This window comes from Cololabis saira, chromosome 17, assembly GCF_033807715.1.
Source record: "Cololabis saira isolate AMF1-May2022 chromosome 17, fColSai1.1, whole genome shotgun sequence".
NCBI lineage: Eukaryota > Metazoa > Chordata > Actinopteri > Beloniformes > Belonidae > Cololabis > Cololabis saira.
The window spans coordinates 12,754,468-12,898,646 of NC_084603.1; positions in this window are offsets into that span (position 1 = coordinate 12,754,468).

Consider the following 144,179-nt stretch of genomic DNA (forward strand, 5'->3'; position numbering starts at 1 on the left):
ATACACACACACACACACACACACACACACACACACACACACACACACACACACACACACACACACACACACACACACATACATACATACATACATACATACATACATACATGGTGACTGGGCATGTTGTTATGTGGTCACAGTTTTTCAGCTGAAATAACTAGTTTTCTTCCATTGATATCCCCCTTTTGTGATACTTTCTGTTTCCCATTTACTGGAGAAGCTGTTGCTGTGGAGAGCTGAACATGAAAATGGCCAAATTAATTTTTTAAAAGAGCAGCAGTGTACGGACCAATGGAATCCCCTCCAACCTCCAGCTCTTCTCAGGACCAATCCCGTGCAGCGTTGCCGGTTCCGCCCTTCCTGCGTCTGCATGTGTGATGTGGGTATCAGGTGGGATCCGTGGCGTCAGCGTGGATGTTTACATGGACGGAGTGCTGATGGAGGAGAGGCCGGAGGACGGAGTGGGTGGATGATTTAGGGAGAGGGGTGTGCAGAAGAAAAATACAGAACATCTGGTTATAGAAAATTGTTTGGACCCTTGTCAGATGGGAAGAGAAAGACGAGAAGTGGTGTCACAGACTGAACTGCTGCACGGGCTGAATAATCATTTATGTCTTGAAGTTCATTCTTTTCCAAATAATTCAGCATCTCATTAGGACGGGACGGCCCGTTAACCAGGAATCCGCACAGGGCGGACTGTGATGAATGCAAGCAGGAGTTTCTCAGCATCGCTCCGAGGAAGTTAGTTCTCTGTTCCCATAATACACAGACGAAGGAAAGGAGCTCTGGTTTAATGTGTGAGCTGATAAATGCTGTTGCTCAGCGCCGTTAGAGGGCTGGGTGGTAAATAACCAATAGAACCGCTGCAAGTATCTTCCAGTGCACAACTGCATTCACACCGAAAGCGTCACGGCTGCCAGTCATTGTCTATGAAAGAGAATCTCAACTTTATGCAAATGAGCAGCTGCGACGCCGAGGAAGCGTCCAATCACAGACCGGGATTCATGTACACACAAACTTACACTCATTCACATGCATACATGAGCATAGCTGTGCATACAAACTTATTTTTTATCAGGAATTAATATATTTCATCCAGCACACTGAAATTTTTGCTGATTTCACTGCCGTTTCTACCTGAACTGCTCATGTGAAACACGTAACTGATGGTTGAGGAGCTGTATGGTCCGAACGATTTTATTTGCTACATCGATCCAACGGAAAATCATTAAAACTCGTGCTTATTAATCACAAAATACAGTTTAAACATTATGACCAAATCCGCTACAACCTGATGTGTCAGTGTTCACCGGGACCGACGGCTCGCTGATGGTTGATGTCGATCCGCGGGCCAACCGTTTAATGAGAGCATCAAACTCACTTTTATCTACGCGGAAATAAAGCCGAAACCAAACATCGTCAAAACGGAACTTCGGTATCAGATAGGGGTGTAACGATACACTAATCTCACGATACGGTACGATACAGGATATTGAGGTCACGATAACGATACGATCTTATAGCAGTATTTTTTTAACAACCTTGAATGAGGAACATATGACTGGAAAAAATTGTCTTTTATTTGAAAGACAAAATACAAAACAATACTGTGCGTTTGCCCTATTGTTACAGTTTGTAATGCTTTATAACTGTTTAAGTTTTAAAGAGAAAGCCAGGCCAACCATTTTCCACAAATTGAACTAAAAGTAAATGTCAGGTTTGCATTATGCATCTTCAGTTTCATACAAGTAAAAATATTTTGCCACAAACTGAATAGTTTCTCTCATGTATGACTTGACTTTTTTCTTTTCCATAAATTTAACAACTAAAATTAAATAAATTAAAAAAAGTAAATTAAAAAATTATGAAAACTCAAAATGCAACATGACTGTTATTTATCTTCTGCCAGAGCTAAGAGCTTCACCTGCTCCAGCCTGAGGCCGTAAGGTGAACCCCGTTATCGTTTCATCTCTCCCACCTTTGGGGACGACACAATCTTTACATCATAAAAAACATTGATTCATGCTCACCTTATAAGTAAAAGTTCGGAGCTTAAAACCCCCCAAGAGTCCCGTGATCGGGACCGCAAAACGGTACTAGTTTCTTCTGAGCGTAGTCAGATTTTTGGTCCGCGGGTCGTCACGTGATCCTGCTGCACCAATAGGATGCACCTTACTAGTAAACAATATATTAATATTAATTACCCAATATCGCGCTACAGTTTGTATATTCAGGATCTTTGTTAGAACATTTCATCTTGTCTCGCTTTGGTCAACGAAAATGAAGACACATTTTAGCAGAGTTTTTATTTTGTAATCTACATTTTAGTCTGGTTTTTATTCCTCTACGATATTGCATTATATATTTAATTATCGTTATCGTCACATGACCAGCATTTTCGTTGCGTCTCGTCTCGTTTTCCTCAGGTGATAGAGGTTCGTTGATGACGATATTTAGTCATAATTTTCATTGATGAAAGCAACTTTACTGCTGAGTTCATCTTCTTATGGGTCCACTACACAAATGCCAAGCCGGTCACAAATCCACTGATGCAGGAATGTAGAAGTGACTGATTCTTCAACCAGAAGGGTAACAGTTTCTTATAGACACATACTGTATGAGGAGATCAAACACCTAAAAAAGGGACGAGAGCTGCAGTTGCTGAATACAACGGAATTCAAAACATGCCTGTTAAATCACACAGATGAAACATCAGACAGAAAAGAGATGCATTATAACTTCACATTTAACGCGAGAAAAGATTTGAAAAAAGAGAAAGCAAGTATAACTTAAAAGGAACAGAGATCTTTAAAAAACCAAGATGCAGGACTAAATTGATGGAACGTTGTGTTTCTGTGAAAGGAATCAGTTTATGGAACAATCTGAACAAAGAAACCAAAGAATCAAAATCAAACATTACATTCAAAAGAACAATTAAAGCCAGTATGTTAAGGAAATATAATGAAATATGTTAGTTAAGTTTGATTGACATACCCATACATTGTTTGTTGTTGTTGAATAATATTAACTGAATTGTAACTTGGGAACTGAAAAGGAATGTGACTGTATGTGTTGGCCGGCGGCTATTTTATTTTAGTTTTTTGTTTACTTTGTTGTTGTTTTTTAATTTAGGTTCTTTGTAAATTGATTTCTTGGGAAAAAGGGGCAGATTAAATAAGATTCTTCTTCTTTCTGCTTCCTTTCATTCAAAATTTAGTAACGTTTGTGTTTATATTATCAATGAATGAAATAAAGAATAAATAAATAAAAACGCATAATGAGATAAATGTGTCCATGGCACATGGCGTGGTACCGGGCCCCAGAACCGCTACAGCTGACACCGTCGGTCTTCGGTCCGACTCTTCACGCGTCCTCTGCGAGTATCTTCAGCGTTTCACGCACTTCACTTTATACGTTTTCGCCCAATAAAGAACGGCTGACCCAGCTCGCCTGCAGCCCGCCCGATCGCTGAACGACATACTTCCTCTGCTGTTTTTGTAGTAATGCTGCCTCGTTTCTAGTTCACAGCTATTACTTCGCCAGTACCGCGGCCAAAAACACTAACGCGGGATCCAACTCACACACTGGCGGCTTCTTTATCCAGTATCTTTCTAGTAAGCTCCAAGTCAAACTAATCTAATTAGCCTGACCTCACTCGCAGCCCGATTGCAATGGATGGGAACATAATGTACATTTGAAAAGCCTTTCGCTACACCAAATTTAATATTCCCTTCCTGAGGTTGTTTAATTTGCTTCACGTCGAAGGACTCGAGGCTGTAAATGTTGATTTTTCTATGGAAAAAGTCATTCATCTCACAGCCGGGTGGCTGTGAATTGAGATCTATGTTTTCACACTTCATGAATCATCCTGTTGCTGCTTCGGGGGCCGTGAGCCCGAGACCGAGCCCCGGCTGAGTCGGAGGACGTAAAGAGGCGCGTTGCACGGTTTTTGGGTTTGAAGCAGGGGGCCGAGATTGTGGGGCGACCCCTCACCCCTCACAAATCACCGGGGACTGGGAGTACGGTCCATTAGCGGTCAGCGTTGTGGCTGTGACTCCGGGTCGGGGCTGTACGGCGTATAAAGCCCCTCTGCCCCCACGTCTTATTTCCCCCTCCCTCCCGACTCTGCCCCACAATCAACCCTGTAATTTGGGTGAAAGCTCCAGCGGCTGTTATTTTTATTGAATTCCCAATAACTTTGCTGGGATTACAGAAGAGGGCAGAGCCGTTCGGGGGCCGGTGGGAGGGGGAGGCAGGAGGGTAGCCTGGTTTTTTTGTTTTTTTTTAAACTTTATTTTTCAATTTTCAGACATAATAGAAAAACAACAATGAAAACAGGTATACAACAATACAAGAAAACAACTGTCTTATATAATAATGCCATTTTGTCCATCTTGCTAAGTACATCTCTGTTTTACGGAAAATAAATAAATAAATCATTTTTTTTATTTCATTCATCCATCCATCCATGTTTCCATCCGTCCATCCATCCATCCATCCATCCATCCATCCGTCCATCCATCCATCCATGTTTCCATCCGTCCATCCATCCATCCATGTTTCCATCCGTCCATCCATCCATCCATGTTTCCATCCGTCCATCCATCCATATATCCATCCATCCATCCATCCATCCATCCATCCATCCATCCATCCATCCATCCATCCATCCATCCATCCATCCATCCATCCATCCATCCATCCATCCATCCATCCATCCATCCGTCCATCCGTCCAACCATCCATCCATGTTTCCATCCATCCATCCATGTTTCCATCCATCCATCCATCCATGTTTCCATCCATGTTTCCATCCATCCATCCGTCCGTCCATCCATCCATCCATCCATCCATCCATCCATCCATCCATCCATGTTTCCATCCATGTTTCCATCCATCCATCCATCCATCCATCCATCCATCCATCCAAGACTTAAAGACTCCCAATTACAAAACAGCATGCGGTTCTGAATTCTGTCTAATCGTGTTTAGGTGCAGTAAGAATATTTAAGTCTGTTTCAAAGGCGCAACAGATGTTTTGTCTTTTCCAAAACAAGGTCACAGAAGGACAACAGGTCTGACTACACGTTTCATTTCTCTGTTACAGTCTGGTGAGTCCCACTTCTCATGTCTCATTTGTGTTTTGACCATGAATCCGCGAGATTCCACCGCAGCTTTCTCACGGTTCCCTTCACATGCAGGGTGACGACCACCGAAGCACCAACTGTGTTCCCTAGAGAGCCGGATTGGTTTGCAGCCTTGTATGAATCTTTATCACGACACTCCAGACACTCGACTCCGGCGCTGAGGTCGGTTATAAGCCGCCTCCGGACTCCTGACCGCCGCACGCCTCGCTCCCAGACACAACACCGCTCCCGGGCCGGTGGCAGGACTCCACTTTTCTCACACTACTAGTGTTGTTGTTGTGAATGTCGCGGTGTGAGAGTGACCCTCAGTTCCCAGGCCCGCCGGACCACCCCACGCAGCACAGCTGTCTTCAGCGTATCCTCCTGGACGATACTCCGGCTAATCCACCAGTAATGATACTCTAATCACCAGAGAGGCGCCGGCAACCCCTTACACTCGCCTCAGGATTCAAACGTCCTGCAAACTACTTCAGCTCTTACGTAACAACACTTCAAACTCATATCACTGCTAAAATATTCACCAACATATGCTCGCATGATAGTAGACACAGCCGGCGGAACAATTGGCCGAGGAATAATTGTCTGCAAATATTTACAATCGTTGCGCCATCCGCGAAGCACACCGGATGTTTCTGGCCCTGAAAGGAGCAGGAAAACACGTTTAATGAAAACGTTGGAACGAGTGAGTGAAAACAAAGACTTTCAAGCACTCTTCAGTGGAGATACTCATAACTCACCAAAAAACCATTTATTGTGGAGATAATTGTACGTCAGCCTTGTTGGGATGAGAACATTGTGGACCTGATTTTGTTTTGGCCCCGATCCGAATAGGAGTAATTTCATTTTGAGTATCTGCCGTATACCGAGTCCCGATCTTACGGAAGAGTATTAGGGCCATGCAGGAGAAAAAATAGTTGAGAGGGGAAGATTTTTTTTTATTGTGCACTTTGTGAAATTTTAAATTTTATTACTGGCGTATAAAGCCCAAAACGGCTTAGCTCCGCATTATTTGCAAGACCTGATAGGGCCTTATGTTCCTGGCAGAGCTCTCCGTTCTCGGAGTGCAGGTTTACTCGTTGTTCCGAGAGGATCCAAATGTAGATTTGGAGGGCGGGCGTTCTGCTATCAGGCACCGTTACTATGGCTGCCAGGTGTAGGTTAAAAGTGATAATCTACCCCTAGAAAACAAGTTCGGTCAAATAGCCTGATATCTTTAATATCATTGTGCTGGATCAACTGCCAGTTGGTAACCACAGCAACGGAGATTCAGAGAAGAAGAGCCGGCTACCGCAGGACAGTGACATGTGTGATTTTGTAATTTCTTTTAACTATTTGGTGAATTTAACAATTTTGATGACTGGGATGCAGAAGAGGAGAGAAAAGAAAATAGCCGAGCGGAGCTGAGCGGACTAGAATATCTCCCGTTGCTAAATGGTATCTCAGGTCCATCCTAGTTACTGGAGAAGTCAACACTGTGTCCATTGCATAAGGACCTTATGGGACGGTAGTGATTGTTCCAGGTATTAGTCAAACCCTCAGGTGTTACCAAGGAAACTGAGTTATGGCTTGTTAAAAAACGTTGTAATTTACCAGGTTGCTACGGTTGCAGATGAGAGATTAAATAGTCCGCTCAGCTGTGGCTTGTTATAAAACTAATGATTTCAACTGAAAACACATTAAAGCATGAATAACTGATTTAATATTTATGTTTTTTGGTAAGTGACCATGGTATAAGCGGGATAATGCCCCTCGAGGTGTCAATTAACATAAATATATGGCCTTCGCGGAGGTTCACATGTTAATGTACACCTCGCATTATCCCTTACATATATATATACAGTATATATATATATATATATATATATATATATATATATATATATATATATATATATATATATATATATATATATATATATATATATATATATATATATATATTGGGGCGGCAGTAGCTCAGGTGGTAGAGCGGGTCGTCCAATGATCCGAATTTCGGCGGTTCGAATCCCGCTCTGTCCCAGTTTGCTGTCGTAGTGTCCTTGGGCAAGACACCTTACCCACCTTGCCCCGTGTGAATGTGTATGAATGTTGGTGGTGGTCGGAGGGGCCGTTAGGCGCGATATGGCAGCCACGCTTCTGTCAGTCTGCCCCAGGGCAGCTGTGGCTACAAATGTAGCTTACCACCACTGGTGAGAATGTGTATGAATGAATAATGATTTCTGTAAAGCGCTCTGGGTGCCTAGAAGAGCGCTATATAAATCCAAGTAATTATTATTATATATAAAAATATCTGGCCGACAATATGAACCCTGTGCAGGTTTATCTCTGCAGCCGTTAAATACTAAATATTTCTTTAATGCAATAGACTTCAGACCGTTGCATATCAAGTTGTAGGTATCAGATATTTAGCCTAAAGGCTGGAAGCAGCCAGTCTGGTCCTGTCAGAAAGTAAACAAGCTGCCGGTTGATATTTCCTGCCTGGAAGCCGGGGCTGCCCTGGAGAGCAGAGACTTCAAGAACTCGCTGATTGTGGCCAAGAAACAGGCCCACACCTAAATCTGGCATCGGTGCGACGCCTCGTCCAACCGAGGAGACATATTTTTCTGTGATGCTAGCCGTCCCAGCTAGCCGTTTCCTGACTATAACTTCACAACAATGTTCACTGCTTTCTTTCTTTCTTTTTTTTTCTTTCTCCTCGGTGAGAAAGCAAATAGAGTCAAATATTTCACTGAACCGATGCCCAACACAGAACGAGAGAGAGATATCTGAATAAGTCTGCTGTGAGACGCTGTGAAATGTTTGAGAAGAATACTTTGTCAATGACTCTGTCAGTTAGGATCCTCCTTAAATCACGTCTCGCGTTACTGTACATTCCTCTTCAGCCTGTCACTTAGGAAAAAGGGCAGCTGTCTAATATCTTTCTAGACCGTTGGGAGGGTTGCACAGATTCGCCAACCTTTGACCCCGGCGTTGAATCTGGCAGCTGCTTGCTATGGCAGCTCCGCAGTGACTCCCCAATAAAGCGGCGACGGTGATTTACGCCGCTGGCTGCTGCCAAAAATAAGCAGAATAGAGTTAAACTTGTCCTTGGCAAAGAAAGATGTCTGATCTCCGATTGTGCCTCGGCCAAGAACATCCCTCCCTGCCTCTTGTGTACACAAACACAGACGCACACATACATGTGTGATTCGCTGAGCGCCTCCAGCCCATGTGTTGCGGCTCATCAGGCCAGAACATGGAAACTGTAAGTGGCTGCAGATGTTGAGGACTTAAGAAGATAGTTTTCTTTGTTTTCTTTTTTTTTGTGTGTGTGTGCATGTGTTGGTTTTAACATGCCTTCTCACACTCCAGCGAGACGCCTCGGCAGACCTTCAACTTATACCACAATCAGCGGGGCTTACGGCCCGCATAGTTCCCACTGTCCATCATCGGCCGTCTGGAGATCCCCCGAGGATCAGGGCACCGAGCGAAGAGGGTTTAAACAAAAAAACCCAAACTGGAACTGATCTGAAGAAGACTTTTGGATAAACCTACCCAGATTTGTGATATAGCATGTTCCCAGAGAGAAACACAGCCCGCTTCAGTATCATGTTGACACCTCAGATCTGGAAACATGGACCTGGACGTCAGGTTTGCTCCACTAGATCCAAATTTTGAAGACAATTTTCACAAAAAAAGCTTTGCGATTTCCTATAATATTTAAGCAGAGGTAGAAACTCGAGCCTGAGGCCCCGTTTACACGTAGCAAAAACGGTGGTGTTTTCATGCGTCTTGGCCGTTCGTTTACACGAAAACGAAGCTCAAAGTCACCAAAAACGATAATTCCTGAAAACTGCAAAGTGGAGATTTGCAAAAACCCCGTCTTCACGTTTGCTTGTAAACAAAGAGAAACTGACATTTAGGCCACATTAGGCCACATTATGCGACAGAAACGTCACCAGCGTCATGAGTGCGACCAGTGTTTACAATTTGTTTGGCCACCAACAATATTTTCTTGTATTTTACTTGTTTTATATTCTAACGTCACACTTAAAAGTAACTCCACTTCTCTGTCACTCCAAACGAAAGACTCTCGTTCCGTCTTGGAAGTAACTGGAAGTTACACGTGTCATTTGTTGACGTTTTTTGGCTAGCATGAGTTTATACTTCTCGTTACACTGCCCCCTGTAGGTTTGGCTGCTCATAACACCTTAACAGCGTATTTATGCAGGTTCGTGTAGTAAATGATGGTATTTTTCAAAACGTAGAGGGCGAATTTGTTTTTGTAAATACCCGGCTATGTGTAAACGTGGCCTGAGACTTGGACGCTAAAGCTGGAGTCCCTCTGCAAAACAGAAATACCACGGTCTGGTTTTCCAGCGGCTTTGCTCCATCTTCCGGTCCACTTGTTCTGACAGCAATCACACATATAAAAACGATGAGTGGTGTCAAATCTCCACTTCTAACCTGAACCTCTCCTCCTATGTTCATTCTTTTTTGATTCATTCTATTCTTTATTTCATTCATTAAAAGAAAAAACGAAACATTTCAATATAATTACAACAAATCTGTTTCCTCGAATGAAAGGGAACAGAAAGAAAACTAAGCTTATTTCATCTGTCCCTTTTTCCTAAGAAATCAAATTTCAATTAATGTAATAATACTAAAAAAACAAATGACAAATTACGCAATTAAAAAAAAACAAAAACAAAACTACAACAAAGTTATAAAATAACACAAAATAGCTGTCGTCAAACACAGATAGTCGTATTCTTTTTTGATTCAAAGAAAAAAAATATGACAATGGTGCTAAAAAGAGAGAGAAAAAAAAAGAACACCCACCTAACTTAACAATTATCATGATATTTCTTCATCAAACTGGCTTTTATTATTCTTTTAAATGTAATGTTTGATTTGCATTTTTTGGCTTCTGTATCCAGATTGTTCCATAAACTGAAACCATTTACAGAAACACAACGTTCCATTAATTTTGTCCTGAATTTGGTTTTTTTAAAGAGCTCTTTTCCTTTTAAGTTAAACTTATTTTCTCTTTGTGGCTGAAATCTCCTCCCAAACCCTCGAACCTGTGGAAGTTTATTTACCAGAATCCTGGAAGTCTTTCTCACTGTGATTTCTGACTTGTGTGTGAATTGATGCAACTTAATCACAGTCGAGAGCCAAATAATCAAACTACTTTAGTAGCTAAGGAAGGTTTAATTGATTAGACGTGCATTCGTTAAAAAAAACATTGGAATAGATTACTGATTCTTTGCTTCACAGGCTTGTTTGCAGTTTCCCAGGAGTCTTTATGGAGCCAGTAGAAACAGCTGGTCGACTTAATTATCCACCGTCTACTGCAAAAGAAAGACCACATATTACGATTTTCTATAAATATCCTCAATATGAGCAAAAGTATGTGGCCACACCTGTTAATTCTCAGATCCATGTGTTTAAAATCAAGCACATCGTCATGCAAATATTTGTGATTCGTTCAGAAGAGTTTAATAACCTGAAGATGCCACGCTTGCAATAAGATAGTTCTTGAATTTCATCCTCTTTGGATATTCAAGGTCAAGGAAAGTGTAAATGTTGAGGATCAACAGCAGCATAGAAGATCACGCATTAATACCGGAACAAAAACATCTCATTCATGGCCTCTGACAACCTGCCAGGAGGAGATAAAGGCCCGGATGAGCAGAAACTAAAGCCGTACAGAACGTTCCCCTCTGCTCTACGACAGAATTAAATAATTCAGAATTAAACTATTTCCCTTCGAGTTTACATGGAAATAGTAATTCCGAATTGAGGTTTACATGGAAAACACGTTTGATCGGCTTTATCCAATTCCTCTTAAGGTCTGGGGGTTGGGAAGGTTCTGATTGGATAGGGGGCGGACCGGAAGTTACGTCTACCGGAAGAAAAACAAACTTAGCCGCTACAACTTTGAAAACTCACAATTATTATGTTTCCTGCCATCTGTTCTTTTAATTATTTCCAGGTCCTCCAAGCTATTTATGAAATAAATGGTCTCTGCTCTTGACCACCGTTTACTGCGTGCTGCATCTTGAAACTTTGTTTGGAAAACCAGCCCAGCGCGGAATATAAGCGTCATGGAGACAGACGGGTGAGGGAACGAGCAGAAAGAAAGACCGGACTTAATTTAAAGTGGAATGAGTGAATACATGATCGCGGAATTATTCTATTCGGATTTAAAATCGGAATAAACCAGCCACTTACTTCGGAATTACGTTTAATTCGGAATGGCCATTTTCATTCAGAATTAGGTGTTTACATGGTAATTTTTACTCATTTTAAATCAGATTTAATTTTAATTCTGAATTAAAGAGGAATTAAACTTCCCATGTAAACGCACTCATTATGTACGGATACCTTCACAACAGGTGGCATCGAGTACCAGCAACCTGAACCTGCACCGAATGAACGACTGGAGCTTTAACTCGTACCTTAAATCGTAAAACGCTGAGTGATGGAGAAAGACGGGGACTGGGAAGAGATGTTGATTTTAACTTTAAGGGGATGTCATCCACCTGCCAAGCAGCAAAGGAAATACAGTGAGACATAAAAGTATTTAGTCAGACACCAGTTGTGCTGGCACTTAAAAAGATGAGAGAGGCCTGTAATTTTCATCACAGGTAAATCCCAACTATGAGATACAGAATGAAAAAAAAATATCCAGATAATCTAGACTAGAAACAGCTGGAGTCAAATCAAACAAAAGTAGTTAAAAATAGTTAAGATGCATCATATTCTTTTATTTTGGCGAGAGGAGAGACAAGCTGGCTTCTTTTTTTTAAGACTATAAGAATAAAAAATGTATTTTAGGCCCGAGTTGAATCATTTCCTGAGCCCGATCTCTGCGGATGTGCAGGGCTGGACCACCGAGATGGACATGTGGTGTGAAAAAGAGGCAGATTCTTCACAAACGAGTGGGCGACCAGAACAGACAGTGCCATCCATTGATAATGCGGTTACCAGGCGCTTCACGCTGTCAGCCGTCGGGGCTAATCCTGAAACGTCACAGTGGCCACTCAGGAATCTGAGCGCGATATCCCAGTGGTAATCTCCCCGGCATCCGGCCGAGCCGCGGGCCGGGCCGCCGGGCCTCACAGAGGGGCATTCAGCAGATGAGATGTGTGGGAGAAAACGCTTGACCTTGGGAACTATACATTAAGCCTCTGGTGTTAGCGATCTCTCGCCACTGCGGGAGATTCTCACACTCCCCCCCCGACACACACCTGTCTGTAGACGTTAAGATCGGTCCGGCCTGTCTGGTCTGGTATGGAGACGCTGCTTTGTGAGGTCAGGAGGTCACGCTCTCTCTCTTAGCTGTTGTGTCTGGGCTGCTCAATACTGCTTTTTTTCCCCCCCATATATATTCATTACTTTTTTTTTTGTCTGCATATATATTAATGGTCAATACCACGTTGGTAAAAACCTAAGCCATATATATATATATATATATATATATATATATATATATATATATATATATATATATATATATATATATATATATATATATATATATATATATATATATATATTTTTTTTTATATATATCAAATCATATTTTAATATGTATTTATTTTATTATTTAATATTAATATATATAGATATATATATAATATAATAAAATTAATCATAAAAAACAATATATATATATGTATATGCATTTTTAATATATAATATATATCAAATCATATTTAAATATGTATTTATTTTATTAATTTTATTATATTTTATTAATATAAATATAATAAAATTAATAATATATATATATATATATATATATATATATATATATATATATATATATGTATATGCATTTTTAATATATAATATATATCAAATCATATTTAAATATGTATTTATTTTATTAATTTTATTATATTTTATTCATATATATATAATATAATAAAATTAATATATATATATATATATATATATATATATATATATATATATATATATATATATATATATATATATATATATATATAAAAAATATAATAAAATTAATAAAATAAATATATATCAAAATATATATAATAAAATATAAAGTAAATATATATTAAATTAGGATTTTATATATTTTATATATATGTATTTATTATATGTATATATGTGTATTTATGTATTTATTTTTTATAAACGTGAAGGGGTGGGGGGTCAGGGGTGACATCCGTTGCTAGTCTAAAACGCGAAAAACACAGGGAATCGCACAACAAGCACACAAGCCTTGGAGATCTGTAAGAGAAAAAATAAACAGACACGAGAACAGGCAGAGACATAAGCAGTAAACTCTCTATACTATCAATACTCCTTCTTAACAAACCGTCCGACGAAGTTTTGGTTTTCCTTTCGTTCGGCTCGACATTTACTTTGGACGCTTGTGGGCCAAATATCTGCAAAAATATTCTGCGATGCACTTAGTCATGGGAAGAGCCTTTGTTGGTTTTCTCTTTCTTGTCATTTCCTGTCGGCGGATGCCACGAGAAGCTTGTTGGAGATATTATATTTTACTCCCGCTCTAAAAGAAAAAAACATTAAAAAAATACAATGAGTCAGGGTTTGCCAAATTCCTGGACACGCTTTTTTCTGATATTCGAGAGTCTGATTCGAGTCTTGCGTCCAACTCTTTTGTTTTGATAGATTGGAGTGCTGACGAAGTTCACAACCCCTCATTTCACAGGCTGTTAAAGGAGGAGAAAAAAATCCTGAAACAAGTTGCTCTGAAATGTGAAATTCTAGATTTCAAGTAGAGTGAGAGACAAAAGTCTCGGTCGGAGACTTTTTGAACCTGAGACGGGTTTTATCTGCTTCATCTTTTTTACTTCCTCCTACTCCTTTTCGGGCAAGTTTATTTCCCTTTGATTTTGTTTAATGACTGTTTATTTGTATTATTTTTTGTTTTGTGTATCAATCAATCAATCAGCCAAAATAAAATGGGGTAAACAAGCTAAACCCTCAACATCCTGTTTGGTGCCGTTCAGGTGTATTTTACCAAACAGATTCAGTTAACCCTTGTGCTGTCTTCAAGGGAGGGTGAGGGGAGAAAAGAAGGAAGGAAGGAAAGAAGGAAGTAAGGAAGAAAGGAGAAAAGAAGGAAGGAAGTAGGAAAGGGAGGAAGGAAGGGAGAAAAGAAGGAAGGAAGGAATGAAGAAAAGATGGAAGAAAGGAAAGAAGGAAAGAAGGAAGTAAGGAAGAAAGGAAGGAAAGAAGGAAGTAAGGAAGAAAGGAGAAAAGAAGGAAAGATGGAAGGAAGTAGGAAAAGGAGTAAGGAAGGGAGAAAAGAAGGAAATAAGGGAGAAAAGGAAAGAAGGGAGGGAGGAAGGAATGGAGAAAAGGAAAGAAAGAAGGGAGGGAGGAAGGAATGGAGAAAAGGAAAGAAAGAAAGAAAGAAAGAAAGAAAGAAAGAAAGAAAGAAAGAAAGAAAGAAAGAAAGAAAGAAAGAAAGAAAGAAAGAAAGAAAGAAAGAAAGAAAGAAAGAAAGAAAGAAAGAATGAAGGAAAAGCAAAGAAGGTAATAAAGGAACAAATGACGAAAGGGAGGTAGGAAGAAAAAAAGAGTAAAGGAGGGTAAAAAAGGAGGAAAAGAGGAAAGGAAAAAGGAAGGAGAGAGCAGGAGGAAAGAAGGATAGAAGAATTGGGTCATTTTGACCCGAAGACAGCACAAGGGTTAAATCCGATGGGCAGTGGCCCATTATTGATCTCTAGTGGCCCATTATTGATATGTAGGGGACCAGTATTGATCTCCAGTGCTCCAGTATGGATCTCCAGTGCCCCAGTATACATTTCACCAGTAAAAAAGAAAATAAAAAATCACTTTGCAGTTTAAGTCTACATATATAAGTTACAAAATGCAAATGGCTACTTAATATGGTAATTCATTGTAGAGAGAGAGGGAGGCTGTCTAGCAGCGGAATGACTAAGGTACGTAAAGTTAGCCCATAACAACTTGCTGAATACTTATATATCATATATTATTTGGATTTGACTCCAACTGTATTACTCCTGTAGATGGATATCAGAAAGTTATTTGCTGGCAGCAGGGATGAAACAGCGAGGAGAAATGAGAGATGTAAGCTCCTAGCGAGGCAACATCCACCTGTGTTTATGACGTCATCAACATATCAACGCAACCGAATTAATATCAACAGTACAGATAGTGACTTTTGTTAGAAGTAGCTAACGTAATAATGGTGGAAAACCCTGTTTCAAATATTTTTTATTGAACAAATAATTTTCAATTGCAACAGTTTTAGACATATGATCGTTTTTTGTTGGTTTTTTTTTACACAAAAATTTAACAATAGATAGCAGTAGATTAAATAAAAATAATAGTAAAAATAATAAAAAATAAATAAAAAAAACACTCACAAAAAAAAGGGAGCAAAGCACAGTTGGGCTCGATTGTGTGTAAAAGAAAAAGAAATTCTACAAATGTCTAAACCGAGCTGCGAGAATAACTCCCAAGGAAACAAAACATGAAAAAATAAAGGGAAAACAAAAAACCGAAAGCCATAATGGTGGAAAATCCAAAGTGGTGATCAGAGAGTCAGGATGAGTTTCAGTGTCTATCAGTGTGAAACGGTGCATTAAGGTGGTGTTTAGTACAATAAATATTTGATAAAGATTCATTGCTCTTCCTTTTTGCTTAGAAAAGTCTAGAGTAAAGTTCCCAAGTGGCCCGGATGCATCAGTTCATTCAGCTGGTCAATGAAAGATCCAGTCAACAACATCATCTGATCTGATTGTATAGTTTAAAGCACTATTTATGCTTTTTAGTCAATTTAATATCAGATTAAAATTTTAGAGATGTAGCATGTAGCTGTCGTTTGACGTTACACTCAGTACTTTTACATGCGCTAACAGAAAGTCGAATTGTTGCCTTAATCCGACCGATATCGAAGTTTTAACAGCCGTGTTTACACCTTTGCTAGGCTGTAGTCGAACCCAACTGAAGCTCTTGAGATCGAGCTTTGGTGCCAGATAATGCGTCCTAATCCGAGTTATTCCTGCATAGCCGAGCTACTGACCGCCCCTGGACTCCCCTTCTGGTGACGAGCCGCCGGAATAATAACCGTCACGGCATCACAACAACACGGTAACAGAAGAAGAAGAAGAGGGAGACTTTGCTGCATTTTACCTGCAACATAATCAGCTAGGTATGTACGACATTTACAGAACTGCGTCGATATTTTCGCACGTTGTATGTTGCAACACGAAAGAGCATGTGGCGCCACCTAGTGTCTCGGAGCCGAACGCACCTCACTCAATAACCGATTGTCTTCTCGCGGATGTTTACTTGGATTTCTGGGAAACTCCAGTTGAATTTTTAGTTAGATTATTGCCAATAGCTGGATTTATGGTGCTTTTCCACCAGCACCTACTCAGCTCTTCTCCACTTGGTTTGGTTCTTTCCCACTAGACGTCTAACGTGCCGAGTAGTTACTTTTCTGTATCTGTTCTGCCGAGGTTCTAAGCTGCTGAGTCGGGCTGTGATGTCATCACACTACAGGCCACCGATTGGTCGGGGGGTTGGAGTCAGACGTCTGAGTCAGGATGTGACATCAGAGAAAGAGACTCTGACGGAGCTTCTTGTTCATTTTATTCCACCAGCAAACGTCGGTTTGGTGATCCAACTCTGAGGTGCAGATGTTCATAAACCTGGTGCTGAGGAGAGAATTAAAAAGGGATCTAGACGGGCGATAAGGAACGACCAGATCTACCAGGAGCTCTGTCACTTCATAGCTGCTCACGACTCCAACAGACCTTTCAGCAGCGCCGAGACAAACTAAAATAAATTAAAAAGCGTTGCCGCTTGAAGCTTCTCTCACTCTCATTTTTTAACTTGATATGGAACACAAGCCACAGATCCAGCAGCACATCTATCATCTCCTCCAGGTTCTACATCTTTAGTGTTGTTGTCTTCTTCGTTTAGATACACAATTAAATACGTCACAGCAGCTTCACTCCAACCTCCTACTTCTGATCTGGGTGCTGAATTGTAGTTGAAAAGAAACCAGGCCAAATTGAGATGAGTAGAGCTGAAAAGGTACTAGTGGAAAAGTACCATTAGATGTGCATGGAAGCGTACTGACTGTGTTTCACCCCTGGGTCCCTCCGGCCATGGAAGTGACACTGGTCTGGTGAGATCGTGACTTTTCCCAAAGGTTTCCAGATCCCATGAGGATCACACGGTGATCTGCTCACCCATCAGGCACACCTGTAACTCCTGCTCAGGTCACCTGAGCCCCGGCAGAGGCAGAAGCTACTCTCGGTGGGAGCAGGCCGTGTTCCTCCTGAAGTCCATCTCCTTCCTCTTCCCCACGTTCAGCTGCAGGCGGTTTTCCCCAAACACTTCACAAAGCGCTCCACCAGGTCCCTGTACTCACCCCCCCTGCAGGTGCACTACTTAAAATGATGAATGGTAAAACATCTGAAACTCTTCGCCTTTCCTGCTCGTCCCATGATCCACAACCCTCATGCAACCCAGAAAGTAGAATGTAGATGTATAGATGTATATTATGGATATAGATATGTTATATGGAGGTATGGATATATTGAGTTATATTATACGTACAGTATTTATATATCTATATCTCTATTAACATATATTGATTTATAGTTATATGTAGATATGTCGATATATAAAATTATAGTCATTTTTATGTATATAAATGGAGTTAAATATATGAACTAGTATATATAGCATATCTACTCTTATATAGTTAATTAAGTATATTGTTATATCATTGCTGTTTATTGTTCTCTATTATATTGTAGTATTATAGTATACTATACTATACAGTATAATTACTTCTATTATTACATACATACATAGTAGCACAACTTAATGCTGGGAGTTTGTTTTCTTTTCTTTTGTTTGCTTTGATCTATTTTGTTTTTGACTATATCTATATATATATATATATATATATATACATACATATAATTGAGTATTATATCACTATATTGAATAGTTATTAAAGTAGGGGTGTTTGTTTATGTGTGTTTTATAAGTAAATTTATTGAAACTCTTATATGTAAGAAAGTATGTCAGATTCAGGGGTAGGACTCGATAAGTGTTTACTTCAATCTTACTCCTGTCAGGGTTTGACACTTCCCCACCAGTTTGTAACTTTCAGTTTCTGTCTTGCCCCGCCTGTGTCCCATCTGCCCTGATTGTGTCTGCACCTGTGTCTCGTCATGTCTCGTTATCCCTTCAGTATATCTTGTCTTGTCATTCCTTGGTTCCCTGTCGGTCCGTACTGTTTCCACCTCCATGTCTCCTCATAGTTTTTTGATCCTGGTTTTTTGTTTATCCTGCTCTGCAGCGCCTTGTTTTTGCCTTTTTGAAAATAAAACCTTTTTGTTGCAACTCCTGGCTCCTGTTCTCCTGCACTTGGGTCCTTAGCAAACCAAACCATGACAACTCCGTTTGGAACATGTTGTTGGATCCGTGAGGTCTGCTCAAGTGCTGTCTTGCCTTTTGTCTTTATATATTTTATTGTTTTACTTTTTTGTATTTTTTTTTTTAACATGCATGTTCCAAATAAAATCTTCAAATCAAATAAAAAAGAACGCTATTCAGGGAATAAAAGCAAAATAAACTGGGACGTGAACCGAGTCCACATCTTACGTAACAATGAGGCGGCTGGACAGATGAATGGTCCGTGGAGATGGACATTAATTCTCAGGGTTTATTTTCATTACCGTAGCTCTGTGCCGAATGAGGATGGAGAGCAAATGAGACAGAAGTTCGTACAACTCATTAAGACCTTCGAGGGAAGGGAACACATATAAAACAAACACGGATACGGAATATTCAAACTTCAAAAAAGAGCAATAAGAATTGTAAATAAAGCGGCCTTTAGAGAATCAACAAACCCACTCTTCAATCAAACTGAAAACAAATTTAAGGATCTGGTCGACTTCAAAACTATACAAGTCATGCACAAAGCCAATCAGCATCAGTTGCCACAAGGATTCCAGAAGTTGTTTCAAATAAAAGAAAATAAACACAATATCAGGGGAATGTGTCATTTCAAAGAACAGCATGTAGGAACAAACATCCAAACCCATTGTGTATCAGTGATGGGAGTTAATCTGTGGAACAACTGTAAAGATGAAATGAAATCATGCAAATCACCAAGTCAGTTTAAACAAATCTTTAAAATCAATACTCTTAAAATGGAAATGGACACATGAACCGACAACCAAAGTGTCTTGCTCAGCTGAACCACCTTTTCTTTTCTTTCTCTTTTATGCTTTTCTTTTGGAGTTCTGTGAAATGAAGAAATTGTAAAAACAGAACATTAGAAGGGGTAGGACTAGAAAAGTTTTTTGAAACTTCATCCTACACCCTTTCAAACAGGAAATATTTATCTACATATAGATTTGTCTCTTTAATTTGCTTTGTTTTGCTTTTTTTGTTGTTGTTTGTATATACCTTTTATGTATTCTGATTATTTTTTGTTTTTGTTTTAACCTGTTTGAATAAATAAATCAAATCAAATCAAAAATCAAAAAGGGCCCTAATGCCAGATTTCAAACATGCATTTAATTTTTTTTAAATCTTCATTACCTTCTCTCAGTAAATCAACAGTTTTCAGATAGCTGAGAGCGATGGAAAGCGTGCGGGTACATGTGTCAGCTGATCACATTCCTGCCCCGGCGTGTTCGGATTACTCCGGCGAACCGCCGTCCTAAACCGCCTCGTGCTCTCGTGTTGACTCAGGGTTCGGTTTCACGTCGTCGTGTTCTGACAGCAAACAGCGTCGATAATCCCGAGGAACCGGCAGACGGATCGCACGTTCGGGTTTCACACAAGTCGGCATGTAGACACGGGAAAAAGGTCAAGACGGAATATTTTAAACGCTGTGTTTTCCCTCGTAACGAGGCCATTTAAAGTGCATGTGTGTAATAATCTAATAAAATAAATTGAATTATGAAATACTATTTCCCCTTTGGAGATTATTAAGGTATTATTCAATTAATTTGATTTGAACTGAATTGAATTAAACTGAACAGGAATGAATTGAAATGAATTAAAAACAAAGCATTTCTTCATTTAAACACATATAAAGCATTCAGGTGTAAATAAATTGAATCAAAAACAACTGTCCCTTTCTTTTACAACTGGAGAGGCAGATTATAAAGTTCAGGGTGTCTGGTTACCTGGAAACTGATTTGTCTAATAGAAGAGTTGCATAGTTACAGAAGAGTATTAAGGCTGAATTATGGTTCTGCGTTAAACCTACACCGTAGGGTACGCGGCTACGCGGGAGTCTCTCCGTAGCTACGCCGTAGCCTGACGTGCACCTCCCAAAAAATTTAACTACGCGTTGCGGCGACGCAGACCCAACGCAGACCGAGAGGGCTGTGATTGGTTCGCTGGGTAGCAACGCATTTCCGGTTCCAGTTCGTGAAGTAGTAGTGAACTTTCAGCGCTCTTTTCTGTGTGTGGGATTTTTTTTTTTTTTTTGGGTTGTTTTGGTTTTTTGCACAATAGTTGTCCTTATCTCTTTGATTCACGGTGACAAACAAAGTATCAACTAGTGCTCTGGGGGTGTACTGCACCGAGGCGAAATGGAGTGACGGAGAAGTCCGAAGGGTTCACGACGGCGTCACGGCAACGGCGTAGGCTCTGCGTTGGTTTAATGCAGAATCTTAAATCAGGCTAGGTGCCATGCAGGAGAAAAAATATTTGAGAGGGGGAGATTTTTTTTTATTGTGCACTTCGAGAAAAAAGTCGAAATGTCGAGATTAATGTTGAAATACAATTTAAAGAATAAAGTCGAAATTTCGTGAATAAAGTTGAAATACAATTTCGTGAAAAAAGTCGAAATGTCTCCTCTGGCGACTGACAGCTATGCAGCAGCAGCCGTAACTAACTAACTAACTAACTTACATCCTTGGAGTGCAACGTTAAGGGTACGTTTCTGTAGTTATGCAATTGCATATGTGTGATATGTGTTTCAAATCAATCTCGTCATTAAATTTTTACTTTTTTCTCAACATTTCGACTAGATTCAACATTGGTTAGCACCATAGGTCAGCATGAGCTAAGCTAGGATACCTAGCTTGTGATTGAATGAGGTAAAATTGGCCTGTTCCAACCGGTTGTCAAGATCAATCGTTCTGCACATATTTGTCCGTTTTTGGATGAAACAGAGTTGGGGGAGTCAACTCCTGACAAACGGGCTTCATCAGCTCTCCTCAGCTTACGTAAGCGGTTCTTTTCTCTAGTCCAGCAAAGAGTTGGAAAGTTTCTTCTGGGCTGGAGCCAGTTCTTTGTCAGTTGAAACAGAAAGCCCGGTTCTCAAACTCAGCACTGGTCCAGAACCAGAACCAGAACCAGTCCTGGAAACGGTTTGGTGGAAAAGGGGTATGTGAGAGAAGAGTTCATCCATGAAGGACTCAGAGTAGAGTCTCTGCTCTGAGAGGAGCTCGATAAGGTGGTTCGGCCCCCTGGAGGTGTTTCAGGCAACCGAAAGTGTTTTGGCACGATGAATGTCCAGAGACGAGTGAGCAGGACCGGCAGAGCTGTCGGTGATCGTGATGCGTCGTCCTATCTCGCGAGAGAGATTCAGGCTGGACCATAAAGACGCAGTAATGCAGCACCAGGCCAATGACAGACGGCCCATTCACGTAACTGACACTTTAGGACCCTTTATTTTACGGGGAAAAAGTTCAACTTGAATTCCTCATGTTCCTCAGAGGTTGAAACGGACTTGTCTTCCAAATGGCAACGGAGAGTATGCGCTTACAGTATGTTGAAACTCTGCCTAAAGTTTATAAAAGAATCAATTCTTTCAATCTTTCATTGGATGTAAATCAAATTTGAATCTTTTTTTTGTTTAAAACCCAGTAAATACGCAGTCGTTTATCATTTTCCATTTTCCTCATGGCTGTGAAGGGACCTGATATTTATCTCGGGGGTTATAAATTCTGACAGAAAGGTGAGGTCTGGGGTGTAAAATTAAATATACAAGTAAGTAGTGGAAACGGAGGCCAGACATCAGCAGACATCACCGCGCTGGCCGTGGCACACAAGCGAGTGTATGTCAAACACAGCTAAATTTAAGCCGTTCCCAGGGGGCCGGGGCCAAACAAAGCCTCAGGAAAAAGGTCTGTGCTCTGGTGCAGCGGGCCGACGCACCGCTGCTGGTCCGAAGAACAACAGGAAACACGTGCTGCTGCTCGATACGGCGAAGGACGGCGGGTTCGCCGAGCAGCCGGGAACCAGGAATCCCAGGACGGAGACCTGACCCGACCGGGGGGCCGGTTCCCACTGACACTTCCTCGTCCGCTGAGCCGGGGCAAAGGTCGGGGCGGTGGGACGCCAACGGGGCAGATATCAGTGCTGAGCTCAGCTAACAGGAAGTGGGCACATGCTGAGGGATGGAAGGACTGATGGATGTTGTTATCCGGACTTTATATAACAGAGAAACTCTGTCCCAGAGCTCCACGGTCCTGCGAAGCTATTCTTGTAGGATAGATCAGGACAGCACAGCAATATATCCTGGTATTTATATAAAAAGATAACAGTGATATCAGCCAGCTGGGAGGAAAGAACAGCACCTGTGTCTCATACTCGGAGACAAGGGTCATGCAGCCATGTTTGTTTTGGTTTACAGACAGCGGGATTGCTGGACGACTCAAACTCAGCCTGAAGATCACGCCATCGCAGCCTCCTCCTCCCGTTCTTTTTATTTGAATCTTTTCTGTCCCACGTCATCCATCAGCGAGCGAGACCGGGGGTTCAGAGAACAGTCATCCCCCTTTCAGACGGGTCTTAGCCACTCATCGCGCAGCGAATGTTAATGTTTGGCCTGACACGGCGGCGCGAGCCGGCCAAGTGCTCCGCAGAGGAGAGTGATATCACTTTCTAAATCTGACGAAATCTGGGGGTTGAATTGGTGAAAAGGTCGTCTGGTCGCATGTACTGTCGGCCTTTTCCCACACAGAAACTTAATACGTGACATCGCCGGCTTCCAGCGGTGGAGGTCAGGGGTCAGGGGTTTCAGGAGGCCTTGACTTGTTGGTGCTACAGACGTGTCAGAGGAACCAAACAAACCCTCTGGGACGCCATCGCTGGGTTATCTGAGGAGAGCTGTTGAAGCCCGTTTGTCAGGAGTTGACTCCGTCCAACTCTGTTTAATCCAAAAACGGACAAATATGTGCAGAACGATTGATCCTGACAACCGGTTGGAACAGGCCAGTTTTACCTCATTCAATCACAAGCTAGGTATCCTAGCTTAGCTCATGCTGACCTATGGTGCTAACCAACATTGAATCTGTCCATCCATCCTAACTTTAGAAATTCCTAAAGTTAAAGCTAAACCTGAAAAAAGAACTGCTAGAGCCCTGGTCCGAGCTTCTTTTACCCCTTTTCCATCGAACCGGTTACAGGCTGGTTCTGGTTCTGGTTCTGGTTCTGGGCCAGTGCTGAGTTTGGAACCGGGCTTTCTGTTTCCACTGAAAAAGAACTCTTTTTTTCCTCTTTTTCCATTTTTTTCTTTTTTTTCTCTTTTTTTCTTCCTTTTTACTTTCCTTTTTAATCTCGACTTTTTTCTCAACATTTCAACTTTTTTCTCGAAATTTTGACTTTTTTCTCGTCATTTTGACTTTTTTCTCGACATTCCGACTTTTTTCTCGAGATTGTACTTCAACATTAATAACGCCATTTCGACTTTTTTCGCAACATTTCGTCTTTTTTCTCGAAATTTTGACTTTTTTCTCAACATTTCGACTTTTTTCTCAACATTTCGCCTTTCGCCATTTGCCTTCATTCTAAGGCTTATACATACAAGACTTTTCATTTTTTGCGGCTCCAGACATATTTGCTTTTTGTGTTTTTGGTCCAATATGGCTCTTTCAACATTTTGGGTTGCCGACCGCTGGTCTAGAGGAAAGAACCGCTAAATACAGTCAAATACACTATTACAAAAGTAATCTGTGCCGATTCGTGCGGTGAATCAAACCAATTTGACAATTCTACGTCACAATGCCTGCATTCAGAGCTTATCCATCACTAGTGTAACTTTGCGCGGTTTTCAAAAATCATAAGTATTTAATTTAGGCGAAATAAAGCGTTTTCTGAGAACCCCGAGGTTCTCAAACTCCTCCACTTGAGGCAGCACCTTGCTACGCTTTTCCGAGTGAGAACCAGGGTCTCGTCCCTGCAGTTTCAAGCCGCTTCAGACAGATCTGCCGACCACATCTGGTTGAAACCAACAGAACCAACTCGTCTGGGCTATGAGGCTAAAAGCTGCAACCAACAATGCCCTGCACAAACTCCAAATGTTGATCTGGGATCGTCTTCGGCAGTCTCTGTCGTGTTCTTTGATGGTCATGCTAGTAATTAGCCAGTAAACAAACCCACATGTGCCTGTATATGTGGGCGTGACTTATATTTATGACCACTCCCAAACTGTCAGAGGGGCCCGCAAGAGCAACAACGAAACAAACCCAAATAAACACTTCTTCTGCGGCGCGGCTTTAACAATCAAGTTGGAGCAAATGAGCTTCTACCACAACAGTCTGTGGCAGCTTCGAAACATGTTCGGCTAAATTTAATTCAGATTCTTCCCCCAGATGTGAGAGACGGGCCAAAGTCACTCCGGCTGAGTGATTTAGAGTCATGAAGTTGAACTTTATGATCGACTCAACAGATTTGTTTCAGGACATCAAGCTTTTTTTTTTTTTTTTTTGTTCAGTGGAAATAAACTTCCCAAAGTGTTTTCTGAGTCCGTTGGGTTGAGCGACAGAAGGCCGCGTCCCTCCTGAAAGACAATTAGCGGTGCAGCAGCACCTCTCTGGAATATTAAGCAGTGGAAACGTAACGTCTATTTTTACCTAGCGGCCTCCAAGAACAGGCCGTTAGCATCGGCGCGGACGTTTCTCTGCGAGGGAGGCGGGCCGAGTGAAGGAGTTTTATTAGAAACAGAAGAACCCATCTGTTTTTCTTTCTCTGGCTCTCGCTCTCCTCCTGGGACTCGGGATGTTTTCTTCATGGCCTCTCTTAATCGAAAAGACACCAAAACCTGAAAACTAAAGCAGAACATGCTTCTCTCACGTCTCGAGGCCCCCCGAATGTTTTCCATCAAGAACCTGGCACGCTAATTTACAGTGCGGTGAGAAAAAACTGGTGGCTCAGCAGCTCCCTCCCCTTCTGCTCTCTCCTCTTCCAACGACCCCCCTCCCTTCCTCCCTCCATCCCTTCAACCGCCTTCGCCACCTTTTCCTGCCCCTGGTGCTGTCTTTCTTTCTCTCTTTCTTTCTTTTTTTCCTCCTCCTCTCTCCTGACACAGCAGTCCTGTGCCAGCGTGTGACATCACAGGGCTCATCTCCCCAAAAAACGGCAAAACATTCCCAGCGGCGGGTCAAGGAGGGAAGGAAGAATGGCTTCCATATGGGACACACACAACACACACACACACACATGCTTTTTTTTAACATCTCCCTCTTTTTCCAGGGGCAGAGGGATTCATGAGCATGATGGGAAGACAAAAAGCAGAAGAAACGAGAGAATTGGCAGTTTATCTTCCCTAAGTGAAACTCAAAATGGAGCTTTCATCTTGGGTTTGGTGTGCAGCGTCTGCCCACAGCCCGAGGGCCGGCGGCTCCCCCCAGATCCATCATTTTATCATCCCTCCGTAGACAGGAAAGGCTGCTCATCGGGTCTCTGTCTCTCCTGCCTCTCCGGCGATTGAGGAAACGGTAACTGGATCTCGGCGTTGGGCCGCTCTCTCCCTTCCAGCCGCCGCAGGTTTGGCTTGGCGGCCGGCCAGCCGGCTGCCTGACACTCCGTAGCCTGGGAACGTCCTGCCTCCTCCTCCTCCTTGGCCTCGGCTGCGCTAGCGTCGGCTCCCACCGAAGCACCCGGCACACACAACACCAAAATCATTTATTTGTGTCCGCATCAGTGAAACATAAACAGCAAAGATGCATTTTTCATGGAGCAGTGTTTCCATATGGGGCTGATTTCATCTTTCTCTCTCTCTCACTCTTTTCATTAGCTGCATTTCTGCCCCAATTCTGGTACAGCAGAAGTCACTGAAGTCGTGTTCAGTCTTTTCACGGATGTCCTTTAGTTTTCTCAGGTAAACGTTTCTGAAACCAGTCCATGGCTGCTAGTATTTTCTATTAAAACAAAAAAAAAAACCCAACAGATGGAGACATCTGCAACTAATTGCTGAAAGGCGAGCGTCGTCCTCGGGGAGCCACCCACACAGATTTCTGGGAGGTCATTGTCCACGATTTCATGGAGCAACGCTGGACTCACGCAACGTTTGATGAGTTATGAGGGGCGATGGGACTTCCTGCTGCACCTGAGACGTCACGCCCAGAGGAGCCAGGTCATGTGACCTGGAGGACCAACACAGCCACACCCAATACCCACTATCTCACTGGTTCAGGGCCGTTTTGCAACTATGGTGCCCATGGTGGTATGGTGGTACCTCGCAGTCCCTGATGCCCCTTTTTTTTTAATTTTAAAAGCGTACAAAAAGAAGAAAAAACAGAATACAAATATATATATATATATATATATATATATATATATATATATATATATATATATATATATATATATATATATATATATATGTGTGTGTATATGTACAGCACTTCATATAATATTATATATATATATATATATATATATATATAGTCCAAATCAATGATGCCCCTTTTTTTTAAAAGATTTTAAGCGTACAAAAAAGTGAAAAAACAATACAAATATATATATATATATATATATATATATATACATATATATGTATATATATATATATATATATATATATATATATATATATATATATATATATATATACATATATATGTATATATATATATATATATATATATATATATATATATATATATATATATATATATATACATATATATATATATATATATATATATATATACATATATATGTACAGCACTTCATATAATATTATATATATATATATATATATATATATATATATATATATATATATATATATATATATATATATATATATATATATATATATATAGTCCAAATCAAGGCAAACAAAAGAAAACACAACAAACGCCCAGCATTTAGTTGTGCTACTATGTATGTATGTACTAATAGAAGTAATTATATACATTATATATACAATTATATTATATATTATATACATTATCATTACTTTACTATAATACTACAATATAATAGAGAACAATAGCCAGCAATGGTATAACAATATACTTGATTAACTATATAAGAGATAGATATAGATAATAGATATGCTAAATATACTGGTTCATATATTTACCTCCAATTATATACATAAAAATTACTATAAATCTATATATCGACATATCAACATATACCTATAAATCAGTATATATTCACTATATATTCCTTTTCCACCAAACTGGTTCCAGGTTCTGGTTCTGGGCCAGTGCTGAGTTTGGAACCGGGCTTTCTGTTACCACTGACAAAGAACTGGCCAGAAGAACCAGTTCCAAGGTAGCACCAACTCTTTGCTGGTCCTGAGGAAAGAACAACTTACGTACGCGGAGAGGGGGGGGGGGGGGGGTTGTTAACCCTTGTGCTGTCTTCGGATCAAGGAAGGGAAGAAGGGAGGAAAGAAGGAAGGAAGAAAAGAAGGAAGGGAGGGAGAAAAGAAGGAAGGAAGGAAAGAAAGAAGGAAGGGTGAAAAGAAGGAAGGAAGGAAGGAAGGAAGGAAGGAAGGAAGGAAGGAAAGAAGGAAGGAAGGAAGGAAGGAAGGAAGGAAGGAAGGAAGGAAGGAAAGGAGAAAAGAAAGAAAGAAAGAAAGAAGGGAGAAAAGAGGAAGGGAAGAAGGAAGGAGAGAGCAGGAGGAAAGAAGGAAGGAAGGGAAAAAGGAAGGAAGGAAGGAAGGAAGGAAGGAAGGAAGGAAGGAAAGGAGAAAAGAAAGAAAGAAAGAAAGAAGGGAGAAAAGAGGAAGGGAAGAAGGAAGGAGAGAGCAGGAGGAAAGAAGGAAGGAAGGGAAAAAAGAAGGAAGGAAGGAAGGAAGGAAGGAAGGAAGGAAGGAAGGAAGCAAGGGAGAAGAGAGGAAGGGAAGAAGGAAGGAGAGAGCAGGAGGAAAGAAGGAAGGAAGGAAGGGAAAAAAGAAGGAAGGAAGGAAGGGAGGGAGGTAGGAAGGAAGGAAGGGAGAAAAGAGGAAGGGAAGAAGGAAGGAGAGAGCAGGAGGAAAGAAGGATAGGAGAATTAGGTCATTTTGACCCGAAGACAGCACAAGGGTTAAGACCAACGGCAACAGCAAGACTGGGAGACGGAGACATTTTCAAATAAGAATGAATCTGGATGCAGCAAAGCATCATGGGTCTGAGGAGGAGACAACCTGTCTTTTAGAGATGTGTCCACGGAGGAGCTACTTGGACCAAGTCCTGTTAGAGCAGATACCTTGTTGTTGCTTCAACTTTTAACTTAGAGCAGCTCGCCTTGTATTCAGTGCTCCATAAGAGACAATGTGTTAGAAATGCATGACAGACCATCATGACTAATGGTAAAAGACAGACTGACGTGCGGTCTTATTTTGTTTATAAAGGATAGATATTCTGTTTTAAACCTAAGTGCTTATATTTACAGCTAGTGCCAACCAATAACAGACACAACCATGACACAAGACAAGTGGCAAACAACAGGTTTACATCAGCTCTGCCGAGAACTAACACACTTAGCAGAACAGCTGTACAGAGCTGTTGCAGAGTGGAACAACTTCCACCCGAACTCTTATTACTGAAGCAGAAGTAGTTTTAAAAACAAACTGAAAAAGATGATTTTAGAAAGGTCTGTGTATAATATCTGACTAATATCTGACTTCTTGGTTTCTTGTTAAGCTTTTGTTTTTGTTGTTTTTTGGTTTCACAAGCCGAGGTATTGAGTTGGTGTGAAAACAGGTTTTAACAATCATTTCCAATTGTAATTAGTACTCGACACTGTGGTGAATTATTTTAATATTGTAGTTTTTTCCGTGTTACTACCATGTATAATTCTATACTTTATTTTTATTAGGGCCCGAGCACTTACAGTACAGTGCAAACTTTCACGCAAATTCAGCGACGTACTGACGTAGCTCCCCAGCTGAAGCCATTTCTTCAGCTGCTTCTTCGCCCGAACCATAACGTGCACCCAAGTGTGTTATACATCAAAATGTGCATCTCGATCCTTCGACGATGCGCATTACTTTTCTCAGTCAAAAGCGTTACCGTGGAGACGATAGACGACATAAAAGCGCGACCCCCCTTCATCTGATTGGTCCATACAGATAAAACTTTGTGCCTCAAGCCCCACAATACGGTTTGACGTACATGCACGAAAATCGCTACACACCTGTATCATGTCACAACTTAAAGAAAAGTCTCTAGCCGCCATGGCCGAAACCGAACAGGAAGTCTGCCATTTTGAACATTTTGAATGAATCGCGTAATTTTGGCGCATGAATCGTGCTATACAAATAAACTTGCCTTGCCTTACAGTGTTGGTGTTTGTGTGTGCGGTTCGGAGGCAACACGGGGTTGACATCACAACAGTGAACCTAAAAAAGGGTGCCTTACGTGTTGGGGAGCGTGTTCGTACGTGCCTCTGGAGAGATCAAGGCAAGGCAAGTTTATTTGTATAGCACAATTCAACACAAGGTAATTCAAAGTGCTTTACATCAACATTAAAAGCGGCAAGACACAATTAAACAGTAAATAACAAATAACATGAAATAAAATGATAAGAAAAAAGCACAAGCTGTTATAAAAAAGGGCAGTAGAGTCCAGCAAGTACATCTCATTCTTACAATGGCAAGAATTACGTTTCCATACGGTCAAAAAGTACAAAGACCGAAAGACGAAGATCAAGAAAGAGAGTTCCTCTTCAAAGCGGCTGCAAAATCCGTTAAAGTGGAGACTTTGTTTGGTTGCTTAACCCCCCCCTTCTCTCATTAATAATAGTTAATGTCCATCTAATCCTTCCTGCTCTGCCCTGACTGCTGGCCGGGGGGGTCGTCATCGGCAGACAGGAGCAAATAAACGAGGTTGGAGAGGGAGAAGGAACCCGGACCCTGCAGCTATTGTTCTGCCGACGGATCGCCGCTGATAAATATTTCCAGGGTACGATACGGCCGTCCTGATCAAAGTAAAGCGGGCTCCATTAATCTGCTGCCATGCTCAGTGGATTACCACATTCTTCGACTGCTATTGGGAAATACTATAAAGAGAAAAGGGTGGTGGGGGGTTTGAGGAGCAGGAGGGAACCAGGGAAGCCACAGGTGACACGGAGGAGTCGGAGGAACCGGGCGCTCCAGCAATCGAGACGGCTTAGCCACGTTTTAATCTCTCAATGAACTCCTTGTCTCACTGTGTGTGTGTGTGTGTGTGAGATTGTGTGTGTGTGTGTGTGTGTGTGTGTGTGTGTGTGTGTGTGTGTGTGTGTGCGTGCGTGCGTGCGTGCGTGCGTGCGTGCGTGCGTGCGTGCGTGCGTGCGTGCGTGCGTGCGTGCGTGCGTGCGTGCGTGCGTGCGTGCGTGCGTGCGTGCGTGCGTGCGTGCGTGCGTGCGTGCGTGCGTGCGTCCTAGTGGCTCCTGGAGCTTTTTCAAAAATGTTTCACCTTTTTTTCCTTTTTTTCCCCTTTTTCTTCTTTTTTGCTTCTTTTTTTTCTTCTTCTTTTCTCTTTCTTTCTCTTTCTTTTCTCTTTTTTTCCTTTTTTTCTTGTTTTTTTTTGCTTTTTTCTTTTTTTCCTTTTTTTCCCTTTTTTCTTCTTTTTTTCTTCCTTTGTTTCTCTTTCTTTGTCTTTATTTTCTCTTTTTTATCTTTTTTTCCTTTTTCTTGTTTTTTTTTCTTCTTTTTTCTTCTTTCTTTCCTTTTTTCCACTTTTTTTTCTTCCTTTTTCTTTCCTTTTTAATCTCGACATTTCGACTTTTTTCTCAACATTTCGACTTTTTTCTCGACATTTGAACTTTTTTCTCGAGATTGTACTTCAACATTAATCTCAATCTCAAATCTCAATCTCTTTTGGCTTTTTTCTCTAAATTTTGACTTTTTTCTCCACATTTTGACTTTTTTTCGACATTTCTCCTTTCACCATTTGCCTTCATTCTAAGGCTTATACAAGACTTTTCATTTTTTGCGGCTCCAGACATATCGTTTTTTGTGTTTTTGGTCCAATATGGCTCTTTCAACATTTTGGGTTGCCGACCCCTGAACTAGACCAATACGCTGTGTGTGTGTGTGCGTTGGTGTGTGTGCACCTGCTTGTGTGTGCTCGGCTCACATGGAAGTTTATAATTAGCTCCAAGTGCAACCTGATACAGAGGTCCTGCAATAATTTCCACATTTACAGAGACGGTAATTTTTAGTTTTCGTCGAGCCGGTCGGACGACGTATTTAACTCAGACGGCGAGTCTGCCGCGAGGAATTGTTCTGCGTTGCAACAAAGCATTAGACTGAATAACAGCTCAAAAAAAAACCCAACCATTGGACACTTGAGCTGTGTTTTTAATGTTTTAGATTAAAGTCAATTTCGCTAAATGACTGTTACGAGGCGACCCCTGTGGAGCCGGATCAGGCAGCATTTTATGCTCACTTTCACCTCTCTCCATAGTTTATTTCAATTACTCCACCTCATTTATAGATGTTCTGATGTCTCTCGGCCTCCAAACTCGCTCTTTTTTTACACGGAAGGATGCAGTTCTTCAACTGACCACCAGGGCTTGGCTCGTAATGCGCCAATTTCCGTAGACTTCCATGTTAACTTAGTTCATTTTCCAGCAGGGATTAATAAAGTATTATTGAACGACATTGAAAAGGTCACATTCTGCAGTAGAAATATTTACAGCCTGGTACAAAAACAGTTTTGGTCATGGCCAGAGGTGCCACAAGGGGGCAGGCGAACCGGGCAATTGCCCATGGCCCCGAGCTGAAGGGGTCCCCGAGCTGAAGGGGGTCCCGAGCTGAAGGGGGCCCCAAGGGACAGCTGACGTCAAAAACAAAATAATGGAACTGCTTTAGACACTGCAACGACAACACATCAGAAACCCCCCTTACGGGGCCCTTTCCAAGTGGTCACTGGCTAGTTGATAGTCGGGGGGGCCCCGACAGACGGCTGATATGGCTCCATATCAGTGACACAGCATGAAACCATCGTAGACACTGCAGTGACAGTCAGGAATCCCCCTAATGGGCCCCCTTACTAGCAAGCATCCACGTGCGGCAATAGTGATTCACAATTTGAAAAAATGAAGAGAACACATCCCTCTGGACAGATGGAAAAAAATAAAAAGAAGAGGATGAAAAGAAAGAAGGTCAGTGGTAAGAATGTGTAAGTTATGTGTGTTACATTATAAAAAGTTGTGTGAAGTGAATTCAGCCATTTTCTTCTAAACACATTCATTGCCACATAATAAGTTAGGGTGTATGTAAAGTTTGCACTAAGATAGTTATGTTATTTATCATTTATTTTTTATGTTAATTGTTTAATAAAAGATTCCATTGCTGATCCGTTGTCCTGGACTTCATTCATCATGATTCTGGGGGGCCCCATGGTCTCTCCTGCACAGGGCCCCCAGGGGGTCTAGAAACACCCCTGGTCACGACAGAGTTCTCACCCAAGGCAACTGAGCATGTTATACATGTTATATATACATATACATATACATATATATATATATATATATATATATATATATATATATATATATATATATATATATATATAGCAGGGCTGGGGATCGATTCAAATATCAAGAATTGATTCGATTCTGATTCTTAAAATCAAGAATCGATTATCAAGATTTGATTTATTTGATCAGATTCGATCCGATATTGATTTGGGTTAGCGTTATTAAAACTGTTTTTTGAGCTGTTGCATTAATTACATGACTGTGTAGTTCTGCAACATATTACTACTAGTATTATATTGAGATTCAACAGCAAGTATTGGCAGCTAATGATGCTGTAAGGACCAATCACCTCCCAGAATGCTGATAGAACTGCTTTCAGAAACATCGTGGGTCAGAATTACCAAACAGATCCAGGGCAGCAAACAGAGACGGATGAAATCAGTTTTATTTTTTCCCAGATTCTGTTTGAATTTTTTCCATTTTCGGTCTTTTTCGGGTTTTAAATTTTTGAGAATTTGGTTTTTAGAATTTTATGCAAATGTAACCCCAAGACAGTATATAAAGTAATGAAGTATAGACAATTTATAACTGAAAACTTTAATGTTTTCATACCTTTAAACATATTTAAAGGTGAAAACATAGCGTCCAACAAAACATCCTTTTTTGGGAATAAACACAAAAATACCAAAAGTTGTAATGTAATGATGAAAAAAAAAAATCCATCTTTAGACATACGAATCGATTTTTTTGAATTAATATGAGAATCGATTTAGAATCGGAAAATCGATTTTTTTCAACACAGGCCTAATATATATAATATATATGCTTAAAGTTAGAGGAGAGGACAGAGTTTTCTACCGTAAGACACGATCTGCGCTGAGACTTTACTGCCTTGGGAACCTGAGGGATTCCAGTCTGTGGTTTTACTGTCCCAGATCGACGGGCCTCCTCTGCTCCCGGCAAGAGGATGTGATCATCCCCGGAACAAATGGGAATGACCTCCGCTCTCTGTCTCCAAGATTTACATTCACCATTTTGTTGACTTATAGCATGTACTTTTCAAAAGATATGTCTCTGGCTTTCATTACATGAAAATTAATGGGGAAAAAAAAAGAAGTCATGTATCCACAAGCATTCCTCTGCTTCGCTATGAATCTTGCTGAGAGCTGGTGCAGCCAACGACCTTCAGGAGTCGAATTAGTGGAGTTGGGCACTGTGTGTTAAAATGCAGTCATCAACCCATCCCTCTTAGTTGTGTCCAACAGTTTGATTGGTTATGTATATACCAATTATAAAAAGCTGCAACACCAAAAAAGCAAACGGTACAACACAGACCTTGGAGACCGCCAAACATATCAGGAGCAGAGTCTGGAGAAATGCACATGATCCCCCCGGAGCACCATTAAGTCCAGTATTAGGAAATGGAAAGAATATGACGCCACAACCAAATCTGCCAGGAAAGGCCAGACTGCCAAGATTCACGGAGCAGGCAACAATGGCCGAACGAGGAGCAACAAAGAGGTAAAGCTGAAGGGAAAGCCCCCCCTATAAACAGGCACCATGCTTTATTAAGTAAAACGAAATAAAACCAAAATCACATTCAAGTCAATTTTATCCATAAAGCATCTATTATCTATTACTATTAGTTGTCTCTTGGATCTTTCCAGAGACCAGAAAGTGACCACCGGGGAATTATTACATAAATAACGGCAGGTAAAAACTCCCCCTTTAGGAGGGAAGAAACCTGGATAAGGACCTGGATCATTTGATTTGATTTGGTTTGATTTTGTACATGTAAAAGACAACAATTAAAGAGAAGATAAGAAAACAAAACAACAAAACAAAGAATGTCATACTTTAACACTTAATATCTTAATTACATGTGCAAAAAGGAGTAGGAAGAAGTGTAAACTCATTTAATCCTACCCCGTTCACTAATCATTTATTAACACCTACCGTATTTTCTGGACTATAAGCCGCACCTGTATATAAGCCGCACCCGCTCTATTTTCTAAAAAATAATAAAAAAAAGATAAGAATGCGGCTTATATACAAGCCGCACCTGTATATAAGCCGCATTCACTCTATTTAAAAAAAAAAAAGATATGCAAACCGCAGATATTTATGTTGTTAGATTAGATATGTACTACTGTACTACTTTGAAGTGTAAATGATGTACATGTTTGTACCTAAATAGATCCTTTCCTAACAGTGTCTTTTAACACGGCACCAACTTTGCTGATTAAAACTGGACAGAACCAAGAGAAAATAACCAGTATTTATTTATTTATCTGTTTGAAATCTGCTTCTACCTACTTCTATCTGCTAAAGAAGAAGTAACGTATTCTTCTTTGCATTTATTTTGTCTTAGTTTTGATTCTAATTCCGGTTAGAGCGCCCTGAGCGGTGGAAGAAAAATCCACAGAATAGCTGCACCGTTGTATAAGCTGCACGGTTGAAAACCTATGAAAAAAGTAGCGGCTTATAGTCCAGAAAATACGGTACTTATAATAACTAACTATACTATAATTATACTAACGCACTGTACTCACACACTTACCTATACATACATACACATAGTTGAATATTTATATATATTTGTACACACATGCCCATATAAATATACTTACTTACACCATACTATCTCTATATTAACTTCATCTGCTCTATAGCTATATATATACATACACATATATATATATACACATGCATACATACACATATAATTATAATTAGCTGCTCATTTCTGAACATAAATATAAGCAAATCTACCCGTTCACCCAATAGTGTTATATCAGGCTCCTAAAGGCCGCTAAACCCCTTCCTCTTTGTAATTAATGTTTCATAATGACATCATAAGGGGGGGCCTCTTGCCAAAGACCAGCTGGGTAGAGCAGGAAAAGAGAGACCACAAAGGGAGGATGAACAGAGAGGAGAGACACAAATGTATTGTCAAAGGGCCAAAAGACTAAATATATTAGTGTTAATTATCCATTATGAGCATTATTACTGATATATGGTTAGCTGGTGCTAATCTGTATACACAGACATAGACAGCAGAAACCGACAGTAAGACACTGGCCACGGTTACATGATGTTTTTTAATCCGGAATTCATTATTCCAAATTAAACTATTTTCCTTCAAGTTTACATGGAAATAGTAATTTCGAATTGAGGTTTACATGGAAAACACATTTGATCGGCTTTATCCAATTCTGCTTAAGGTCTGGGATTTGGGAAGGGTTCTGATTGGATAGGGGGGCGGACCGGAGGTTACATCTACTGGAAGAAAAACTAACTTAGCCACTTAGCCGCTACAACTTGATTGCAACATGATCGCAGAGTTATTCTATTCGGATTTAATATCGGAATAAACCAGCCACTTACTTTGGAATTAAGTTTAATTCGGAATGGCCATTTTCATTTGGAATTAGGTGTTTACATGCTAATTTTTACTCATTTTAAATCAGATTTAATTTTAATTCTGAATTAAAGAGGAATTAAATTTCCCATGTAAACAGACTCAGTATGAGGGGGTGCAGCAGGGCATTATGGAGCTCTGGAAGCTCTGGCCTGCAGAAGACAAAAGGAGAACAATGGAGCACAATTATTGATGAGGTATTTCGAATTAATAACTGTGGATTGATCTGCTTGAATAAAGGAAAGAGAAGAAGATGAGAGAAGAAGGGTGAGGGGGCATTGCTCAGTGCAGAAAAACCGCAGATATATCGTCAAAGGTACAAAAGAGCAGATATATTAGTATTAATGATCCATTAACTGGAGAACTGAGACCTCTATGGCTACGTTCACACTGCAGTTCCCAAGTGTCCCAAATCCGATTTTTTGCTCATATGTGACTCAGATCTGATTTGTTTATGACAGTGTGAACAGCACAAGTCACATGGAATCTGATCTTTTCAAATCAGATTCAGGTCGCTTCCATATGTGGTTCTAAATCGGATACAGGTCTGATGTTTTGCAATGCGACCTCAGTGTGAACGGCCAGGTCGGAATGAATGCGACTTTGACGTCACACGCAGAGCCCCGGGGAGACACGGGAGACGGCGGGGGTCCCTCCTCCTCTCCTTCTCCCCTCCCCCGCGCTCACCTCTTTTTCGCCTACGACCTCAGATCAGACGAGACAACCAGCTGAATTTAAGCATTACTAAATAAAGAAGCTGAGGATTCAAATCAGCAAAGCGGTCGTGGTCGCATAACCAGCTCGTTTTACAGCGAGCTGGACCGTGTGTTCGGTGATAAACCCAGCTGAACGCCGGAGAGCAGAGCTGACACTCCGGGGAGCGGTGCTGGAGCCCTGCTATAGCGGGACTGTTTTCTTCATCCCGCTATAGCGGGACTGTTTTCTTCATCCCGCTCCCGCTTCAGTTCTGACCATTACCCACACCTGCAACGTGTGTTACACTCCCGCAGCACCCGCAGTGTTTTCATCCGCTCCCGCCCGCTCCCGCCCGCTCCCGCAAAACTCTGAGAATTCATGCCCGCACAATGATAGAGATGCAAGAGAAACGTCCTTGACAAATCTATCTGATTTAATGTTAACATGATAATTGTGGAGCTTGATGGATAATTGGCAGTTCACAGGCACCTGTTGGATGCAAAGCCATGTCATCATCACACGCCTCTGCGCATGCGGGTCAGTTCAGGGCCGCGATGCGTTCACACTCGTGTCGGATATAGGACACATTTAAAAAGATAATGTGAACAGCCACACAAAAAAAATCGGATATGGGAAAAAATCGGAATTGAGCATTAAGGACCAGGGGCGTCACTAGACTTAAGACTGTACTGGGGCACAGCTGGGGCACAGAGAATTCATGAAAAAAATTGAAAAAAATTTTTTAGCACTTATTTATAATAAAAAAGCTGAAATGGTGCTTTAAATCAGTGTTTCCCAACCCTGGTCCTCGAGGCAACCCTGTCCTGCATGTTTTAGATGTTTCCCTGCTTCAGCACACCGTGATACAAGTAACTGTGTCATCAACAGAAGTGTCAAGACCTTGATGACGAGCTAATTAGGACCATTAATTAGAATCAGGTGTGATGATGCAGGAAACATGTAGAACATGCAGGACAGGGTTGGAGACCCCTGCTGAATACAATCATGTATTGTCCTAGTGGCGTTTCAACTTTATTCAGAGGCTGTAAATCTCCAACATTGTAGTGCATTATCAATTTGTCTATACCTGTTACTGGGAAATCAGACCTCTTGGTCTTTCTGGGAACTTTTTTGATTGTCAAGGACTAGCAGATATTTTCTCCCACTGGACTGATGCTTTAATTCCACATGACGTTTCAAATGTGAAGTTGACGAGGCAGACGTTCAGACTTGTTTTCTCAGACATAATCTTCACAGAAAGGTTAGTTTCCTACCATCAGACTCTTTGGGAGACGATGTGTAAAATTCCCGCAGATAATGATAAGCGGATCATCATCTGACGGCTCGCTGACGCTGCGTCTGCAACGTCTCTCTCTTCACTGGTCAAGGCTGATTTATGGTTCCGCGTTAAATCGACGGCGCGGACTACAGCGTAAGGTACGCGGCGACGCGAACTATACGGTCCGCACGCCGCGTATCCTACGCCGTAGGCTCCGCGTTGGTCTAACGCGGAACCATAAATCAGCCTTCATTCGTAAAGACTGCACCGGGCTCGCCGAGCATTTTAAATATGCGCGCCGCCCGCTGGTGAAATGAGAAGGATTATTCGTTCATTTGAATGCGTTCATGCACAACACACTGGTGTATTCTATGTGGAGTTAAAACTCCGAAATTCATTTTTTACTGGTGAAGTTTTTACTGGGGCACTGCAGATCAATACTGGGGCACGTGCCCCAGTAAAATCTGTCTGGCGACGCCGATGTTAAGGACTGCAGTGTGAACGTAGCCTATGACTGATTCATGGTTGGTTGATGCACTACAGGGATGACTATCTAAACATATGTAGAGAGCAGTTTACTAAACACTAACTAGAGGTTTACTAAACACTAACTAGAGGCTTTACTAAACACTAACTAGAAGTTTACTAAACACTAACTAGAGGTTTACTAAACACTAACTACAGGTTTACTAAACACTAACTACAGGTTTACTTAAGACTTAAAGACTAACTAGAGGCTCTACTAAACACTAGCTAGAGGTTTACCAAACACTAACTAGAGGCTTTACTAAACACTAACTAGAAACTTTACTAAACACTAACTAGAGACTTTACTAAACACTAACTAGAAACTTTACTAAACACTAACTAGAAACGTTACTAAACACTAACTAGAGGCTTTACTAAACACTAACTAGAGACTTTACTTAACACTACCTAGAGGCTTTACCAAACACTAACTAGAGGCTTTACTAAACACTAACTAGAAACTTTACTAAACACTAACTAGAGACTTTACTAAACACTACCTAGAGGCTCTACTAAACACTAGCTAGAGGTTTACCAAACACTAACTAGAGGCTTTACCAAACACTAACTAGAGGCTTTACTAAACACTAACTAGAAACTTTACTAAACACTAACTAGAGACTTTACTAAACACTAACTAGAAACTTTACTAAACACTAACTAGAAACGTTACTAAACACTACCTAGAGGCTTTACTAAACACTAACTGGAAACTTTACTAAACACTAACTAGAGGTTTACTAAACACTAACTAGAGGCTTTATTAAACACTAACTAGAGGCTTTAATAAACATTAACTAGAGGTTTACTAAACACTAACTAGAGACTTTACTAAACACTAACTAGAGGCTTTACTAAACACTAACTGGAGGTTGACTAAACACTAACTAGAGGTTTACTAAACACTAACTAGAGACTTTACTTAACACTACCTAGAGGCTTTACTAAACACTAACTAGATACTTTACTAAACACTAACTAGAGGCTTTACTAAACACTAACTAGAGGCTTTATTAAACACTAACTAGGGGCTTTACTAAACATTAATTAGAGGTTTACTAAACACTAACTAGAGGCTTTACTAAACATTAACTAGAGGTTTACTAAACACTAACTAGAGGCCTTACTAAACACTAACTAGAAACTTTACTAAACACTAACTAGAGGTTTACTAAACACTAACTAGAGGCTTTACTAAACACTAACTAGAGACTTTACTTAACACTAACTAGAGGCTTTACTAAACACTAACTAGAAACTTTACTAAACACTAACTAGAGGTTTACTAAACACTAACTAGAGGCTTTACTAAACACTAACTAGAGGCTTTACTAAACATTAACTAGAGGTTTACTAAACACTAACTAGAGGCTTTATTAAACACTAACTAGAGGCTTTACTAAACATTAACTAGAGGTTTACTAAACACTAACTAGAGGCTTTATTAAACACTAACTAGAGGCTTTACTAAACATTAACTAGAGGTTTACTAAACACTAACTAGATACTTTACTAAACACTAACTAGATGATTTACTAAACACAAACTAGAGGCTTTACTTAACACTAACTGGAGGTTTACTAAATACTAACTAGAGGTTTACTAAATACTAACTAGAGGTTTACTAAACACTAACTAGAGGCTTTATTAAACATTAACTAGAGGTTTACTAAACACTAACTAGAGGCTTTACTAAACACTAACTAGAGGCTTTACTAAACATTAACTAGAGGTTTACTAAACACTAACTAGATACTTTACTAAACACTAACTAGATGCTTTATTAAACACTAACTAGAGGCTTTACTAAACATTAACTAGAGGTTTACTAAACACTAACTAGATACTTTACTAAACACTAACTAGAGGTTTACTAAACACTAACTAGAGGCTTTACTAAACACTAACTAGATACTTTACTAAACACTAACTAGAGGCTTTACTAAACACTAACTAGAGGCTTTACTAAACACAAACAGGAGGTTTACTAAACACTAACTAGAGGCTTTACTAAACACTAACTAGAGGCTTTACTAAACACTAACTAGAGGTTTACTAAATACTAACTAGAGGTTTACTAAACACTAACTAGAGGCTTTATTAAACATTAACTAGAGGTTTACTAAACACTAACTAGAGGCTTTACTAAACACTAACTAGATACTTTACTAAACACTAACTAGAGGCTTTACTAAACACTAACTAGAGGCTTTATTAAACACTAACTAGAGGCTTTACTAAACACTAACTGGAGGTTTACTAAACACTAACTAGATACTTTACTAAACACTAACTAGAGGCTTTACTGAACACTAACTAGAGCTTTACTAAACACTAACTAGGGGTTTACTAAACACTAACTCAATGCTTTACATAACACTAACTAGAGGTTTACTAAACATTAACTAAATGCTTTACTAAACACTAACTAGAGGCTTTACTAAACATTAACTAGAGGTTTACTAAACAATAACTATATACTTTACTAAACACTAACTGGAGGTTTACTAAACACTAACTATATGCTTTACTGTAGCTTAACTAGAGGCTTTACTAACTAGAGGTTTAATAAGGACTAACTAGAGGCTTTACTAAACACTAACTAGAGGTTTACTAAACAATAACTAAAGGTTTACTAAACACTAACTAAAGGTTTACTGAACACTAACTAAAGGTTTACTGAACACTTACTATATGCTTTACTGAAGCTTAGAGGCTTTACTAACTAGAGGTTTAATAAGGACTAACTAGAGGCTTTACTAAACACTAACTAACTAACTAACTAACTAACTAACTAACTAACTAACTAACTAACTAACTAACTAACTAACTAACTAACTAACTAACTAACTAACTAACTAACTAACTAACGTAAGTAGGAACTTTAGGATCTATCAGGTTTTTTAAATACCGTAGACCTAGGCTAGGCTATGCTAGGCTAGGCTAGGCTTTATAGGCAAGTCATTAAATGTTGAATTGGATTCTGAATTTTACGGGGAGCCGATGACGGGAGGCTAACGCAGTCATAGGATATGATCAGATGGCATCACATGACTCCTCAAACATGTGGAGGAAGGCGCTGTTTCAGAAGACACAAAATAAATTCACTTCTTTGACAAATTTCTTCATTTGTTTCCCTGTTTGAAATATTTGGACCTTGAGTTATTGGTAGTTGAAACACATTTTGTGTAAGAAGTAGAGAGACTGGAAAATGACTTTCATTGAGTCTTATGAGCGGAGGTAAATATAGGAGAGGCTGAATAAACTGAATGGATAGAGGGGTAAAAAGAAGGGAGTTCTTCCTCTTCGTGGCATCGTCCGTGTAAAGGAGGACGAGGTTAATGGGTTTGATTTCAGCAGAATGATGGATTCACTCTGACGTCTGCAGGGGTTTGTCTTGGATCCCGCTCTTAAGAGAGGTTTGGCAAAAGCGTTGCGCCGTTTCAACTCAATAAATCAAGAACAGAATCAGGGCAACTTTACAAAACATGAAGGAGAATTTAAAAAAAAAGAAAGAGGATTTTAAATGTTACATTGATGACTCCGAGGAAAGAAATCTTCACAGAAGGATGAACGCGGCGCTGGCTCGGATGACGACCAACAGGATCTCACGGAAGCTCCATGATGTGTTTATTCAACCATCCATATTTGCCAACAATTAAGCTGGGAGACTATTAAAGACTCAAATGAAAGCATTCCGGTAAAACCAGATAAAACTGCAGAATATAAACAAATATCTAATTTCTTTTTTCATTTTTTGCATAAATAACTAAATATGTACACACTTATGTACATATTTATACACAGAAAGTCATACTTGTGTACCTTCTTCGGCGTCCATCTCTGCTATCATTTATTCGTTAAAAGTCAATTAAAATAGTATGTTTTTGGTTCTTTTACAGGTTTGTTGACTAAAAACTTTCAGATTTCTGAGTTTTTGATCAAACTTGGCCATGAGGTCTCTGAGAGGTTTGGGGGAAACTTTCAACTCAATAAATCAAGAACAGAATCCTACAGAAGAGTATTAGGGCCAGGCAGGATTAATGGTGCCATCGGTGTAAACCGGAGTCTAGTTCTCTCGTCTGAATTATGTCTGACCTGGCAATAAAGCTTTTTCTGATTTCTGATTCTGAAAATAAAAATAATATTTTTATTTTTCATTATGCACCTCGAGAAAAAAGTAGAAATGTCGAGAAAAAAGTCGAAATGTCAAGAAAAAAGTCGAAATGTTGAGATTAATGTTGAAGTAAAATTTCGAGAAAAAAGTCGAAATGTTGAGAAAAAAGTCGAAATTTCGACTTTATTCTTGAAATTGTATTTCAACATTAATCTTGACATTTCGACTTTTTTCTCGAAGTGCACAATAAAAAAAAATCTTCCCCTCTCAAATATTTTTTCTCCTGCTTGGCCCTAATACCCGTAGAATCCGACATTACAACCTGAAAAACTATTTTTAAAAATAGATTTTTTTTATTGTTGCTTACTTATCTAAAAGAAAGAAATGCTTAGAGTAGGGCACACCCGGCCTGGTTCAGGTCGTAGCCTTCAAGACTACAGTGGAAAGTTTGTGATAGTAAGTTATGATGAGCTTCCATATGTACAGTAGGCCACGTCCTTCAAGTTGTGGGAGCAGAAGTCCAGGTTAGCTCCATGCAGCAGTTAAATGACAAAAATCTATTCATGTGGCCACAAACTCCCAATATCATTTTCTATTGCAAGAAAGACGTCCATGCTGTCATTGCAGAACCTGAGCCAGAAACCTCACGCTACTCTAAGTTGAGCAGCCAAGACTGGGCAAAGTTAAAAAATGTCTGGGGTTAAAGAAGTTTGTTCATGACAAAGCAATGAATGTATGCTGCACTTAAATGTTTGATTCAATTTTTATTAAAAATGTTTATGAAATATTTGTGTTCATTGAATAATTTTGTGAAATTTTAAATTTGTGTATGAAATTAATGTTTTATCTCTTTGAATAGACATGATTTTATGATTGGATAAACTGTTCAATAACCAAAATTGATTTATTCTGTTTGTTCAAGACAAAGCAGTCAATGTATGCTGCACTTAAATGTTTGTGATTAGATTTTTATCAAAAATGTTAATGAAATATTTGTGTTCATTAAATAATTCTGTGAAATTTTAAAACTGTGTATGGAATTAATTGTTTTTTAAACTCTTTCAATAGATATTCTATGATATGAGGTCTTTCGTGTCATTTGGTGCGACCACTCATCATGTAGTGCGACCAATAACACCATTAAATGTATTAAATTCATAGTGAAACACCACATTCCGTGGCTGTAATATTAATCACTGATATAGTATGTTTAACTCTATGGTATCTTTAAAACATTTGTATAAGTTTTATGCAATTTACAGGAAAAATAAGTTTGTCAAGTACATTTAATAAGGCGTCTGTGACCTAATAGGACATAAATATGAGATCATTATTTACAAAAACTAAAAAAATGTTAATACTTTGTTTCCAAACACTTTATAATACTGAAAACTTGTAAAAAAAAAAAAGATGTCAAGGAAATTAATTAATTTTAATATGAATCATGGTTGCACCACATGACTTTTTTTTAAGGCTAGCGTAGCGCCACTTCATCTTGATAAAACTCTGAAATCACTTAATTAAAAAATTTTATATGAATTTATGTGTACACAACATTCTTAATGTTTGAACTACTGCAATAGATATTCTTGTTTTTTATTATCTTAAAATTGACCTGTTGAAAATCCTTATTCGTCATTGACCCTAAAACATTCCTTTTTTGGGCATAAACAAAAAAATAACAAAAGTTGTAATGTAATGATGAAAAAAAATCGATCTTTAGACATGCAAATCAATTTTTAGGAATTGATATGAGAATTTTTTTTTTCAACACAGGCCTAATACAAACGGGTGCAAGATTTCTTATTAAAATACAATGAAATACACTTGTGAAAGAGAAAATGAAGGTCATGTGACCCTCTGTAGTTTAGGTAGATAAAGGTTTCAGTCACATTTGAAGAAAATAATAATCTATTTCTATAAATGTCAGAGGATCTTTTTCAAAAAATTATTATCTTATTATCACGGGCCCACGGACCCCTTGCAATTCCACTATGGACCACTAGGGGTCCGCGGACCCCGGGTTGAGAATCACGTCACTACAGGATGCTAACTACACATATGGGCCTGATGTGCTGTATGTGGGGTACGGTAATCCAGATTTCTGGTTTTCCTCCCATCCTGTAACACATTTTCCTTGTTGCTGAGCCAAAATAGTTTCAGTCAGGAGCTTGAAGTCATATTTTCAGGTGCACATGTGTGCAGCAGGTCTGCGAGTCCGAACCCCTGATTGCAGCAGCCGTAGGCGAGTCCGCAGCTGCAGACACGGTGGAGTTTCATCAAGGTTTTTCCGTCAAATGCCTAATGTATGCCATAATTTATTTACTCAGGTCGTGCTGCTCCTCGCTGCATGTTGTTTCCACTTCTGCTCCTTGTGAACATCCTGGCATCTTGTGTGTATTTTGAACTTTAAATTCCAACTTTGTGTGTGTGTTTTTGAGCCAGATGTTAAGTGTATCCAGCTCTCGACACATTCAGAAACAGGAACGAGACGTTGAAGTTGAGCATGCAGCAAACATTTACAGTTTGAAGGGTTTAAGCTGTGGCTTTTTTTTTCACAATCTCCAAAACCTCAGCTGCCCGTTTCACACACTTTTTTAAACTATGCTAAACCGGATCATCCTGAGTGGATGCAAAACACTGTAACATAGCATTAATGGGCAAACTTAGAGAATCTAACGTTTAAGGAAGCCAACTTTGGCAGGACACACAGTTTGGCAGTGGCTGACCAACACGTTTAAGCACAAAAGCATGAAACTACAACAACTCACAGTCAGACGCTGGAGAAATAATAAACAGCCATGTTATAAACCCGAGAGCCGACAGGCTTCTTTTGTTTTGTCCTTCCCATCATCCCATCCTGCTATTTTTCAAACCTGTTTCAATTCCATATTCCTTTTCTTTTTTTGGGGGGGGGGGTTGTTGCTCAGCCATGAGTCAGGCCTCTATCAATCTAACGTTTATGGTTTTGGACCGTTGGAGGGAACTTTCTCCAGCTCCACATTCCCCTGCCGGCAGTTCAAACCCATTTCTGTGAGGTGATGGTGCCACCCACCACTCCATCTTCCTTCCCACACATTATCTTCTTCTTCTTCTTCTTCTTCTTCTTCTTCTTCTTCTTCTTCTTCTTCTTCTTCTTTCTTTATTCTTTATTTCATTCGTTAAATGAAAAACTAAAAAGTTCAATATAATTACAAGAAATCTCTTTCCTTGAATGAGAAGACTAAGCTTATTTTATCTGTCCCTTTTTCCTCAGAAATCAAATTTCAATTAATGTAATAATAAAAAAAAGAAATTACAAATTATGCAATTTAAAAAAAAAACACTTTCCAATAAACATGATTAAAATAAAAAAAAACACAATCCAAAACTACAACAAAGTTATAAAATAACACAAATTATCTGTCGTCAAACACAGACAGTCGTATTCTTTTTTGATTCAAAGAAAAAATATATGACAATGGTGCTAAAAAGAGAGAGAGAGAAAAAAGAAAACCCACCTAACTTAACAATTATCATGATATTTCTTCATCAAACTGGCTTTTATTATTCCTTTAAAGGCTTGAGGCTCCTTTTAAGAAACGAGACTCTCTAGCGCCACCCTTCACCACGACGGCCGTCGGGGGTACTGCAGCCAACAGTGAAGCCGGCACGGGAGAACGGGGAGAACGCGCATGCAGCGTCATGCACATTTTGCAGCACACAGCCTGTTTAAGGCAAAGGAGAGATACACTAGAGGGCTCATTCTTTTGGGTTTGGAACGCTTCATCTGACATTATTACTAGAAAACTTAAAATGTATACAGATTTTTTTCATAAATCTTGCCACAATCCAGCCTCAAGCTCCTTTAAATGTAATGTTTGATTTGCCTTCTTTGGCTTCTGTATCCAGATTGTTCCATAAACTAATACCTTTTACAGAAACACAACGTTCCATTAATTTTGTCCTGAATTTTGTTTCTTTAAAGATCTCTGTTCCTTTTAAGTTATACTTATTTTATCTTTTTTCAATTTTTTTCTGTATATTGATTGGCAAAATGGTCTTCTGAGCTTTCCACATAATTTGCAGAATTCTGTGGTCCACTAATTCAAGAAATTTCAACAGTTTTAACTGAAGGAATAATGGACATTAAGATGTCTGTAAGAAATTAACTGCTGAAAGGATGTAAAAATAAATAATCAAATGTAATACATTCTTCTTAAAGTGTTCATATTATGCAGATTTAATTCCTACTCGTATTTTTGAGCACCACAGCAGTTATTTCACCTCTCAAATACCCCTTTTCCACCAAACTGGTTCCAGGGCTGGTTCCGGGACAGTAATAAGTTTGGAACCAGGTTTTCTGTTTCCACTGACAAAGAACTGGCTCCGGGCCAGAAAACCCGGTTCCAAGGTAGCACAGACCGCGTTAGAGGAACCGAACAAACCCTCTGGGACGCCACCGCTGGGTTATCTGAGGAGAGCTGTTGAAGCCCGTTTGTCAGGAGTTGACTCCGTCCAACTCTGTTTAATCCAAAAACAGACAAATATTTGCAGAACGATTGATCCTGACAACCGGTTGGAACAGGCCCGTTTTACCTCATTCAATCACAAGCTAGGTACCCTAGCTTAGCTCATGTTGACCTATGGTGCTAACCAATGTTGAATCTTTCCATCAATCCTAATTTTAGAAATTCCTAAAGTTAAAGCTAAACTTGAAAAAAGAACTGCTAGAGCCCTGGTCCGAGATTCTTTTACCCCTTTTCCATCAAACCGGTTCCAGGGTTGGTTCTGGTTTTGGGGCAGTGCTGAGTTTGGAACCGGGCTTTCTGTTTCCACTGACAAAGAACTGGTTCCGGGCCAGAAGAACCGGTTCCAAGGTAGCACCAACTCTTTGCTGGTCTAGAGGAAAGAACCGCCTACGTAAGCGGAGGGGGCGGAGTTATTAAGACCAACGGCAATAACAAGGGCGACATTTTCAAATAAGCGAAAAATTTATATGGATAAACCAAAGCAGCAGTGGTCTGAGGAGGAGACAACCTGTCTTTTAGCAATATGGTCCACGGAGGAAGTCCAGGCAAAACTGGAGGGTGCTACGCAGACCAAGCCCGTATTAGCCCGATTTTCGCGCTGTTGAGAGCCATTGTCACGCAAGTTCCAGCTTCCCGAGGACCCCTGCAGGGACGAGGACTTGCAGGCGGCTCCAGTCTCATACAGTGCTCGAGACACATTGTCACGCAAGTTCCGGCGTCCTGAATCCCTGCTGAGATGGCACCGTTGAAGTGGCTTTGACTTCCAGCCCCTGCAGAGAGGAGGACTTGATCCACGGAAGATACCATATATGGTCTTTCCTGACTCCTCAGGGGGTAGTCCCAAACTGAAAGATCACACCTGACTGTAAATTACTTTTTGTCTCTCACTTGGCTTGTTTATTCCTGTCTTTTGTTGATTGAACTTCTTGTATAAAAACCCTGTTGTAAAATCTCTTTGCGTCGGCACACCAACTCAGACACGATCTGTGCTGGTCCTGCTCACCGCCGGCTTGGTTCCCAAGTTGAACGAGTTGTGAACCAGCACTGGCTCTGGCCCAGAACCAGCCCTGGAACCGGTTTGGTGGAAAAGGGATAAAAGGAAACTGGAAGGCTAAATCTTATATTGTGTGTGTGCTGTTGTGAGCAGCCTGCCTGTCTTCCTCCAACTGATCACTCTGTTGATATTTGTTATCTCCTTAAACCAATCAGACCCAACAGGCCGGTCCCATCAGGGCTGGGCAGAACTGGACCCAGTATACTTTAATTGAATTCAATTTTGAATATTTGAAAGATTTCTTTTCACAAAACCAACCACAATGGACCACAGTCAAACAACAATAATGATAATAAAAATATCTCGTATTAGTTTTACTGATCACAAAATGTTGGGTAGGGCATGAAAGAAGAATATGGGGAAGAAAAATGTCATAAAATAGACTTCACGTATGATAGAGAGCGGCGAGATGGTGAGGTCTTTGACCGTAGCAAACCGCTGCTATCACCGCGCAGATGTCTCTTCCTGTCATCTCTGCTTGGATTTCCTCCACAGACACACACACACACACACACACACACACACACACACACACACACACACACACACACACACACACACACACACACACACACACACACACACACACACACACACACACCGTCCTCCGGTGGAAATTCCCTCTTTATGACTCCTCGTGATAATAACTGCTACGTCCAACATTTCCATAGCGAAGTTAACAAACATAATCAGAGCTGCCAAACTTTCAGGCAGATAAAGAGTCCAAATGTTTATCAGACCTCCTACTTTCAGTGAAGGAAGTTAAACTGCTCAGACCAGGGATTCGACTGTTTCACTTCAGTGGCTCGCTGATTAGACGTTAAAGGCGCTTTGGGATATTTCCATCCACGTTTATATGGAGAACAGCGTTTAAACAACTGCAGCCACATCTGGCTTTCTCTCACTTCCCTCCAAGGAGGTACTGGACTTGAATGAAATGGCAATGTGAGTGTGTAATTTTAGTGTGGGAAGCGGCGAAGGCTTTGATCGACGAGCGTGTCGGTAATCTGTTACATCACTGTGTTCCCGGTGCTTTAGAAACAACAAAATGGCCGATCTACCGAGGACACGTTGGCATATTGCGTGTTTGTGTCTTTCGAGACTAAAGATGACGTCATTTAGCAGAGATCTTTTACGCAATCTACGCACCTACCCTCACCTATGGTCATGAACTTTGGGTAGTGACCGAAAGGACAAGATCGCGGATACAAGCGGCCGAGATGGGCTTCCTCCGCAGGGTGGCTGGACGCTCCCTTAGAGATAGGGAGAGGAGTTCGGTCACCCGGGAGGAGCTCGGAGTCGAGCCGCTGCTCCTTCACATTGAGAGGAGTCAGCTGAGGTGGCTTGGGCATCTGTATCGGATCCTCCTGGACGCCTCCCTAGGGAGGTGTTCCAGGCATGTCCCACCGGGATTTAATTCCTACTCGTATTTTTGAGCACCACAGCAGTTATTTCACCTCTCAAATACCCCTTTTCCACCAAACTGGTTCCAGGGCTGGTTCCGGGACAGTAATAAGTTTGGAACCAGGCTTTCTGTTTCCACTGACAAAGAACTGGCTGGCCAGAAGAACCGGTTCCAAGGTAGCGCCAACTCTTTGCTGGACTAGAGGAAAGAACCACTTACGTAAGCAGAGGGGGCGGAGTTGTTAAGAGCAACGGCAATAGCAAGACTGGGAGACGGAGACATTTTCAAATAAGAATGAATCTGGATGCAGCAAAGCATCATGGGTATGAGGAGGAGACAACCTGTCTTTTAGAGATGTGTCCACGGAGGAGCTACGTGGACCAAGTCCTATTAGAGCAGATACCTTGTTGTTGCTGCAACTTTCGCACCAACGCACCGCCGTTTGCAGCAACGTAACTGAGATTTACAGCGACGTAATGACGTGGCTCCCTTTAGCACCCGAGCTGTGGAAAAACAAACCGGTTCTCAGCTGGTTTGCAAGTTGAATGAGTTGTGAACCAGAACCAGCCGTGGAACCGGTTTGGTGGAAAAGGGGTATTGCTAGGGTTTTGGTCCAGGGGTTGGCTAATCAAAGCATCCTGCCACCACTGCTACCCATACCACATTGCACCAGCCTCTCATGGTTCTTCCTGCGGGTGGTGAGCCTACTTGAAGGCGGGACCACGTCACCGTTTCGGGCTGAGCCCGGCTGGGTCCTATGGGACCCGAACGGCCACCAGACGCTTGCCTTCAAGCCCCAGTTCTGGCTCCAAGGAGGACTTTTGTCCATGTTTGTCTTGTGAACCACTCCTTGTTTGCCATGGGGGACCCTACCAGGGCGCAATGCCCCCGACAACATAGTTCCTAGGATCATTCGTGCAACACAAACCCCTCCACCCCGATAAGTTGGTGGATTTTCCAGTTTTATTCACTGAGAAGTTGATGCAATTACTTTAACCTTCAGGGTTCATGGTTTTATGGACTCGAAATATTTTCCCAGAAGCCACCTATCTGTTCCTGATGTAGGCGTGTAGATGGATGCGCTGTGAACCCCATCGTAGGTCTTTGGAAACATGCTGAAACTGCTTTGATGCATCTGGTTATACTTCCAAAAAGCATCTTAAACTAAACATCACAAGAGACGTTGCTCCAAAGTGCTATCTCAAAAGGGAAATAGGAATAATAACTAAAAATAAATCCAACAATGGCCGCCAAGCATGTTGTTCAGATGTCATTATTTTCGAACACTTAGCAGATGTGTTTGCGATTGCTTGTCTGGCTGACCCCTCCAGCGCCGCCGGCATGAAGGATCGAAACTCTTGCCATGCCTTTGCTTTCTAAAACAAACCATACTGTAAACAATCTGTGTCCAGTAGACGGAGGAGGACGTTCGTTCAGAGATGGGTTTTATGTGAAGGAGGTTGTGTGGAGGAGTCATGAACAGAAGTTACGGGAAAAAAAAAAAAAAAAAAAAAAATGTCAGTTTAGTCCGACTAAAAGTGTTTTAAAAGGTTTGTTCCAACTGACAGAACTTTTCTTCAGCGGACTAAGACACTGAAGAGGTCCCGCCTTGGGCTTCAGCGGTAGCAGAAGAATCCACTACAAAAGAAAAGTATAAAACGTACAGGATGTTCACCTTTGTTCCACTTTTCTGCCACGAGGTAAAGCAGATGTGTTTTCCCTACGAGTGGCGTGATAAACCAACCAGAACAACCCGATACCAAGAAGCCGAATGTTGATTTGACGCCACCTGTGGCGGTGAGATCTGGCACACTTTGGTAGGTACATTGATTCAATTCAGATCGATTATTTAGTGTCCATTACAATACAAGCTATCTACAGACACCAGAACATGACCCCCAATCAATTATTTTTTTTTCACAATTTGTTTATTGATTTTTCATTTTAATTAACATACATTCATAAACAGTTAATATAGAGATAGTATGGTATAAATAGGTATATTTATATGGGCATGTGTGTACAAATATATAGAAATACTCAACTATGTGTATGTATGTATAGTGTGTGAGTATAATTATAGTTTAGTTAGTTATTATAAATACGTGTTAATAAATGATTAGTGAATGGGGGTAGGATTAAATAAGTTTACACTTCTTCCTACTCCTTTTCGCACATGTAATTAAGATATTAAGTGTTAAAGTATGAAATTCTTTGTTTTTTTTGTTGTCTGCTTTGTTTTGTTTTCTTATCTTCTCTTTACTTGTTGTCTTTTAGATGTACAAAATAAAAATCAAATCAAATCAAATCAAACATAACACCAAAAAAGAGTAACCCTTTTATCCCCGATCACATCCTTGGTAAGATCTGCGGTAAACAAAACATTAATAAAGACACCATTATGTGATTGAGCATATATACATTTCAAGAAGAAAATAAATAAATAAATGAATAATATGCACACATATATACATCGATCACAGGTCCATAATTCGGTCATATCCTCCATCTCTACTTCTAATTCACAATGCTAATACTTTAGCCATTTCAAGGTCATAAAGGTGATGACTTCTGTCCTTGTCCAGATCCAAGCGCTTGCACTTTAAGGTTATCCATGAAATTAAGGAAAGAAAACCACATCCTATAAAAGTCCTCAACTTTTCCTTTTGTCATTTAAGTCAACTTTTCAAGTGTCAAATTACCCGATTATCAATTATCAGTGGTGGACAGTAACGGAGTAAATTTACTCGAGTACTGTACTTAAGTACATATCCAGAGGATTTGTACTTTACTTGAGTATTATATTTCTTTGGTACTTATTACTCTTACTTGAATACATTTCCAAGACAAATATTTTTACTTTTACTCGAGTAAATTTCTAGCAAGGCTGAAAAGTACTCGTTACTTTCAGGTCTGCTCTTTTTTCTTCTTCCCTAAAATCCTATTGGACACAAGCTGTTTTTGTCAAAGGAGGAGACCTATCACAGTGCACGCTCTCCACTGGGATGTACGTAAAGCGGAAATACTGTACGTCAAGCCTCCTCAAAACGATACCGCCAAAGTAGCCTGCGTTTGTCAAGACAGAGCCGCAACAAGTCAAGACAACAATGGCTACGCCTGCGTCAGGAGAAGAAAGACAATCCGCTGAGTCGTCTGAGTCTGATAATGAGCCGGACTCGGAGCAGGGACTTTCACAAAATCCTTGGCCGTATCTTAACTCAATGTTTGAGTTCGACCGAGTAAAAAACGAGGGCACAGACAAATATATACAGAAAAATAAAGTAATTTACTGATGTGGAAAATAAGAAATTTACTCTTACTCTTACTCTTAATTTTACTTAAAGTACATTTAAAGGCATTTACTTTTGGATACTTAAGTACCTTTAAAAGCAAGTACTTTTCTACTCTTACTCGAGTAATATTTTGACTGAGCTACTTTTACTTGTAACAGAGTAAATTTTGACCAGTAGTATTTGTACTTTTACTCAAGTACTGGGGTCGAGTACTCTGTCCACCTCTGTCAATTATTACATAAACAACGGCAGGTAAAAACTCCCCTTTAGGAGGGAAGAAACCTGGATCGTAGGGGGGGACCCTCCTGCTGAAGACCCGCCGGGTAGAGCAGGAAAAGAGGAGACCACAAAGGGAGGATGAACAGAGAGGAGAGACACTGATATATAGTCAAAGGTACAAAAGAGCAGATATATTAGCAATAATGATCCGTTACCTGGAGAACTGAGACCTCTATGACTGATTGATGGTTAGATGGTGGACTACAGAGACCACTATATAAACAGGTGTAGACAGCAGACACTGAGGTGGTCAGAGGGGGGGGTCTGCAGGGCAGGATGCAGCTCTGGAAGTAAATAAACATCTGTACCTTCTGTAAAACAAGCAGTTTGTACGGTTCTTTTGGAAAAAAATTTGTTTCATTTTTAAATGAAAGCTTTTTTTGGTCTTACAGTCAATGTTGGATTGTCAAACATCACCAGTTCTGCTTTTATAAAGCAACTTTTAAGCGCATTAATGGAACAAAAGTAACATTATTTTGTTTTTTTGGGTGGATATTTGCCCCAAAACATGAAAGTAACAAACCCATTTAGTGGCTGTAGAAGTTACGGTACTGTAAAGACGAAGGAAACGGCTGTTTTTGGGTTATCACAAGTGCCTGGGACACCGGAATCCCAATGGGTTGGGTGGATAGTCTACTAGGCCTGTGTTGAAAAAAATTGATTTTCCGATTCTAAATCGATTCTCATATTAATTCCTAAATATTAATTAGTATGTCTAAAGATTGATTTTTTTTCATCATTACATTACAACTTTTGGTATTTTTTTGTCTATGCCCAAAAAAGGAATGTTTTGTTGGACACCAGAATAACTGGTGCCATGTTTTTGCCTTTAAATATGTTTAAAGGTATGAAAACATTTAACATTCAAGTTATATTTGCCTAAATTGTTTATATTTCATGACTTTATATGCTGTCTTGGGGTTACATTTGCATAAAATGCTAAAAACCAAATTGTCAAAAATTAAAAACCGAAATAAACCAAAAATGGCAAAATTTTAAACGGAAGCAGTTCTATCAGCATTCTGGGAGGTGATTGGTCCTTACAGCATCATTAGCTGCCAATACTTGCTGTTGAATCTCAATATAATACTAGTATGCATATGTTGCAGAACTACAGTCATATAATTCATGCAACAGCTGAAAAAACTGTTTTAATAACACTAACCCAAATCAATCAATCAAATCAAATCTTGATATTCGATTCTGAATCTTAAGAATCGGAATCGAATCAATTCTTGACATTTGAATCGATCCCCAGCCTGCAACTGACCCGTCGCCGGTCTGTCCAAAGCTGTGGCAGCTCTTTTCCTTCCCCTCCAGTAAAGATGGTGGCGTTTCTACGATGGCCTCAGCATCTTTGACAAATGTACGTGAGGTTAACCTCCAACCATTTTCTCACACTTGCATGCATGAGCTTATATCATTTGTTTCTATAAATATATATATAGTTTTCCTCTACGGCCATATGTCTTGGATGCTGGAGATGTTTTTCCTACAATAAAACTGAAGAAAACCTCAACTAATTAATTTATTTTGGATGATAAACAAAACTTGACCACAGTGAACCTTCTTTATCCGTTCGGTGGGTTTGAGAACTTGGCTGCAGCTCAACTTCGGGGAGATGTGTGTTTTTGCAACAGCGAGCGGCATTGTAACGGCTGCGTTTCCTTCCCGCAGCTGTTACATCTGCGCCACAAGTGGCAGTGAAGGAGCTCCATCTCTCCGCCGAGATGTAATGGAGTGATTTCTGCGTCGAGATTGAGAAACAGTGCAAGGACATGCGAGGGTGAAGATAAACAGACGTTTGCGCTCTTTATACATACTTGCATGAAAGCACACATGAGCACACAGAAGCACACGGCCCGCTTGCATTCCAGCAGCATGAAAGTGCTTTCATGTTTACAGCAGAACAAACATGGGAGGGCTTCACCTCCTGTGTTTATCTGCAAAATGCTTGTTTCCATGACTGCATTCCCTCCGAGCAGTAAGAAATAAAACATTTGCTTGGAAGGATTAGAGCAAAAGCAAGCAGCAAACATGAAAGAAAAACTGAGGCCAGTTCCTTTTAGTTTGTAATTGTCGTTTCCAAACAGACGAAGGACTGTTTTGCATAAAGACAGTTATGGCACAAATGAAAATGACTGTCGAGTTAAGATAAACTCTGGCAAAGAAAGCTTGTGTATTAATCCTGTTCAAGATTTATTGTGATTCATTTGGTTTAATTCAACAGTTGGAAGTAATAATTAATGCTGCAGTTCCCCTTTTAGCACCTTTTTAACTTTGATATTTATGATCATGTGCAAAAGTGTCTCGATCCCATAATTGTTTCTTTTTTATGTGTTTTTTTAAATAAAAATCATCTGTTTATAGCGTGTTTCAGGCAAATATAATCTTGGACAAAAAAACAGCCTACTGCCTGTTTTTGTAGCATAAAATGAGGACATGAATTAAAGAAAGTCACGTGGACAAAACCAAGCACCCACTTACTGCTAAGCAGACCTCTATGCAAACACATGCTTTGCATTCAGCTTTGCATTAACACAAAGGCAGGAGGGAATGATATAAACAGAGGTCTGCGGGGCGGAACTGTTGCAGCACATCAAACTGGAAAAGCTTTGGCTTTGGATGTTCTGCAGGGATAAAGATAATTTACAAGTGGAAAGGATTCAAGGCAGTCGCCGACCGTCCCTGGGGTGATGGTCTCAACAACTTTAGACCGATGTTACCCCTTTTCCACCAAACCAGTTCCAGGGCTGGTTCTGGTTCCAGTGCTGGTTCTGGTTCACAACTCGTTCAACTTGAGAACCAGCTGAGAACCGGTTTGTTTTTCCACAGCTCGGGTGCTAAGGGGAGCCACGTCATTACGTCTCTGCAAACGTCAGTTATGTAGCTGCGTTTGCGTGAAAGTTGAAGCAACAACAAGGTATCTCCTCTAATACGGACTTGGTCCTCGTAGCTCCTCCGTGGACACATCTCTAATGGTGCTTTTACACTGGTACCTACTCAGCGCGACTCCACTCGCCACGCCCCGGTTTTACTCTTTTCCACTAAGGGTCGAGGGGGGCGGAGGTGTGCAGATGTTCATAAACCTGGTGGCTGAGGAGAGAATTAAAAAAGGATCTAGACGGACGATAAGGAAACACCAGATCCACCAGGAGCTCTGTCACTTCATAGCTGCTCATGGCCTTTACTAATCAGAACATAGATAGTGGTTAGGAAGAGATTCGTACCAATGGTGCAGATTTACTGTTTATTTATTTATTTATTTATTTATTTATTAAGGATCCCCATTAGCTGGTGCCATAGCAGCCAGCTAGTCTTCCTGGGGTCCGCAACAAATACAGTACAATCACAATTAAAAAGCACACAAAACTAAAATCTAAACATAAAAGTCAAAACAATACATACAACAGATAACAGACCAACCCGTCATCTAAAACAAATCATATCCACAACACACCAAACAGATGAAATTACTGTCTTAAATAGAATTTAAGTTTCCTCTTAAAAATTGTAAATACAGCGGAGATACTGAGGTAGATAATTCCAGAGAGACATTGACCTGTAGATAAGTAAAGTAAAGCATTTGTTTTTGAATGAGGCAATGCAAGCAGACCATTACTGGACCCTCTAGAGCACCGGTCGGCAACCCAAAATGTTGAAAGAGCCATATTGGACCAAAAACACAAAAAACAAATATGTCTGGAGACGCAAAAAAATTAAAAGTCTTGTATAAGCCTTAGAATGAAGACAAACACATGATGCATGTATCTATATTAGTTATAACTGGGGGAAGATTTTTTTTTCATTATGCACTTGAGAAAAAAGTTGAAATTTCGAGAGAAAAGTCGAAATGTCAAGATTAATGTTCAAGTACAATCTTCAGAAAAATTTCGAAAAGAGTCAAAATGTCGAGAAAAAAGTCGAAATGTAAAAAAAAAAGTCGAAGTGTCGAGAAAAAAGTCGAAATGTCAAGGAAATAGTTAAAACTTCGTGAAAAAAGTCAAAATTTCGAGAAAAAAGTCGAAATGTCGAGATTAATGTTGAAGTACAATCTCGGGAAAAAAGTCGAAATGTCGAGAAAAAAGTCAAAATTTCGAGAAAAATGTTGAGATTAAAAAGGAGAAGAAAAAAGAGAGAGAAAAAAAAGAAAAAAAGGAAAAAAAAAGGTCAAGCATTTTTGAAAAAGCTCCAGGGAGCCACTAGGGCGGCGCTAAAGAGCCGCATGCGGCTCTAGAGCCGTGGGTTGCTGACCCCTGCTGTAGTGTTATGATTACTAATACTATTCATGATCACAACACTAGATGCTGTTGTGCTTTTTAATCTCTTTACCATCCATGATGATGAGGAGAGAAATTAATGAGCGTCTCTTCCTCATCATCTGCTTGCTATTTGCTCTCGAACAAGGCAGGAAGTGGTGCTGAGCTCCCACCAGCTTACTGGAAGCTCCCGGGCCTGAAAGTGAGTGAATTTGAAACAGAAAGTGAGTGAATATGAAACAGACTGTTACTCCTGGAATAGATAAAGTGTTCTCAATTGCCTCCTTTTGGATCACCATGAGCCCCAGTATGTGTACGTTCCAGGATTCGTAAGACAGTCGGCCATTCCTGAGAAACCTCAGAGTTTTGTTGTATTGTCGTGAACCAAATGTAAGTAATATAATCAGCGCAAACTGGCAACGGGATGTGGGAAAATGCAGTCCTGTGCTCTGCACTGGTCTGCAGTCGGTGGATGTGGTTGGCAGATGAGGACGGCCGGGCCGAGCGAAGCACGTCCTCAGCATGCATGCAGATGAGCGAGTGCAGTTCTTGTGTATTGGGCCCAGCCAGCAACTTGCTGTGCTCCATTTGCCGCCGACCCCCCCCCAACCCGAAATAAGGAACACATGGGAGCAGTTCTCTGGATGCCAGTTAAAAAACAAGAAAAATTTACCCCATGATTTCTCACTGTCTCCCTCCCGCCCTCCGCCGATCCCTCATCCTCCCCCTTTGTGCCTGGATCTGCTCGCCCGTAACAAGCAACACCAATCGACCTCAAAATTTCCATTCGGAAAAGAAAAGAAAAACCAAAATAAACATACGATGAGGAAAGAAAGAAGAAAGAAGTGAGACAACTTTTGCGTGCACGGCAGTGATGTGAGGGCAAACGCTGTGCCAGCTGTGTTATGGTTGGCAAACCTTGAAGTGCCTGATGAGTGCAGGGAGGCGGGGGGGGCAGAGTGGAGCGCCGGGCTGCCATACAGTGTGGTCACCAGTCGCTGTGTGTTTGAACTATGGGAGAATTTTCATGTGCTTGTAATTTTCATATTAACGTAATAGTGGTCTATTTAGTGTCAAAGATTTACAATTGGGGGCAGTGGGGGTGAGGATCACCTCACAACAGCTTCATAGTAGAGCTTCAGACGTAAAGGGTAAGGGGTTTTACATTTTTTACACTTAATAATGAACTTTATCTTGCCGTTTGACTGTAATTACAATTGCAAAACAACACGTGAACCCGTTCATGTTCAATGGTTATTCTGTTTAAATGTGAATGGCTGATTGGAGTCAGTTTGCCTACCCTAGTTTCGGAGGTGTGGTTTAGAGCTGCTTTAATTGACACTCAGAAAAAGGTTAATGTGCAAAAGCAGCATCTGCTGATGTGAACTATGTGATCCAGAGGGATTTGCATAACGTTTGGGCCGGGATACGAAGTTATTTCACGGTATTTGGACAGACATCAGCTCACAGTTAGACACAACAAATGACTGCTTAGCACTGTGGCTGCTCTTTTCTCAAAGTGGACATGCAGCCAAGCCGACTGCACAGACAGAATCCTCAGTGATTTAAAGAAGAGCCCCACAAGTACCGACTAAAGGCTTGGAGACATCGCTGGCTGGAAATGTGGAACAAAATTGACCTATTTGGTTAGATATGTGGTGCACAACATCAAAATTTCTTCCCAGCTGGGAAGCACGGTGGAGGGAGTATCTCGATATGGGCTTCAGCACCTCTGGACTTGAGGAGAAGATTAATTCTTCAGTGCACCAAAAAACCCTCTGGGAATAATCTGGAAAACTTCAGGAGGAATGGTCGAAGACTAGGGATGGGAATTGATAAGATTTTTAGGATTCCAATTCCATTTTCGATTCTGCTTAACGATTCGGTTCTTTATCGATTCTCAACAATGAAGCAAATGGGACTAATATAACAGGAAGTGTCCCTTAGTTAATTAGTTACCTGCAGTATTATTAGCCAAGGACATGCTAACGTTGCTCCTGGGTTGAGAATTACTGACAGGGCGGATTGAAAACACGACATTTATTGATTGTTATTGCATGCTGTTTTAGCATGTTCATTTTTTTCCCTTCGACGATATAACCACTTGGCAAGTATTGCAAGTTTCCCTGTTGGCCTCTTTTTTACTGAAATGTAACCAGACTTTTGAGCGTTTGTATCGCTTGGGCTCCATGTTTACCATTGACTGCTGGCTTACGCACATTACTTAGCAACGCGTGTGCTGACGTCATTTGTGCCCACTGGAATTGAAAAGGGAATTGTTTGCAAATTTTGAAAACGATCCCAAGGAATTGAAACACTGGGGACCGGTTCTGAACAAGAACTGGTTCTTGATTCCCATCCATATCGAAGACTCATCCTGAACATTGTGCAGCTCTGATCCAGAGATGCTGCTTGAAGTCATCCTTTGATCAGCTTCAACTCCAGAGGTTCTCGTAGATTTGTCCTGCAAATGGTTCACGGGTGCATTCTTTAAAGACGAGAGGAACTATAATTGCTCGTGCATTATCAGCTTTGTTTATTGGTGTGATTTAGAAGAAGATCAGGTCACATTTTACGACAAATTAAAGCAGAAGAGCACTTTATTCCAAAGAGTTTACATACTTTCTTACTTTTGGTTCTAATACTGTCACATACTGACTGCGTTTCCATGCATCAATAACCCTTTTAAAACCCGAATATTAGCAATAACCCGAATTTGCACGGCCATGTAAACACCAATAACCCCTTTGAATAACCCGAATTTGCTCATATTCCCCGAATATGACCCCTGGGTTTCTCCTTTTCTAACCCGAATATTCAGTCATGTAAACGCGAAATGGAATATCCCGATCAAACGGAACATGAATTTCTTTTCTGCACATGCTCTGTACACAAGGAATCCTGGTCTTTTGAGTCCAGAAAGTTCTTATAAACATGGAGAAACGCAAGACCACGTCACACTTTTGGAGTGAGGAGAAGACTAATCACTTCATAAATGTAATGAAGGATATGAACATTTTGACATTTGTAGACGGTAGAAAGTACCGGGATAGCGAGATTTACAAGAAGGTGAACGAAAAGTTGCGCGAAGCAGCATTTGTTTTGAATTTGGATACAGGAAGAAGAAGTGGAAATGACGCTAATTGCGTCATCACGTTCTCCGCGCGTTGCTGGTTTGATCCAGATATCCTGAATGATTAATTACCATGTTTACAGGGATAACCCTGTTTACTCACGCATGGAAACGGAATATTCCGAATGTTTCAGTAACCGGAATATTAGCAATAACCCGAATTTTGACTGCAAGTAAACGTAGTCAGTGTCACAACAAAAAGGAGATGCATACCCCTTTTCCACCTAACCCGTTCCAGGTCTGGTTCTGGGCCAGTACTGAGTTTGGAACTGGGCTTTCACATTTCCTCCTCAGGTTGTCTCCTCCTCAGACCCATGATGCTTTGCTGCATCCAGATTTCTTCTTATTTGAAAATGTATCTGTCTTGCAGTCTTTTGCCGTTGGTCTTAATAATTCCGCCCCCGTCCGCTTACGTAATTTGCTGGGCAAATTACGGCATTTTCAAATAAGTGACAAATCAATATGGATGCAGCAAAGCATCATGAATGAATGATGAATGAATGAATTGAATGAATGAATTAATCTTTATTTCGGCTTGTACAGAACAAGATGAAAAGGAAGAGAAAAAAAAAAATCAACATTTCTTTTGCCGAAAAGGTGTAGGCTGAAGCCGTAGCTTATAGTGCCTACCCTTTTTTCTTTTGATCAGCAAAAAAATATGAGACATTATCTTTTACTCAGTGAAAACAAACAATACATAAAGAAGAAAAAAAAATAAATAAATAAGTAAGACAAAATATAAAATTGACATTTCACATCCTAGAATGTTTTTGATAGTATACTTTATAATTAAAGTATAAAACAAAAGATATAAAACATAAGATACATCATGGGTCTGAGGAGGAGACAACCTGAGGAGGAAATGTGGTCCACGGAGGAGCTACGTGGACCAAGTGCTATTAGAGCAGATACCTTGTTGTTGCTTCAACTTTTACGCAAACGCAGCGACATAACTGACGTGGCTCCCCCTAGCACCCGAGCTGTGGAAAATCAAACCGGTTCTCAGCTGATTCGCAAATTGAACGAGTTGTGAACCAGGACCAGCACTGGAACCGGTTTGGTGGAAAAGGGGTGATCTGATGTGACATTTTTTTAGCTACTTTATTATTCTATTTTCCCTGTGACCCTGCAAAGGATATAGCGGGTATAGATAATGGATGGATAGATTATTCTATTTTGTTTTATTTACATAATTTCCATGTATAAAGCCTTTTCAAATGACTTGAGGAGCACGAGAGTCTCTGCAGGATGTTGTGTCGTGGTCTCTCCTTGTCTGCAGCCTCAACTATAGTTATCAACCGAGTCTATGGCCGTTTTCGAATTTGCATACTGTACTACAAGTATACACTGATTTGGCCAAAGTGTAGTAAGTAGTATGCTGTATGTGAACAGAAGGAAATCTGCAGTGTGCGAAAAATACCCGGATGTTGTACTGATCTGGAAAAAAATCCGCAGCATGCTTCAGACAGCCTACCTCGCTTACAATATCCCAGAATGCAATGCGGCCTCGGCCGGGCAGCGCTTTTTTCTTTTTTTTCTCAAAGCTTTATTGAGAAAACAGCTGCAATCGGACAGTGATGTGATGTGAAGGCAGAAAGGACTAGTTACACCGTGGAGAGGGAGAAGGAGGAATATAAATGTAAGTAGCTTTAATATATAACCTTTTTAATTCAATTTAGTGTAAGGACAACGATTAAAAATTGTGGGTTTTTAATAGTATGTTAGGTTTTTGTTAGTTATCTTAGCATGCTTGCTACGTAAATAAAAGTGAACTAAGTGTTATGACAACGTTATATATCGGTAGTTTGTTGTATTTTCATGAAATAACTTTCATTGCTGTGTTTTGACAGAGAATTTGTCCGGGAGCTGAAATAAATAGATGCAGAGAGAGGGTTTGGACAAGGAGGAGAAGATGGAGAGAGAGCTACTCGACAGAGAGGAGAATTTGTTAATAATACAATAAAATGAACTTCAATAGACTGATATGTTCATTTCAATACATTTATTAAAATCCATTTCCATCCCTTATGTCATTTCATCAATGAATGTGGTTTTACTGCTATTTCAACATTTAAGATAAGATAATCCTTTATTAGTCCCACATCGGGGAAATTTGCTAAATATAGCCCGACTGGAATCGAACCCCCGTTCGCTGTACGAAAGTCGCTAATCAACCCATTGAGCTATAAGATATACAGCTTCACTTTATATTCAGACAAACTAACGTGAGAGCTACGACTGTTAGATTTCATCTATTAAACCAACATTTATTTTCCTAAATGATTTATTTCAGCCGGCGACAATTCTCCACAGGGCTGCAGGTTTCTCCCCGGGACGAGGCCGTGGGTTGACACGGCGATCGCGTCTGTTCTCCGGCCGTGAGCTGCTGATGCGGCCGGACCGGCGGCTCTTCTGATCCCCGAAACATCGGATCAAATTTCTACGCCTTACTTTTACGCCTGAATGTTAAAAGATGTTAAAACGTAATAAAGTGGCATATTAACAGCGCTACAGCTGGAATTACAACAGCTTCTAGTCCAGTGTTTCTCAATCCTGGTCCTCCTGCATGTTTTAGATGTTTCCCTGCTTCAGCGCACCGTGATAAAAGTATGTGTGTCATCAACAGAGTTGTGCAGACCTTGGTGACAGCTAATTAGGACCTTTAATTAGAATCAGGTGTGTTGGTGCAGGGAAACATCTAAAACATGCAGGACATGGGCCCACGAGGACCAGGATTGAGAAACACTCTAGTCTGCTTTTAAATCTCATCTTTCGCTGACGTTTTGGTGCAAGATGCATTCTGGGATACACTGTAGCACACTGCTGTGTGAACGGTCTGCTGGAGCAGCGTACTGAATCCTTCATTCAGTAGGCAGTATTCAGTGCATACTTTGCAGTATGTAGCATATAGTGCGGTAGTGTCTGAATTCGAAAACGGCCTATGTTTGACCGCTCGTTGCATTTCCTGCTCTGCCAGCCTTATTTCCACCACCCCAAATCAATCAACTAAAGGGAAAACGTGTGACTCGTTTCTTGGGCGTTGAATTTTCCGCCATCGTGGCGCCACAACGGTGCAGGTGGAAGGAGTTCAAGGCCGTGAAGAAGAAGACGTGGAAGATGCAGTAACTATCCGTGTCTGAGGTCCGCCACAGAAGCTTAGCGATCATTACGCACAACTGCTACCATGTGAAATTTTAATTTGCATACCCTCCCGAAACAAAAACCGTTGCATGTGCCACCATCTTGGTCAGCTTCTGAAGTCCTGCACAAGGGGCCTGAAACTGTTTAACCAGCACTTGCGTCACACTTCCCACACTACTTTCTAAGCATATCCCAATGTCGCCCGAGGATCAAAAATCATGATCAGATGTGCTGTTTTGCACGCGAGGATTAAAAGTTTTCTTTCTCGCTGGTTAAATCTCTGTTTTTCCAGCCTGCTTTAAACAGGAGTAACTGGAGACAAACGCTTTCCCGTGTGAAAAAGCTGCCGGAGCGTCGATAGGGATTTCCTGCTGCTGCGAAGTGTTTAGTCAATGCTGCTTATGCATTAATGTCCATGAAGGCGACGAAATAACAGCGTTTTCACAGGTCTGTGAAAGAAATTCTGTCGCCATAAAAATATGCTTTTGGGGTCGGGCTCTGCCGTTATGAGTTGCTTGTTTGATCGTTTTCTTTTCTTTTTTGTATATTGTTGATACTGATATATTAATTTATAAATGGGTATATTTATATCAGTGTATATAGGTGTGAGGATGTGTTATTATTGATATTCATATAACATTTGTGTGTGTGTATGTATGTATATATATATATATATATATATATATATATATATATATATATGTATGTATGTCATATCTAAAAAGTGCATGTGTATGTATATATATGTATGTGTGTGTGTGTGTGTATGTGTGTATATATATATATATATATATATATATATATATATATATATATATATATATATATATATATATATATGTATATGTGTGTGTGTCTATGTGTTATATATGTATATATAGATATATATATATAGATATCTTTTGTTTTTTGTATAAAAATTAAATTAATTTGCCATGGAACCTCCGACATTAGTCACGTATCGGGCCGGTGAACCATCCGCGGTGCCGTCGATCCCTCGCTCTTTGTTAGTGTGCAGAAAATAGATCAAATACACGTAGCATCTCTAGAAGACAGTGTTGTGCATGAACGAGTTCAAATGAACGTGTTCATTGAACACGTTCATTTCTGTGAGAAAGTTGAACTGAACGCAACATGTTTGCAAATAAAGAACTTGAACGTGAACTTGTTCCTTCTGCAGATCATGAACTGGAGTTTGAACTGTTCAGATTATGTGAGTTTCAGCTTCACTGTTTAGGTCCAATTATTACGGAATACATTTCACCAGCGGGCAGCGCGCACATTTAAAATACTCAACTACACGACCACTTCTCACTACATTACCCACAATGCAGTGCACACACTAGCATAACAACAGGCACCAGCTCCATGGCAACGGCGGTCCGAGCCCGGTGCATCTTTACATGATCAATGAAGAGACAGACGATGCAGACGCAGCGTCAGCGAGCCGTCAGATGATGATCCGCTTATCATTATCTGTGGGAATTTTACACATCGTCTCCCAAAGAGGCTGACGGTAAAAATCTAACCTTTCTGTGCAAATTATGTCCACCTGCGCTGAGAAAACAAGTCTGAACGTCTGCTTCGTCATTTGAAACGTCATGTGGAGTTAAAGCATCCGTCCAGTGTAAGAAAATATCTGCAAGTCCTTGACAATCAAACAAAGTGATCAGGAAAGACCAAGAAGACCCAAGAGCCCCAAACGACCCCAGTCCCCCTGCTGCACCTTCAGGGGGTTGATTTCCCAGCAAAATGGAGACAAACTGATAATGGACTACATTGTTGGAGATTTACAGCCTCTGAGTAAAGTTGAAAAGCCACTAGGACGATACATGATTGTACAGTGAACAGTTTTAGGATAGGGGGGCGTTTCATTCGTACTTCTCACCTAAAAATATTTAAATGAACTACCCCGGTACTTTCTACCGTCTACAAATGGCAAAATGTTCATGTTTATCCTTCATTACATTTATAAAGTGATTAGTCTCCTCCTCACTCCAAAAGTGTGGCGTGGTCTTGCATTTCGCCGTGTTTAGAAGAACTTCCTGGACTCAAAAGACCAAGATTCCTTGTGAACAGAGCATGCGCAGAAAACAAATTCATGTTCCGTTTGATCGGGATATCCCGTTAGGCATTTACATGACCGAATATTCGGGTTTTTAAAAACCCGAATATGAGCAAATTCGGGTTATTCAAAGGGGTTATTGGTGTTTACATGGCCGTGCAAATTCGGGTTATTGCCAATATTCGGGTTTTAAAATGGTTATTGATGCATGTAAACGCAGTCACTGACCTCCCAAGTCGATACGATTTCTGATACAATTTACGATACGATTCGATAAGATTCAATATCGATATTCTAGTTACAATACCAATTTTGCTTTGGCAATGGATAGGACTCTCAAAGGACTAATGCTGTAAATTAAATTGTAAAATTAATGCTTTAACGTGGTGCATAATTAATTAATATTTACGCATCGCACAAACCTCACGAGATTATATGACAGCTATAATGTGAGCTAAGCACTAAACCACGTGAGACTAAAGGGGCAAACAAAAACATAACAACGAACGGGTAAACCTTTAAAAAAAATCCTTGGATTTATGTATCGATAATCGTTCCTACACATGTATATCGATAAAATATCAATATATCGATATTTTTAACCCGCCCCTAACACTGACCCGGTAGATATCTCAAACATGACTGCACTTATTTCATTCTCACTGCCCTGCTGTTTCCAGTTTGTTTTGGGCTATTTAAATATCACTCATTGCTCTTTTAAGTGGAATGACATGTTGGAGTCTGACTAGGTACTTTAAATAGCTTTTTATTTAGATGTCGGTCAGTTGCCCCCGGGGGTAACAAATCTGCACTGACTTAAATCTGCTTCAGTTCACATTGCTTTGGTTCCTGGCAGAAGTTTACACTCCTCATTGTCCAATAATAGACCTTGGGCTGATTTAACTCAGACATGTTCCGTCCAAGCTGTTGTGAAAACTGAAAACCAAAGGAAAACACCGACTTGTATGGTCAGAAGAGGGTTTAAAAACAAATTCAAACTAAACTTTCAAATCTGGTACCCCCGTCTCTGCCAAAGTATGGTTTGAATCTATCTTTTGTGACATGCAAACGTGGCCAGGCCTTTTGATTAATCGCTCGCCCTGTCTGCGGAGATGTCTCCAGGACTATTATTCATGTCGCTCCCTAAAGATACCAGCTACGTTCCCCCAAGGTTGCGAGGGATCAGGGCTGACTAAGTGACACGTTTTGGTCCGAGCACTCTTGGAAGACGTCCACTTCAACCATCAAACACTTCTTGCTCGCATGCCAGACAGAGGATGGAGATCTGTGGGACGAAACATGGAGGTTTTTGTTGATTAATTTCAAATCCGAGCCACGCCGCTGTATCTTTAAACAAGGAAAACTGTGTGTGCGATCCGTGCCTAGCGGCTGGAACTATTTACGTTCACTGTGTGCCAGTAAAAATGAAGTTTGAGACAACTATCGGCTTGGTGAATGCACCAGCAATGTAAACAGAAGTGCACTGATGAAGGAAAAGCAGTGGGAGAGAACCGAAGGGGGCATTGATATTACTGAGCTCTACATTCGATTCCCTCTCATTACTCAGAACCCAGACGTTTGCAGAGTTTTTCACACGTCCTTCGCGAGGATGTGCGGTTTCGGTTTTCCGTGCCCAGATGGGATTTCTCCGTGTCCATGAGAAGAGGGTCTCAGGCCTGCATTAGAGAAGCAGGATTAGCGGTAATGGTCCTCTGCCAGGGAGATGGAGGGATGGGATGGTTAAGCTTGTTACTTCAAAAAACACACTCGCAGAAAAAAAAAAAAAAAAAACGTAAAACAGATGTCACTCCAGTTTAAAGCTGAAGCATTTTTAATTTGCTGTAGTGGGGTCTGAATAGCTTTCAGGGGACCCGGGGGTCAAGCAGCCTGCTATACCTTTGAGAACCATGTCAAACTTCATTGCTTGTAAAAACACGAAGATCCCTGTGGTTGTAATTACAAGGTTTATACAAAAGAGGAGAAGAAAGTCTGGATAGATGGTTGGGCGGAGAGGAGGAGGAGGAGGAGGAGGAGGGGAGATCTGTGCCTCGTTGGATGGAAGCCACAGGAACACTTGGCACAACTTGTAGGATATCTGCGGCTGCAGGACGGACGAAAGATCCTCGTTGCTTTTTAAATAGAGACAGAAAGATGTGAGCCGTTTGACCTCCATCCAAAATCCGTTGACTTCAAACTGCGGTCGGAAACCGAGAAGCACAGATTTGCTCGTAACGTCCAAGTCACTCCTTTACGTCCGTCACGTCGGTGTTTCATGCAGTTGACAGTAATCCTCGATTCGTCTTGCTTGTATGAAGCGTCTTTGGTTGTCAAAGTTTAACCCCCCACCCTGATCTGGGGTGCTATCGCCCGTCTCACTGCACAGAATTATCTCAAGGGGAGATTTGTGGATGATGATGGTGGCTGTGATCTCTGGAGGCAGAACGTTGCAACACTCCAGCTTTACTTGGTCTGACTGCGGTTACACGATATTTTTAGACGGGTATTGTTTTCCAGAGTTTCCTCAGACTGGCTGACCGTCCCGTCTTCGAGCCTAATGACCAGCTCCTTCTCAGATGCATCTCAGATTTCTTTACTTGGTAAAATCCAGGACCAAATAAAACTAAAGTATGTACTAGTATGATTGATTGATGAAGAAAGAAGAGAAAGTTTCAACATCACAATAACCAGCACTTGGTTTTAGTGGGTTCAAATGGAGAAGGAGGGAGACACCATCCATCCATCCATCCACCATCCACCATCCATCCATCCATCCATCCATCCATCCATCCACCATCCCTCCATCCATCCATCCATCCATCCACCATCCATCCATCCATCCATCCATCCATCCATCCACCATCCATCCATCCATCCATCCATCCATCCATCCATCCATCCATCCACCATCCATCCATCCATCCATCCATCCATCCACCATCCATCCATCCATCCACCATCCATCCATCCATCCATCCATCCACCATCCATCCATCCATCCATCCATCCATCCATCCATCCATCCACCATCCATCCATCCATCCATCCATCCACCCACCCATCCATCCATCCATCCATCCATCCACCATCCATCCATCCATCCAACCAACCATCCATCCATCCACCATCCATCCATCCATCCATCCATCCACCATCCATCCATCCATCCATCCATCCAACCAACCATCCATCCATCCACCATCCATCCATCCATCCATCCATCCACCCACCCATCCATCCATCCATCCATCCATCCATCCATCCATCCATCCATCCATCCATAACAATGTTTTATCCAACCATCCATCCATCCATCCACCCATCCATCCATCCATCCATCCATCCATCCATCCATCCATCCATCCATCCATCCATCCATCCATCCATCCATCCATCCATCCATCCATCCATCCATCCATCCATCCAATCATCCATCAAGGAGAACATGAGCATCACTTCAACACTTCGGCTAAGAGAGCAGATTACAAAAACCGTTTTGAATTCTTAATCTATAACAAAAAGTTTGCTGAGGGGCCTGGCAGGTTACTTGGTTGACCTAACGTACCTAGAGATGCACCGATCAGGATTTTGAGGGCCGATCACCGATCAACGATCTCCAAAACCAGTATCTGCTGATCCCGATTTTGAGAAATCCATAAATTTGCTAGCTAACGACGCGTTTAAACCCGATGTCTTCTACAACAGAAAGCGGCTGATGAGCAAAGCATATGAATCCATTACGTTACGATGTATTTCTTTATTTTTATTGCTGTCGTTTATAGTGTTGAAATTCTTTTCTAACATTCCTCCTCAGGGTATCTCCTTTGGACCTTGCAAATTTGTTGTCCTTTTCAGACATTGTAAAACTCCCATACCGGCGAGGCGGTCACACCCCCTTAGGACAGCTCGGTCTGAGATGTGGGAACGCAGCGCAGGCGGCGTTTGTTGTTGTAAACGTCATCAGATCGGCTCTGAACTATTATTTTCCGATCTCCTATCAAAACCGATTACCGGGCATTATCGGGCCGATACCGATCAGTTGCCGATCAATCGGTTTATCTCTAAACGTACCCTGGTAACCCTGATAACCCTGGTAACAGTCCTCGTGCAGCCGGTCCAGGTTCAGACCTGAGCCTGTGCCCTCTGCCCCCATTTCCTGTCTGGCAACTTTCAATAAAGGCCAATACAATCACAACATCAGTGTTATAAGGCTATTTTACTCATTTATCTTAAACGGCATGGATGGAAGCATCAACAACTGGTGTTATGAACCCTTAAATTACTGGAAAAGGATAATGGAAATATAATTTGGGTTATATTTAATCATCCAAGTCCTTGGGAATGTCTATAGATGCTATACGAAGCTTTACAGTCCTTTACAAAGCTTGGACATTAAATCCCTGGTCGCTGACACGCACATGGCCTTTGACAGCGAGCTCACTTTCCCTCTCTGCCTTTTGTCTGCAGACGTCTCCTCGGCGAAACCTGAGCGCGGGGACAATGATAATCCGTCAGCTATTAGCACCAAATCTCTGGCCGGCTCTGAATGTGAGGAGATGTTGTGTTGTCAGCGCAGAGGTTCTGGTTTCCCCTCAGATGAGTGGAGAAAGGGGGCCAGTGACGCCTGTCAACGACCCCCAACGGCCTCTGGTTTCCTGTCCAGGGACCCCCCCCCCACCCTATTACGTGTCATTGAAGAACCAAAATGGTCTCTGCTCCAGATATCCAGGGTCTTTATCATGCTGGTTGTACACCTGAAACTCAAGAGGTTTCAGGTGAATGGCCACTGGTATCACCAGCAAGCAGTTGAAGATATAGCTACGATATACATGCGCTGATAAAGGTCATTTACTATGAAAGGCAATAAGCTTCTTTGTCTGGCTTTAGAGATTGGTAATTTTTTTTCAAAGGTCCAATTTTTCTGTGAAGATGTTAGAGATAGACGGCTGTAACTTGAACAGGAAGAACTGGTCAACAGAAGGACTTAGACGGATTAGCATCATAATAAAAAACTCCAGTGTGAACGTGCAGCAGTACATTCTCCATAAAACAAGGGGATCCTGTTTTGTATTGCCGTAAAACTTCAAATAATTGGCAGAGTCTCAATTATCTGTCCGGTGCAGTAAAATATTTTTTATATTAAACATAAATAAAGGCCGGGTCAAACATTGTTTTCCAGGTGGCCAAAACAATATTTCTACCGTATTCAAATATAGCCGACCTAAACACAAACTAATAACCTTGAACGGATTGAAAACTGTGACTATTTATTTAGTTTTAAAGGGACCTCACTGATGACGTGTTATGATGTTGAGCTGCTCGTGTATCAAAGAGAAAAATAAAAATAAAAAAGAAGTCACCTCTTTTCTCGAAGACGCACAATAAGGGTGCTTTCACACCTGTGGCCCGTTTGTTTTGTTCCGATTCAGGGGCTAAATCGATACAGTTGTTCCGTTTCTCGTTTGTGGAGTTTGTTTTCACAAGGCAAACATCCGTACCGTTTCAAAGCTGTTAACAAATGCCATGCGCGAACCAGCTGCTCTCTGATTGGTCAAATGAACGCGGAAGGAGTTTCCTCTTCCGCATCCCAGGATAAACAACAAGCCCCTTTCAGCGCAGACCGCCGCCGTCGGCTTTAGGCTGATTTATGGTTCCGCGTTACACCAACGCAGAGCCTACGGCGTAGGGTACGGTGTAGGCTCTGCGTCGATTTAACGCGGAACCATAAATCAGGCTTTACCTATTCATTTATGTGCTACCGGCGCAGAGCGGAGCTCAGCGGCGGGCGAGAGGCCGCCTGCCGCAGGGTTTGCGCTGCGCAAACCCTGCCCCAATTGAACATTGTTTAATTTCACCGTGCTGCGCAGGGACGACATCTCGGCACGTCCAATAGGAGAGAAGGGGGTGGAGGTTGCACCGACTCTTATCCTTGCGCCACGGTCGCACATACACAATGAATGGAGTTGTATCGGTTGCTGTGTCGATTATGTTCTCACTACAAATAAAAAAAATGAACTGTTTCAGGTCTCCACCTGAAACAGGTGATCTCGACTCGCTTGTTTTGTGCCGTTTCAGAGCGCGATTGCTGTGTTGACATATACCAAACGTTCCGATCTTTAGGGGGAAACTCTCCCTCTTCTGGAACAACTGCTCCAAACCGGACAGTTGTGAAAGCACCCTAAGATTTGGGTTGATGGAGACACAATTAATAAATGCACGTCCGAAATAAACGCCTTTTGATTTGAGTGATTTAAGCAAATAAACGCTTGGGCCTTTATTTGCTGTTTTACGGTAAATTATCGTGAATAAATACCGTAAAACACCAAATAAACGCCCGGGCCTTTATTTGTTGTTATAAGGTAAACTATTTGGGTCCACATTAGAGCTGCACCCAAATACTTGGATATCCGGATATTTGTTCTCTACATGGTTAACCAGATAACGATCTTTTATGATGTTGGTATCAAGCGCTGAACTTTGCGGCGCAGCAATAAATATTGCTGTTAAACAGGACGAGACTTTAATTTGAGCTTTGGAGTTTGGTTTCATCCCTAGAAAAGATTTATTTTCTGTTGGTATACGAGTTGCGTTCCATGTATCAGATGTTTTCGCTCACGCTTTTCGCTTTGTTTTCATCCCAAAAGTGAAAACAAAGCTTTAAAACTCTGTTGTAATCTATTCCTGAAGCTCCGGGGGCCATGGGTGATATCTGAGCCAGAGATCACATGGTCCTGTGCGACTTCCTTTGCCTGTGAAAATGGTCCAAGAACACAGCGGTAACAGTATCCGCTGTTGTAATATCTTGCTGTCTCTGCGCTCACCTAGCTGAGTTCCTTTTTCAAGCCCGCTCATGCCGAGTCAGTGGGTCAATATTTGCCTCCAGCCGTTGACCTGTGTGTTTACCCTCCCTTTGACTCGGTTATTGCTGTCACGGGGGCGAAGAGAGAGCAACAGACAGAGAATTTACTGTAGTCTGGGTTTGTTTGGGTTTTTTTTTTTACTCCCAAAACATTTCCTGATGTGTCATAATTAATACAAGTAAAGATGATGTGAAAAACAACGCTGGGTATATAAACATAGCACTTTAGCAATGCTCAGGTTTTGGTTTCTCAACACCAGAGGTGGTCTACTCTACATGCCCCCTGACGTAAACATCCCTGAAATATCCAGCTTGAATATTGACGTCATCGGTATCCGTGATTAATCCCTTCATTTTTTGTAGTTAATTTAAGTTAAATTCAGATGAACAGTGACTTTTCTTTTGTAAACCACTTAAAAAGTGAATGCATATATGCTTAAAAACAATTACCAGTCAAGACTTCCCCTCTAAAAAAAAGGTTGCATTGTGGGTAAAAGGGTTTTGATAGGTATTATTGGCTGTTTTTGAAATCACAACCTGTGCACACTGAAAGAAATGAATTGTTAAATGAATTTAGAAAAAATCATGGAAATCATTTCCACACAATTAAATTACTCTTTTTCAACATTAAGCAATTTTGTTGTTCAAGTCCAATATACTTTATTGGGGTCAAGTCTATTTATTTGAGTTTGTTTAACTTTTTGTTCAAGTTTAACCCAGTAGAATTATGTCAGTTTTACTGATTGTACATAAATTTGATTAACACTAATACTTTAGGTTAATCCAACTAAATTTGCATGGGTACATTTAATCTAAACTCATCTAAATAGGGTCATGTTAAACCATGTAAAAATAACTTTCATTAACCCCAATAGATTTGGTTAAGTCAAACTAAGGGTATTTGGTTTAAACAATTAAAATGCTAAATGTTGAAATGAAATAAAAATAACTTTGTGGAAATGATTTCCATGATTTCTTCAAGTTTATTCAAGCAAACAAAAAGTAAAACAACTTCTAATGCAACAAAGTACACGGCATGTATTGCGTATTGAAACAGCAGTGTTTGTGGGTTCATGTTATCAGAAGGTGAGCACAATATAATCTACCTGTTACTTCTTTCTTCTTTTATCTGAGACTGAGATCCTCGATGAAAGCGTATGGAGTTCCCTGGGACAGAAAACTGGACTCACTGCCTTTCCACTTGGTTATTGTTAAGGCCAATAAATCCAGAGGCTTAGCTTCATCATTGTATGAATTACTTCTCAAGTCGACATATAAAAACCTTACTTTTCAGTCACGTTGGCAGACTGATCTAATCTGTGATGAATTACCCTGGAAACACATTTTCACCAATTTAAAACTTACCTAAAAAAATCCTAGTCACCAGTTTATTCATTTTAACTTCCTGCATAGAACTTATTTAACACCAAAAAAACAACATGCAATGAACAAAATCAATTCTCCTCTTTGCAGTTTTTGTTCAAGTAACACCACAGGATAATTCCTTCACATGTCTTGGCAAAAAGTCAGTATATATTTTATTTATTAAGTTTATTTGTGTCAAGGACAATGTACAAAATGACATAAGTCTCGGAGATGAGAAAAGATGCTTTGTACCAGATTTAGCTTACTAGCTACTTTCCATCCGTAGTCCCTGGGCAGGTTTACGGATAATAAAAGATAAGAGCATAAAATACAAAACAAATCAATCATATATACACATGTACATACACACATCCAGACATCAACACATCACTCACACACTCATGTACAAAACATATTACATAACAGGGGGAAATAAGTTGTTGTAAAAACAATTGTAAAACAGTTTAGATATAAAATTAATGTTGACAAGTCTGATTCCTTAAAATCCACTTTTTGACTGAAGAAGAAAAACGTTGAAGTGTGTGCAGAGTTTCAGGTAGGTTGAATTCAATTCAATTCAATTCAATTCAATTTTATTTATATAGCGTCTAATACAATAGATGTTGTCTCTAGACGCTTTCCAGAGACCCAGAACATGAACATAAACATAAACATAAACCCCCGAGCAATTATTACATAAACAATGGCAGGTAAAAACTCCCCTAGTGGGAGAAAAGCCTTAAGCCAAACAGTGGCAAGAAAAAACTCCCCTTTAGGAGGGAAGAAACCTTGAGCAGGACCAGGCTCATAAGGGGGGACCCTCCTGCCGAAGGCCAGACTGGGGGAGTCGGGGATGTCAGCAGCACACAGCAGGCATGTAGAAGCAGCAGCGGGATGACCAGGGGGGGGGGCGTCAGCAGCAACAGCAGACATACACGTAGGCAGGTGGAAGCAGTAACGGGAGGAGGGGGGGGACCGGGAACACAGGCCAGAACGCAGCTCCTGAGGCTCCGGCCTGCAAACATGCACAAAAGAGAAAAAAGGGGGGCCGGCACAAGAAACTACAGGAACGATGGACAAAAATGATAGCTATGAGATATTTATAATAAATAAAAATGGTAATGGAGAAGGTTGAAAGATTGTTCCATGATTTGATGGCTTTAAAAGAGAAAGTAGATTGTGCAAAGGCAGAGCTGCTTCGAGATATTACAATCTCCACCTGAGACGGACCTTGAGGCTCTAAAGAGCGGAGTTTAACAAAGTTTTTCAATGGGGGAGGAGCAGTATATGAATTATTTTATACACTAAACGGACATCTGAGTACAATATTAAATTATCGAAGCTGAGCATTTTATATTTGTTAAGTATAGCACAGTGATGATACTGACGTGATTTTCAGGGCTTGTTTGTGAAGTGACCTGATGGGTTTTAAGACAGATTTACTTGCCTGAGACCAACACGATACACAATAATGATAATAAGATAAAATCATTGCATTGAAAGAAGTTTTAGAGGCTTCAACTGTTAATGAGTTCCTGATATTTCTAAAATTTAGTAAGTTATATTTCAATATGTGACTCATTTTTTTAATATGCCTTTTGAATGTGAGAGTGGGATCTAATATCACACCCAGGTATTTAAACTCATTCACATTTTTTATCATTTATACATTGACATAAATATTTGGTAAAACCATATTTCTCTGCTTTTTAAAAAAATACATGGTCACTGTTTTATCAGTATTTATATATATCCAACGTCACTGGAAAGGCAACCCCACGTTCTCCCAGGGTCCTGATTAATGATGACTCTCAGTTAAATTTACATTACAACGAAAAAGTTGTGTACCTGGCAGGATTAACAGTCGCTAAAAAAATGCTTGCTCTTGGATGGAAACCAGCACACGATCTACCAACAAGTCACTGGTTTCATCTGTTTATGGACATTCTACATAAGGAAGTATGAGTGGCAAGAATTCCTGGTGCGGGACCCAGGACATTAAAATATGGACACATGCCACTGAAAAACTATAAGAACTGAATATTGACTGAACATTTATCAAATTCTTTTTTTTTTTGCTTGTTTTGTCCTGTTATTGTTGTCTTGTTGGATCGCTACAGGGTGGGTGGGGGGGACGGGTGATTTAAAGGTGCTATGTAATTGCGTCCATAACTGTTCGATTTAATTGTATGCATCAACAAAATGATAAAAAACAGTTGATCACAAAAAAAAGAAGGTATGCACGATTTTAACCGGTGAAATAAAATGTTGCTTCTTGAAATGCTCAGCCCTTAAATCTCCCTGACCTCCCTGCAGCCTGTAACCCCTGCGATTGCCACTTTTACTGTGGCACCTCGAGCCACTGCTGCACAGTATCACATGTCCGCGCACATGCTGTCTGCAGTTAATAAGCCAGACTGCTGTGACCCACTTTAAACATTTTTCTAGACTAATAAGCTCATTACAGCTCTGCTGTAAGAGCAGTGGATCAGGAGTTCTGTGCACATGCACACAAAAAACCAGCCCCTTAAAACTGGTCACTGGGCTTTTCTGAATGCCTTTGCACAGACAGAGAAGTGCAGGGAAGTAAAGTCATGCTCCTGCTGCTTATTCACTCATTCACCCCCCCATCCCCGGCTTTACAGTCGTCCAGGATCCAGGCTGCAGCTGAAACTGTTTGATTTGATTTGATTTGAAGATTTGATTTCGAACATGCATGATAAAAAAAAAGAGTACAAAAAAGTTAAAAAAAAAACCACATATATATATATATATATATATATATATATATATATATATATATATATATATATATATACATATATAGCACCTGGGCAGACCTCACGGATCCACCAACAAGTTCCAAACGGAGTAGGATTGAAGTAAACACTTATCGAGTCCTAGGCTACCCCTGAATCTTACATACATTCTTACATATAACAAGAGTTTCAATAAACTTATAATAAACTACAGTGATATAATTCTCAATAATGTGTATATATATATAAATATAGTCAAAAACAAATCAAGGCAAACAAAAGAAAACAAAACAAACGCCCAGCATTTAGTTGTGCTACTATGTATGTATGTAATAATAGAAGTAATTATAATGTATAGTATTACATTATCATTACTTTACTATAATACTACAATATAATAGAGAACAATAGACAGCAATTGTATAACAATATACTTGAATAACTATATAAGAGTAGATATGCTATACACACTGGTTCATGTATTTACCTCCAATTATATACATAATATACAATTATATACATAAAAATGACTATAAATCTATATATCGACATATCTACATATAGATATAGATACACAAATACTGTAGGTATAATACAACTCAATATATCCATATACATGCCTACATATAACATATTTATATCCATAATATACATCTATATATCTACATATATTAATAAATGTACATATCTACATGTTTATTTGCATCTGTATTTTGTATAGAATGTTTCTTCGTATCTTTTTTTAAATAGTGATATGTTTTGAGTTTGTTTTAGCTCCATGTTCAGACTGTTCCACAGTTTCAGAAACTCTTCAGTGTTGTGCGTCTGTTGAGAACTTTAAAATGAAACTAAACCCTGAGGTTGTAGCCTCCCTCTCTTTCAAGAGGGAAATTACAAGAAAGAAAAGTGCTGGTGATTGAATGTGTGGAGCTGCCGGGTCTCCGGGTCGCCGTGCAAACAAACCGGGCCAGATCAGAGCTGCCTGGCTGGAAGCTGGGTGTGTGTGGGGGGTGACATCCTCCACCGTTATCTCTGCTCCTTATCTCTACCTGGAGCCAATCACCCACCCACACTTTTTACAACGTTTTATTGCAAATATTTACTTAATGTGAGATAAAACAGGAAGCTAATGACTTTCTTGGCAAACGGACGACCCCCTCTGGGGATGCCAGAAGTCGAAGCCAGAGTATTTCGAACATGTATAAAAAACAAGAAAAGAGATAAGAAAACAAATACAGGTGGGCGTTCCACCACATAGCCCAGGGGTCGGCAACCCGCGGTTCCAGAGCCGCATGCGGCTCTTTAGCGCCGCCCTAGTGGCTCCTGGAGCTTCTTCAAAAATGTTTGACCTTTTTTTCTCTTTTTTTTTCCTTTTTCTCTTTTTTTTCTTCTTTTTTCTTTTAAAAAAGAAAAAAAAGCTTTTCTTTTTTTCTTTTTTTTCTTCATTTTTTTTCCTTTTTTCTCTTCATTTTTCCTTTCTTTTTTAATCTCAACATTTAGACTTTTTTTTCGACATTTAGACTTTTTTCTTGAAATTGTACTTCAACATTACCGTAATCTCAATATTTCGGGGCTTTTTCAAAAATGTTTGACCTTTTTTTCTCTTTTTTTCCTTTTTTCTCTTTTTCTCTTCCTTTTTCCTTTCTTTTTTAATCTCAACATTTAGACTTTTTTTTCGACATTTAGACTTTTTTCTTGAAATTGTACTTCAACATTACCGTAATCTCAATATTTCGGAGCTTTTTCAAAAATGTTTGACCTTTTTTTCTCTTTTTTTTTCTTTTTCTCTTTTTTTTCTTCTTTTTTCTTTTAAAAAAAGAAAAAAAAAGCTTTGCTTTTTTTCTTTTTTTTCTTCGTTTTTTTCCTTTTTTTCTCTTTTTCTCTTCCTTTTTCCTTTCTTTTTTAATCTCAACATTTAGACTTTTTTCTCGACATTTCAACTTTTTTCTTGACATTTAGACTTTTTTCTCGACATTTCGCCTTTCACCATTTGCCTTCATTCTAAGGCTGATACAAGACTTTTAATTTTTTGCGTCTCCAGACATATTTGTTTTTGTGTTTTTGGTCCAATATTGCTCTTTTAACAATTTGAGTTGCCAACCCCTGACATAGCCTTATGAGTGTATCGCATTGCTTTCTTTTTGAAGTACGAGTAATGAGTGTAACCTCGTTTTATAGTAATTGCCCCAAATTTCTGCACAGTAAGTGAAATATGGAAGAACTACTGTAGTGAACAGTAAAGATTTGCAAATCAAACCTTTTTTTTTCTGTGTCAGAACCAGCATGTGACACGAGGAGCTGGAGGGAAGCAGAGCAGATTACTACAAATGTGTTTGGTCCCACATGAACAACCTTTGATGTTAAAGTCTAGTTAGGAACATCATGACTCAAGAGCCGAAAGGCCATAAAGCACGGCCTTATCACCGCTCCGTCGTATTGTTCCAGTTCCTCGGCCAAGACCGTCTGTCTCCCTGATCTGATAGCCCCCATTTCTGCACTGACTCATTTAGCCGGCTTATATAACCAACTGATGAATTCTCCTGTCCTGCTTTCTGTTCCCATACACCCCTCCTCCACTTTTCCTTTCTCCTCCAGTTTTTTTGCAGGCCTCTCTGACGGCTCACCACATTCATGACTCCTCATTTTTCTGTCTGTGTTTTCTCTATTATTCTGCCTCTCATAAATAAAACCGTGTCAACAAGTCATTTAAGAATATATCTGTAGCTTGGCAAGAATACAATCACAGAAAAACTTTTTTTATATATATATTTCTGCAGGGTAAATCTTTCCAGATGCTTTAACCTACAACATCCGAAGGAATTAGGGGCATGACAAGTCCAAGACGCTGTCATTTGAAAGAAAGAGATATTATTTCAACTGCCTCTCGTTATGTCAACACAAAATGTGGGGGTTTTGTGTTGACATGAGCTGGTATTTTATAGAGATATTTTGATTCAGAAATTTGAAACAGACATCAACTTATATTCTAAGAAGTTGGAAAACTTGGGAAAAAAAGATAGGACGCAAAGATTCGCAAATCTCATAAACCCATATTATTCTCACAATAGAAGATTCAAACATATCAAATGTTTGAATTAAAGACATTTTAAGAAAGAAATGTAAGGTAATTTTGAATTTGTAGGTAGATCCTCTCTTTTGACAAGGGTTTCTCCCAAATAAGTGAAGTTAACTGTTCATATGAAATCAAAACTGGCTTGACAAGGCTTCCCCCCATCATACATGTCCCCTTTGTAAACCTGGTAACCATTTCCGACCACTTTGGACTATTGATAGTCCAAACCGGAAAAAAAAACGTCTTCTTACATTATTTCGGGAAATTCAGAGAAAGTATCAGTGACTGAGTCTGAGTTTACACCCCATTTCCACTCCTACATGATGCTGCACCAGCACCAAAGATATGTCACTAGTGTTACACTTGCAAAGCTTATGTATCTATCCAATACAAAGTCCGAATCGCTGCTATACCCATAATTAGATACTGAGGGTGATTTAGAAACGGTTAATCTTGAAATCACGTATTCTGCGAGCATGCTTCCTCTGTGACCTCTCATGTGGAAGTTCTGCGGTAATGGTTTTGCGGGTAACTGTGGGAAAAGGGCTGTCGGCGATAAAAGCGAGGAAGATGAGTCAGATGAGTCGGTGTCGGAGTGGCAGCGTATCTTGTTTGGACAGCGGTTTCCTCTGTTGCGGAGCGAGTGATGGGCAGGTTAACTACAGCTGCCCTCAGATCAGCAGAGGAGAGGATGTTTGTCTCTTTGCGCGATTCTCTGTGGTGCCCTTCAGTTGAGCTGATCCGCTCCGTGGGATTGCTCTGATTTATTACAGCAAAATGTACTTTTACTTTTGTCTCTTACTTTTGGAGCATGGCTAAAAATAAAAAACTCTACAGGGCAATTGTTTTTTTTTGGTCAAACCGAATTACTACTGGCTGCAGGTTATCAAAACTCATGTATGTACAGTATGTAAAGGGCCTAAATGTTGAGTTTGACATGAGTGTTTTGTTATAATATGGATTTTTGTAGATCTGTCGTGGACCTATTATGGTAGGGCTAAGGGCAATGCATTTTATGACGATTTGCCTGATGTTTATGCAGTGTCTTCACCCTTTATTGAGTGGCATGTATATATTTTCTATCTTATATTTGCTATACTGTGTATAGATGTGTGTGTATGTACAGGACTGTCTCAGAAAATTGGAATATTGTGATAAAGTTCTTTATTTTCTGTAATGCAATTAAAAAAACAAAAATGTCATACATTTTGGATTCATTACAAATCAACTGAAATATTGCAAGCCTTTTATTATTTTAATATTGCTGATTATGGCTTACAGTTTAAGATTAAGATTCCCAGAATATTCTAATTTTTTGAGATAGGATATTTGAGTTTTCTTAAGCTGTAAGCCATGATCAGCAATATTAAAATAATAAAAGGCTTGCAATATTTCAGTTGATTTGTAATGAATCCAGAATGTATGACGTTTTTGTAATTGCATTACAGAAAATCACAATATTCAAATTTTCTGAGAAAGTCCTCTATATATGTATATATATATATATATATATATATATATATATATATATATATATATATATATATATATTTTTTTTTTTTTCTTTTCTATGGTTTAGTCTTTTTTTCTTTTTTTGTCTAGTAGTTGTTGTCAGCAAAGGGTGAATATTATTCACTTTAACACAGTGGCGGTTCTTGTGCAATGTTTCTTTTACTTGTACTCTATTGCTTTGTAGAGAGGACTACATTTCCTGCTTCTGAACTACATCTCCCATCTTGGTGGGAGTGGTGCAGCACAGGTGCTGCTGATTGCCTTGATGAACCACATACGGTTGTTCATTGAACTCATGTGCTGACTATTACCCTGATAAAGGTCTTCTGACCGAAAGCTTGGTTAATTAAAGATACTTGCATTGATCCAAGTGTGCAGATCCTCTTTTTTACTTTATCCAAACTCATGTGAAAGAGAAAACCTTCATTGACTTTCATTGTGTGAGACGCTGGGAGAGGCTTCAAGTTTGGTTCCAGTTCATTCTTTACTGTTGTAGTCGTGTTCAGGGCTGCCCTTGACCAAATTGGGGCCCAAGGCAAAATGTTATTTGAAGGCCCCCCATTCTCAAACCTCTCCCTATCCCAAATGTATCATTGGTACAAAATGCCATTTAACTTGACAACCTGTCAATAATAACAAATAGATAGAGTAGTTTGACTGTATGATTGTATGAGTCAAATGAAATTTAAAGGAGCCGTCTGTAAGAAATGGCCAAAACTGGTACTGCAGTCACTTTCAAAATATTGTTGAGCGGCGTGTACCCTCCCCCTCCTCCCCCCGACCAGAGGTTGCCAGGTAGGCTGCAGAATGCAGCAGGAACGTAGGCTGCCATGGCTGCGATAATTAGAGCCGAGCTGGCAACCCGGATGCCGAAACAATACTGACTTGGTGATTGGGAGATAGGTGGAGGGTGGAGCTTCAGAAACAATACTGACTTGGTGATTGGGAGATAGGTGGAGGGTGGAGCTTCAGAAACAATACTGACTTGTTGATTGGGAGATAGGTGGAGGGTGGAGCTTCAGAAACAATACTGACTTGTTGATTGGGAGATAGGTGGAGGGTGGAGCTTCAGAAACAATACTGACTTGGTGATTGGGAGATAGGTGGAGGGTGGAGCTTCAGGCCAAAACAAAAAATGACAACATAAACATCAGTTGAGGGCTGCAACTCCTCTTTTTAAACTGGAATATCCTGGCTTGAGTGCGGTTGTCAGTGACATAAGTATTTGAAATTAACATGATTTTTAAATGTCTGTTGACATATCGGGGTCATTTTATTATTCGTTTTATTATTGCTCTTACATACAGCTCCTTTAAAAAAAATCAACCTGAAATAATAAATAAATATTAAATATTAAATACAAAACTTAAAACTGAAATAAACAAGTCGCAAATAGCGATAAATTACTCATCAAAAGAAAGTTACCTCGACCACCTCAATCCCCCACAAAAAACTGAAAGCAGGTCTCGCAGGTCGGAAATCAGAGCTAAACTTTTGTAGATGCACATTTATCTCATTAAAAATAGTCAAACTTCTTAACAATATAAATTCATATAAAACTATAGCCAATTTATTATATATTGGCTGAAGTTCGTAGCTTATATATGACCAACTAATCATGTGACCACTCTTTTTCAACAGAGGTGAATGCATAGGACGTTAACAAGGCGTTCAATAAATGTTCATCAGGGCTGCTGGAAAAACAAAAATCTCCAGCCTTGACAGAGACTCGAGACAGATTCAGACCTGAGTGGCAGCTAAGGTTTTTGTGATACAAAGTTTTATTTCAACAACATCCCCATCTTCAAGTGAAGCATGAGTTTCCTCGTGTTTTGCTGTTGGCTGTCCAGAAACGGTTATCAGAGATGAGAGCACCCAGGAGTTTTAAGGTTTGCACCCGCTGTTTCTACATATCCTGTATTTATGTGGACCACTGTATGTCCAGGATCAGTGCGTTCACTGTGAGGTTATTGACTGACTGCTGGGTCTGTAGACGTCTTTTGCTGTTATGAATCCAACCACAATGGTGTCGTCCTCTCAATGACATTGGAGGGATTGGTTGTGCACAGTTATACGTGTACAGTGACTACAGAAAGGGCTCAGCATGCAGCCTCGTGGGGAACTCATGATGCAGGAGGAGAGGCGGGGGTCAAGTTCAACAGCCTGCGAGCGGTTGATGGGAAAGTCTTTTGTCCTTGAGCAGATGGATAAGGGGAGGCCATATTCTTTTGTACTACTTCCCGCGCTGCCTGCCATCACCTCTCAATGTCTCCCCTGATTTGTTGCCACCTGTGTCTTGTTCACCTCTGTTCAGTACAATTCAAGGCATTTGGACAGTACAGTTCAACTCCCTCCAAAGCAGTCTGATTAATATGAAGCCAATAAAATAGAAATAACAATTGTTGCTTCGCTAAAGAAACCAAGAGATTACATCGAAAGGTATGAAAGCATCTTAAAGCTTTCTTTGATACAATCCTTCGTCCTGAGATACACCAGGTGACTGCGGAGAGGAAAAACTCCTCTCTAACAGGAAGATACCTCTGGCACAGGGGTCGGCAACCCAAAATGTTGAAAGAGCCATATTGGACCAAAAACACAAAAAAAAAAAATATGTCTGGAGCCGCAAAAAAATAAAAGTCTTGTATCAGCCTTAGAATGAAGACAACACATGCTGCATGTTTCTATATTAGTTAGAACTGGGGGGAGATTTTTTTTTCATTATGCACTTGAGAAAAAAGTCGAAATGTCGAGAAAAAAGTCGAAATTTCGAGAAAAAAGTCGAAATGTCGAGAAAAAAGTCGATATTTCGAGAAAAAAGTCGAAATGTCAAGATTAATGTTGAAGTACAATCTTGAGACAAAAGTTGAAATGTCGAGAAAAAAGTCCAAATGTCGAGAAAAAAGTTGAAATGTTGAGAAAAAAGTCGAAATTTTAAGAAAAAAGTCGAAACTTGAGAAAAAAGTCGAAATATTGAGATTAAAAAGGAAAGGAAAAAGTAAGAAAAAAGAGGGAAAAAAAGGAAAAAAGAGAAAAAAAGAAAAAAAGGAAAAAAAAGGGAAAAAAGGTCAAACATTTTTTTAAAAAGCTCCAGGGAGCCACTAGGGCGGCGCTAAAGAGCCGCATGCGGCTCTAGAGCCGCGGGTTGCCGACCCCTGCTCTGGCAGAACCAGACTCAGGAAGGCACACAGAAGGAACACAGATTAATAGTAACAATAGTATCACCTGTTGCCACCTGTGTCTTGTTTACCTCTGTCATACCTGATTATTGCCATTCCTGTCTTATTTACCTCTACCTTACCTGATTGTTGCCAACATGTCTTATTTACAGGGGTGCACACAAGCCGGTACTCGAGGGCTGGTCTACTGCATGTTTTAGATGTTTCCCTGTCTTCAACACACCTGATTCTAATCACTGGTCGTCATCAACATGTCATCAAGGTTTACACAACTCTGTTGGTGACACAGCCTTGTCAATCAGGGTTGTGTTGAGGCAGGAAAACATCTAAAACGTGCAGTAGACTAGCCCTCGAGTACCAGCTTGTGTGCACCCCTGCTTATTTACCTCTGTCTTACCTGATTGTTGTTACCGTGTCTTGTTTGCCTCTATCTTACCTGATTGTTGTCACCTATGAGTCCTCAGCCCCTGGCTGTCTATGTGAGTTGTTTTTCAATATGCGTACTTGTCTGCACTTGTGTTGTTGTGAAAGCTCTGCAGCAGCCACAGACCAAGTCTTGTTCCAATTCAAAATCTAAATCTAGACAGCAGCAGTCAAAATCCTTGGACGTGTTCTTGAAGCCCAGAAGCTTGAAAATCAAGCCTTCAAACGGACTTCAGGTAAACCTGTGGGTGACATCACAGAGGGCCTGTGCAGTTCCTCTTATCAAGTCTATCCTACCTGCATCTGCACTTTGACATATATCTTTAGATAGCTACTTTATGTCAAAGAAGGACAGGAATTAACCTGGGCAGAACAGATTACCCAGCATGCCACATGCCTGCTTCCCCTCTCATTCACACTCTGCCTCGCTCTATCTTTTCGGGCTTGTTTTGTCTCCACGGTTTTCAGTGTTGCACGTCACGGAAAGAAACCTCATCACGCCACCTCACCTGCTGTTCCCAGCACTCCCCACTTAGCCGCTGAGCTCCCAGTTTGCCGGGGACGATATGAACACACACACACACACACACATGCACACACACAATGGATTACACTCGCTGTGATAAAAGTGATGATACAGAAGATAACTATTCTTGGTGCAGTTTAATCCATTTGCAAGCAGGCCGTGAGTGTGTGAGTTCATGAGAGACCCTCTCAACAGGTAGGTCATTCATCATTGATGACGGTCTATGTGCACGGGGCTTACTGTAGATCCCCAGCTCACACACACACACATACACACACACACACTAATCCACGTTTAGCTGTGTAAGACTGGGCCACCCAACAATTTCTGTAAGCTCCTTTTACGTCTCCTTTTTTACTTCGTTTCACAGGCCATTTCTCTTCAGCAGAGATCGATTGCTTCCAACAGTGGAGAATTTCAACCCTTTCACACACACATAGACGCACACACATTTGGCCCACCCAAGGACAAATGTCAGCAGATTAATGAAATATGCAAATATGGAGTGGCTTTGTCCAGATCTGTCTTCCCTGCAGCGTCTCATTCACATGTATGAGCTTCATTAAAACCAACGTCAACTGGCCTGTACTGTATGCACCATTTGAATGGTAATCCATGGGAGAGAGTATTGTACCGCCCCTGCGGTAGAGTCGGTTTAGGCGGGGGTTGGATGTCCATCAGAGGAGAAACGCTGGAGCAGTTTGAACATGTTAATGAACTTGAGGTTTTTAACACCAGACCTGGACAATAAACTCCCTGAGCATGAAATAACGGATGGGTTCCCCGCTGGCCACCCCCTCACACTCTCTCCATCCTCTATTCAACCGCCTCCCCGGGCCTCCCTGGGCCTCCTTCAGGAGCTCTGACCTTGGGAGGGGGACGGGTGAGTTTGTTTGATGCAGTGTCTAGTCCTGTTTCTTGACCCGGCTGGTGAAGCAGCAACTGGAGCGGAGTCTGGATGTTTTTATGTTTTTAAGAGTTTGGGTATAAAGGAGCGTTGAGAATGAGTAACTCAATCCCACGACCGGTTAACTCTTGCCAGTTCGAGCCGTTGGTGAAAATATGCGCGTTCGAGGATAATATTCCTCCCCGGGAAAAAGTAGTCGTTAAACTTCCTCATGACGATGCAGTCCTCCTCTTGAGCAAACGTGCCCATGGTTTAAATCAGGCAGCTCACTTGTACTCGTCTTGACTGTATCGCTCGAACCGTTGCCTCCACCTCGACCACTCTGTTCTTTTCTTCTTCTGTCTTCTTACTTTATCTCTTGGTCGTTCGTTGAACTACTTCTGACACATCATTGGTGCTTTTATACTAGTACTAGTACGTACTCAGCCCGACTCGCCACGCCTTGACTTGACTCGACTCGCCTTGCCCTCATTTCTTTTCAATACCCAGATCAGAAGTAGGAGGTTGGAGCGAAGCTGCTGTGACGTATTTGGTTGTGTGATCTAATCGAAGAAGATAACAACACTAAAGATGTAGAACATGGAGGAGATGATAGATGTGCTGCTGGGTCTGTGGCTTGTTTTCAATATCAAGTTAAAAAATGAGAGCGAAAGAAGCTTCAAGCGGCAACGCTTTTTTTGTTTGTTTGTTTGTCACAGCGCTGCTGAAAAGTCAGCTGGGAGCCGCAAGCAGCTATGAAGTGACAGAGCTCCTGGTAGATCTTGTTGTTCTCTATCGTTCCGTCTAGATCCCTTTTTAATTCTCTTCTCAGCCACCAGGTTTATGAACATCTGCACCTCAGAGTTGGATCACCAAACAGACTTCTGCTGCTGTTGCTGCTGGAATAAAATGAACAAGAAGCCACGAGTCGCTCTTTTGCTGATTTCAACCTCCTGACTCAGACGTCTGATGGCCCCACCCCCCGACCAATCGGTGGCCTGTAGTGTGATGACATCACAGCCCGACTCAGCCGCTTAGAACCTCGGCAGAATAGATGCAGAAAAAGTATCTACTCGGCACGCCTCCACCCGCCTCGACCCTTAGTGGAAAAGCTCAAAACCGACGCGAGTGGAGTCGGGCTGAGTAGGTACTAGTGAAAAAGCGCCACATGTGAAATGGTCGAAGGTGGGCTTGATCCGTAATATTTATGTATTAAGCCTGTTTTGAAAAAATCGATTCCCCGATTCTAAAACGATTCTCATTTTAATTTCTAAAAATCGGTTTCTATGTCTAAAGATCGTTTCCTTTTAATTATTATATTTTTGCCCCGTGAATTTTAATCCCGGTAGTCGCATCATTTAATTCCCGCATGCACATGGTGTGAAACTATCAATGTCACGGTTTTGTCAGTTCCTGTTTTATTTTGAAACCCGTGTCTTTGTGTTTCAGTTCTGTCTTGACTTCCCTGTTTCCCATCTGCCCTGATTGTCTGCACCTGTGTCTCGTCAACCCTGTATATCTGGTCTTGTTTTCCTTTGCTCCCTGCTGGTCCGTACTGTTTCCACCCAACTTGTGTCCTGTCATGGTTTTGGATTCTTGCTCTTGTGTTTTTTGTTAACCCTGCTCTGCAGCGCTTTTGGTTTATTTTTGTCAATAAATCACATTTTTTTGAACTCCTGCGCTTGGGTCCCCATCTACCAACTCCTGACAATCAAACAGGGGGGTGACATCCGCTGCTAATCCAGGACGCCAGCACACACATCACACATGGAGGCGCACGTCGAGCATTGGAAATCTGCAAAAAAAAAAAAACAGAACAGACACGAAACAGGCAGAAACACGAGCAGCAACTGTTCCAGGTCTCGAGATCCAATCACAATCTGAGCTAAGCTACCGTGATTAACTAACCCCAAAAACTACAGAGCAAGCATGCAGGTGAACGAGCCGGTGTATCTGTCTATATGTGTGTGTGTGTGTGTGTGTATATGTCTGTGTAGCTATGTGTGGCTATGTGTGTGTGTGTGTGTGTGTGTGTGTGTGTGTGTGTGGAACACTACGACAGCAAACTGGGACGGAGCGGGATTCGAACCGCCAACCTTCCGATCATTGGACGACCCGCTCTACCACCTGAGCTACTGCCGCCCCGGCATGAGAACTTATTCTTGTAGTCTGTTACCGTAACTTTCCCTATGACTATCTGTTCCTCGCTGCCCCCCCCAGGTTTATTTCCTAAAGAAATCAGTCTTATGATGGACACTTTAGAGACGTCTGTTCAACGAAATGTTCTTTTTTTGTTCATGAAGAGTCTGCATTTGCATGAAGAAAGTATATTTCAGAGTCTGGATGGATTGTTTGGCAGACCCCGATGAGTTCTGTCAGCCTGTTTTTCTGCATCGTCACACATCCATCGGCATCGACCTTGTATCAACATCCTGGCCATAAACCCGTGAGAGCCATCAGAGAAGAATTTCAAGTGGTCTATATGATTTAGCAATCATTAATAATTTGCTGTGGTGCTTTCCAGCAGCCTCCTGCTGCCTCCTCTGTGAGTGAAGGAATTTTCCCTCAGTGTGTCTGGAAGCACTGACGGCGTTCGTATTCCCATCGAAGCTCCCTGAATGACTTTTCCTTCACTCGAGCAAAATGTCATTAAAGTGACTGACAGCCGTGAGCCTACAGAGCTACGTCTAAAGTTACCTGTCTCAATTATGTTCTTATTCCTCATCATCAGCTGCTTCCAAGGTTTGCTTTTTCTGTTTTTTTTTTCCCCCCATTAAGGACTGCTGTTGCATGAAAGTCAATCTTAGGTGTATTACACCTACATCCCTCCACTTGTCATTCATGTCACAATATCACAGTCATTAAAAATCTAAATTACACATTCACCTTCTCTGTAATTTCTCTTTCGCTCAAACTGCAACCGTGTTATTTTCCCAAGGCAAGATATGCTCAAATTTTACATTTGATTGCAATAACAGCTCTTTTGAAGAAATGAGGATTGACGTTTGATAGGTTGACGTTTCCATGGGGAATCACGACAGTGGCGCCCCGTTGATGATGCCTTCTAGGTACAGTGGACGTCATGACCGAAGCAACTGAGAGACAGGAGATAAAACGAGTGAGTGACCTGATGTAATAAAGTCTAATTTAACTGATAACGGATCCGGAGCTTCATTAGAGAAAAAACAACATCGACATGTCGAGTTAACAAGTTTAGAAAAAAATAAAGAAAAGTCACAAACTTCCAAATAAAAACAGAATCAAAAAGGTTTCAGTGAGTCCTGATCAGCTGATAAATCACTAGAAAAACATCCTGTCTGGTGTTTCATAAAAGAGTTCATGTGAAGCTTTGTGTTTAAATCCCGGAGAGCAAGAAAAATAAACTTTGGATCATTTTGTAAAAGTGAATTAACCTCCACGTCTTTGAAGCGACCATCAGATTAAGGCAATCAGATATGTTCTGGATTGAAAGGCCCATTTGAGGGTCCTGGATATCTGAACTAACATACATTTTTATGTCTTTTCTTTTTTTAAATTAGTTTTTTCTTTTTTTTCTAACGAGGCTTTTAAAAAGTTTCAAAATAAAACAAGAACTAAATAACAAAACTGTGACATTACCACCATCAATGTCATGGCAAGATGCAGCCATATATACCGTCTCTATGCTGATGATCGATGATTGAGATCATGATTCTGGGTTTCAGTTTTGATTTGCGACACATTTGGTGTTGAATTGACGCTGTAGTTTGGAGTTTGGATGTCCATAAACATGGATATCGGGACCTGAAGGAGCTGCGCCTCATCACTTTGCAAGAAAACTAAAACAAAAAACAACCTACATTGCTCTCTATTGATCCTCCAGAACTGACCGCTTTTCTTTTCACCTCTTTTAGATTAGATACCTGTGTCTTTGTTACAGTTACAGTAGGTCTTGACTTCCCTTGTTCCGAACTGCCCTGATTGTCTGCACCTGTATCTCATCAAACCTTCTGTATATATCTGGTCTTGTCTTTCCCTTGCTCCCTGCTGGGAAGTCAAGACGTAACTGAAACAAAGACACAGTTTTCAAAATAAAACAAGAACTAAATAACAAAACTGTGACATTATCAACGTCACGGCAAGATGCAGTCAGTCATATACCGTCCGTCTCTAAGCTGATGATCGATGATTGAGAGCAGGATTCTGGGTTTCGGTTTTGATTCAAGACACATTTGGTGTTGGGCCATAAAAAAATTAATTCAATACTTTGCAGGAAAACTAAAACAAAACAACCTACATTGGTCACTCTTGATCCTCCAGAACTGACCGCTATTCTTCTCACCTCTTTTATATTAGATACCTTTATTTGTCTAACTAACATACAGTCACAGTGACGAAGCCACATATTGTAGAACACAAAGACATATCAGGTAGGAAAGACACAAGATACAGCCTTTACAGAGAGCAGGATAAAGTGTTACGTGACAATATTGCACTAAGTATAAATAAGTTATAAATAAGGGTGCTTTCAGACCTGTGGCCCGTTTGTTTTGTTCCGATTCAGGGGCTAAATCAATACAGTTGTTTCGTTTTTCGTTTGTGTTCAAAAGGCAACCGTCTGCGAACAAACTGTTCTCTCATTGGTCAGAAATTAACGCAGGAGGAGTTTCCTCTTCCGTACCCCGGGAAAAACAACAACTATGGAGCATCGTAAGCGAGTGTGGCTAGTTTGATTCTGTGTGTTTCTATGGTTCGGTTGCTGTGTCGATTATGTTCTCACTGCAGACGAACCGCTCCAGGTCTGGAACGGAGGCGAGCCGAGACCACCTCTCCTAGGTGATCTCTGCCCTCTTGGTCAGGTCACTCTTGGAAAAGAGATTTTAATCTCAATGAATCTTTACCTGGTTAAATAAAGGAAACTAACTCGGCTCGTGTAAAGGGTTGGAATATGACTTCAATTAAAACACAGAGTACAGAGAGTTTACACAGAAGTGTACACAGAAGTGTAAATGTTGACACCCCCTTATTTTATTTTATTTTTTAAACAAAGCTACAACATAAACAGTCTACGTTTAATTTGAATGTTATGATTTTTTTGCGACACTAGGTGTCACTATAATGCCTGGTGCAGTGTGGAAGCTCAGCCGCATCGGTCAGGTTACGTCAGAATAAAAATGGCGACTGAGCTGAACAACTGACAAACGTGTCTTATTCTTCACTGCTCCACAGGTATGTGAAATTTGGTGAAAACCACCCAATACTGTGTTGGTAGATTCAGAAGGGGTTAATGAACCATCCGGCTGGATGGGTGTGACAAATGAAGGGTTAATTGATTTATATATTAGTTTTTCTCCTTCACCTTCCTTGTTAAACCAAAGGCAATGCCAGTTAATTGAAGGACATCCGGGGCTTAGACCAGACCCTTTAATATGGTTTTAGGGATCTTTAATTTTTTGGTTTATTCAATGCCTTAGAGATACAGATACTACATGTTTATTACATTAGTTTAAAACAAACACTATTTTATTTTTTGTTTCCCGATGCTTAAACATGTACATTTCGTTTTGCTCACAGTTTCTGAATGAATATGTCCAGTTCACGTTTCATGAATAGTCAGAATAAAAATGGCGACTGAGCTGAACAACTGACAAACGTGTCTTAAGCTGGGCATACACTGTGCGATATTTTAAATCGTTTGAGACTGCCACATCTCACACTGCACGACTAGATCGTGGAGTTCAAAAGTTCAGAGCCCACGATTTATGTTCTCACACTGTACGAGCCGATGCTCGGATGCGACCCGTCTGCTCACACTATACGATCATAATCCTCCCGTCGGACCTCTGTGTACTGGAACTCAAGGCTGGTTTTGGGGCAGGGGTAGGCTGTTCCAGCCCAAACGTGTGTCCTGCCCACCCGATCAAAGGTTATGGGATCCTTTATTTTTTTATAATTTTATATATTTAATAAAAAAATCCCAAAATATCTGTACCGTTTCTGATTGGGTGTGTGCACTGCGCATAATTTTTTGACACAACAAAGAACGCATACCGCAAAAGTTGTGTCTCGGCGGAGGGACCCGACGTCCCAGCAAAATGAGAAGAGAAAAAAGAGTTCAGCAGACAGCGCACACACTAAAGGCTGATTTATGGTTCCGCGTTACACCAACGCAGAGCCTACGGCGCAGGGTACGCGGCGACCCACACCGTACATGGAAATGCGGTCTTTTTTTGCTATTAAAACATGATTTGTAATGTGAATTTGCAACACTTAAACTACAAATAATAGTTTTTGACGTGACATCAGAGATTGCGCATGCTCTCTGCGAAAGGATGAGGCAAATCGGGTCGTAGCTGCTTCAACTGTGCGATTCCTTCACGAGGAGCGACCAGGATTTCAAACACGCTTGATTTTCTTGCGACCTCACGATTTGTGATCGGGAGCTCGTCGTGAGGTGTTAATCTCTCGTCGTTACCCCACGTATACTGCACGAGGCACGACCAATGATTGGGTCGAAATCGGGCCCGATCAAAAAAAAGTTGCACGACTGGAAAATCGGCTCAAAACGAGCCGATAATTGCACAGTGTATGCCCGGCTTTATACTTCACTGCTCCACAGTTATCCAGAATTGTGAAGCAAACTTACTACTGGCCCAGGTTCCCCTAGACCTGAGGCCGGTAACACTCGCTTGTTTTGTCCCGCATCCGAGCGCCATTGCTGCGTTCAGATATACCGAACGAACCGACCTTTAGGGGGAAACGCTCCCTGTTTCGGAACAACTGCTCCAAACGGGACAGGTGTAAAAGCACCCTGATTTAAGTTTATATTCGCACTTATAGGGAGTATATTGCACTTTTGTTGAAAATAATCAGGTTCTCTCTTCAATAAACCATTATTAATATTAATTTAATCGGTTTTAAATGCAAAACATTTTCCCACCGAGGATCTAGACTGCCATCAATCAGATTACAGAAACACCCCCCCATCCCCAACACACACACACACACACACACACACACACACACACACACACACACACACACACACACACACACTGTAACACACTTTAACCGGCGTGTTGCAGCACACAAACCTCACTCTTCTAATGAGCCCAACAATTTCCACACACACATTCACACACACATATCTGCCGTCTCGGGGTTGAGGGAATGCGTGTTTTTCTCCCAACAAAATGCCGAACCTGTGTGCGTTTGCCAAGACGCTGGTATGCCTGGTTTTGCTCAGCAGACTCCCACCACACTTCTGCACACACAAACTTCTTCTTCTCAACGCAGATCTAATCAGCAGCTTCGACTTTCACACACTACCTCCCCCCCGTCCTACCAAAACACACGCACATGGAGCTGCTTTCTCCTCCTTTATCCACTCGCTGCTTTCTTTTTTCATAACTTATGTAAAGATTGTGTGTGTGTGTGTGTGTGTGTGTGTGTGGCTATGTGTGTGTGTTCAGGGGAAAGAAAAGCCTTGCTGACATTAAACATGGTTGACGGGGAGTGGGCAGAATAAACAAGGGCCCGAGTAGAAAGGCCGCCCTTCAAACACTCGCTGCTCGGCGCATAGGCCCAGGATCAACGGTGTTTATCAAAGTCCCGGGGCTACACAGGCAGAGAGACAAAGAACGAGGGAATGAGGGACACAGAGAGAAAGAGGCAGGGTTAGGGAGAGAAAACTGAGCCTGGTGGCACAAACATGGACTCGTCTGCAGGCTGAACTGGAGCAGGGGGTCATTGCTGGTGACTGACTCTTCTCTGGAAATCAGAGCTTCAGATCATCCTACTGTAAATAGAGTAGATATGAATCAAGAAAGCTCGACTTCAAGCACCTTGGAACTGGAGTTGATGTTTATAGTTACTTCTTCATATCCTGAGTGTCTAAGACGCTATATTTAGAAGTGTTTGTTCTTTCCTCCGCGGCGCCCCGCTGAATAAAATCGTGTTGACTTACCAAATCGCGCTCTGGTGCCGCTTTTTCAGCATCAGCGTTTCGAGGCGAGCCCGGGTGAAATAAAGGGAATGAAAACAGTGGGCTCTTCTGAGATTTTGGTATCAAACAAACCGAGACGCGACGCTGAACTCTAAAGCTCAGGAATGCTTTTAATATCTCAGAAGTGTCCGTTTCTGCGACCTTGAAGACCCACGGTGGATAGCATCCTCTGCTTGTTTAGCTAAAGACCAAATAACGCTGATATAGATTAAGACAACTTTCATGAGAGAGATTATTCCTGATGTTTACTCCTATCCTCATTAAAACCATATGAGAACCATCCGGCACCCAGATAGCGGGTCCATTTGGGCCTAGTCTGGACTAGTTTTGCCATATAGCACAAGAGCTATATGGACCCGACGTGCCCCAAAGTCCATAAACGTGGCAAAATGTGGGTTTGGACATGCATCCCATAAGCCAAATGTGAGGGTCGTGCAGGCCAAAGGCACAAAGAAAATGAGGATTTTAACCGTATCGGATGAATATGTGGCCAAGTCAGTCAAAGTTAAATGTGGGGTGAAGAAAACCTGCAGCCATGGGCCAAATTTGGGCCAAATTGGGGCCAAATTTGGGCCAAACGTTCCTTGTCTTGAGGAGTTCGACACCTAAAACATGCTTTTAGAGTTGTGACATGAGACGGATTCGACTCTAATGAGAATGTAGTGATGAATTCGTTGGATTGTGGAGTTAAAGGAGATTTTCAAGAAGATAAATGTGCGATAAATCCTGTGGTGAACAGCTGATTATGTCATATCAAAACCTGTTTAGGGACCAAGTCAACCGACAAAGTCACTCGTTGTCAGGGTTTGACACTTCCCCCCCCAGTGTTTGTAACTTTCAGTTCTGTCTTGCCCCGCCTGTGTCCCATCTGCCCTGATTGTGTCTGCCTGATCCTGGTTTTTTGTATTTATCCTGCTCTGCAGCGCTTTGCTTTGCCTTTTTGGATTAAAACCCTTTTTGTTTTTGAGAACTCCTGCCTCCAGCCTCCCTCTGTCTCCTGCACTTGGGTCCTTAAAAAACCAAACCATGACAGAACGGACCGACCAGGTGGACCCAGCGGGAGACTACCTCACCCTTATGGAGTTTTTGCGCCAGGAGGAGTACTGGGACCCCTTTTGGGGAACACGCCTGGCTCTGGGTGGGCCCAGGAGCCTGCAGGCCCAGGGGAAGCGACGGCGTCAGCGCCAGCCCCAGCCTGTTCCGCTGGGGGCCCTGGACGCACCTCTTCCTGTTCCCGAGGTGGTCCTGGACGCCTGGCTCGAGGCGGGCCCGGGGGTTCTCAGCGCCAGGGGAAGCGACGGCGTCAGCGCCAGCCCCAGCCTGTTCCTGCTCCAGCGGTGGTCCTGGACGCATCGCCCCCTGTTCCGGCGCTGGTCCTCGATGCATCGCCCCCTGTTCCTGCTCCAGCGGTGGTCCTGGACGCCTCAGCTCCTGCTGGAGTTCCTCCTCCGGTGATGGTTCCGGACCCCCCTCAGCCAGCTCCGAGGACCCGTGCCCCCCCTCAGCCAGCTCCTAGGACCCGTGCCCCCCCTCAGCCAGCTCCTAGGACCCGTGTCCCCCCTCAGCCAGCTCCGAGGACCCGTGTTCCCCCCCAGCCCGCCCTGGATGTGGACTGTGGGGACATCTGGGATCTGTCCCTTGAGGGGGGGCCAGCGCTCCGGACCCGGGTACCCCCGCAGCCGGAACCTCGGACCCGGGTCCCCACTCGGGCAGCTCTGGGGATCCTCTGCCCCCCGACGCCGGCTCCCCGCATCCTGTCTGCTCCTGTTCCGGCTCCCCGCATCCTGCCTGCTCCTGTTCTGGCTCCCCACATCCTGTCTGCTCCTGTTCCGGCTCCCCGCATCCTGTCTGCTCCTGTTCCGGCTCCCCGCATCCTGTCTGCTCCGGTTCCGGCTCCCCGCATCCTGTCTGCTCCAGTTCCGGCTCCCCGCATCCTGTCTGCTCCGGTTCCGGCTCCCCGCATCCTGTCTGCTCCGGTTCCGGCTCCACGCATCCTGTCTGCTCCGGTTCCGGCTCCCCGCATCCTGTCTGTTCCGGCTCCCCGCATCCTGTCTGCTCCGGTTCCGGCTCCCCGCATGCTGTCTGCTCCTGTTCCGGCTCCCCGCATCCTGTCTGCTCCTGTTCCGGCTCCCCGCATCCTGTCAGCCCCTGTTCCGGCTCCCCGCATCCTGTCTGCTCCTGTTCCGGCTCCCCGCCTCCTGTCAGCCCCGACTCCGGATCCTGAGGCGGTCCCGCAGCCCTCTGTTCCTGAGGCGATCCCGCAGCCCTCTGTTTCTGAGGCGGTCCCGCAGCCCTCTGTTCCTGAGGCTGTCCCGCAGCCCTCTGTTCCTGAGGCGGTCCCGGCCAGTCTCAGAGCCCCGCCAGGAATCCCCGTCACGCCCCCCGCCAAGACCCAGGCCTAGGCCTCGGGGACGCCCCCCCGAGCTCTCTCGCTGGTCTGCTCGGTCCCGAGGGCGGCCCCCGGAGCTTTGGCCGTGTGTGGCCAAAGCTCCGGCCTTTTTCTGTGCTCCATTCTAAGGGAAGGGGGGGGTATGATAATGAGGCTCTGTGCTAATTGGCTGCTTGAATGACGTGTAGCAGGGGAGGGAACAAAGCGTCGCTCCGGGGAGAAGAGCAGTGGCTGCGTAGCAAAGCGTGTCCACGGTTCTGCGTAAATTGACACGTACCCTACGCCGTAGGCTCTGCGTTGGTGTAACACGGAACCATAAATCAGCCTTTAGTCACCTCGTCTTCACACACGAAGATTGAATTTAATTCTAAACAGGTACACCACGGTTATTTACTCCAATTCCTCATCATTTCAACATGATCATGGCAACTTTATTGTTAAAATATATAAATAAAATGTATGCACTATTGCTGGCTCAAGGAAGGACCGCGCATCTTCTGAATGTGTCGTTGAACAGCTCCAGGTGCATTGCTTGGAAGATCTGAAACCACAGAAGAAAAATGTATTACGGTACTGAGCCGCCGGCTCCCCCGGAGCCCCCGGGTCGGAGCTCCAGGCCCGGGGGCTCCTCACCGGGCCGGTCCGTGAGCAGATCCGGCAGCGCCGTATGCGGCCCCGATGCTCCGGAGCTAAGCTAAATACTTAGCCCATGCAAAGATCATACAAATATAAATAACATTAAAAAAAAACGTAACTTACCCCATGATTCGTGTGCAGTTGCCGGGTCCGTGCTGTTGGAACTGATCCTTTTATGAGGGTAAATGTCGATGCAAAACCTCATCCAGCCGGCGGAGCGAGCTGGTTGTGGGCGTGGTTTCAGCAGCGGAGGCCGAACCTCTGGAAATCTGCTCCCGTCGTGACTCACGACGGGAGCAGATTCTAAACCGCTCAAAAAAATCACGTGACACTGGGGGATTCTGTCGGGTGGGGATCACAGACCTTGCAGAAATTCATGGGATTTCATCGCCCCTCTGCTGGCAGGGTGAGGGGAGACCACTTTATATATGTTAAAACAAGAAAAAACGTGTTTTTCATAATAGGTCCCCTTTAAATGAAACTGCACAACAAGAAACAACATCTTTTCTCTGAATCATAGAATAAGTTTCGACCCCTTGAGACCGTAAACACAGTGAATGAAGAAGCATGTTGGCATGGTAACCACTGAGCTCACCTGCAGGTTAGCACAGCTGCTACCGTACATTCACTTTTAATATACACCCACAAAAATGCAACATGTCATTTTGCAAAATAAAAGAGCTGAACTTCCAAATCAGAACACACCTGAAGCATGAAGTGAAACAGTTTCAGTCGACTAAAAGTCTGAGCATTTTAGTCTTATTTTAGTCAGAATTGTCCAGGACCATTTTAGTCTAGTTTTAGTCAAAGATTGTATTTAGCCAAACCCATTTTAAAATTCAAACAAGGTTATCTTATTATTATATTATTGTTACTTTATAGACTCAAGAATACATTCATTCCTGATACAGAAGATTCTAATTTGAGTTTACAACATATTTATTTTTCCACATATCTCCCCGTCTTTTTCTTTTTTGACGACACATTGAGTTTTCTTTTCCACGTCTATGTAGGAAAGTGTATCCAAAGATGGATCTTCTTCTCCCCCCTCCCCCAGAGCAGATCCTAGTTCTCTATGGAACTTTGTTTTAAATTGACGTGAACCTAGAGATCTGCGTTAATGGCATCAGCCTCTAACTCTGCTGGGATTGAGGACGTGACGTCACCAGCAGCAGAACTACACCAGAGGAAACTACTGAAAACATGGACATTAAGGATCTTTGCTAGAACATTTTGTCTCGTCTCGACAAATTTTAACAGAGTTTTTATTTTGTAATCTACATTTTAGTCTTGTTTTTATTCGTTGACGATATTGCATTATATATTTAATTATCGTTATCGTCTCATGACCAGCATTTTCGTTTCGCCTCGTCTTGTTTTCCTCAGGTGATAAAGGTTCGTTGACGATGATATTTAGTCATAATCTTCATCTTTAGTTAGCAGGAGCTTCATCTGTAAGGTTTTGTCTTGCTTCCATTGTTCAACTTTGAAAAGACGTGCTGTTATGAGGACGACTGCCACGAGAAGGTATTTACTGTCTGCACTGTACATCCTGTTCTTTACGTGGCCTTTTGTCTCATAAGCCAGTTTGTCAGGTATGTATCCACACGCCTATCTACGAGATAAACTCTATTTATTATGGATTTATAAGCGTGTTTCTGTACGTGTTTGGCGCTCACCTCGTAATCAGAAGATATCTTCCCCAGGGACAGGAAATTGCGTGGGAATTTGGAGTTTATTGCCCCGAGGTGGGGGTTCAAAGGCACAGCCGAGCAAAGAATCTTTACATTTATGAGAGCGGGATCCGTCTCGGGGCATTCATCACTCCCGCCCGGGCGTTCTCTAATACCACTGAGCTGCAGCAGCCACACAAACTCATAAATCATAAGTCACCCTTGGAAATGAGTGAGGTCGCTGCTGCTGTCAAAAGCCAGAGCGGCTGGAATAACTGCTTCACCGCTCCGCGGCCGACACATAAAGCACTCAAAACCAAGTGTCTGTTCACCCACATTACAACTCACTTATATGTGACATGTAAAAGGAGTATTATGCTAACATTCGGGGACATAGTTCACATGTTTATTCCTCCATAACTTACATGTACAAGTCACAACGTGTAAATAGAAGAGTTATTAGGAATTTTATTTTGCTAACGGGGCCTTTGACCGTATAGAAACGTAATTCTCGTCAGTTGTGTGAAATAAGACCTGGAAACAGGCATGTCGAATTGTCAAATTGGTTTAATTCACCGTAGGAATTATTACAGATTACTTTTGTAATACTGTAATATTTGACCCGGTCTTTGTACGTTTTGACCGTATAGAAACGTAATTCTTGCCATTTTAAGAATGAGATGAACCTGCTGTATTCTACTGTCTTTACTTTTTAACAACTTGTGCTTTTTATTATTTTACCTCTTTTCTTATCATTTTATTTCAATTTATTTGTTATTTACTGTTTAATTGTGTCTTGCCGCTTTTAATGTTGATGCACTTTGAATTACCTTGTGTTGAATTGTGCTATACAAATAACGGCACATCTCCCACTAAACTCTGCAGTTTAAGTTAGTTTTCTACCCCCTGCAATGCTTACAAGCACTACATGCACTAATATAGATATTCAGCAGCATCTTCACACCAATAACAACTACTCCCTATGTCAGAATTCACAAAGAAATAGCTAGGGATGTCCTGATCACGTTTTTTTGACCCCGATCCGATTCCGAGTCATTTGATTTTGAGTATCTGCCAATACCGAGTCCCAATCCGATAATTTAGTAATACATCAAAAAAAATGAACAAATGCAAAATAAACAGATCCAGGTTGTCCCCTATTTTTATTTTATTCACCTTATTTGGTTAATTTAGCACTTAAACAATACAGTTCTCTTTGAGGAAGCTTGCACAATCAAGTAATAATGGTGCAACTATTAACTAGTAGAAATAGTGCAAATTTCAACATAAATTTGAATTAAATAAAAACATCAGCTCAAATTATTTGTTATTTGACTTGTTTGTCAAGTCATTTGTTTACAAGGCACAGATAAGCAAATAATAGTGCAAAGTGTCATAAAATAAGGCCACTAATGTGCTTTTACACTCAAACCTGCGCTGCCTGCACAAGGACTAAAGCCTCTACAAATGGCCCCGCTTAACCCACTGAGCTATCCAGGGCCCCAGAAATAGCTCAACTTTTAAATAAAATTCAGTTTATTGCCATTTTACTGTATAGACTGTGTTCGACTGGCGACCCGTCCAGGGTGTATCCCTGCCCCTCGCCTGTTTTGAGCTGAGATGAGATCCGGCCGACCCTGGTGACCCTGCACAGGATTAAACAGGTATGGAATATGGATGGATGGATGTAGGGATGGATGTAGGGATGGATGTAGGGATTGATGGATGGATGGATGGATGGATGGATGGATGGATGGAGTATATATTGACATTTTGACTGATGCCACCAGTTTCAAACCCAAATCACAAAGATTTTCTTCACTGATGGTGTAGATTCAGGGGTTAGGTTGGTCACATACCTACCTGATATGGACCCGATCCCCCTCTCAATGGCCACGGTTACATGATGTTTTTTAATTCAGAATTAATTATTCCGAATTAAATAATTCCGTATTAAACTATTTTCTTTGAGTTTACATGGAAATAGTAATTCCGAATTGAGGTTTAAATGGAAAACACGTTTGATCGGCTTTATCCAATTCCTCTTAAGGTCTGGGGGTTGGGAAGGTTCTGATTGGATAGGGGGACGGACCGGAAGTTACGTCTATCGGAAGAAAAACAAACTTAGCTGCTACAACTTTGAAAAGCTCACAATTTTGATGTTTCCTGCCATCTGTTTTAGTTATTTCCAGGTCCTCCAAGCTATTTATTAAATAAATGGTCTCTGCTCTTGACCACCGTTTACTGCGTGCTGCCATCTTGAAACTTTGTTTGGAAAACAAGCCCAGCGCGGAATATAAGCGTCATGGAGACAGACGGGCGAAGGAACGAGCAGCGCAGAAAGACCAGAATTAATTTAAAGCGGAATGAATGTATACATGATCACGGAATTATTCTATTCTGATTTAAAATCGGAATAAACAAGCCACTTACTTCAGAATTAAGTTTAATTCGGAATTAGGTTTTTACAGGGAATTTTTTTACTCATTTTAAATCGGAATTAATTTTAATTCTGAATTAAAGAGGAATTAAACTTCCACCTAAATGCACTGAATGCCTGATGAAACCCACGTTAAAGCTGGGTCAGCGCAAGTCTGGCCTGGTCCGTGACCTTTGGACCACAACACTTGCCAGAGCTGCAACTGAGCCATAAGTGCCAAAAGTAGCACAGATTAAGCTCAAATGTGTCTGCTATCTGGGTACGGTTGAGTGGGTGCACATGAACTTTCTAACAGAAACCAGCTGCTAGAAGTCTGGAAACGAGAAGCACTCTCAGACCAGAGAGCTCTCAGGACTTCCTGACTACATAGCTTTCAGGGAGTTTTACTATTTTTGCCCAAACCGCCAGTAAGAGAACCGAACCGACAGAAACTACGATTCTTCCAGTTTTGCATATAAGGCGTTTTGGTTCGTAAGAGCGTAGCTGTCAGCCAATTCCTCTGTATTTTCATCCAACATCTAGTCAACGTTACCTTTCTGTAATTAGACGCCAATGTTCATTTTCAAATCTATATCATAATCCAGTTATTATCAAATGTTGGAATACAACGTTGTTCCAACCTCACACTAACTTCAGGTGTCTGTTATCGCTGGCAACGATGAACCAATCAGAGAACAGGAATCTCACCACCTCCACTTTTTATTGGTGGATTTGTGGAATATGACTGATTTAAAATGTGAAAGTATTTTTCTGTTTTATTTACAACTGAACAATATTCTGAGTTATTGTGAACCAGTTGAATAAAGTTACAAGACTGTTTTGTTTCGCTTTAGATAGATTTATCATGGACCTTATGGTCTGCAAAATACGGTGCTACCAATAAGGTCGGCATGTGAGGAGAACGTGTCCTTAGGCAAGAAAAAAGGGTTCATGATTTATGAGAAAAATTACTTAAAAGGTTATTCGCGGGAGGAGCCGCCGTACAGGTTTGAAAACGGAGCTATTTGTAGCTTTCGCAGTATTCTTCAATTAGTGTTTTAAGCAGAAAAACTGCTCTTCACCTGCTGAGATCAGCTCGACGTGATGCAACAGGAATTAATTTTTCTGCAGAGGCTTCCAGCAGATCATCAAGTCAATTATAGTAAATCCTCCTCTTTCAGAGGGATGAAATTAGCGAACGTGTCGGGCATTTCCACGTGTTTTACCCTCCAAATATTGTTTGACATCTTGTTACTCTCCAGCCACGCTGCATTGCGAGGTGTGCAGCTCTTAGACTCACAGATTCATGTGAATCAGGTTTCTCACACACACACACACACACACACGCACACACACACACACACACACACACACACACACGCACACACACACAAACGGCGTGTGTTGATAGAAAACATAGATAACAATGCAAATGGGTCTCAGGTTGCTAAGAAGGTGTTAGACTTTGGCAGTGCGCCATATACACACAAATCACGAGTTGTTGAGATGTTTGTTAGTCACTCTTTTCCTTTCTTTCCCAGCATGCACCTCCTCCCCCCTGTTCTTCCATTGTTTCGCCACCTCTCCAGCTCACTCTCACCCCGATACAGTTTCAGTAATCAAAGAGTTAATCATAATCCCCAGACGGTGCAGACACACAAGCCTTCTTTGTTTCATTATGAAGAAAAAAACAGAGCGCAGATAGAGAGAGAGAAAGAGAAAGAGAGAGGGAGAGAAATGGGAGAAAAAAAACATCTAAAGTCACGTTTGTGGTCAATTAGGCCTTAAAAATATTTTTAATGTTCTGCACTGAAACAAGCTCTCTGCACTTCAAATGGAAATCATCAGAGGGCTTTCCCCCAGACTAATCTGGCCGGGTTTAAGTGCTTTAGAGGGGGCTGCACCTTAATGACTGGTGTGTGTGTGTGTGTGTGTGTGTGTGTGTGTGTGTGTGTGTGTGTGTGTGTGTGTGTGTGTGTGTGTGTGTGTGTGTGTGTGTGTGTGTGTGTGTGTGTGTGGACATGCTTTCCTCCAGAACTCCTAACCAGTTATGAAGAAAGCTAGTCAAACATCCAGGCCGTGAGAATACCTGGCCCGGCTCCAAACCAAATATAGGAGCCGCGCCGTTAAATCACGGCGGGTCAACGGCAGCCGAAGCCGAAGAGGCGTTTTTTTTTTTTTTAAATGTGCTGCGTCTCCCTCCGTGTGCAACGAGTCCTTTCAGATGGAAGAATGATAAAATTGTTCCCCGACGTTCAGTTGCATCGGTGCGAGCTGGAGCTGCATGCGCCGGCAAGTTGGGTCTTCAGCGGCACAGATCCAAAGAAAACAAACTGAAAACTGCCTGCTTTCATTATCGCACCTTATACACTTTGATTTGACATTTTGAAAACAGGCATCGTGCCACATGTTTCTTTGGGGTTTTTTAATTTGTTAAAGTGTTGCTAATCCCAGAGACGTCTGTGACTTCACCTGAGGTGTTTGTTATGAATCACTACCGACATTGTCTTTGTGTCAGTAGCTTCACAAAAACTATAAAATCAACTCCAGTGAAGTCGGAATGTAAATAGAAACAAAATGCAATGATTTGTAAAGCTCAAACGCATATTTTATTCCTAAGCGAACATAATTCAGCTCAACTCAATCTTTATTTATAGTTTACAGTTTAAAACCACCAGGTTGACTAAAGTGTTGTACAGTTAAAAAACGGCTGAATAAAAGGTAGATACTAAAAAGATAAAATAAATAGAAGAAGATGATTACAAAATACAAGAATACAATGAACTAACAAATAAAAGTAAAATAATTAAAAATTTGAATATGTTTGAAATAAAATTTTGCCAAAATCCACTAAAACTCATCAAAAGCAGGGAGAAAAAGTGTGTTGGTGCAAACATCAGATATTGAGACATTTTGAGATTTTATGGACTAGAGTTGGTCATTTTCAGTTTGATGGTTTAAATAAGTAAGAACAGACCGACTCTCGACTGGGTAACATTTTCTCTCTCTTTTTTTTAACAAATGAGATCAGTTGCTGGAGTTTTCGGAGGGGCATGTTGGCCTGTTTTAGTCTGATGCAGGACTCGAGCTGCACAACCGTCCTGGGCGTTCGTTGGGCCTTCGTTTGGTTCTGTGTTGGGCCTTCGTTGGGCTTTTGTTGGGCCTTCGTTTGGTCTTCATTGGGCTTTCGTTGGGCTTTTGGTGGGCCTTCGTTGGGCTTCCGTTGGGCCTTTGTTTGGTCTTCATTGGGCCTTCGTTGGGCTTTTGTTGGGCTTTCATTGGGCCTTCATTGGGCCTTCGTTGGGCTTTTGTTGGGCCTTCGTTTGGTCTTCATTGGGCTTTCGTTTCGCTTTGGCCCCTTCAGCTCCAGGACACTTTTCCTCTGAAACCATATTGAATGCAATATGTGGTTCAGCATTGTCTTGCTGAAACATGCAAAGCCTTCCCTAAAAGAGACGCTGTCTGGATGGGAGTATGTGTTGGTCTGAAACCATGTACCATCAGACATGCAGACTTTTGAACTAAGCTGGTCTCCCTCCTCTGTAGCAGGACACCCTGGTTTCCAAAAGGATTTTCAAATCTTTAATTCATCCGACCACACAACAGTTCTGCGTTATTCCTCAGACCGCCTTGAAGACGGCGGTGGATATTCGTCTGTCTCTTTTATGCTAAAAATGTGAGAAAACTGAGTAAAAAGTCATCAATTATTTTCGCTCTGCCGTATTTAATAAATCCCCCCGTCAGGGTTTTTGTGAATGGAATAGTCCAATCACCTTAACCTTGTGGACTGATTATTTTTTAGCCTTAATCTTTGAACTTTTATCATTATTTGATTTTAATTAACTATATTGTATGTCAGTGTGCATTGGTCTCCCAGTTTTTATTTTTTTGTTTTTTATTACGCTTATTTTTCAGTCAAAATGTTTAAGCACTTTGTATTTCATGTACCTGGATGAAAGGTGCTATATAAATAAAATTTGATTGATTGATTGATTGAATAGGCAACCTGTCAGTCCTTTTAAATGCTTGTTTTCAGCAAGAAAAAACAAAAGAAAATATACGACAAAAATAGCGTAGCATCATGTTTAGCAAGCCTAGACAAAAGAGCCAGGATGATGTTAAAGCAAAGATATTAAACTTTAACTAGTATCACACATTCAGAGCCATTCAGCCTATTTAAAGAGACAAAATTGATTGTTGTGTAATCTTCTATCACCACAGGCTGAACATGGACCACAGGTAATTATAGATCTGCATGTTAAAGGTAAATGTTCTAAGACCACCTCCAAGCAGCTTGGACCGTGGCAACAACCTTCCAGGATGTGGAGTTAACGCCAGGTTGATCAGCATAATGTGAGCATAGGCAATAAAAAAACCCTGAATCCTGATCTGGTTCCCCCTGAACATCTCTGGAAACCCCCCCTAACGGTTTCAGACGTCGCTCCTGAAAGTTAAGCAACGTTGAGGTTTTGTCAAAGCCAGTCACATGAGTTTGTTTGTATTTTCTTCTAAACGATTCTGTTGAACAACATGACATGAAGTTTTAACAGTATATGTCATTTCCATTTGCCTTATAAAAGATGTCGGCTTGAAGCAGGAAACTGATGATGGACGTCCATTAACTGTTGTTTGTTTCGAGTCGTCGCAGGCACAGATGCGGTCGGGGTTTCATTGCTGGAGGACGGCCAGCAGTTTTCTCTGCGCCTGTTTAATGTAGACCCTAAATGCAGAGACGAGCTTGCGTATAAATAGGACTGTCGGGCGAGGAACTAGTTAAGGCAGCGGATCTGAATCCAGATGTCTGAACTCCTCAGCAACGTGCTCCACCGTGATGAGTTGTAATGGGGATCTGGCCCCGAAACTCTTGATTGCTCCCCACCCCCCACCCCTCTACTCTACTTATGCTGGACAGCATTTAATCTGAAGCCGTGTGTCCGATTGGTAACTTTGTGGCGTTTGTGTCACTCAATAAGATAGAAATTGTTGCCTGAATCCGACTGATATCAGAGTTTTAAAAGCCACGTATTAGCCGGGCCGAACTGAAACTCTTGAGATCGAGCTTTTAGTGCCAGATAATGCGTCCTAATCCGAGTTATTCCGGCATGTAAACACTCCACATACAGCCTGAGACAAAGCAGAACGGACAGTATTATCACACGGAAAACACACTTCTACACGCTACTTCTGGCAATAGCAAAGTACCATCAGTCCTCTAGACAAACTTATTTCTTTTTATTGACAACCAACCGGGAAACGTGCAATATGCTTACACTGTAGGTGAAGTGTAGTGTATGATATTTATTGTTATTTTACTCTTATTTATTTCCTGTTTTAGTTTTTAAATTGAGTTTTAAAAAGTTTTAAGTTTGTACTCATTGCAGTGTGTCATCTGGATAATAATTCCTATATGCATCTTACCTGTAACATGATCAGCTTAGGATCTTAGTTTAGGCTCTGTAAATGACAGAGCTGCTGCATCGTGAGCTCCATTTTTTACCATGTTGTTGTCCTCCTTCACGCTTGTTTATTAATTGTACCTGAAGAACGCGAAAGTGCGTGTGGCGCCACCTAGCGTCACGGAGTCGAATAGTCGATTGTCTTCTCGCGCATGTTTACTTGGATTTCTGGGAAACTCAAGTTTAATCCTTAAGTAGATTGTTGCCGATAGTTTCATTTAGATGTGCATGGAACCACCCTGACTCTGAACCGAGGCCAGCCCTAAAAATAAAAGCTCAGACATGGCCAAGCAAACGTGTTGAGAACATGGGACACCAGCACCCGAGTCCAGGCGCGTAGCCAGTAATGGGCCTGGGTGGCAATGGCCCACCCACATTACTCACTGGCCCTCCCAGCCAACTTTGATCAAAATACATGTTTCACATAAGCATATTCTAAAAAATTATATGAGAAAAGGTATAAATATAAACGTGATTTGTTGTTGACTTGTGTTCAGCCTTTATTTTTTTTCTTCTGATTCAAACGGAACTTTTGAAACAAGTTGCAGTAGCCTCGGGACATCATTTATTGCTCTGGTTCCAACAGATTGAGCTGCCTTTAGCCAGCAAGCTAGCCGGTGCTGCAGCCCACTTTATTGCCACAACAATGGCTAAACAGAGTTTAGAGCATTGATTAGTTATTCAAAAAAAACAAAACTTGAAGAAGACACACCACTGCCAGTGCCTCGGACTGAGTCCACCGTTTCTCTTTGATGTAAGCTATGTCATGCAGTATGTTAACACCTCTTCTGTTTGGGTTTATGTTTAGTTGCCACTTTGTACAGTTAAATTGTTAATTATTGTGTTGTGCGCTGCAGAGCTAATGCGCTGCCAGTTCAGCAAATAGGCTACAATAGTGGCAAATAGGCTACTGGCCTATATAGACGTGTTTTCACGCTCTGTTGGTTGAGCATGAGCGTGTTTAACTGTCATAATGCATTTGTAATGAATATTACAAAGTAAAATTGACACTGCCTTTAATCTTTATGTTTGTACGGAGCCCCTCTGGTGACATTTGAAAAAAATAAAATAATGCGTGGCCACGCGTTAATATCTCGTGGCCACAAGTTATTAACTCGTGCCCACGCATTATTTTACTTGTGGATGGCATTATAACCTACTGTCTGGACTTCGTGGATGCAACTTCCTTGGTGGGATGGTTATTCATCATTAATAATGGTAATTATAGTCTATTTATAATAAAGAGCAAGAGTATTGTCATGGCGAGTGTAGTAATAACATGTGACATTTGAAAAAAAAAAAATTATGCGTGGCCACGCATTAATAACTCGTGGCCACGCATTGATTAACTCGTGGCCACGAGTTATTAATGCGTGGCCACGAGTTATTAATGCGTGGCCACGCATTATTTTATTTTTTTCAAATGTCACCAGAGGGGCTTCGTATGTTTGTCATATTTTCTGCTTAAAAGTTTTTATAAGTGATTTTTCTGGGAATATATGGCCCACCCATTTTTGTCCTTGCACACCAAAAAAAATATTTCTGCCTACTCCACTGCCCAGGTCGCACTTATGAACCATCTCTGCAGTGAAGTACAAACATGGCATAGTTCTGACACTGTAAATAAAAAATGGCTCTTTGTCAATCCACAAAGCTCACAGCACGTCGTTTGAAAGCAGCGAGGATACGTTAAAAGAAATTCACGGGCCATTCTTCTCTCTCTCTGCCTTGACTTGTCCGGGGTTGTATCCTGCCGTGTGCGCCAGGAAATTGCCCCATCATCTCCGAAGCGTGTTTATCACTGCCTCCTCGCCGACGCGTCCAAACACAAACACACACACGGGGGCTTCATACATGCAGGGGCATGCGGCGGCGGCCGCATGCCGTCACACACACGGTGGGTATACGCCGATACGCTGACGAATGCATGTATGTTGTTAAGGTCACGCTGGTATTGTTCTCTCTGGGAGGTCTGATGATGAATTCTGAGGTCCTGCGACACACTTCCTGTTTACTCTACAACACAATCACCATCCAGCTGACGCACTGTACGTGTGTGTGATAGTAGCACGTGTGTGTACAGTATTGTTTTCTTGTGTATCTTGGCTTGTGGGTCTTTGCCTCGTGACGATTTGCTGCCTTGTTATGTTTCAGCCCTCAGCACAGGTTTGTAGTCCACGATGCTAAATCAGGGATAAAAAAATATCATTCCTCGGATAGCTGGACGTGAAGTTGTTTCTGCTGGAACCGAACTGACCCGCATGTGGAAGTACAATAGTGCTGTTGAAGTAGATTTCTATTTTTCTTGGGGATCAGTAGAAAAATAAACTGTTGTGATATTACTGTCAAACAGCGTTAGGGTTTGGGCTTGCTGGGGTTATTTCATGGTTAACCAAACAAAAATATCCTCTGTAAAGAAACAACACAAATCTGCACTAAAAGCAGGTTGGCACTGAGTTGCTCATTCAAAATATTCAATAATGTGTCCGAGTGCCGCCCGCCTCCAGAGTCATAGGGAAGGGCACCACCTCTCTTGTCTCCCCACTGCCTCTTGGCAGACCTCCGTCTGCTTAGTTACTCTAAAGGGTTGTGCTGTGCAGTACTACATGCAACTTTCAGCTCTGTCATTCGGTCAGGAGCCCAAGTCCTTCTCCTCTGCTGCCTCACGTACCCCTTTTCCACCAAACCGGTTCCAGAGCTGGTTCTGGTTCTGGTTTTGGGCCAGAGTTTGGAACCGTGCTTTCTGTTTCCACTGTCAAAGAACTGGTTCTTGGCCAGAAAAAACAGTTCCAAGGTAGCACCAACTCTTTGCCGGGCTAGAGGAAAGAACCGCTTACGTAAACGGAGGGGTCAGAGTTATTAAGACCAACGGAACTAGCAAGACTGGGAGACGAAGACATTTTCAAATAAGAATGAATCTGGATGCAGCAAAGCATCATGGGTCTCAGGAGGAGACAACCTGTCTTTTAGAGATGTGTCCACGGAGGAGCTACGTGGACCAAGTATTAGAACAGATACCTTGTTGTTGCTTCAACTTTCACGCCAACGAAAACTCAGCGAGGCAACTGATGTTTACAGTGACGTAATGACGCGGGTGCTCTTAGCACCTGAGCTATGGAAAAACAAACCGGTTCTCAGCTAGTTCGTAAGTTGAACGATTTGTCAACCAGCACGACCTCTGGCCCAGAACCAGTCCTGGAACCGGTTTGGTGGAAAAGGGGTAAGAGTGAGTTCATTCAGTTCCTTAGGTAACTTCTGAGTCCTTTGGGTGACTGGATCTTTCCAAGTCATGAGGACCCTTATTCACATGATACAGATTCCAGTTTTGGGTACTGTCTAATGGAGTGTTGCAGATATGCACGTGGATTTTGCCCTTCCATACCAACAATAGTGTCCATGACATCACAGTAGGGGTGTTTCCATTAGTGGGGGTGCATGGTGAACCCTAACCCTATGAGCCGTAGGAGGGCTAACCTCCTCCTTGGTCCTTCAGCCTGTGGAAGGATCTGACGTAATCTTTCCTCGACAGTTTACCTTCCAATGTACCTCATTTTGTGGACCATAAGGTTATTATAAGGCGCAACATCAATGAACAGGTCTATTTTCCGAGTTATATGCCGCATGATAAAACTCATATAAAGCCAAACAAAACAGTCTTGTAAGTCGAACTTTATTCAACTTGTTCACAATAACTCAGAATATCGTTCAGTTGTAACTAAAACAGAAAAATACATTTTAAATCATTCATCTTCCACAAATCCACCAATAAAAAGTGAAGGAGGTAAGAGTCCTGTTCTCTGATTTGTTCATCGTTGCCAGCGATAGCAGACACCTGAAATTAGTGTGAGGTTGGAACAACGTTGTATTCCAAAATTTTGATTATAACTGGATTATGATACAGATTTGAAAATTGGGTTTAATCTAAAAACCTGACATTGACGTCTAATAACAGAAAGGTAACATTGACTAGATGTTAGACGATGGTTGCTTGCAGCGCTACATAATTAGTTATCTAACGTTGTCTGATGCTGCAACCCGTATCCAACCAAGGGCCGACTTTAATGTGTCTGAACGGTCCGACCATCGATCAGGCGGAGCGGCTTCATCGCTACCAGTCACTAAAACGGCACTATTTTTGAGAGCATCGTACCACATAAAACTGCTTTGAGGTCAGTAAACACAACAAAATTCATACATAAGGCAGTTTCAACATGATATCATCCTAAAAACCAAAGCATAATAAGACAAATCAATGCACACACACCTGATGATTGTTGGTCTTGATACAGACTTGGATGTGTCGATTCTCTGATCAAACACAATCCTGGCTCCGCCATGTTGACCTCCACATGAAAGCATCCCTCCCTCCATGGTGGAGAAGGGTAGACCTATAGGAAGTCTCAATATACCTGATGTGTATTCATCCTTAACAATCACAAGTGTTACGTCCTTGTTACGGTGTGTGTTTCTCTGCAGAGACACAGCCTTCTGCCGGTGTTTCTTTTGTTCCTGTTTTTGGAATATGTTTGAACTGCGACCTTTGGCTGATGTTCCAGTAGCTAAGCTGAAAGCTAAGACATTTCTCAACTCATACTCATGTGTTTGTGTATTAGTCACCTCCTCACCATTTCCAGGTTCCCTGACCTGTCTGGACAAGGATCGGTACGAAATCCATCGCCCTCGTTCCACGAGCAGATCCTGGCGGCGAGGCGTTTGTGTGTCTATGTGCACAACTGTGAGGGTGGAGTTAATAAAAGTATTGTACTGTATTCGATCCGGTTTTTGTACGTTTTGACCGTATAGAAACGTAATTCTCGTCAGTTGTGTGAAATAAAACCTGGAAACAGGCATTGTGGCATAGAATTGTCAAATTGGTTTAATTCACCTTACGAATTGTTACAGATTTATTTTGAAATACTGTATTTCAGCCGGTCTTTTGTACGTTTTGACCATTTAGAAAAGTAATTCTTGCCATTGTAAGAATGAGATGTGTACCTGCTGTACTCTACTGCCCTTTTTAACAACTTGTGCTTTTTATTATTTTACCTCTTTTCTTATCATTTCATTTTGTTTTATTGTGTTGTGTTATTTACTGTTTAATTGTGTCTTGCCGCTTTTAATGTTGATGTAAAGCACTTTGAATGACCTTGTATTGAATTGTGCTATCCAGATAAACTTGCCTTGCCTAAAGGGTTCTCAGGAAACACACCACTCCCACGTTTAGATATGTGTGTAGGACTAAAACGCACACAAACACACCTACATAACTGGAGTGTAACATAATACAGTTCTGCAAATTAACAAATGAAAAAGTACTACAATGCATCAGGTTCCTTTTCCTCGGGTTCCTGTAACGTCACTCGCTGCTATAATTAGGCCCGACTGCCCTCTGCATCCCCTAAAACAAGGACTTCATTTAAGGGGGACCCATCCGTGGTCCATCTGGAAGAACTTTAAACGCTGTTCCAACAATCTGCCAAATTGTCTTTATAATGTCAAAGCAAAGAAAAAAAAGAAATGGGAGAAACCATGAAATGAAAAACGTGTGCGTTCATGCAACCTGTCAGAGAAGTGACAGGGTTTCAGAGTCAGTCCCGAAGTCTGTAGCTGGAAGCCTTGTGCCTGTTGGAGGTGAGTGGATCTGCTGAGAAAACAAATAATAGAGAGAATACATGCTATGAAACAAGGCTACGTAAACTGATATAAATACAGACAGCTGTAATGGCTCTTCAGAGGACTTTAGTTTTCAAAAATCAGACTCAGTAATAATAAACACCGAGTTGAGGAATGGTGAAACCAAGATGTTGGACGCTGACATGACAGGAACAGCATTGCTCTTCCTCTGTTTGTTATCTCGTTTGAGCCAAAGCAAACGAACAAATGAATAAACTGCACTCATTCACATATACACCCCCACTTCTTTTTAAAAAGGCCATTTCTGCTCTGGCCTTATCTGAGAACAACGTTTGCTTTTTTAATTTTCCTCCTCATTTTCACTCTTTTTTTTGTACAGTATGTGGAGAATTTCATATTATTATGAGTGATGTTCCTTTAAGTAATGCACAGCACCTTGTGTGAGGACCGCGCCGGGAGTACAAGTGTTTAATGTAGCTCAAGTGTACACTTATAAGGCACACTCGGTCCAAGCAAAACAGTGCAGCAGGTTTTGATTTCAGACCAGCTACAGCCTTTAATGGCTAAGTCAACATGAAGTCAACAGCTGCTGAATGCTCAGACTGCATTGAAAGACAGATTTGTGGACTTTTTCACATTAAACCTCTTGTGTGTACATGAGTGGGATTGTTCATTCGCCTGATTGACGCTCGTTAGCTTGGTGACTTTCTAAATGTAAAATAACCTGTCTGCAGGTTTCTTAATAACTCCTGGTGTCAAACTCGAGTGTCGATGTTGCAAGACAGATGTTAAAGCTGACAATCTGAGCTCCAGAACTGAGAAAGGCCGCAGTTCCTTCACTGACCACTAGGGTCTGGCTCCAAAAGCTGGGCAATCTCTCAGAAATAAACGTAATTGCAGAGCTTGAACAGAAGACTGTTGGTTTGTTTAGGAAGATTAAAGGAGAAGTTGTATCTTTGTTTTGTTTTTTTGGTTATTTGTTTTCAAAATAAACCCCAGGGGAAGCATGACTGATGAAAAGAGAATGGGTCCCAACATGGAACCTTGATGTACCCCACAACTAAATACAGATACAGTTGAGGAACAGTGGGGCTAAGACGAGAGAAATTACTGTCTGAAAGGTAATGTGGGAACTATTTCATTGTTTTACCTTCATTGCCACCATACAAGTCAAGACATGGAACACAAATATCGTAATCTAGTGTGAATTAGTCAAGAATTGACCCTTTATCAGCCTTCTGATTGGTCTCCGACTGACTAATCAGAAACATCATCCTCCATTGCTACATCCGGGTCAGAATATCCAGTTGGACAAAACAGCCGTCTCTCTCGTTCATATCAATCGAAAAATTGTAGTTTTTACTTTCCTTGTATCAAAATTTAAATCACTGGGTTATTTTTTTTAAACTTTGTATTAGTAAAAGGAACACTTGTAGTGTCGTGAGGTTGCAGCGTATTTTTATCCCCAAACTGGCAGAAATCTGATCCGTACTTCCGAAAACAAAGTCGGCTCGGCAGCAGCTACAACCGCAAACGTGTTTATTTATTTATCTTAAAAATGGTTAAGCAGTGTGTTTGGGGCACTTGTAAAAGTGACACCCGCTACCCAGAGAGAATCAAAGGAACACATTTCATCCCAAAATGTCTGCTTTGGATAAATGTGGACGGCCGCACCTTCCACCGTGCTAGCAGCTAAGCTAATCAAAATATCTAGTTTTCACCGAAAACCTTTTTTAAACTCACTACCCGGTACCCTAAGTGTTACTTTTTATTTACATCTAGTTGCTGTTGACTTTCTTTGGTCCAATAATTAGAAATAAAGTGATGTAAAACCCAGTTTTTACAATGGAAGTGGACGGGATAGACCACAGTCTTGTCCGACCTGGCAACGGCGGCGGGGCTTGACGAAGGGTCAGTTACGGTCTGGTTAAAAAATATAAACAGATTTGATCTCTGTAGCTAGAATTTTTCAGCACTACTGTAAATAAATTGATGTAAAGCAACACAATTATGTATAATTAAGGACATTGGCTAGCCCAGGGGTCGGCAACCCGCGGCTCTAGAGCCGCATGCGGCTCTTTAGCGCCGCCCTAGTGGCTTCCTCGAGCTTTTTCAAAAATGTTTGACCTTTTTTTTCCTTTTCTTCCTTTTTCCTGTCCTTTTTAATCTCGACATTTTTTACTTTTTTCTCGACATTTTGACTTTTTTCTCGACATTTTTTACTTTTTTTGACATTTGGACTTTTTTCTCGACATTTCAACTTTTTTCTCGACATTTTTACTTTTTTCTCGACATTTTGACTTTTTTCTCGACATTTTTTACTTTTTTTGACATTTCAACTTTTTTCTCGACATTTCAACTTTTTTCTCAACATTTCGACTTTTTTCTCGAAGTGCATAATGAAAAATAAAATCCTCCCCCACTTGCCTTCATTCTAAGGCTTATACAAGACTTTTCATTTTTTGCGGCTCCAGACATATTTGTTTTTTGTGTTTTTGGTCCAATACGGCTCTTTCAATATTTGGGGTTGCCGACCCCTGGGCTAGCCCAACATCAGCTACACGCAGTAGTCTGAATTCATGAGGTTTGAAACGTGACACTCCTCTCCGACCATTTGGCGGCAGCTCTACAGATCCTCTGATGTGGGTCGGCTGAAGGGGCCGGTGGCCATAGCGGACTCTAATTTACGTGAGGTGGGCATGTTCCAGCCGGCCTCCATCATTACGCCATGCAGTTTTCTGCCTATGGGCTACATGACAGGGTTTGTCCAGTGGTGCAGTCTGGGGTTAAAGCCCCAACATGCAACCGTTTACCCGCAGGCAGAGAGTTTATTGGTCTGTGCGTCCTCCTCCCCGCTCAGCTGGTTAGATTCCCACCCCAACAACTGTCAGTCAGTTTAATTAGCAAGTCTACCTGTGAGACGATGATTAGCCCCAGGCCGTTGGAAACAGGTTGGGTGAAGAGCTGAGTCAAGAAGGAAACGTGGAGGGATTTCAGCAGTTGTTTTGTGCAGACTTTGTGTTATTGAATTTTATGTTCTTTTCTTGCCGTTCGGGTTCGAGTCAGGAAGAAACAACTCTCCTCATTAACAACGATGGTTTGCCTGCAACCCAGCAGCAAAGGGGAGACAGGCGAAACGTAGCAAAACATTTTAGGGGAGGTATAGTATTGTTTTTTTCAGCCTGTTTCAATTTTAGTTTTAGTCTAGTCTTTGGGTCAAGCTATCATTTTAGTTTTTATACGTTTTAGTCACGTTCATTCTCCTTTTAGTCATGTCAAGTTTCAGTCAGCTAAAAGTCTGAGCATTTTAGTCTTATTTTAGCCTCATTTTAGTCAAAGATTGTAACCAATTTTACAATTCAATTCTTTATTGTTACCTTATAGACATAAGATAAATTCACTCCAGATACAGAAGACTGTAATTTGAGTTTACAACATATTTATTTTTCTGCATTTACCTCGTCTTTTTCTTTTTAAGACAGACCTTGAATACACCTTACGGTGATACTTGGACACGTCATCAGTGATTGACCCGGGGTCACTGGGTGTTTCGGGTCTTTAACGATCATACAACCTCACCCGGGCGACCCAGCCGGGGGTGATCAATCCCCGGCTTGTGTCCAAGTTGCGCACCACGGATCCCCCCTACGGATCCACAGCCACCGCGAGGCCTTTTCTGCGGCCTCGAGGATGTTCTTAGTGGCTCTCCTCAATTGCAGTCCTCTAACTCCAAGGAGTTTGAGCACTTTCTGGAGTGAATGTCCAGCAAAACCTCTGCACCCGATTTCCACTGGCTCGCAGCGGGCTCTCCAGCCATTGCTCCGGCACTCTGTGGTGAGCTCAGCGTATTTGGCCCTCTTGCGCTCGTTGGCCTCATCAATCCGGTCCTCCCAGGGGACCGTCAGTTCCAGCAGGACCACTTGCTTGGTGGACTCCGATGTTATTACCATATCTGGGCGGAGTGAAGTGGTAGCTATGTTAGTTGGGAACTTGAGTTGCCTTCCCAGGTCAACTTGGAGCTGCCAGTCACGAGCGGAAGCAAGAAGTCCTCCTGCGGAGTTTGGCTGGTGTTTGGCCTTCTGCCCTGCTCTAACAAATGCGATTGACTGCTTCGGGGCGACCTGGGTCTTGCTGTACTGTATCGCTGTGCAGATGGAATCCGCCAAGGATTTTAAAACTTGGTCGTGGCGCCAGCGATACCGCCCCTCTCCTAACGCCTTTGGGCAGCAGCTCAAAATGTGCTCCATGGTGCCCCTCCTCTGGCACAACTTGCACTCCGGCGTATCTGCCAGGCCCCAGGTGTGCAGGTTGGCCGGGCTTGGGAGGACGTCGTAGACTGATTGGATAAGAAACTTTGTGCGCAGAGGTTCAGCTCTCCAGAGCTCTGCCCAGGTGAGTCTGCGAGATTCTGCATGCTCCCACCTTGTCCACGCCCCTTGCTTGGACATGCCGACCATCCTGCTGCAGCGTTCCTCCTCCACCTCAGCACGAATCTCTTCTTGGACTAGTTGGCGCTTCTCCTTACCACGAGCGTGGTCGTAGCGTGGTTTGGGAAAGCTGCCAAGGCCTGCCCTCCCCGTTGCCACGGTTCCAACCAAGGTTTTGTGCCTCAGCCTTGCCTCCGCTTTGCTAACGGCTTCTTGAGCCTGCCACTTTCTCCCGGTCTTGACCAGAATTCCTGCCGAGGTCACCTTGACATCTGCTGAGTCCCTGTACATCATCACCTCTCTGGAGCGGGTGACTTTGAACTCCTCAGTAAGTCCACTGAACGGGAGGTGCAGCTTGGTGGAATGGCCATACAGGGCAATGCTGCTTAAGGACCGAGGGAGCCCCAGCCATCTCCTGAGAAACTGGCTGATGGTCTTCTCTAGTGCCTCTACCGTTGTCATGGGTACCTCGTAGACTAACAGGGGCCAGAGTATTCTAGGCAGGACTCCGTGTTGGTACATCCAGGCCTTGAACTTTCCTGGGAGACCGGATTTGTCGATGGCTGTGAGCCAAGAAGACAAGTCGCTCTTGGTCTGCTGTACTGCTGCTGCATCCTTCAGGGAGCTGTCAAAGATTTTACCCAGGCTCTTGACAGGTTTTTCGGTCACTGTTGGAATCTTGGTCCCTCCCAATGTAAAGCGGAACTTATCGGCCACTTTACCTTTCTTCAGGACCAGAGACCTTGACTTTGCTGGCTTGAAGCCAGCAAAGTCAAGGTCTCTGGTCTGGCCTGGACACATTTTAACAGAGTTTTTATTTTGTAATCTACATTTTAGTCTGGTTTTTATTCCTCTACGATATTGCATTATACATTTAATTATCGTTATCGTCACATGACCAGCATTTTCGTTTGTCTCGTCTCGTTTTCCTCAGGTGATAAAGGTTAGTTGACGACGATATTTAGCACAATGTTTGTTGACGAAAGCAACTTTAGTATCAACCAATGTGACCGGTTGGCAAAGACCAAACCAGGGCTGAAATACTAATAAATTTACCTCTTAAAGAAAAAAAGATGCTGGACACTTCAAAGCATAATCATAAACATAAACAGCTGGCTTGATGCTGAGGTGAGGGACTATATCTTGGCGGTTTATCCACACCCGGAGCCAACGGCAATAGCAAAACTGGGAGACGGAGAGCAAATACCTTGTTGTTGCTGCAACTTTCATGCAAACGCAGCGACGTAACTGGCGTTTGCAGCGACGTAATACGTGGCTCCCCTTAGTACCCAAGCTGTGGAAAACCAAACCGGTTCTCAGCTGGTTCCCATGTTGAACGAGTTGTGAACCAGAATCAGCTCTGGAACCGGTTTGGTGGAAAAGGGGTCAGAGTGGGAGTTGCGGAATACCCCCTAAATCCCCTCTCCTATTGTTATGTTGTTGTGAATCAAACAACAGTGAGTGCGTTTACATGGGAAGTTGAATTCCTCTTTAATTTAGAATTAAAATTAAATCTGATTTAAAATGAGTAAAAATTACCATGTAAACACATCATTCCGAATGAGAATGGCCATTCTGAATTAGACTTAATTCCGAAGTAAGTGGCTGGTTTATTCCGATTTTATATCCGAATAGAATAATTCTGCGATCGTGTATATACTCATTCCGCTTTAAATTAATTCTGTTTTTTCTGCGCTGCTCGTTTCCTCACCCGTCTGTCTCCATGACGCTTATATTCCGCGCTGGGCTTGTTTTCCAAACAAAGTTTCAAGATGGCAGCACGCAGTAAACGGTGGTCGAGAGCAGAGACGATTTATTTAATAAATAGCTTGGAGGACCTGGAAATAATTAAAAGAAGAGATGGAAACAGGAAACATAAAAATTGTGAACTTTTCAAAGTTGTAGCGGCTAAGTTTGTTTTTCTTCCGGTAGACGTAACTTCCGGTCCGCCCCCCTATCCAATCAGAACCTTCCCAACCCCCTTTAAGTGGAATTGGATAAAGCTGATTGAACGTGTTTTCCATGTAAACCTCAATTCGGAATTACTATTTCAATGTAAACTTTAAAGGTATTGTGACATGAAAAACAAATTTTTCTTGATTTTTTGTGTTTTGTTGGGTGTCTTGACATCAATTACACCCAAAAAACAACAAACTTTTAACATTCAGTGTATTGTGTGCTTTCTGGGATTTTCCGCATAACTGTGCAAAAACGGCGCATCTGGTTTGCTGGCGGGTCGTTACGTATAAACCCGCTAAATCACCGCCCCCTCCACCCAGCTCCCTGCCTCCTCTCCTCTCCAGCGCACCATAAAGGCTGATTTATGGTTCCGCGTTACACCGACGCAGAGCCTACGGCGTAATCTCTGCGTCGATTTAACGCGGAACCATAAATCAGGCTTAACACGGAGCTGTTTAGAGCCTCTTTTGTTCTCGTCACCGGAGGAAAACTGCTAAGAAGACCCGCGGCCACTGACTGGACTTAAGATAAGGGGACACTGCTGCTTGCATGCCTTTATTTTTATGATTGTTTGCTGTGGACTGCTTCTCCCTGCTGCTTTTCCGTGCATGCTTCGCCTGTCGTTCCCGGCTTAACTCTCCGACGCCGCTGTGAGCGTATGGCTGGAGGAGGAGGAGGTTTGGAGGAGGAGCGGTGCAATGATTGACAGGAAAGGGGGAAATGGAAGCGTTTTTCACGGCGCAAAAAAACACTGTCATAAAAAGCCAGGAATGGAGTACTAGAGTGAAGTTTTTCTTGTTACACTCTTTTAGACACATTTGAGGGATGTTGGCCAAGACTTTTAATAGTGTTAAAAGCATGTTAAAAATGATGTCACAATACCTTTAAGGAAAATTCTTAATTCGGAATTATTTAATTCGGAATAATTCATTCCGAATTAAAAAACATCATGTAACCGTGGCCAGTTTCACTTGTGCATCTACGAGCCTGGGATCAGTTTCAGTTCACCAGGGATGTCTGACTTTCTTCCGTCCACAGCAATCCACTCCACTCTTTTCTGTAATTGCTCGCCGAGCCGAAATGCAGGTGAAAACCTTTTGACTTGTACTGAGCTCATACTCTGTTTATAGCTCTGTGCTGCACTCCCCCCCCACGCTTCTCTGTCACAGTCGTCTTTCCACACCCCCCCCACCAAAACCCTATAGAAGCTGTTTCTGATGACCAACAGCCAGAGGCAGCATTCAAAATGCATTTTTAACTGTCAGAGCTGTGCTGGATAATGCCAGTTTCTGCAGTTTTAATAAGTGGTGTTTATGACACGGCAAGACCGATGGAAAGGTCCACTGCTTGTAATATATTTTTAACAAAGAGGCTTTTATTGATTGCTGGACTGAGCGGGTGTTTGTACACCATGTACTCGCATAAATATACACACGAAGGACATGGCGGTTTAAAATTCTCCAGAGCAACCTTTTGGAGTGAGAAGACGACTTGATGAGTGGCAGGAAATTAGGGCCTGGAAATACAGTGAACATTTCTATGATATAATGTGTAATTTTTGGTAATATTGGATATACTTGTGTTTTTACTTTATATGGAAAGCTGAGCTGTGTGCGATGAAGTGGGCCGCCACAGCTGGTTGTATTTAGACTCCTCGTCAAGTATCGGACCGAGATCTGTGTTGGATAAACTACAGAGACAGAGACAGATACTTGAAAGTCTTAAAAGTATTCAATAAGGCTGTCAGTCAGAATCAGAATTCAGTTTGAATCTATGAGTGAGAGTTTTGTAGGTGCCCCATGGGCAACGAGTAGCCGTCTCTGGATGAGGGGGGTTTGGTTCTGCCTCGTGCCTTTGAGGTTCAGGGTGTGACGTATTTGTAGTAATTCAACTATTTACTATGAAATTGTATTTTTTTTCTCCTGTTATTGCACAATAAAAAGACATTACAAAAGGGAAAAGTAGGGCAGAACAAGTGATGATGGTAATGGGAGTGGGGGGGGGGGGTTAAACATGTGTGATTTAAATAAGATGGAAAACAGTTCTGAAAATAAATGATAAAAGATGGATGGATGGATGGATGGATGGATGGATGGATGGATGGATGGATGGATGGATGGATGGATGGATGGATGGTCGTTTACAAAACTACATTAAAAAGAGGAAGAACTGCTGATCACCAGTTTCTGTCACCATGGTAACGGCATCTCAATTATCCGGGTCCAAGACCTGGAGAGACCCAGAGACCCGAGACTAAGACAAGACCAGGATCACAAAAAAGTTGACAACTACAAGTGTAGCACCTACACACTAGGAATGGGCGATATTTTACCGTTCACGATAAACCGTCAAAAAAATTCCTCACGATAAGAATTTGTCATCTCTAAAAACGATAAATTCCCCTTGATGACGTTTTTGTGTAAAGCTGATTTATAGTTCCGCGTTAAATCCACGCACAACGTACGTGAAGGAAGGAAGGAAGGAAGGAAGGAAGGAAGGAAGGAAGGAAGGAAGGAAGGAAGGAAGGAAGGAAGGAAGGAAGGAAGGAAGGAAGGAAGGAAGGAAGGAAGGAAGGAAGGAAAGAAAGAAAGAAAGAAAGAAAGAAAGAAAGAAAGAAAGAAAGAAAGAAAGAAAGAAAGAAAGAAAGAAAGAAAGAAAGAAAGAAAGAAAGAAAGAAAGAACGATAAATTCCCATTGATGACGTTTAGTAGCATTTAGTATTATTTTAGAACAGTGTTTTGGGGGCTCCAAAGACTGAATGTGATGATAGATTTATAGTTAAAAAGGTGGAGTTGAATTGGTATTTTTTTTATCGTCATTTTTATCGTTATCGGGATAAATGCCAGAAATTATCGTGATACATTTTTTTAGTCCATACCGCCCATCCCTACTACACACATATCGTCTTCATTCATCTCTTTGCTCCTCTCCTTCCTAACAGTTGGAGTCTCTCAGGCTTCCACGGTCAGCAGATGGGCTGAAAGGAAGCCGTCGGAGAGGGAATCCTGCCGGCCGTAATTGGCCAGAGTCGCAGACAGGAAGGTCAGATTTGTGCGGAAGAGAAATGTATTGTCTATTTTCCCTCGCAAACACCACCAGTACAGAATGTCCCTGGCCGCCGGCCAGCGGGTGAATGAAGACACCGTCTCCCTCCATCTCTGCGTCTGACTGTTTGTGTTCTCTCCTCCCTCGGAGCTGAGAGATGAATGGCTGACAGAGGAATGGAGCGGCCGGATTCCTCGGCTCTCGTAGCAGCGTACAGCTTGTACTGTATTCTCAGATGTAGCTGGGCTTGTTTGCATGCATGCTGGAGCTGTCGCTATGAACATCTGCAGGTTCACGGCGGAGAGTGTTTGTTTTGCAGCCGCATGCGTCATCGCCGCGGCTGGTTGCACAGACCTGCACTAACACATCGAGAGTAGCCATCACACCAAACACAGACTCCGTCGCCGAGCAGCTGATTGGTCTGGGAGCTAACATGCTGCAGCTAACATATGCTGCAGCTAACAGCTCTGGTACGGTTGTAAGGTTTGCAAAAAGTTGTAGCAGATGCTTTCTCGCTATAAAGGGAATGCGCATGACGTCACAGATGCGACTTCACAGCGGGTTTCGTCCACTGAGTGGCAGAAAGACTGAGTGGCAGAAAGACTGAGTGGCAGAAAGACTGAGTGGCAGCGTAAACTTTCAGTTTGAGCAACTGGAAAACATCTAAAACGGGAAAGAGTTGTCGTGCGATCAACTGTACTCATAGATTTAGCAAGAAATCTGAGGTCAATGCATGCCCTCTATTGATCCCTTAAAGCGTACTCTTAAATTTAATACTCATGGTTTTTGAAAACCGCTGTACTCTACTACCCTTACTTTTTAACAACTTGTGCTTTTTATTATTTTACCTCTTTTCTTATTTTTTTATCCTTTTTTTCTTTGTTATTTACTGTTTAATTGTGTCTTGCCGCTTTTAATGTTGATGTAAAGCACTTTGAATTACCTTGTGTTGAATTGTGCTATACAAATAAACTTGCCTTGCCTTAAAAATGATCCAAGTGATCAGATAACCTGCTACAGCGAGTCGGATCCCATAAGTTCTTTACCCCGTACAAACAATCCTGCCATTCAAACAGGAGTCTATTGTCTCTAACTACAAATAAATATATCTAAAGTTGATAATAAGGGTATTTCTATAGTAGAGAATGTGAAATGATTGTTTCAATAAGCTCCTCTTTGGTCAAAAAGTCCATTCATCCCTCATCTACACCAGCTTATTCCAGTTCAGGCTCACAGGGATCTGCTGGAGACTCAGGTCGCTGTTGTAATCTACAGGATAGGTGTAAAGTTTTAGATTAAACTTATTTAAATGATTCCTACATTCTCCTGATGTGAGAAACAAACGTAGTCAGAGAAATCAGTTTCTTCTGTATTATAAAGTGTTGACTGACGGCAGCCCCAAAACCTTAGTTATATTTCTTTATGTGTGGGATAACGGTCATATAAGTGGCCGTTTACGCCACACAATAAATCTGCGCTCAAATTACTAAAGTATGTCATCACCCAGAAGAAATTCAATGTCTGTAATTCACAGAAAATACCTTGGGCTACTTTATCTCATGAGTTTTATGTATTTGAAGTGTAATTTTTCTTCATAACGATGCTGAACACCAGTGTTTCATAATTCAGAAACATTCCTTTTATTTTGGTTTTAATTTATGATCGTTTCCCTACAAATGTGTTATTCCGACTTCACGGGTGTGCAAACATGGTGGTGACAATAAATAGACAAAATGACTCGTGCTGGCTTGACTTTTTAATGTCACTCCACGGTTTTGGGAATAGTCTTTTTTACCGAAATCAGATTTATTTGCTTGGTCGTTCACGTTACCATTTTAATGCAACCTTCATCACACTTGTGGGAGCTATTCAGTTATGTGTTTTTGCTATGTTATATTTTCAGTCTCTTTGTGTTTGTTTTTGCATAATTAGTTCAGTCAGTAATATTGTTTCTAAGTCTATTTGAGTTGCAGCTATATGCTTTTATTTTGAAAGCTGGTGGGCAACTTGGGCACAGCCGGTGTTACTTAATTGATGCTACAGACTAGGGGTGGGCGATATGACCTAAAATTAATATCACGGTATTTTTCATCTTTTGAACGGTGACGGTATAATATCACGGTATTTTTTGGTACGTTTTAGTAGCCTGTCCTGTCCCTTTATGTGAATAAGGTTAATATTTTTATATATATTTTATTATATATATATATATATATATATATATAATATTATATATATATATATATATATTATATTATATTTATTTTTATTATATTATATTTTAAATATTTTGTAAACCTGTCTTAAAATGTAATACTGGACCTCGGTTGGGCTGGTTGGACAGCGGGTGGTGGAAAATTTCCCTTAATTTTAAATCCAAAACTTGACAGGTTTATGCCATGAGTATTCATATAGAGTAATCCCTTGTTTTTCGAGAGGGTTACGTTCCAAAAAGAACCCGTGATAAGTGATATTCACATAGTAGCAACCCTTTTTTTTTTTTTTATAATTATACAAAGCTTCAAATTGCGGAGTTCAACACCGCCTCGCACGTATTTCACTGCTCTTCTGAGCCGCTCCATCTCGACTCGCGCTGCAGCGTCTTTTTCTTCTAAAGCCCGCGGTAAAGGTGTGTTTTTTCGAGAGAAGAACATGGTTATGGGTATTTTTTTGTCACTCCTTTTTTCTTCTGGGCAAAAAGATTCTTTTAAACCGACATTCATTAATTTTTTCTCCATCTTGAAGTCGGTGATTCTTCCAACAGGTTGAAACAGCGCTCTGCGCTCCGCTGCCGTCAAAGACCCGCCCAGCTCCACTTCTGATTGGCTAGTGTTAGTTTGGTTGAGCGCCAGAGCTGCTTTCCTCTCATTCCATTGGTAGACGAATACGGTTGACTAAGACTTTTTTTTTTCTCTCAAACTTTTTTTTTTTTTTTTTAAGCAGTCAAACTCGCACGCCGAGAAAAAAAACTCCATACGCCGGGGATCCGGCACGGTGCCGGAATACTTTAAGCCCTGTCATTTCTTACTACTCTTGTCGTAAGGTGTAGCAGCAGTAAGGATGCCTGCAGTGAAAGCTGTGTAGTCTTGGGACGTGCTCCGCTGGTGCTGCTCCAGCACCAGCGGAGCAGCGGTCCCAGCGGGACCAGCTGCTGGTCGCACTTGCGCTCGTTTTGGCCCGGGTTGCCTCTTCATATTCACGGGCGTGCGTGTTTTTTAAGTGATGAAACAGGTTGCTTGTGTTTCCACCTCTTGCTGTCAAAACACGGCAGCAAACCTTGCATATCCCCGACGTTTTTAATGCCTTATTTAGGCTTATTATTTTATAATTGATTTATTACGGTATTGACGGTATTGCAAAATCCATGTCGTGGCGCAGTTTCACACCGGTGATGACTATGACACCGGTGTACCGCCCACCCCTACTACAGACTGGATGTTTGTGTCCGATGTAGGACCACATATGAAAGTGGCCTGGGTCGGGTTTGAAAACATCATATTTGGGCCGTTTGTCATTAAAAAATCTGATAAGAATGTATGTGTATGTAGTTGCTGAAGCCAAAACATCATCATGTAAGGCCTCGCAGCCTGGACTTGTAGTTCTCAAGACCACTTTTTTGTGGTCTTAGTCTTGTCAGGATCTTTCTGTGTGGAGTTTGCATGTTCTCCCCGTGCTTGCGTGGGTTTCCTCCGGGTACTCCGGTTTCCTCCCACAGTCCAATAACATGCATGCTAGGTTAATTGGTGATTCTAAATTGCCCGTAGGTGTGAGTGTGAGTGTGTCTGGTTGTTTGTGTGTTTATATGTGGCCCTGTGATGGACTGGTGACCTGTCCAGGGTGTAACCCCTGCCTCTCACCTGAAATGAGCTGGGATAGGCTCCAGCAGACCCTGCAAAGGATAAAGCGGGTATAGATAATGGATGGATGGATGGATGATTAAGCATCAGGTCCATTTCAGTGATGCTGATATACGTTTTAATTTGATTACTATCATGGTAAATAATGTCATTTCAATCTTTATTTAAAATTCAGGTTTCATCTCCAAATTCAGTCCAATTTAAACCAGTAACATTTACTATTCATGACTTTTCTGAGGTGGAGGGGGGTGTTGGAGCTGGTTATTCTGCTAGAGGACTTTGGGACTAGTTAGTAGTCGTGTCAATCCTTAAAATCACTGGAGTCAATCCTCCAATAGTGTAGAAATAGCGGTAGTGCAGTCGCCACACATATCTGATCTCAGCTGATGGATGGAAACATTTATAGTGAGTTCAACATCATCATCAACTTCTTTGTGTTATTGTGCTGCAGTTGAAAAGAAGCACATATGGAAACTAGCTGAACCAGGGTGGAGCTGATGTTCTACAACCACATACAAACTAAGAACCACACACTCACTTTCACTCCTATGATTAGAATCAACAAATACATCCAGAATACCAGTCTAGTAGAAACATGGATCAATGACTGTTGTTGGTGTTATTACTGAGTAAGTAAACTTTATTATGGGCATGCCAAGTAGTGGCATGACCATATTGCAATTGTCCAAAACGGCCCAAAGAGCAATGTTGCTAGCATTTTGCTAACAAGCTAAAGTCGCAAAAATCCCCCTGCACACCAACGGGTGTACAGCATGACCCCGCTCTGATATGGAAAAAAAATAATCCAGAAAAAATAAAACACGCCTGAAAAAACAAGGAAAAACATGAAAATATAGGCGATATATTAGTATACAGAAAAGGTTTCCCTTTTCTTATTATTATTCCGCACGCTTTTTTCATCCGTTAATGCGGCCCGAACTGCAACGTGCACCCATGCATGGCATACATCATTGAATGCGTCTCCATCGTGCCTTGATGGGCATTACTATTCTCAGTCAAACTTGTTTCCGTGGCAACGATAGATCCCAAAAAGCAAAAAAAAAAAGGCGAAAATTTGGACGCTTATTGGTCGGCCGAACTTTATCGTAGAGACATCATTCAAATGTTCCCAGACTCGTTTCGCTTCGGACCAAAAGATCTTTCAACCTCATTATGCCAATTATTACAGTTTTTGAGATATTAAACTTTCAATAAAAAAAAAAAATGTCCATTTGATTTTGGACGCTTGTTGCTAGGCAACGGGTTATCATAGGGACATGATTCAAATGTTTCAAAACTCGCCTCGCTGTGGACTACAACATATTCAAATTTCATAAAGCTGTGATTTACATACATTTTAAGTCAAAATGCCTGCCTAATGGCCCCATCCACAAAGGTTTATTGACAACCTTTAACGGTTTATTAACAACCCTAAACTACTTCTTGGCCATTATTAATCACCCTGAACCACACAACCCTGAAGCAGGGGCTGTTGTTTATTAACAACCCTAAACCACACCCCCTGCGGGGAGCACAGGAATGAATGCAATACAACCGTAAACACCTCAAACGGACATAGAACCACCCCGAACACAACCACTACAACCCCAAACCAAAGCAGCAAGAGGGGACGAATGGGCAGTAGGGCATGCCCATATCAACATTTCCTGAAATGTTCTAGTTTGTATAGCAGCTTTCACAGAGATAGGTTTTACAAAGCACTTCATACACTTTACTAGAAGCCAGCCTATACGGCTGTCTTTTAAGATGTTTTTTTAAAAACATCCACAGTAGCCGAGTCCCCCAGGTCTTCTTTTGTTTTGAGCCTGGTCTGAGACCATGAGAAGACCCCGGTCGGCAGACCTGACAGACCCACATCATCTCCTCCAATCACACGACTAGAATAAGAACCTGGTAATTCTGCTTCTCATGAAAACTGGCCGCCGCTCCGATACGACATGTTCAGTATGTTCTGTGCTGGTGGGACTGGCTGCGATTAGGAAGGGTACCGGGCCAATTTCGCAAGAGCGAATGTTTGTGTAATGAATGAGTAACGCTGGCCAAGACAATCCCGCAGTGTTGTGTCTCAGTACGACGTAAATCATGAATGATGATCAAAAAGGCTTAAACTTGTACCGGGTCACGAAGTTGAGCTCAACTGGAAAGAAATACACACTAATACACACACACATACACACACTCATCCCTGTTTTCCTATCCTCGTGGGGTTCGGACACTGCATTTTTTGACCATACAAATATAGAAAAGACAAAACAAATACGTAATGTAAACACCATCGCTGAGCTGAATAGTGGCTCATCTGAGTGTTTTGACAAACATGTTTATTACTGGATACAGGTGCATCAGTCAGACTTGTTGCCACAGGTGTTTAAAATGAAGCGCCCAGCCATCCAGTCTCCGTCTGCAAAGATTTTTGATATAAAACGGGTCTTCTGAAGAGCTCAGTGGCTTCAGATGTGCTACTGTGAGCGGATGACACATTTTCAATGAAGACAGTTGGTGAAATGTCATCCCTGCTGGATTTTCCAAGGTCAAATGTCAAGTGAAATCATCAGAAAGTGAAAATGTCTAGGAACAACAGCAACTTAGCCACAATATAAAGGACCATGTAAGATCACGGACCGACTCGCCGACTGCTAAGGTGCCTGGGGAGTGAAAGCTGACAACGCTCTGAAGTTCTGGCTTTACTGAAAGCACAAAAACTGGGCCGTGGAAGCCTCATGGATAGCAACACCAAGACGTTTTGGACAATACTATGCTTCCAGTTTGGTGAAAGTCCTTTTCTATTCCAAAACAAGGGCTGCAGAGTCATGGTTTGATGATTTTGGTAGGAGCTAATTGGAGTCATGACCTCAACCTTATCAAGCAATTTCAGGGAGATTGAGAGCTGGGCCTCCTCGTCCAGGACATCATTCATGCTCTGTAGAATGAACGGAAATACACTCAGCAGAAGCTCTTATAGCAGCAAAAGGTACGCCAGGACCATATTAAATACACCTATTTGAATACAATATCATTAAAGTCCCTGTTGGTGTAATGGCCAGGCATTACAGGTGGGCAAAAATATCGATATGACGATATATCACGATACTTTGGAAATATATGTATATATATTTTTTCTCCAAATAATAAATCATGTTCCAAATGGGTTGTAAATCCAGTATGACTTTATTGTATACATGGGCTTAAATAATATTGTTAATGTTAATTTCATATTATGTAAATAATCTGAAAAACATATGCAAATATGTTCTAACTTTAGCTTGTATAGCTACAATGAAACTGCATGGATCATTTGAATGACATTGTTTTGACTCAGTTTGTCCCATGAATTATTATAATCTGATGTACGTATGGATTTTAAGATGCATAAGGCCTTTTACAGTTTTCTGCGAACTATTTATGTTGCAATATATCGCGAAATTTAGACATTGTAAATATCGTATCGTGAGCAGATATGTGAGCAGAGAGGCAACCGATCGGTATCAGCCTATAATGCCCCGATCAGCATTCTCAAAATAATAGTTAGAAGCGGGCCAATCTGATGACGTTTACAACAACAACCCGCCACCCACGAGTGAGTTCCCACACCTCATACTGAGGCCTCATACCTGGACATTTAGCGGATTACACCACCCACGACTCTCTATGTCAAACCATTCAAAAGTTAGGGCAGAAAATAGGGACTATCAAATATCGCCAAATCAGAAGAAGGGGCGGGAAGAATTTGCACCAATTTTGTTCAAGGACTCAAAACCGAGTCCGATGACACCACCCACAAGTCTTTATGTCAAACCATTCAAAAGTTATGGCAGAAAGTAGGAACTATCAAATATGGAGCAATCAGATGAAAGGGGGGCGCACTTTTTGGCGTCTATCATCGCTACGGTAACGCTTTTGACTGAGAAAAGTAATGCGCGTAGTCGCACGATCGAGACGCACATTTTGATGTATAACACACCTGGGTGTACGTTACGGTTCGGGCAAAGAAGCGGCCGAGGCAATGGCATAAATTGCGCCAAAATTACACGATTAATTCAAAATAGCCGATTTCCTGTTCGGTTTCGGCCATGGCGCCAAGAGACTTCTCTTTAAGTTGCAACATGATACAGGTGTGTACCAATTTTCCTGCGTGTATGTCAAACTGTATTGTGGGGCTTGAGGCACAAAGTTTTCTAGGGGGTGCTGTTGAGCCATTAGTCCACGCCCATTAATGCAAACCATTAAATATCAAATATCATGTGTATATATATATATATATATATATATATATATATATATATATATATATATATATATATATATATATATAATATATATATATATAATATATATATATATATATATATATATATATATATATATATATATATATATATATATATATATATAATTTATTTGTGTATTATGTGTATTATATGTAGTTTTATATCCATGATGTTTTAGGCTTAAGCTCAGACAGGTTAATGTGAGGGTAAAACCTTTCTCACTGTTGTCATGCCCATCTCGCTCTCTCATCTTAGTCCACTTCTCTCTCACTCTTTCTCACTCTTCTCTCTCCCTCAGGTCACATATTTTGCCGTTTATTTGTGCAGGTCTTTGACTAATCAGCCTGATGTTTTGTCTCGTGATTGGCCGCTATAATCAGTTTCTGCAGGTCAACACTGTAGATCTCTATCCGTCCGACTACTTGTGGTTACATACCCTCAGGTTAATGAGCACAACCCCCACCAACATATGGATTCATGCTTGCTCTTCACATGTCGGTATAGGGCTGGGGATCAATTCAAATGTCAAGAATCGATTTGATTCCGATTCTTAAGATTCAGAATCGATTATCAGGATTTGATTCGATCCGATATTGATTTGGTTTAGTGTTATTAAAAATGTTTTTTGAGCTGTTGCCTGAATTATATGACTATATGACAATAATTATTGTGAAATAAATAACTAAAATAGGCCTTTCGATATCCATTTAAAGTGCAAAAATTTAATTGTGATTGTACGGTATGTGTCGCGGACCCCAGGAAGACTAGCTGGCTGCTATGGCACCAGCTAATGGGGATCCTTATTAAATAAATAAAATAAATAAATGTGGTCCAGGTCGGGGTACTTGAATGGAAAAACAGTCTTGTGTCTGCGTCTCGCATGTCCTACACGTTACATCATCTCTGTTGCCTCCAGAGTGTTGAACATTTCATGGGTCTGGACCTCCATCTGCAAGTTAATGACCTCCATGTTATTAGAGCAAATATTGGCAAGACAACAGCTATTGGATGTTATCAGAGGGGCAACAACTACTGATTAGCCTCCAACAGATAAGATAGACTTTGTGCAGTTATGCCTGTTCTGTTTATTCTCTCACAAAAGCGTTTTTTTGAACGTGACAAGAGTTGTCAAGAGCACTCCCTTTCAACTCCGCTCCAAGTGTTGTTGCTCACTAAAAGATTAGGACTTATTCATGGGATTCTGACCTGACATATTTGCAAAACATTGGGGACAAAATCTGTAATCTCCTACTTGTGTTAAACCCTAACCCTTAAAATCCTAAACCTAACCCACTAAAGGAAAAGCAGTGGAAGTCACGTCGACCATTTGGGACTTGAGCCAGTGTTTTTTTCAGGTGTTAGGAAAAAAAAATACCTTTCCATCTGAGAATGAAGCAACACTTACTTGCTTCAAACACCAAAAGGGCCTATGATTTCTTTTTTTATAGACTAAGGCCCCGTTTCCACGTAGCAAAAATGGTGGTGTTTTCATTCGTTTTGGCCGTTCATTTATACGAAAACAAAGCTCAAAGTCACCAAAAAGGATAATTTCTGAAAACTCCGGCCAAAGTTGAGATTTGCAAAAACTCCGTCTTCACGTTTTCTTGTAAACGGAGGGAAACGGACATTTAGGCTTCAGAACGTCACATTATGCGACAGAAACGTCACCAGCGTCATGTGTAGCCTACGACCTGTGTTTACAATTTATTTGGCCGTCAATATTTTCTGTTTTATATTCTAACGTCACACTTAAAAGTAATTCCACTTCTCTGTCACTCCAAACGAAAGACTCTCGTTCCATCTTGGAAGTAACTGGAAGTTACTCGTGTCATTTGTTGATGTTTTTTTCCAGGATTCCGATTGGCTAGCATGACTTTATCTTCTCGTTAGACTGCCCCCTGCAGGTTTGGCTGCTCATAGCACCTTAACAGCGTATTTATGCAGGTTTGTGTAAATGATGGTATTGTTCAAAACGTAGAGGGGGAAATATCCGTTTTTGTAAATACCCGGCTATGTGTAAACGTGGCCTAATACACTCACGAGATGGGTAGCGAGCAGGTGATGAGCACATTTTCATAGAATTACTCTACAAATGATGTTTCAATGTGGTTCTCATCCACGCTGACGGTTGGACTTCACTCACACTAGACAGTCCACAACACCTAGTTTGTAAGGCAATTCAAAGTGCTTTACATCAACATTAAAAGCGGCAAAACACAATTAAACAGTGAATAACAAATAAAATGAAATAAAATGATAAGAAAAGAGGTAAAATAATACACAGCACAAGTTTTTAAAAAGTAAGGGCAGTAGAGTACGGTCAAAACGTACAAAGACCGGGTCAAATACAGTATTACAAAAGTAATCTGTGCCGATTTGTGCGGCGAATTAAACCAATTTGACAATTCTACATCACAATGCCTGCATTCAGGGCTTATCCATCAATAGTGTACAACTAACGTTTTTCAAAAATCAGTATTTCATTTAAGAGTACGCTTCACTAAACTAAACTAAAGTAATGTTTTTAGCCCTGATTTAAAGGAGCTTGTAAGTGTTTAGATGCAGCAGTTCCTTGTGACAATCATTTGCAGCAGCGTGATGAAGACATTCAAAAAAGTGAGGGGGTTGTATCTGACCAGAAAAACTCAAAAGCTGCTCCAAACAACAAACATGGGACACGGTAACGATACAGCTCAACCAGTCTAAGTGCATCCCCGTACAACACTTCTCATTTTACTGAATGTGTACATATATGTGAACTTTTACTTTTTTCCACGGCCGGTGGGACCCAGGGGTGAATAACAGACTGTTAACATCACTCAGTGTGGTTATCTAAATCCAGCTACTGGCAACAATCTAACTAAGGTACTCCGGTACTGTTTTAAACTGGTTCAGCTCCTACAGTACCTCATAGACCGACAATTTTTTGTGAGTATGGATGCATGTTCCTGAAGAACCTACAAAATCAAGTGTGGGGTACACCAAGGTTCGATTTTAGGTCCAATACTTTTTAATTTATATATGCTTCCGCTTGGGGATGTCATCAGGAGGCACGGCATCAATTTTCATAGTTATGCTGACGATACACAGCTGTATATGGCCGTGTCTCCTGAAGACACAAAACCAATTGATACCCTTCTTAACTGTATTTTAGATATAAAGTCATGGATGGGAGAGAACCTTCTACAGCTCAACCAGGACAAAACAGAAGTTTTAATTATTGGTCCTGAAGCCAAGATAGAGAAACTTTTACCAAAACTATAACATTTTAAACCATCACATTGTGTAAAGAACCTGGGTGTTATTTTTGACTCTGAGCGGAATTTTATTCCTCATATCAAAAACACAACAAAAATAGGTTTTTATCACCTTAAGAACATAGCCAGAGTCCGCCCATTTCTGTCGGCAAACACTCAAACACGGAGGTGCTGATGCATGCTTTTATCTCCCGTCGTATTGATTATTGTAATGCCCTGCTTTCTGGTCTTCCTAAAAAGAGCATTTCTAGTCTCCAATTATTACAAAACTTAGCTGCACGTGTGCTGATGAAGACCAGAAGTCGGGCTCACCTTACACCAGTTTTAGAATCGCTGCATTGGCATTGCATTGTATGAAAAGCGCTATACAAATAAAGATTGATTTGATTAAGGATTAAACTGGAGTTTCAGAGAAATCCCAGTACACATGCGCAATAAGACAATCGATTATTGAGTGAGGTGCGTTCGACAAGCTGGAATAACTCGGATTAGGACATATTATCTGGCACTACAAGCTCGATCTCAAGAGCTCCAGTTTGACTACGGCCCGGCTAAATTGTATACGTGGCTGTTAAAACTTCGGAATCGTTCGGATTAAGGCAACAATTCAACAATTCACAAATGTTTTTTCAGCTGTTGCATGAATGATATGACTGTGTAGTTATGCAACATATTAATACTGGTATTATATTGAGATTCAACAGCAAGTATTGGCAGCTAATGATGCTGTAAGGACCAATCACCTCCCAGAATGCTGATAGAACTGCTTTCAGAAACATTGTGGTGCAGAATTACTAAACAGATCCAGGGAGGAAACAGAGAAGTAGGAAATCAGTTTCATTTTTTCCCACATTCCGTTTTAATTTTTTCTATTTTCGTACTATTTCGGTTTTAAATTTTTGAGAATTAGGTTTTTGGCATTTTATGCAAATGTAACCCCAAGACAGTATATAAAGAATGAAATAAAGAAATATAGACAATTTATGCAATTATAACCTAACACTTTAATGTTTTCATACCTTTAAATATATTTAAAGGCAAAAACATGGCACCAGTTAATCTGGTGTCCAACAAAACATTCCTTTTTTGGGCATAAACAAAAAAACACCAAAAGTTGTAATGTAATGATGAAAAAAAAAAAAGATCTTTAGATATACAAATCGATTTGTAAGAACTAATATGAAAATCAATTTAGAATCGGAAAATCGATTTTTTTCAACACAGGCCTATTATTTTGTGCAACAATACCAACAATGGAGTCCACTTTGACACGTGAACGGACGCGACCACCTCTCTACATGTTGCTAAAACTGAAAAAAAAACTCAAAATACCATTAACTGCTTGGTCATGTGCACAATAATGAAATACCACATTTGATTTCATGGGGACGTCGCGCCAGGTTTCAATGTTTGAATTTGTTTCTGATTTCCTGGGTTTCATGCGAGCTCTGCCAGCAGCCTTCTAGTTAAAACACAGCGCGTTGGGCCAACACTAATATAACATAACACACGAACATAATGAGCTCTGGCAGGGAGGAGTTATTACAGCGTCTCATAACCCATTACACACTAGCAAGAGGAGAATTCCTATTAACGTAGATTTTGACAGAAAAATCTTTTTAAAAAGTGCAACAGTTTTAATGGTTGGTCCTGAATTAAGTAGTGCAGCATGAGCTCAACGTTCATGGTGCGATTAAAGTCTCCATTAAACATCCAAAGGGCCAATACAGTAACCGCACATCTTTTTTATATAAAGTTTAACATTACAAAGGCTTTTCAACAGAAGGTCAACAACATTTTTCAAAGTACAGATGCGAATAAACATGTAGATATGAACATTTATGAATATATGTAGATATATAGATGTATATTATGGATATAGATATGTTATATGTAGGTATGTATATGGATATATTGAGTTGTATTACCACCTCATCCACAACATCTCGATCTCAGTCTCCGTGAAATTTAGTGGCACGGTTGCTCGACACGTCTAATTCATCCTGACGCGCAGCAGAAACAGGCCGCAGGAAGCCGCTGCGCATGCTCAGCAGGCTCATTTATATGCAAATACAGTCATGAACTACTTTATTGCCCATTTATGGTATGAACTGGGCGTGTAGAGGGCGGGATATGAAGCAAATTCACCTGCGCAACCTTCCAGCTGGACTGTGAATTATAAAGCGTACATTGCGTGCAAGTGTGCGTGCACACGGTTTTATAAATCCAGATTTTTTTTGCGCCCGCCATTTTCGGCTTATGGGTTTACGTGCACTTTTAGTATGAATCCTACACACTCTTTTATAAATGAGGCCCGTGCTCACTCACCTACATGCTCATCCAACAGTTTTGGGGGACAGAAAATCACAGTAGCAGTTTTGGGGGGACGGATAATCGCAGTAGCCTAGTCTTGATTTAGATTTAGAGACCAGGGGCCTGCATTGCATTATGGGTATTGTTGTTCTTTGCTTTGTGTTGCGTTCCGTGAAGAGTTGTGGTTTTATTATGATCGTAAGGGTTTGTGAATGTTTATGGGCAGCATACGTGCATCATTACACTCTCCTTTTCTTGTTTGTATTTTAAGAACCGACACCAGAACTTAAGTTGGTATTATGATGAAAAACAGCTCCTCGTTCCGCTTTATTGTCACGCGTTTTATATACTAACGGATTAACCAGTATATAGCATATCTACTCTTATATAGTACATGTGTATTGAGTCCTACACATTGTGGATGTCCGTGATCACCTCTCTCATAAGCAATATGAACAATATAAACTTATATTTAAAACATGAAGCATCACGATCGGATTCCTCTGCTACAGAAAGACAACTTGTGCCAACGGGATTATCGAGGTGCAAACGTGAGAAATAAAGAGCAAAGTTGCTGTAACTCGGAGTGTTCACCAGAGAAACACTTTCTGGACCTGCAGCACCTGCAGCCGACTCGATATCAGACTCTGAAAGTCACCTAAACATTCAATATAAACTTTATTCATTCAACTTCATTCATTCATTGCTGATTCACATCAGTTCGTACCAACCAACCTTTCCGTGACATCTTAGTTTTATTTTAAAAGACAACTTTACAGAACCGGTTCTTCGCTGCAAAATGTATTTTAATGTTTTTCTGTCCAGACAAAGTTATGGGATGTTTTAGGATGTGGCTTTAATCTCCAGTAGTCGACCCATACGGTCGTCATGGTGACAGCTGTCCGACCTGTCAGCAGCTCCAGCTGAAGCATCGTGTTGGTCTGAACCGGAGCAGCTGGTCCAGTTCAGGACAGAGATCCAGAAGATCCTCTTGGTACCTAAACCAGCTGATGGTCCAGTCTTAGTCCTGGACCAGCAGGTCGGTGTGATCTGATGCATCAGCAGGTTCCTCTAACGGAGCCAAAGCTCCATCAGGATTTGCGGGTTCCATCGTTGAGCTCCTGCTTTAGGGGTTTGTTCAGATCATGTGGTTGATTTGAGATTGTTGCAGCTCCACTCGTGTGTAACTTATCTGGTGATGTCGGGACTGTCGTGTGAATTTACTGTTGACGTTACGTTTCCTCATATTCTGCACTTCACTGCATCACCAGTGAGTGTCGCCAACGGACAAAACCTCAGAAAAGTGTGTACGCCAGCCTTGGTGTGTGCGTGAAATACCTTTCTACGTTCAAATCAATTTTTGAATATCCGACCGAGAGCGTAGAAAGTGGCGTACGCACGTTTTTTGTGCGCCGCACGTTTTTTGTGCGCCGCACATTTCGAACATGAGGCCCCTGGACTGGTTGCTGTTTGTGTCTCTCTGTTCTTGTTCCTGTTTGTTTTCTCTCTTGCAGATTCCAAAAGCTTGTGTGTCTGTTGTGTGTTTTCCTGTTTCTCTCATTTAAGACTTGCAGCAGATGCCAACACTCGCCTTCAATCCCCCTCATATATATGTTAAAAAAAAGCTTCATACAATGATGAGAAAACTGGCTTATAGGCTTCTAGCCTGTTATTGCTGGTACATCAGAGTATTAAAGAAAAAAAAAAGTCTCCCTTAAACATCCAAAGGGCCAGTACAGTAACCGCACATCTTTTTTTTCATTTATTTATATAAAGTTTAACGTTACAAGAGCTTTTCAGCAGAAGGTAATTGATTTAGATTTAGGGACCTGGACTGGTTGCTGTTTGTGTCTCTGCCTGTTCTTGTTTCTGTTTGTTTGTTTTCTCTCTTCCAGATTCCAAAAGCTTGTGTGCCCATTGTGTGTTTTCCTATTTCTCAACACCCACCTTCAATCCCCCTCATATGTTAAAAAAAAAAAAAACCTTCATGCAATGATGAGAAAACTGGCTTCTAGGCTTCTAGCATGTTATTGTTGGTACATTTGAGTGTTAGAGAAAAAAAAAAAACTTAAAACATCCAAAGGGCCAGTACAGTAAGCGCACATCTTTTTTTTCATTTATTTATATAAAGTTTAACATTACAAGAGTTTTTCAACAGAAGGTCAACAGTGTTCAGTGGCTCCTTCAGATTTATCGAAGTTAACGCTCACAAAGACAGGAATATATTAACATATCTGTCAAACGATTACTCCTGAAAACAAACAAACATCCATCTGATTTAAAATCAGTGCGCTCAGACGGGTCCTTGTGTATCCCCTTTGCAGAATGACTTCGGCATGATCTTTCCATCCCTCACCATCCACACAGACGTTACAGCCGTGCGCTCCAACTCCCCGAGCACTTGTTGTTCTTCAAATTCAGCTGACTGGGCACATAAAGTCTGGGAAAAACTCCCGGAGCCAAGGACGAGAGGACTCTGAGAGCCATTATCACCTCCACATCTGCTTGTTTCGCTCAAGTCGAGATTCCCCCGGCGCTAATACCTGCTAGATAAACTCATGCACAGAGACGCAGGGACAGACAGACGGACAGAGGGGGGGGGGGCGGACGAGCGCCGACACCAGGGGGCAGTCCAATACAAAACATGGGCTGCTGCACAAAAGCAGCCCCATGATTCACCACTGAATTAGTGAAAATTGAAAGTTTTATGGAGGTGGACAACATGAAGAAACTATGCAACTATGCAACTATGCAATTATTGATGCTGGGCATGCAGCCAAAGTGGTCTACTACTGCCAACGAGGGGAACGGAGCGGTAGTCAGTAGATCCTGCATGGTCCATCACTGTAAATGGAGACGCAAACGCCTCAAAAAAACTAATTTGCCTTTGAGCTTTTATCTGGGACCCCTTGCTAATGGAAATGGAGAGACTACAGAAAGTGATGATGTAGGAACAAACAAGAACAATCAAGCAAGTGCTGAACAAGAGAAAATCACGGGCAGTGTCTTAAAAGTAACTCAAATATTAAATTAGTTTCTTTTTGCTGCTTTAAAGTTGATGAATTATGAGGAAAAAAAACCTTTTCCTGAACAAAGGAGCACATATTTGGGTGTCTGAGGTTATTACAAACTGAACAACAGGTAGCAATTAGCAGAAAAGAGGGGTGGAGCTGATTGTCTGACTCCACCCCCTAAAACTGGGTACTATGAACAGATATCCACAGATGTGGTTCAAAACCGAACTTTGTACTGTTTCACTGGGGAGTTTTGACCAGAGCATATTTCATCAGTGGGGTCCTTAAAGATTTTAAAATACACAATCAAGCTTGAGTTATGAAGCAGTGGTTGGAAATATGGACGTAATAGTTTTGGGAGTGGGAATGAGATTGTGTAATTTCAGTCAAGGTTCTCTCAAGAACAAGAACGCAGAGTCACAGCTAAGTGCTAATGCACCGTGTAAACTTGCTAACTGATGAGCTACGGTGTCAGGTGTAGGTGAGCTTCAGACGTTGAGCCATCCATCACCAGGACATTCCTCTCCGCCGGTAATTATTATTATTGACGCACGTACAGAATTACCTTGCGTAATATTTCATTTAGGTCCGTTTCAAGGCCGTGACAGTTTCAAGCGGTTCACACAGATTTCCTGGAAAAGTCTGCAGAGGTCTTTCAGATGTCCTGACAGCGTTGTAGACGAATGATTTAGGGTATTATGGATGATTTGGATTCCACGTAACCGAGGAATGTTCAGACTACAGTGTTTTGAGGATTTGGGCTCCCAGAGGTTCAGGATGTGCTCACCCCTGTCTTTAATGTACAAAGACAATGGGGACATAGTCCTAATCCGTCTCTGGTAAAAGTACAACAGCAGCAGCGATGAATCATCATTGCTTTTTTTCCCGAGGTTTTGATGATTTGGTCAAGACAGTCTTACAGTCCAATAGTTCTCTGCCAAACCAGATCTTTGAATCTCTGTTGTTTCTCTGCTTGATCTTTAACTGGAACCGTTGGTGGACTCTCAGCGTCTGCAGGTCTGCAGGCAGGTGTGAGGTACCCCTTTTCCACCAAACCGGTTCCAGGCCTGGTTCTGGGTCAGTGCTGAGTTTCGAACCGGGCTTTCTGTTTCCACTGACAAAGAACTGGTTCCGGGCCAGAAAAAACGGTTCCAAGGTAGCTCCAACTCTTTGCTGGGCTAGCGGAAAGAACCGCTTACGTAAGCAGTTCTTTCCTCTAGCCCAGTAAAGAGTTGGGAGACGCACAGAGAGACCCTTACAGAGCGCAGGGATGTTTGGATTGAGATTTGACATTTACGAACTCATGTATCATCAAATCATCAAAGTATTTTATATATATTCCCTTCAAAAAGGGTAAAAAACACATTTGGCACATTTTGGCACAGTATATCCGAGTGCCCAAACAGAGAGTCCGCCTGGTACTATCCACACTAAAACCTTTATAAAATCTATGTGCTTGAAGCTATTCTCATGTAACTTGGTACAGTTGTAGTCAAGGAGTTGCTGAATCCAGGCAGTGGTATCTTCATAATGATATGCATTGCTATCATGGTGTTTTTCACGAGTTGAACAAGTTGTGAACCAGAACCAGCACTGGAACCAGTTTGGTGGAAAAGGGGTAACAGACTCAGTCCTGCCGGGTCGACGAGGCAGCTCTGGACAGACGTCTCGTTTCAGAGATGTCTCGTTACAGGATTTATGAGGGGGTTCAGTTATTCGTTCCGACTTTGTCCTAGAAAAAGATGTTTCCTCCTCATTTTGTGTGTGTTGAAATATTCACGGAGCAGGAAAGAGGTATTTTTGTATTTCCAGTGGCAAGTGTTTCCAGCATGCGATGCAGTTTTACCAGCAGCTCACATTAGATGAATAGATTCATTCCCACTTCCATCCCTCCATGTTGTTCATGGACCTCTGTAACGTGCAGGAGACGCCCTCTGATGCCCAACAAAGCTTCACCTGTAGGCTATGAAGGGAGTTCGAGGTGCCCTTGGGACACCTCGGTCTGAGATGTGGGAACGCAGCGCTGGTCGGGGTTGTGGTTGTAAACATCATCGGATTGGCCTGCTTTGAACTATTATTTTGAGAACGCCGATCAAAACTGATAGGGGCATTATCGGCCACTACTGATCCGTTTCCGATCAATGGCTGCATCTCTATCATAAACGCGGGGAGAGAGTAACCTATAAGCCAAAACGTGTTGATGCTGTTGGGTATGCTACATGTCACGTCCACACAGGCTGCACAAATATTATGCTTTAAGCAGAGTATTGGTATTTAGCATTTAAATGGTGGTGGTGGGGGGGGTGCACTTGGATTTTCATATGTTTTGAAAAAACATTATTGTTGCAATCTGAGTAAAAGTCTGTGAGCATGGACGCTCCTGTCCGGGGTGGCGTTTCTGCTAGCTAATGAGTTTGTAACTGACTCCAGCGTCGCATTTCACCTCCTAACCTCCATAAACCTCTCACCCGCTTGTTTTGAAACCTTAGCTCCTGTTATCGAGTGGAAAAGCGAGCTTTTAAAGAGCTCTGAGAACCGTTTTAAACTGGCCGCGGTTGAGCAGGACCAAAGAAACGGGGGAGCGTCGCTTTAATAACCACGGCTCGGCTTCGGGGCTGTAACCGGAGAATTAATCCCAGTGTGGAAGATGATTGCACTCCTTTTTTCTTTTTTACCGTGGGACAGTTAGCCTGGAAAGCCCCCCCCACCCCCCTTCACCTGTTGCTGTATCCCTTTTCCATCTCAAGAAATTCCTGGAATCTGCCTCCTTTCTTTTTCCAGGTCTCAATGACTGAGTGTGTTTGACTGTCAAAGGGGGGGGGTCAAGGTGTGTGTGTTCAAACACACCTGGTGGAGACAGGCCCCGCCCACTGAGCCCACAACACACTGTGTGTGTGTGTGTGTGTGTGTGTGTGTGTGTGTGTGTGTGTGTGTGTGTGTGTGTGTGTGTGTGACACATGTTCCCAGGAAGACGCTTTCTGCAACTGGTGTGAAGGAATCTACATCAGTCAGTGGTGGTGACCCCCAACATTTCCCCCCCCCCCGCCTCCCCTCTTTCTCATTGACTTCTCTTCTCTTTCACCCTCTTTATCGTATCACCCTTACAGGTCCTGCTCCAGAGAAACAGCTGCTGAAGACATTATGTTACTCCGTGTTGGTGTGTGTGTGTGTGTGTGTGTGAGTGTGTGTGAGAAAGACGACGATAAAAGCAAATTGTGAAGATAAGGAGCTCAGAGAAAGACTGTGATGGACAGAAATCAAATCAAATCAAATCAAAGTTTATTTAAACGGGACAATGCATATTAATGAACACTACATTCCAACTGGCAAAGAGTGGTGTTTGATCTGCTGCCATTAGAGTACCTGACATGTATATTACCTTCGAAAACAGACCAATTCTATAAAGTTTGGGAGCCCTACTTGAACTATGTAGAGCTGGGTGTCTCTAATATCATGTTGCAGGGATTTTCTTGATTGGTCATACTGTACATTTTTATTGTAACCCAGGGTATTATTTATATGGATCTGAGCTGGTGTTTTTTTTTTTTTTTTTTTTTTTTTATTTGTTTGCCGTTTTTGGTTGTTATTTCTGTGGATCATACTACGTTTACATTCTTTACTTGTAAAAGTGAAAAATTAATAAAAATATTGTTTAAAAAAATGAACACTACATTAAGCAGTGTAAATACACCGGGTTTTAGCAGAAATGCTAGTTTCCACCCACAGTCCCCACAGAAAACATAAAAACAATTCAGTCAAACAATACAATCAAACAAGGGAACAAACATAAAACATACATAGTAGCAAAATTGATTTAGCAGCTTTTAAAAGCAGTATGGATTGTATCTAAAGGGACTTGAGTTTAAAGTGACTTGAGCAAAAAATGCATATTACAATAATGAAATACCAGCGATGGTAATATTATGGTACTGAGAGTATCCAAGTTGTGTGACATACAAAGTGCGTGTTGCATTTCACATTGCCCTGGTACGTACAAATTAAAACAGATATTTAACATTTAGGCAAACTACACAAGTTCAGAAAGAGGGAGCTTTTGACACAGCGGAGCCAGAAACACACTGAACTTTTGAAAACCTGTTTCTGCAGCCCCCCAGACCCCCCCTCGCCGCCCCAATACCATTTGGATCTGGTTTAAAAACAACCCCCATGTTGCCCCTTCAACATATGTGTTCCAGATCTGCATCACTTGAGGGGGAGGAGGCTCCTTTTGTACTCATTCAAAAGGAAAGTCCTCTTCGTGCATTTGAACATTCGAGCTTTCCTTCACTTCCTGTACATTGAGCTGCATGGGTGGGGGGCCGGAGTTCAACCCCCATGTTATGTCTTTACGGTTGTTTGACCACAATATGAAGGGTCATTTCAACCACAATTTCTAAATTGCCTATTCATCATAGATGATTGCATTTCTTAGAAGAAAAAAAGACGTTTTTTTGAGGGGGGGGGGGCACAATCACTTGTCTGTATGAAATATTCAGGTCAGCTGCGGTCACTCTCTCCTGTCACATTGGTATGAATGCTGGACATTTGTTTCATGATTTATATAGAAAGAGAAAAGGAAAAATTAAAAATATTCCATCCATCTGTTTGTTAGTAGCTTCTGCTTATCTGGGTTTGAGTTACAGGGGTTGCAGCCTAAGTGGTGGGACTCGGACCTCCCTGGCCCTTGCCATGTCCTCCAGCTCCCCCGGGTCTGCCCCCCCCCAGGGCCTTCTCACGGTGGGTCAGGCCCTGAACGCCTCCCCGGGGAGGCGTCGAGGAGGCATCTGAACCAGATGCCTGAACAACCATCAGCTGGCTCCTCTGGATGTGGAGCAGCTCTACTCTTAACCCTTTTCCACCAAACACAACTGGTTCACAACTTGTTCAACTTGGGAACCAGCTGAGAACCAGTTTGTTTTTTCCACAGCTCGGGTGCTAAGGGGAGCCATGTCATTGCGTTGCTGCAAAAGTGTTACGTTGCTGTGTTTGGGGCGAAAGTTGAAGCAACAACAACAAATAACTGAACCCCCTCATAAATCCTGTGGTTGAAACGAGACGTCTGTCCAGAGCCGCCTCATCGGACGGCAGGACCGAATCTGTTACCCCTTTTCCACCAAACTGGTTCCAGGGCTGGTTCTGGTTCCAGTGCTGGTTTTGGTTCACAACTCGTTCAACTTGTGAACCAACTGAAAACCGAGTTGCTTTTCCACAGCTCGGGTGCTAAGGGGAGCTACGTCATTACGTTGCTGCAAATGTCAGTTACGTCGCTGCGTTTGTG